The sequence below is a fragment of the Bradysia coprophila genome (assembly GCF_014529535.1).
Source record: "Bradysia coprophila strain Holo2 chromosome X unlocalized genomic scaffold, BU_Bcop_v1 contig_35, whole genome shotgun sequence".
Classification (NCBI taxonomy): Eukaryota; Metazoa; Arthropoda; class Insecta; order Diptera; family Sciaridae; genus Bradysia; species Bradysia coprophila.
In genome coordinates, this window is record NW_023503325.1 from 1,866,319 (window position 1) to 2,010,497 (window position 144,179).

Sequence of the window (144,179 nt, forward strand, 5' to 3'; positions counted from 1 at the left end):
TTTGAAAGTCGGAGGGAGAGGAATTCGGTTCTTGCAATCTGCACCCCTGAATTTTTCGTCTCAGGTATGCAGAAAGGACTTTCAAGTAAACGGACCAAAATAGTGGGGAAAAGCAAGGTGGGAAATGAAAAATCGATGTGGAAAAATCTTACATTTCCACACTCAAGTGAGTTACAAAATGTGTCGTTTTGTGACACTTGGTTGCAGAAAATATTTTTTGGGTAACGTTTTTTTAGGTAAAATGTATGTTCATACCTAGGACCCGGTCTAATATGAAAAATGATATTCGTACCGCGGACTAAAAGTCTTTTTTAGCGTATTCGATTCCAGACCTCGCCTTCGACTCTGTCTGGAAACTTCTCACACGCTAAAAAAAGACTTTTAGTCCTAGGTACGAAACGTACTATTTTGACGCGTGAACAATGTTCACTGAACATGTTTCTAAATCGTATGGGATTTTATGGACTAAATTTAAGTGCGGTATATCCGTGGGGATTACATTTGGTTTAATAAGATTTGGTGCAAGAAGAGCGAAACCATTCTTAATATCCAACAAATTCTATATTGACTGAGACTATTTATCTTCACTGACTATTACAATCGCGAATTTACTTACGAACGATTGTACGTTCCGTACTAGTTGGACCAATGCAACATAGCGTAACAGGTGTACAAATATTCGCACGGAGCTGACATCTCAGAGTCTGGCACACGTTCTAAACCGATTTTTTTAAAATTTATTTATTTCTTTTTTGCTGTTGATAAAGAATACTTGTTTCAATACTCTGTGTGTCAACATAATGTGTATCCAGACTTCCGGTAATATTATAACAGAACATTTACGTTTCCATTTCAGCATTACGATGGAAATATGTGGAAAAGCTGAGAAACTAAAGGAAAACTTTTTTCTGACATCCTAAATAAGTTCCATTTTATATTATGTACGTACGTACGTACGTACGTACTGCATAAGGCAAAAAAAAATAAAGCGAACTTTTACAACATAGATTGATACAGAAACTATGGCATTTTGGGATTATCTTGTTTGTATCAAGAGACTTAGATGTACAAGAACATTTTTGCTTGTTGTTACTGTTTTATCATCTTATAAGAAATTTTATGTGTAACAATAGAAAATTCCAACAGAAAACTTGCTTTTTTTTGCTTTCACGGTTCTCGTTTCGCCTTTTTCCTTTTTTCCCTTCTTATGTAGGAACAATGTGTGTTATAAAGTTGTTCTGTTGCTGGAACATTGGAGAGACACAATGTGTTGTACTGCAATTTTGATGACAGAACTTTCTTGAAAAGCTTTATGGAATGTTTGAAGCAATTGAATTTTCTCGTTCGTTTAATGTTGCGTGAATTCGACTTGATATTGACATTAATTTGCGAAAAGATTTTATTGAAGCTAATCTCATCGACCACACTGTCTGGTCTACTATAATGTGGAGTTATAATGTAGGGTACCTTGCGTTAAAAAATGATTAATTACCACATTCACTGTTATTGCTTGCGGGGAGGGCTCACTTTTGAGCAAAGATAATAAAAACTACCAACCACAGCAATCAAGAAACTCGGGATAAAAACCAAGTATTAACCTCGGCTTCGCCTCGGATCAACACATTCACACGTAAACTCGACTTTTCAACTTTAAATCCCTAGTTATGTAAATAACCAATTTAACACTAGATGTTTAATTTTGACCACTGACATTGTGTGCCCACTTTTCTCGCCTCAGTGACATTATCGAGAGAAACGTTGTATGCAACTCGGTCTGCGGCTTCGAGTGACAGTCAGTCTACACAGAAAAAAAATTGCCTAAAAAAGCATTTATGTGGCATAAATAACTATTATTAAAAGTTTTTCTCAACTAGGCCTTTTTGGGGTGTTAGGGAATCTCGCGCCGCGGCATTCACAATAACTCACAAAGTGACATCTTCCTTATACAAAATGTGTCAAAATGTGAATTATTGTGAATAACGCGGCGTGAGATTCCTTGCAACCCCTTTTGGACCTTTTGGGTGGGTCAGGTTACTTGACTGACCGATTTTCTCTATCAATTTTGTGGTTGTTACAAAAATATCCATACTCCAAATATTCGTAACTTGACAGTTCCGTGCATAAAATCCCAAGAACTGTCAAATTACGAATTTTTAAAATTGCGAAAATACAAGAATCTGCACCCTTCTCATTAATTCGTAACTTTAAAAATTTGTACGTTGACAGTTTTGCCTGTATAAAATCCAACAAGAACTGTCAAGTTACGAATTCTTAAAATTACGAACGTATGGGAATCGAGGCCGTCACTTGATTTCTTATAAAAAGCGCATTCCTTTTATTTTATTCCAAACAAAATTTCAGAAAAAACAAAACGAACTATGTCTTACATTTCAAACGATCGATTGGAGTTGAAAAGACTTCGTGTTTATCTATTTAACTTAAATGAAACTCGTGTGGATTACGGCCCTCGCATCGCTCTGGCCGCAAAGTTCACATTCGCTCATTTTTTTTTTATATAAACAGCGACCACGAAATCACTCAAAAAATTCTTTTTGGATTCCGGAGCCCATCTTCGAACCTAGCCTAAGGAATTTCATTCCTCGTCGAATAAAAAAAGTTTTTGGAAATTTGTTTAGAATTATACTCAAATTATCGTCTCATCAAGCACCGAGGCAAAAATTATTTTGGAAATATCTTTTAGATCACCGGTCCGTTATAGCCTATCTCGGTCCGTTATTGCCCATCTTCGTACTTAATTTCATTCTTCGTCGAATAAAAAAAGTTTGTGGAGGATTACTCAAATTATCATGTTATCAAGGAATGAACATTGTGTCACAGTCAAGGGAATAAAGCTAGCGCAAGTTTTACTTTTCGTTACTGAGTTAAGAAAGAATAATTAATACGAAATGTGGCACATATTTCCATACAATCTAATGTCGATATGGAGTATTTTGTATTGATGAAAGTTGTCTGATAAAAGTACTTATAGTAATTACCCGACAAACAAAGTTTTTTTTTTAATCCCGACTCTAAAAGTCTTTGAAAGTGACCAAGTCAACAACGTCATTAATATAAAATGTACCGTAAGTTTTCGGGTTCAAAATCAATTTCCCATGAGTTGCTTCAAAAGTAGTTGAGAGTTTTTCCATGACCCCGTACGTAGACAAACTTATCATCATTATGAAGCCCCAACGTCACTTCGGAAAATTTTGCACTCAAGTAATTAAATTGAAAAACTAATTACTTCTGAAGAGAGAGCTAATTCTCGGGAAAACTCTTTCGGTAGAAAAACACGAGAGATCAGTCTTTTGTGCTGTATAATAGCATGTATAATGTATACGAGAATCGAAAAGTGCTGAGCTACGGTTGTTAATTATGTTTTGCGAAGCACACATTGTAGTGAGAATATGACGCACGTCCTTTCAATAGCGGATGTGATGAAATTAGAGACCAGTTAAGGTAATAATATATTGATTTCAATTCGTCTATTGTTATAAATAACATCTTGGACGTACGTACGTGCTAAATTTATCCTGGCTGTAATCTAAAATGAAAACAAATAGAATTATCAGCAACTTGTCAACTTATGAGGTATTCATTCGATATCGAAATAACATCCAGAGAGGAATTACGGCTGTACGGCTGAATAACGGAATTCTATCGTAGTTAACCGTTTAAATGTCAAACATTTTTATGTCTTTGGTAGAGAAAACCATTTGAATGTCCCACATTTTAATGGTTTTCTCTACCAAATGTATTAACATGTTTGACATTTGAATGGTTAACAACGATAGTGAAAAAGAGACCAGATAGAGAATGATGGCCGTAATTGTTCTCCAGAGCTCGTTCTAAGAAACTCTCACACGGTAAAAAAAAGACTTTAGGTCCTAGGCACAGAACCTACCGGAAAGCCATTAACCGTCAAATTAGTAGCGTTAAAACTTGTTTCCGGATGTCTTCACGAGTAAAATATCAATTTCCACAGTCAGCTTATGCGCAATGGACATGGACCCTTTGCAAATTTGAAGCCTACATTTAGGCGGAAAAATATTCGTTTTTTGGTGATTTCTCTTTGCCAAATTCTTCTTTTTTTTTGAAAAAGTAAAATAACTTTAGCACGCGAAAGTGTGTTACTTTTAAAGGAAAACTTAACCGACTTGGAGAAACCTGTGCAGATTACATAAATTCACACAACCTGCAAAGGTTTTTCCAATAGGTATAAGTTATCACCCACCAACCAATTTTACCTTTAAAAGTAACACAATTTTTCGTGCTTTAATGGTTTTACTTTTACAAAAGAAGGTTTTGATTAAGAGAAATCATCAAAAAATTAATATTTTTCATTGTTCTTATGTGCAAAATACCAAGGTTATGAAAGAACAGGTTAAGACACTTTCGAGTTGATCACGAAGGCGGTGTGATCAAAATTTTCCTGTAGCGCCAACTAGGTTAGGAAAATTTTATGTGACTATTTCAACTTTAAAAAAAAATTGTTTTCAAGTTGATTTTTCAAACAATATACATGTCTGAATTGTCAATATTTGTGTTTCATCCGCCTTCGTAAGTGTCTTAACCTGTTCTTTCAGAACCTTGCAAAATACACAGTAATTTACGGTTGTCTTCCTTGTTGTTTTATGCTTTCTGTACACTGATAAAATTATTCTTTGAACGTGTGACAGGGTATTTCGATTGTCTGGATCCCGGGTTATATTAATGCCTTATTTGTGATTTTAAGACGAATCGACACAACGCTAAATGGTAGCCTAAAGTGCGAAAAAATTTTATATTTTAGATGATAACTCCGTATCAGCGTCCTTTCTGGGAAAAGTGGGGCCATCGTTTTGTGTCAAGAAGTGTTGGCTTTCAGTAACAATGATAAATGTTTGTGGTATGAGAAAGCTTACCAATGTGTCAATTTCAGGGAACTTATGCGTTTTCTCGTAGTAGGTTCCGCCGCCAAAAAAAAAAATCCTTCTTCTAGCCAGAGATTGCAAATTGAACTTCTCACATCGCTCATCGTCCGTCGTTGGCACATCACAAAGTTCAAAACTGACTTGGATTTGTTGCTCACATTCGTAGTGGGAATGGAAGCTCATTTTTGTGTCCATCAGAACGCCAAAGTCGAGAGTGGTGTTTAGCCGTTCGATTGTTTCACAGTCCAAAGGTTTGGTTAACTGTTTGACTTTCAATGTTAGCGTGACGAGCTTCGATTTGGTTCGATTCATTTCGAAGCTGTGGTCACAGCACCATTCCGCCGACGTTTTGATGATGGATGCAATTTTCTTGTCATATCGGCAAAATTGAGGCATATTAACACAAATGGATGATATTAATGTCACATGGGTATAACGTCACCTGAATGATATTACCGGCACATGGATGATATTAACGCAGTGGGGATCATATGAATCATACCTTGGTGATAGTATTGTGGGTAGATTAAACACCTGGAATATTTAATTGAGCCACAAAATGAGTTTGCATAATACGGAACGGAGAATTTAAGTATATTTTGGATAATATGTTATACATGTTGTACGTAAGTGTTCCTGTTTATTTTACATTACACTATAAGCTTAAATATTGTATGAAATATAAATAAATAATCCGATTAAATGGTGATTTAGTTTCAATTACAACCCATCAATATAATTAAGTCGGATTTACATTTGAAAAACACTCGACTGTATTATACAATAATCTGCACAACACAGTTCTATAGTTTGCACAATTTTAATGGAAATAGCTTAAAATAACTCTGTTAAATATCATAACACCACCATAATATCAGAGACGCATGTTGAGCTTTTTCAACTTTTTTATGATTGATTATGCAGTTTATTTTGGCACTTTTCGTGTTTACCATGAAATCCCAATTAATTAGCGGAAATCGGGATATGGATGCTGGACGAAATGGAATTAATTATTTAATTATGTTTTGTTACCGTTTCTGTGTGACACATTTCCATATAAATAGCTGGTTTGATTAGTAGATTATGCATTTATCAATGACAATACCACGACGGCGACGATCTACACTGAGTGTAATATCTGCATATATATCAAAAGTAGAAGCATCATATCACTTCCCACGCATGTCTGGTATGTACGAATGGAAAGTTGAGTCAGTTCCTTTATTATTTAGCTGCCTTTGTGGAGGCTGAAAATCTGTCGCCATCATTCTGGATAGAAATTGCCACTTACATTATGTATAATACATAGTGTAGGTCGATATGCGATTTATGCTATTAACCTGTTGCAGACGGCTGTCATCTGTTATTCACAACGAGAAAAAAAACGAAAGCTCTGATCAATACGGTGCAAAATGCAAAAGCATGTTCAAAACAAATGAAGTAAAAGATTTCTGAAATCAATCTCTAAAAACCTTCGATCAAACGAAGTAATAGTTTGAATAATAAAACTTTTAATATGCTTGCCGTCTGTGACAGATTAAGAAATTTTCTTGGTTTCATCTTGTTTGCCATAAAAAGTTGTGGAACTTTTTTTTTCTGTTCTGGTAAGTATGGCTCATTACCGATATTTCATGGAAGAACTTTTTTTGTAGGAGTCGGAATGGCGTCGGTATTAGGGTTATCCCAAAACGTTTTCCGGAAAATTCTTCAACATTGAGGCCATTTTCGCTGGCCATTTCCAATTTATTTTTCATAAAAGTGATGTCATTCGAAAGCTACATTCAAATTCTTCTGATGTTCAGGAGCCTGAGATTAGGCATGAAAAAGTCATGCATGTCCTTTTAAGGATTTTATATGTTATTTCTAGATCAAAAATTTGGGATACTAATTCAAGTGTTTCTTGCACATACATTTCGCCATCACTCTACTTGATTTCGGTTCAAGGATTATGGAAAGTTCTATATTTAGGATGTTATTGACGAATTCTGTCTGAATTCTCTAGATGGTTAAGGTAATATGGAAAAACCAGGAGGGAACCAGAAAAATCCCTGCAGTTCCCTAGTTCTAGGATTGGGAAGACAGTGGACCATGAAGACATAACTTATTTTTAGGAACTGACCTCTGGTGACTTCAAACTTGTAAAAAGTCCAAGTGTTAGCCGAAAAAATGGCCAAAAACATAAGATATGTCTAGTGTCTAGAACAAGGAAGGAGAATGTCGGGAATCGACATTATTTTGGATGGGTTACCCCATAAACAGACAAAAAAACAATTTCATCCTGGAACGGGACCAATAAAATAGTTATGCCACATGAAATGTTTGAAGTTTAGTTGAAAGTAGATTCGAATACGTTTCTAATGACCACCGTCATGTCAGCCACAGGAAAGTCACTCAAAACTGCTTAAAATACATATGCGTGTGCATGCTTCATAACATCGATATCGCATATGGAAGAAGTTGGATTGTGGATATCGCATGTGGAACAAGTTGGATTATAGCAGCTCTTTTGAATTGTTTAATGCAAACTAGAGTTACGCAGGTCATGTCAAACAGAACTTTTTTTTAAAGATGAAATAAATGAAATAAATTGAAATAAACTTTGACTTCTGATTTATCTTCGACTGTACAATATACCGGTATAATTACTGAAATCGGTCTAAAAAGTGTTTGGCCCGTAGCATTGTGATGTCGTACTATATTACGTCCTTGCTTGTAAGTTTGTTGGACTTTGAGTAATCAGAATAATCTAGGAATCGGTGCATTCGTTTTAGTATGCCGAGACGAAATGTATTTAGTTAGTCTTTTGATATCGTTGACACAAACAGACGCTTACAATAAAGTTTCTTAGATTTTGTATGTGGTTGGTCTATTTGTCGTTCCTGATACCGTGGAAAACCAAGAAGTGTGAACTTGGCGGCGGAACAAGCCGAAGTCGAGTGGAGTAATTACACAAGCCAAAACTATAACTTACAAGAAATTATGTAAGATATTTGCACTTTACCACATGCTAGCATGTAATACTACATTACGTCAGAGGTTCCAAATTTTTATTTTGACGAGTGGGGACGTTATGGCCCGACCCGAAGGGGATGTAAATGCATATTTCATATGTGCGAAGCCTCGTTTACATTGCCGTAACACGTAAAAACTTATAATTTCAATCTTCAATTTGCAACTCTTTTTGGAAAATCGATTTGCTAAATTTGGCAAATTCGTAAGGAAAATTCCCTAGCACCTAAGTCTCTAAGCCTGTTGTACGTCGTACATACATACATATCGAAGTGAGTAATTTGAATGCATTACGACAAAAAAAAAAGAAATTGAACAAAAATTCGTTTAAAAAGGAAGAAATTTACCTACCGAAAAGGCGGCATACTTTATTCTCTCAAACTATGTAAAACCCAACATTACTGTACATTTTGAAATACTCATAACGAAGGAACATTATTTTGTACAAAGGCATTTCAGAAATAGCTTAAAAGTTCATGTATAAAACATTTAACAAAACAAAGCATAACAGATTTTAAAATCTTAAACATTTAATGAGTTCTCCCACTCCCCTTCCCCCCAAATTTCTTTTCATAAGAGCTTCCCAACTGTTTGGTATACATACAAAATTTATTCGTACAATAGTGAATCGTCTATAGTTACATCTTATTTGCTAATGAGAGTCAACACAAAAGTCCATTTCATAAAATCCCTTTCATATTTAACGGGACACAAAATGCGAATGTGTAATTGAGACAGAGCTATCTCGAGCAGGATGAAAAAAAAATAGTTACAAAACTTTTAGAATCCTTCAAAGAGCAATAATAATAAGTATGCAACGTTGTTTGAGAGAAAACTTCCCTTTTTTACCATAAAGACCACTTTTTGTTTCAAACAGACTATTTAAACAATGCAACGAAATGCTAATTATCTACAGTACAACTTCTGAGATTTTCCGTTGGGTGGCATTTGCAGAATAAATTCTTACCCATCCATTGGCATATCTTTGGAAGCTAAATTTTAAATATTGAGGTAAAATATTAAGAACCATAATACATAACAATATCCCGTAGCCTTTATATACAGGCGATTAGTCTGTGTCTGTTCGGGGAAATAAAATAGCCCATAAGCTATTTCAATTTCTGGAGAGGATGCTGTGTCTGTTTAGGTCATCTAGTTACGTAGATGTAAAGGGTAAAGGAAACACTAGGGAAAAGTCTTTTTCCTCACTAGGGAAATGTCTTTTTCCTCACTAGGGAAACGTCTTTCACTTGCTCGTAAAGTAAAATGCCGTACAACACACACGAAATAAATTGATATCTCGTATCACGATGACTAAAAGAACCTCGAGCTAAAGCGATTCGATTCTTTTACTCATCTGGATACGAGATATCAAATTCCTTCACTGGTATAGTAATGTACTATTAAAAAAATGTGACAATTATCTTTATTTTAGCTGACCGGTTTCGCGAACAAAGTTCGCATTATCAAACAGCAAAAAGTTGTTTCGTCGCTTGATGATTTTAAGCTTCCTTCGGAATCATTTTTTGTGTATAAAATTGTTGTGCTAGCACAAATTATTTGTGTTAAGTTTTCTCGTTCTCACACAAGAACCTGTGAGACGAAATAACACACAATTTTGGTTCGGTGTTAGCAAATTTATTTTGTCGATACGTTTCGTAAAATCATGAATTTCATGTTGATGAATTCGTAAAAGGATCGAATATCGAAAAAGCGATCTGCTAGTACAAGCATTTACTAAAACGTAGTGAAATAGAAGTTTGTGTCAGCACAAATATTTGTGTTGCAACAACAAAACTGAACGAACTTCAAGAATTATTGTGCTAGCACGAAAATTGTCAGTATCACCGTTTATTAGACAGGCATAAGCTTTGTAGCGAATGATTGTAGATCGACTACACTCATTCGCAGAGCATATTTATTAAATGAGTAAGGAAAATTGTAAAGAAGGCGAACTATACTTGTTATACTCTCTCAGAAAGAAAATGTGGAGGAAAATAAGAATTCTTTGCCTATTCAACAACCAAATTCGTCAACGCGGTGCACTTGTCAACAATCTGAACTCAAAAGAAGAAAGTATAAGGAATTTTAATACCTACATAAAGAACGAGACTTTTCACATTTGCAAAATAATTCGAGATTAAGGGAAAAATGTCCAGACTTCTTGAAAGGTATTAAAATGTTGATTTTAAAATGGTTTCCTTTCATTGCATAGTGTTGCAGCCTTTTTGCATTTCCTTTTGTTTAATTTTTTTTTTCTCATATTCAAGAAATGGTCCATTCAGAAATGTGTTCGAAACAAGCGAGTGGAAACGAATGTACAAGCTGAGTATAATACTTAGTGTAGGAGGCACTTGTTAGGTCATGGTTTTTCACTTCAGTGAAGTTTTTTGAACTTTTATTTTATGTACAATGAAAATTTTAATCTGCGAGGTGAAGGGGTTGGTCGACGTTAAAATACATACCTCGTTGAAAAGCCAAAGTAAAGCACAATCAAGATTAAAATTGGTATGCGATTTTTGTCTGTAGAAAATTAAACTCGCGAGGAAACTGTACCATTCCCAATACACTGAAAAAAAAACAACAATCCCGACATAACTTGCATGCCGATTTGCTGATGCAGATGTCATTGCTATTGTGTCATTGCTATTCTATGTGTGATTTGTGTTCATCTTAAGTCAAGTACACAATCAGTCGGTGAAATGAAATTCTCATACATTCTTCCACTCGAGCTGAAAATTTTGACAGTTACATTTTGTTTCAAAATTTCATTTCACCGGCTGGTTGTATACTTGGCTTTAGTGGCGATATTTTTTCTTTGTAGGAAATCGCCAATTTCAAGGTATAAGAGGAGGTTAGGCCGATCAATGGGGTCTTGTTATTACAAAAACTCCGCTGAACCGTGCTGTAATTTTTCTACAAAATCTTGCAAATTGAGAAGATATGTTGAGAGGGAGTCTCCAGTCAGAGGCACTGAAATTTCAGCATAATGGCTTCAGCTGCCTTTCAGCTGATCCACAGATACAATCAAAACTGTTTATACTTGTTTATACGGTTGAAGCTGCTTGCCTAGTCGCACGCGTGTGGTAGTGGTAAAACCGTATAAAGACGTATAAACAGTTTTGATTGTTTGTGTGCATCAACTGAAATACAGCTGACGCAAATTCATGCTGAAATTTCACTGCCTCTAACAGTAGGCGTTGATTCATCACACACAATTCTCTTCATAGTTTTAACACAAAGATTGTTATTGAAATATCACATTCGATAAATGACGATTGCACTTCGTTGCTGAATCATCGATGCATGAAATTTAAAATTTGATTTATTGCCACGTTTTGAAAATAATAACAAAAATTTATTTTTTACCCATTTTTATTAACTTATCTTCGCTCTGTTGTGTTTTATTGCCTCTCATCGCTCTGTAGCACAGGCTCGTATAATATTGCATTATGCTGTACGACTCTGTGTATATATATATGCACCAAGACGCTCAGTGCAATCCATTAGATTATCTATTGACTTCAAAACACAATTTAAAATGCATTCGACATTTTCTGCATGTGCATAAAACTGTTATCTTGCTCTTACTATTGAATATATCTACCAACTTCAGTATGTCGGATTGCATCACAGGTAAAACAAAATTAAAGCTTCGATTATTGAGTTGTATACATTATGTGTCGCGAATCAGCTGCAAACCTTTGTTATATTTGAACACTAGCAGGTTATACTAAAATCATTACTACAGCTCGTTGGGGTGATTGTAACAATAACTATAGTAGGAGTCCTACTGTAGGACTCATGTAATAGCTATTTTGCTAACATGTGTCTTAATGGAAATTTTGAGCAATGGATGTGACAATTGTCATCCGAGGGGAAGCCGAGGTTGATAACACATCGTATGCGCAAAATTCCAGCCTAGGCGAAGTTGGCAACAAGATTTTTCGTACTGTGGCAATTTGAGACTTTCATTGAATGAATATTTACGCACACAAAATGAATACATGCGCACTACAGTACATAAACTCCTTATTCTCACTACTGTAATATACCGTTAACGATATCGACGAAAAAAGAGAACCAGAAGAGTACGGATAAACCAAAAAGAAGTTTTTCTATCTATTGAAAAACCAGTCAATAGGTTATGGGCTTTCTAGGAGCGAAAACCTTCCGATTATATTGAAGCGATAGTATGAACCACTAATACATGCCACGGCATACGAAAATTTAGATGTTGACATTTTGTCCCTAGATCATAGGATTGCATTGGATAAAAATCAATTTGTTAACCAATTTTGCAAACGCATTTTATTGTATTGAATGACTTACAATAAGTCATAGTAAATACTGTGGAATTCCATTAAAACAAGGCATCAGAACAGTCGGAGCGTTTGCTGCAACTTAGCCCCGTACGACCCGTAATCCTATTTCGTCCGTAACCATAATACGTCCGTAGCCGTAATACGCCCGGAACCCTAATACGTCTACAACCCTCTAATGCGTCTGTTACCAAAATGCAAGTCAAGTTGGGCATGATCAAATTTACTGAAAGTGTTCATTTTTAAAATTGCGCATAGCGGAATTACGAAAGCCCGTACGAAGTACCTCTCAAATAAAACCAACAATTTACGACATTATTTTAGAAACCCAAAATTTTTTGCCAACTTTCCATTGGGTATTCAATTACCTCTCAAATAAATCAAAAATTAGCAAAATCGGATGATATTTACTCGATTTATGTGCAAAAAACACTTAGGGCCGAGTAGCGGCCTTAGTCCAAGGGCCCAAATTTAAAACTTTTTTTGCCACCATTCTATTCGGCATTCAATTATCTCTCAAATGAAACAAAAACTAGCAAAATCGGATGAGATTTACTCGATTTATGTGCAAAAAACACCAAGGGCCCTAATTTGAAACTTTTTTCGACACGTTCTTTTCGGTATTCAATTACCTTCCATAAAAAACTAAATCTAGCAAAATCGGATGAGATTTACTCGATTTATGTGCAAAAAACACTTAGGGCCGAGTAACGACCTTTGAGCCCTTCCAACAAGCCCACGTTGCATCTTACCCAAAAACAATGTTCAGCAACTTTGTTCTACTCGTCAATACCTTTCATTTGATATATCACAGGAGGCAGCTATTGCGTGCGTATTTCGGTAGATATCGTCGAAAGACTGAAAAACACCTATAGGGCCCTAGCTCTGGAGGGGCCCTACCATGCCCATTTTCGAACTTGACCTTACTTTTGTCGATACCAATCGGGGAAAAAAAGAATTTTGAAAAAAGGTTGTGATTTACTCAAGCACGGACGGACGGACGGACGGACATTTTTTTTTATTGCGGATTCGTCATCTATGAACATAACCAAATGCTTTGCCCTTACTGTCTGCTTCCAATTCGACGTGTTACAAACGGCATATTAATCTTATAAGCCCCCAGTACTTCGTACGGGGCTAAAAATGTCCGTCCGTCCGTCCGTCCGTATATCAATATATCAAATGAAAGGTATTGACGAGTAGAACAAAGTTGCTGAACATTGTTTTTGGGTAAGATGCAACGTGGGCTTGTTGGGAGGGCTCAAAGGTCGTTACTCGGCCCTAAGTGCACATAAATCGAGTAAATCTCATCCGATTTTGCTAGTTTTAGTTTTTTATGGAAGGTAATGCCGAATAGAATGATGACAAAAAAAGTTTCAAATTAGGGCCCTTGGACTAAGGCCGCTACTCGGCCCTAAGTGTTTTTTGCACATAAATCGAGTAAATCTCATCCGATTTTGCTAGTTTTTGTTTCATTTGAGAGGTAATTGAATACCCAATGGAAAGTTGGCAAAAAATTTTGGGTTTCTAAAATAATGTCGTAAAATGTTGGTTTTATTTGAGAGGTACTTCGTACGGGCTTTCGTAATTGCGCTATGCGCAATTTTAAAAATGAACAGTTTCAGTAAATTTGACAATGCCCAACTTGACTTGCATTTTGGTAACAGACGCATTAGAGGGTTGTAGACGTATTAGGGTTCCGGACTTATTAGGGCTACGGACGTATTATGGTTGCGGACGAAATAGGATTACGGGTTGTACGGGGCTAAGTCGCAGCAAACGCTCCGACTGTTCTGATGCCTTGTTTTTATTGCGGATTCGTTATCTATGAACATAGACAAATGCTTTGCCCTTACCGTCTGCTTCCAATTCAACATGTTACAAACGGCATATTAATCTTATAAGCCTCCAGTACTTCGTACGGGGCTAAAAAATAACAAAGATCGACCATAACTCTGTTATAGTCCGGGTGTTTATCTCATCTCCACGGATTCAATGATTTTAATTTATATTTCCTCCACCTCCTGTATGTGATAGAGTATCAAAAAGAATGAAATTTTCTCCTGGCTCCGGTAAACCTGTAGTTCCGGTAATTTTAGTATTTTTCTATAAAACTGAGGGACAAATGAATTTCAAAAAGATAATCCTCCGAGGATTTTCCTATCGTTTTCCAAAGATTTTTTACTGACTCTGGAGGACGCGCAAAGGATTTTTTTTTTCAATTTAAAAGGATTTTCTTCTTATGATTTGATTTTCTTGAGGATTTTAAAAGATTTTCTATGATTTAGCGTCTTTTCTTGAGGATTTTTTTTTATGTATTTCCTATGAATTTGATGATTTTCTTCAATAAAACTTGGAAGGAATTTCTAAGAATTTTCAGCGAGGTCAGTGACGTTCCCTTGCTTCTTCGAGTCATTTGTCTTAAATGAATAAATGTACGGATCTTTTAGATTTAACCTGTCACATTATTAACATATAAACGGTACACCAAGCATATTAACAGTTTTACTACGTGATCTATTACTTCGTTTGATCAAAGATTTTCATAGATTAATTTCTGAAATCTTTTACTTCATTTGTTTTGAACATGCTTTTTGCTATATAAGACCTAATTAATCGGAGCTTGTCGCTTATTATTGCTGTAGTTGTCGCTAACAGATGACAGCCGTCTGTAACAGGTTAATAAAGAATTTCATGGTCGTATTCTTTATTAAATCTAAAAGTTCGAATGAATCAACTTAGCCTTAAAACTACCTGCGGCAAGGGCTCTCAATACAACGAACTGACAAATTAAAATGAAAAATAATATATTTAAATGTGTGTGTGTGTGACAGTACTGACAGTAAAAAGGGACTCTTAATGTCAAAAGTAAAGGGACTCATTACGTCAAAAGAAGCAAAGTTGACCGTGTTAGTGGTGTGTGTGATATAACTCTTCTTCTTCTCTATAATTCTCCTCTAGGTAGTCTACCTCTACGCCCGGCGCCTGGCGATCTGAAATCTACACAACTGGATTAACCTAAAATTATCGTTTTATGCGAATAGATCACTTAATTTACTCACGTTGGATTGGGTTTGTCGGTCAGCTATTGGCGAGAATGCAAGCAAAATGACGTGTTTTATATATGACAAAATATTTTTAAGAAAATCTAGGTTGTACTTACAACAGTAGCTATTGGTAAAAAATAAAAAAAAACTGCATATTTTCCTGCTTTTACTGTTTTCCCGCATCTCCCACTGGGAACTAATTAAATCGACATCAGCTATGCGCCGAGGGCAGTAGTCTGAATGATTCTTTACGCACGCACATTTGAACACTGCAAACTCTACTATCTTTACATTTTCTTTATTTTCTTTTGGACTTTCATTTTTTTTAAATGATTTTTTCACGAGGAGAAGGCGTTCTTGTCACGCACTAAAACTCCTCCAATATATTATAAACATTCACTTATAGCCATTTATAGTATAAGATACTTGCTAAAAGACTGCTGTTGGAGTGCCTAATTTTGCCTAATTTACGACCGTGTCAGTATCTAGATTAGAATTAATTCTTAGTGACCGAAGGGGAGAAAAAGAATGAAGAATCTTGGAATGCATCGACTGTCACATTTTAAATTGTAGGCATTGAGTGTGCCTTTCCAACAAAACAAAAAAAGTTTAAAACGGTAAAATTACCGGGACTACCCGTTTATCGGAAAAAATTCGATTCCATACTTTTTCATTCTCTAGCACACAGAACTAATATTTGTTGAAGTAAATTTTTAGTCCACGTTTTGTGACATAAGCACCTGGACTAATTAATTTAATAATTACTTAAATCTTCTCTTTAACTTTAATTGAATTTTTTTATTATAGACAGGATAATTCATATATCAATCAAGTACAGCAGTCAATCGGAGTCGATTTATTATTAGAGATGACATCAATTTTTTTTTTTTTTCTTCAGATCTGCTTCTTCTCTTCAATTTCTTGACAATGTAAATGAATTTATGTGATATGTTGTATGGTTTAGTGACTGCTAGACTATCAGTCAATACGTTATAATAAGAAATCGGCTAAGATTGAATTATTTAACAAGCTAAGAAGCCGCCCGCCCCAATACACAATGCACCATATACATATAAAATGTGAATCATGTGAAGATTAATGCTGGACGATGAACAGATTGATTGGACATGTAATATGCTAATTGAAATACATTTTAAGAAATGTAACATGACAGCAGAAGTTATGTATTTGTTGGTAGATACAGTAATATTCCGAACAACAAAAGGTTTGCCGCCGATTTTCTGAACAAAGAATTTCTGTTTCGATTTTTCGACTTCAACTTATCGTTTAAAAGTAGAAGATCCGCTTTCGGTCTAAGTTTTGCGGAACCAATATTTTTTTTGTGGATCTGTAAACGATACGCATGTGCAGGGACGCCGACTTGTGTTTGGGAGTAGTGGTGCTCATACAACAAGCGAATCTGGGAGTAGTGGTACTCTTTCAAGTAAAACTGGAAAGATGTAGTGGTGCTCATCATTCGAGTAGTGGTGCCTGAGCCTCGCTTGTCCTTAGAAGTCGGCGCCCCTGCGCATGTGGAACTTGCTGCTTATGTAAAACTGAGTAACTTCCAATCATTCCTACGCGGTATACCACATTTCTAGCGAGTACCGAATTCGAATTGGTCGGTAATCTACATTCGTTTAAAATGACCGTACACTGAATCCTCCAAAAAACGCTGAAGGGTGAAAGTTCGACGCAAGTCCTTGTTTCTACTTACAAAATAACTGATATCGCTGAGGGTGACTTTCTGCGCTTCAACGCAAAGGTTTTATCAACAAAAAATTGACCCAGCGTCACAAGGGGCAGATGATTCAGGACATATTTTTCTCTATTTTAACTATTTTCCTAACAGTAGTTTTCTCAACATCTGTCACTTGTGACGCAATTTTTTTCTAAAATTTTCTTTCTTACATTTTTTGGAGCCTCAATCGGGAATATCACTCTTTAACTTCTATGTTCTCGACTCATTTTTCTTCTCTCTGAGTTTTCCATAGAAAACTCGATTTCATTTAAATTTAGTGGCAAACTTGGATTCGCGTTCTAACACGATGTTTCGTGGTGACATTTAGCAGAAAGGTTTTGATCTAGAAAGGTCACCTATAGATTAAGGATTTGTTTATGTACCGTCCGTTGACAAGTGGATCGCCACCGGTTTCCGGCAAAGTATATAAACACTGAAGGTAATGCAGACCCTCAGCGGATCCGAGAAATTACGGATCCAAACTTTCAGGTGAATTCATTTTCGTATGTTGTCGAACTTAGACTTGTGCAACATGACGGCCCTAAATCCTTCCAATTCTCTGGTTTCTGGTGGGTTTTGATTTTTGTTTTTTGTACGTTACCACCACATTATTAACAATTTCAAGATATTTCAATTGGGAGAGTAGAAACATGTAGCCTTTTTCGATATATTGCACTCATAACATTGCATCAATGTAACAGAGAAAGGCAATCGTCATTTCAGACTAAAATTTTAGCCTGAAATCAGATAATGTTTACTCGGAGGTTACGCTGATCGCTTGGTGAAAAAGACTTCGCCTAGCACAAATTTAAGACCTTAATCATATGTTTGACATTGTAATGTGGGCAACAGAGAGAAACTAAATTTAAAAACCCAACGAAACCCCGTGCTACCATCTACATTAAACACATGCCTCCGTTAACAGTTGTCTTTTCAAACAATTTATGCTATATTGTATGAAATGCCAACTGTCATAGAACAATGTAAACAAAGACAAAACGGAATGAAAACGGATGACAGTGAATTCAGACCTAATCTATTCTGTTGCGTTGTTCTCATTTTCTTTATATTGTAGTTGATAAGGACCAATTTTAACAGAACGTTTACAACCATAAAACCGTTTGACTACCTCCCTAAAGTTTACCTTTTCATCCTGTTTTTAGTTCCAGACTTTAAAAAAAAGTCTAGAGAATGATTTTAGGATGGTTTCACTGTAATATTCTAGGGAGGGAGCCAAACAACTTTGTGGCTGTAAACATTCTCACAAAAATGGTCCTTATCAACTGCACTATTGGCAAAGTTAACTGCATACACCAAATACTTAGGAGATTGAAATATCTCGAAATTGTGGTCATTTTTGTCATTTTTGTCATTTTTGTCATTTTTGTCATTTTCTGTCATGATCCTAATTCCATATTGCGAACGGTTCATTGGGTCCATCAAACCCAGATTCCCCACATACTTCGGGTATATCGTACGGAACGACATAATCATTGAACGTCGGTCAATATTGTCTTGATCAATTTTTCAAAACTCAATTGACAAAAAAAAAACCACGAAGGAAAGAGACAAGGAAAAAAGGGAAAATTTTCGAAATTAATTCATATTCATTAGGTAGTCTGTTTGTATTATAATTTGAAACGTCTGTGTAGATACGAATACAGTATATAACAATACAACCAGGGCCTTTATAATTGCATTAATAGTCTTTAATTGGAACACACCACAAAGGCGAATTTACATATACAAGTTGGCAGTCGTATACCAAATTCAAGCAACACAACTCCATCTCACCATACATACAATTAAAAGACATTTCCTTTAATTTGATTTTGCATTATCGCTCTTAGCTGAATTTGTACATTTCATGACAATTTAATTATACTGTTTCTTGGGGCGGACACATGTACTTTAGACATTATAATATACTATGCCATAAGATGTGTGTGGATACATAGACGGCGTATAACTATAGATACCTATATAGGATGTATTAAATGAATTTGCGTTTCCTCTCTGTCCGTTCCTTATATAGACTTTTTTTTAGCGCATAACATGTATCATGTCTGAATTCTTTAAACGAAAAATATCAAAGGAACTCCCACGATGGCACAATGAGATCTTCATTCAAGTAATCATAATAAAACTAATTTATTTTCGGTCGTTAATCTAATGTAAGTGCTTAATGCGTGCTGTTCGAATCTGGAACATTTGACTACGAACAAAAAAAAAAGTTTTATTTTTTTGAATAAATTATGATTATGACGAAACCGGCAAATGGTCGAGACTTTTCTCGAAACGAGGTAATTATGTCATTGCTGGATGTTTTACAAATTGTTTTTTTTTTTCCTTTTTTTTCTTATTCGTTCTTCATTTGTTTTGTGTGTGCACCTTTGTTCAGGTATAATGTGCAGTGCGCAATGCGTTTCATCAAATGGGAATCAAATCAAAAAGCAACCGCTTTTATTTTATAATAAATTTTTTTAAATTTATTTTTTACTTTCAATTTATAAAAAACGATTCGAAATGTAAAGCGAAGCAAGACTCATTTCACTATATAAATGAGAGAATAGAGTGGAAGGATTGGAGTATCATTTAATAGATCCTTTGTTGTTAACAGAAATAATTTGTGAAGTGCACTGGTGCTGAGTTGATAAATTTTATTTTTCTCTTTACATTTTTATTTATATTGAAAATGCGTATTCTTGTTAAAGGTAATATGCAGATCGGTATAAAAATCGGCTTTTGTTTAGTTCATTTATTATAAATAATTAGAATAATACCCAGGACTTATTATTATGTATGATGTATATCGAGGATTTTTTTTTACTCGTTTACCTCATGTATGCTGTGGAGATTGTTTTAATTGAGCGAAATATATCAAAAGATTATGCCGACATTTGATATTAATATAAAATTATTTCGTTTAGGGTTCATTAGCTCGATACGACCGGCAACCTGTAAAATTAGCTTGATAATGTGATATCGAAACTAATAAAAAAATAATCAGAGATACAGCGGGAGATCAATAAATAAATTTGAATTCTATTTTAAAAGATAGAAATTGAACTTATTTTGATTTGTCGTAGAACATACAGAGCACCGATGGATATGCTGGCATCAACATAATCCGAAATTAGGACTTTTTGATTTTCTGTTGTATTTGTGACAACGGTTGAGTTTTTTCAAATTTTTTCCTAGAACGGGGGGTGTTCGATTTCTCAGCACGCAGGAGACCATTAGACTGAAGTAGTTCCAGACCATAGTCTAAAAAGTGGTTTTTCGATGTCTATCGACCCCTAGATTTTTTTGTGTGCTCCGCAGAATCGATCACTGCCACTGAGTACTCTTCCTCACTGCAGCCCCTATAACTCGAGAATCCCAATAAATTCAGTGAAGATCTTCTTGAAATCCACGTCTTTAGACACCTATGGCCTTTACATTTTGAATTTGTGAAGATCGGGTCAGTGCCTGAGTTGCAATCCCATTTCCATTAAGCTACGTTTCGAAAGAAATCAGACTTTCTTTCAAAATATCAATATCAATACCAGAGCACTGCCTCTAGCAAGAACATAGAAAACGTTCGGAGGCTGAGTTGGTGAGTCACTGTACTTCTTTTGTAAGATAGATGAATTATTACATTACAATCAATCCTAAGAGGTAGCTCTTATAACTAAAGCCTCCAAATTTGACACTTGTCAGTTCAGTGTTCATGATAGAAGTAGTGCTGTGACTGAACCGATCTTCATGAAATTGGTGTCTTTCGACAGCTCAACAAAATATCGATGCATTCACTTTCATGTGTTTATATCAGTCTAAAACCTTTTTTTTTGTTCAGTTAACTTTTTTACTCCAACAAAATATTGTCAAAAATGAGCTCCTCCGAGCATTTTCAAAGTAAAACCAAAAAACTTTTTCTCGCCCCACTCGCTCCAATGGGAAACTATGATGTCGTCACGTGAGCCATTTTTCACATTCCACATTGTTAAGTTCTTTTAATTTATGTTAAAACTAAGATGTCTTCACGTGACATAAATAACATAAATTAAAAGAACTTAACAATGTGGAATGTGAAAAATGGATTCCGATAGGTCATGACGTCACGTGACGACGTCATAGTTTTAACATAAATTAAATGAACTTAACAATTTTAAATATGAAAAATGGCTCCCAAGAGGTCATGACGTCACGTGACGACATCATAGTTTTAACATAAATTAAAAGAACTTAACAGTCATGTCCGCACGTTAGTAAGCGGGTGTGACGCAAGTCCACTACCAAAAATGTTTTAACAATTTTTTTTTGAGGACGGCGGAGCATATTTACAGCATCTTTTTGACTTCTCTATCTTAACTCCAACTCCCTGAAACTATGATATGTGAAATCTAGGAATCCATACGAGTTCAACGAGTTATCATACGTTACTGCAACTTCAAAATTGGCCCAGATATTGAACTTCGAAATATTGATGTTTGTATGAAAATAAGCAAAATGTCGTTTTTTTAGATAACTGAAATCGCCTACGTTAGTCAGTTAGTTAGTTAGTTAGCTAGTCTTATGGGAAAGTGGATCCAGCAACTCCTAAACGTTTCTATTGATTTTCCTGAAATTTTGGTTATAGGCTAATAATGGCCCAAAAATAAGAATTTTCAAAAGTTGGAGAAAACCCAAGGGTGACGAAGGGCGTCGTACGCAAAAGTTTTATCAACAAAAAATTGGCTTAAAAAATTTGTGAAAGAAAATTTTACAACAAGAAATTTGCGTCACAAGTGGCAGATGTTGAGAAACGTATTGTTAGGGAAATGGTTGAAAAATGTACTGAAAGAATTTAAACGAAAGAAAACCGAATCATCTGCCACTTGTGACGCAAACTTGTTGTAAAATTTTCTTTCACATTTTTTCTGAGTCAATTTTTTGTTGCTAAAACTTTTGCGTACGACGCACAATGCGTCACCCTCAGCGATATCAGCTATTTTGTAAGTAAGATAAAGGACTTGCGTCACAATATACCCTTTAAGGGTTTTTTGACTGATTATATTCACCCGAAAGTAGGGATCCGCGTGTCTTTGCGGATCTGCGGTACCTTCAGTGTTTACATACTTTGGTGTTTCCATCTACATAGAAAACATATACCGAACAAGCCAAACAATGAGTAATCGATGCTCGTACAAATAGAAGAGAAACATTCACTCAATACTAACTGTGATAGTACATTCGTTACTACTTACAGTGTCGTTGTACTACATCCACAATATAACTACAACAATACAAATATCCAAAATAACTTACCAACTGCGATACGTGAGGCTATATTTTGTATTGTACCGTAATTGTAATAATTCTCTCGGTGTACACTTTGTGACTCTAAATAATTTGATGAGTACACCATCCTCCCTCCGGAAACAAAAGCTTGTACAAAATATAACAAACGGAAGCTGAACAAAACAGAAGAATGCAAAAAATAATTTGAATATAACGTTTATTTTGGTCAACGAGTTTTTTTTTTCGTCGTGCTTTTCACCGTATACACTCGGTTGAGGTAAATACAAAATAACACACAAACGTGGTTTTGTACCCATTTTTTTAGCCGTCTTTATTCATTCAGCTTACACAATGATAACAACAATGAGATTTGAAATTTTATGTAACATTTTTTATTAAACGAAATACGAAAAACGGATAAGCCACAAAATGTAGTAGTCTAGTAGTTTTTGTGTCGAGGTAAAAAACGAGGGTTCTTTTTTGAACATATTCTGTTTTTTTACAGAGGTAGAAATTTGTGGCCAGAGTCGAAATCAATGTCAAATATTTCAGGGTATTGAGTGCAAAATGATCTGTAGATTCCACCAAAACCGAACTCAAATGGGTTTTTTCGCACCGTGGAGAAAATGTTTGTTTTTTCGACTCCCACATCATGTTGAGTAGCCAGCACCTTTGCAAACCAAAAATTATGGCAAATATTGTAGCTGTGTTTTACAGAATAATTATTCCAGTGTATGTACGAATGCACATTTAATGCTGCAAGGAACCTAATTTAGTAGGTAAAATTCAGATTATGTTTTATTAGATTACCGATAGAGTGACTAAATTAGGTTTGTATGACTGTAGAATAGATTTGAGTTGGTCAATCGTTGCAACAAAGGTACAGATAAGCCTGTTGTGCATCCGCACGAAATAAGATCAAGCATACTTTTGATTTGAATTGAGGATATTAACTTCCATCCATAGAACATAGATGGAACTGCTAGTCATGATTGTACCGTAATGGTATGTGAATGTGTAGTCGCAGAGCCTGTAATGGTAAAAACGTTTCCACGAATCTTCATGAATGTACTCAAATTTTCACGATTTTCGAAAACATTTTCACGATTACAGGCTCTGGGTTGTCGATATGGCTTATTAAAACTAACTGATAGCAGCGGACTTCGACCTTATTATAATAATATGTCAACTGTTAAATGTCTAAGGGTGAAAGCTCAATCACTTAGTAGATCAAGCCCTGAACCTTTGACTTCTAATGCTTAGTTTCCTCTTACCAAAAAAAGTACTCCGTGTGAGAGACAAAATTGAATTTTTTCAATTTTTCTTTGTTAATTTGACAGCTGGCTCTCTCACGGCGCTCTAACGGCTCTCTCACGGAGTACTTTTTTTAAGTGGAATGGGCACTTAAGTCCAACGCTCTACCGATTGAAGCATATGTACTCTTCAACTGACCTGTATGACTTTAGGTGCCTACATTTAGGCGAGATATCAATTGAGTACCTGGCTTTCAATATTGGCACCACTTTTGACCTGAACCTGAAATGATCTATTTGACCTGGCCCGAATTCACTTAAAGCCTGCGAAAATTTCACATTAACTGAAACCTGATCTGAGTCTGATAGGTTTGAATTATAAGAGATTCACATTAGGTCAGGTTCTTCTGGCGGTTAAACTACTCGGAGCTTATGTATTTATACTGTGTTGCATCACTTTTTTTAATTAACAGTCAAGAAACCTGTCCCATTCATTGGATGCAATATGTGTTACATTTAGAAGAAAAAAATCCACAAAAACACTCATTACAACATTGCACCTTTTGTATTGTTTGTATCATTAGTGCTGTTTTGGGTCATTTGTACATTATATGAAAAAAAAAAACAAAATTAAAAGAAAAAGAATTAGAGCTTGGGTAGAACATCTGGTTCTGACACAATACTCTTATGTTGTGCTTCATTTTAATCTCATTTTTATGTACGAAAATAAGGAGAATTTCAACTACAGTAATTTACGACAGAAAAATAGAATACAGTGCAGTTGCACAGCAGATCTGTTTAATGTTCAAGGTGTAATTAATGGTTCAAAGTTCAAACTCAGGTCATGCAAAATGAACTTATTTACCGTGCAAAGAAGTCAACAGTAGTCAGAGGGTCTGGCCGAGCTATTCTGGTAGTTGTACTTGTTTCATCAGGCGAAAGTCATAGTTGTACGTTGTTCTTTATTTCATGAATCAACAGTTTTGTTTGTTCCATACTCGTACTACTTTCAAGTTTCAATGCTTTCAAAATAGATAAGTTACAAATACGTTTTTGATGAATTATTTTGTTTGGAAAAGGTGTGTATGTACGCGCTTATTTAATAAGATGGCGAACCGCCTGACCTTTGTAAATTTACAACAAGATAGCGCAAGTTAATAGCAAAATTTAGAAGATGTGCAATACTTTACTTTGGGACAAACATTACAAATTTTGATGCAAAAGTCCAAATAACCTTTTATGAATCGCCCGTATCATGGGCCTACGTTAGTGAAGGGCCGTGACGCAGGTCCTTACACACTAAAAAATTTGATTTTTTTTTCTCTGTAGGACTGACGATCATGGCCCTACGTTAGTGAGGAGCAGTGACGCAAGTCCGTGCTCACTAAAAAATCTGAAAACCTACTAAACCCAAAGTATTTTATTCGTAATCCATACGAGTTCAACGAGCTATCACACGTTAAAATTGGTTTATTGGTTGAGATATTAAGCTTTGTTACGATGAAACTTTTGAATTACTCGGTGAATTTGGCTAATTTTCAAAAAAAAAAATGAAAATTCGGAGACATGATCGTTTTAAACTATTGAGATATGTGACCTACAACTCGGAAGTCATGGACGATAGAAAGTTCGATTAAAAGACAAAGTTATAAAGTTTTACATTCTGGTCAACAAATGTTTTAGGACTTCCCAAAAGTCGTTCATTTAGGAGCTGTGAGCGTTTTAATTGTGATGACGTCACAAATGGCAATAATTCGGATTTTCGATTTTATATACAGTCACTTCCTCGACAACTGCCAGTTGTGATGCACCTTCCTTACAATGAAATAGTAACTTATTTGTAATTTACAATTTTTGAATCAGTTGTTCACACTATCCTAATAATCAATCTTCCATTTGTGAAGCATTTTTTTTGCGTGTCGAAGCTGTAAACGTCACTCCCACCGATATCACTTCTTTTCTAAAAGAATAAATGGACTTGCGTCACACTTCCACTGAAAGTGGTTCTTGGGCGATTTACAGTACGACCTTTTCGAGCCTGATTTATTTGAAGAAGCGGGGAATTTTAAATTGGCATGATTTGAACGTCTCGACCTACACATATATACTCTCTGAGGAAATATGCACACAAATTCGTACAGTCAGAGGCAGTTGAATTTCAACATGAATTTGCTTCAGCTGTTTTTCAGTTGATCCACACAAACAATCAAAACTATTTGTTTATGTCTTTATACGGTTTTACCACTATACAACGTGCATGCGTGTGGCAGCTTCAACCGTATAGACAAGTATAAACATTTTTGGATTGTATGTGTGGATCAGCTGAAAAACAGCTGAAGCAAATTTATGCTGAAATCTCACTGCCTCTGACTGTAGATGAAGTCGTACGAGTCTCTCAGCCATCGTTGCAGCCTCCAAACACACTGTCACTATCCAAATTAAGTAAATTGCAGAACGTTACCAATGCTGGAGAAGTACATATGAACTTGTCTGACACACGGGAATTGAACTGGGACCGTTTTAGTGTAGGTAAGTTTAGTTTTTAAGTTTAAGAAATATGTGTAATTTTACTTGCAAATTCAGAGCAAATTAATTCTTTGCTATCTATTTTTGGGTAAAATAACTTCACGCTGGTAACGATATCCATGAAATGCCATAGTAGTGAAGTTGGTCTACAAAAAATGAGCGCTGCTGACATTAGTAATGCTATGACGAAGCGTACTATAGAAATGTCATAGCATTATGGGAAAATCTACATTTACATTTGAACTTTAGTTTCCAAGCATTTCCCTATATTGTGCTGCAACGTCAATTTTTTAAATCTAGTACTACTTATAAAGTTTATTCCAATACACACATACAGAGTGTGTGCAATAAACTCTCTTAATTGCTGTCAGACCTAAAACCAATCGAAACTTTATAATTTAACACGATACATCGTTAAGTGCCCATTCCACTTAAAAAAAGTACGCCGTGAGAGAGCCGTTAGAGCGCCGTGAGAGAGCAAACTGTCAAATAAACAAAGAAAAATTGAAAAAATTCAATTTTGTCTCTCACACGGAGTACTTTTTTTGGTAAGAGGAAACTAAGCATTAGATATCAATATACCACTTATATCCTATAAACAAAATCAACAAAATATTTGTCTAAAAAACACATTTAATTGTTGGACCACCCAATGAGCTACTGTACGAAATTCGAAACAACTTATTTATCACTAAGCTGATCGATATTCGGTGGAATATACATTGTGTGACCATTTACAGAGTAAGAACGGAAAAAAAAGTTTCAAATAATTAAGTACTTCACATCCACATAAATTTCCATAATTTTACATTTGTATTGACCCTCGTTTAGTTTTAATCAGTCAGCAAACGATGGAGTGGTCAGTTGATTTAAAATGCAAAAGAACAGATTTTTAAAGAATTTCTTCGTGTTAATTACAATGAACAAAAATGATCAACGAATGTTACCATCAACACAGTAGGCGAATGGATGTGGCAGAATTAAAATGCGCGTTCGTATACGTTATACAATAAAATAAAATAAAATAAAATAAAAAGTTAACAACAGAAAATATAAATAACATTAAAAACGAACACATCGTTTGATCGTTTCAATAAAGTCTGGTTAAAATATATTCTTAATTAATGTAAATTTGTTTAATTACAAACAACAAAAAAAGAAGAGAAATGAAATAAAATTTAAATAGAATTAATCGGGCGACGACGTTGGTGGCATATTGATTTTTCTGTGAAATCGTGGCTGCATTGCATGTTGAAACGAAATAGATTTCGTTTATTAGAAAACTTTAATCACCCACTTCTGATGCCGTTAGGGTTTCAATTTTTGAATTTCGAAATAGAGGCAGGAACAGAGGACATGAGAGTATTAAAAAACGTGGATGAAAAGTTGCTTTACAAAACGGAATTACATCAGAGAAATGGTAACAGAGGGCGTTGCTGCCGTCTCACCGGATTCTGAGGTATTTGTGAGCCACCAGTGTCCACATGGTCCACATAAACGAAAAGTGAATATGACATTTCACCCGTTGTTCGAAAAGTTCCGTCATACGCCTTCTATCCGGCGCAGCGCCATCTGTTATCATTTCTTTGAATTATACAAATTTTTGTGCCGCCTTTACCAGAGGGTATTGCAACTAGCAACCTAACTACATTTATGAATGTGGTAAAAATGAAACGTAGCCTTTGAAATTTACATGTAAAATTAGAAATTAGTCAACAATGTATGATTCTACAATCGCAGGAATAGGGTGGTATTTTGACAGCGTCAAAACGAAATTTGTTTGTTATAGAGGATATTGTCTATGTAATCAACTTTAACTAGTGACGCCTTCGGCTCGGTAAATAACTTCCAAATAGTCAAAATAAACATTTTAGACAGAGATGCATAATCTACTATTACTGGAACCCCAACCCTAGCCCTAATCTGAATTCTTTATTGTCATTTTACATATGACGAAATTACAAATTGTTCGTCAAAATGGTTGTCCGTTGGGAGGGTTCCAAGGATGCTGGCAAACTTCACCTGTTGTATGGCACGGATATCTTCCAATCTTCTTCTCCGATTAATGTTTTAGTCTCGATACACCCAGCTCGAAAGTTTCAACTGCAAAGCCAACGAAGTTGTTGTGCTCCTCTCTACAGGCGCGTTCACTGCTGATCCTGCCTTTTTGTTCGTATAGCATTCAAATACGACACCAATAAAGAGTCCACACAAGTTACGTCCCAGACCAAACGTTTTCCCTGTGCCCAAGGTGTATGATTGTCACCGTCAGGTCGTTTCCTATTATCACGTAAAAGATCGATCGAATAGAAGTGATCTACCTAGAACGATAATTTCCCATCTAAAGCATTTTCGTTTATCTCGGTATATCTGTTCTTTGTAGACAAAAAACTATATGCAACTCTTGCCAAAATTGTTATCGAGACGTGTGGGCATTGCGGGTCAAGCCGAAGGCGAGTCAAGAGGTGTATAATTCACTTGACTGTAAGTCAGGGTCTTATGCCGGAAAATACTCTATAATATTTGTCCCAAAGGTTGTATGAAATGTTATGAAAAATGGAATTGTTTGTCCCAATATTTTGCTTGTAAACACGATAACTTGAGTAATTATCAACCAATTACTAAGTTTATTTTTTTAATCGCCGCAGAATTGAATTCCTGAGGTTAAGTTCGAAGATCGGCTATGTGGGATTAAGGATTTGGAAGTTATTCCAGAAAAACAGTATTTTCCACTGTTGGAAATTCAATCAATCGAAAAAGATTACTTTGATGAAATTTGATTTTGTCGGTTAGTTATATCCAGCTATCACGCATGATAGTCAATCACGGTGATAGTTGGCTATAGTCAGATGACAGGCAGCTATCACGGTGATAGTTGGCTATAGTCAGGGATAGTCAGGTGAAAGTCAGGTATCACGCATGATAGTTTTCTATAACGGTGATAGTCAGCTATCACGGGCCAAAGTAGCAGATTTCACGTTATGCCATAAAATATTTATAAAATTTTATGAAAAACCATTTTCTGAATCGTTATTCAAATGTATGGAATGACACTTAAAAACAATCAAACAGAAAACTTTAAAACTCCATCGAGTGTGAAGTTTGCCGCCAGAGCGAAGCGAGGGCCGCAATTCGCACGAGTCGTGCTATTTTATTCATGATTAAAGGTTATGTGAATATAGTAAGTACCGGGGGGCTTCCTTTTTGTACATAAAAGTAAGGGAAGAACGTCTACAGTACTATTTTATATTGCACCAACCTGAAAGAGTCCTCTAATCGTTCCACATTCGCATCTTTTACTTCTAATTAGCGTTAACAATACAAAAAGTTTACAGGGAAATAGAGAACAGAAAAAGTACTTTTCCAAAGAATTTGTACTCAAGCGAAGGTTTTTATATCAGTTATTTGTGATGATTCGGAAGTTTAACGGAAAAAAAATTAAATTGATTAACCGAACGAATACTCAGAATTTTTAGAACAAAAGGAGAATAATTGAATTCTTGGGAAAAAATGTATTTCTTGGAATTTTGAATGTTCGTATCGATTGGGTATCTTATCTTATCTAGTCTTATATTTCACACATAAATTTAGGGATTATATTGCACAATCGAAGGCAAATTACATATAAAAATCAAACTTTAGGACACCAAAAAGTACCCACGCGGAACTATTTTCTGGTCAAACTTGTTTTACATTTACTCACCTGAACTGTCAGTTCTCAGCGCAGAGTGGAGAAAATAAGGTTATTCATGCCGCATGGATGAAAAATCCATTGAAGAAGTGAACCGAAAACAACTTTTCAAAAAATAATCTGGGGACAGCACTAAATCATATTAGAACAAAAAATGACCTGATGACCCCGGACAAATTTTGCAGACTGGGTCGAGACATTTCTAGCAATAAACCTAAATCCTAAGTCAGTTTACAGCGGATTGCGAAGTTTACATGCCACCGCGCTGTAAAGTGCACTTTACATCACTGTAAAATATAAAATGTGCCTACGGAACAATTTGCTAACTCACTCTGGGGATTATATACAAACTCTGGATACAAACTTCCAACTCGTGAATAAGCAAATTTGACCGCAAATGCATAACGTACTAAACTTGAAAGTAGCAAACCTCTAAATGTTTTTTGGAACATTCAACGATCCATGCAATGTTTTGATATGCAAAAAAATCTATGCAGCTATCCAATACATCCGTAAACACACTTTTTCAACTGAACATCCAAACATTTTCCTTTCAAGTGTAGTACAAATAAATAGTACACTTAATTGCACATGAACAATAGATTAAATTTAAACATATTTAAAGCATTGACTCGTACGGATATTCTGAAAGTAGAAAAGTTCAATGCATTTAGTTGCTAACAACAATCAATATCAATATCTAAAAAGTTTCAACCAAAAAATTACTTATCCCTTTCCGTACGAATAGTTCACTGCATCGATGAAAGCTTTAAAGCTTTGGGGATTAAAGTTTTCCATTTAACATTCAATAAACTTTGTGTACAGTGCTGACTGAGGTTGAATATTATCTCTGCGGGTTTCCATATTGTAGCATGACATGAAATATTAAGGTCAAGTGACGATAACATTTTCAATGGTTTCCTAAAGTACTTACAATGATAGACTTGGGTGTATATTGAAAACCTACAACTTCAACGTCTTCCTTCTTTTGCTATTGCTGCTATTGTGGATGAAATGTGCTTGGTGATAGACAGAGATAGCATAATATTATGGTGCTGCGAAGTTTTAAAGTTTAGTTTGGCGATTATTAGTTTCGTTTAGAAATGCTACGAAATATTGATATGAATTGGAATGCATTGTGCAACAAAGATTAACAGAGAATACTGTAAGTTTGAGGATATTTTGAGGTATTAGAGGTTGTTAAGTAGCGATAGCGTTTATATGAGAAGAGCCGACTATATTTTACTATATTCTGCCATAAATATGTATTGGCATTTCTTATACATAACGTTTTTACAATAAATGAGCATAAGAGACCCGTACAAATAGTTTGTCTTCCATTTATATTGTACGGAAGTCATATCAATAGGTAAATGCAAACACAGACATTTAAATGTCACATTGGCTTGATTTCTACTTACTAAAAAAGTACTCAGTGTGAGAGACAAAATTGAATTTTTTCATTTTTTTTTTCGTTTCCTTGACAGCTTGCTCTGTCACGGCTCTCATACGGAGTACTTCTTGTTGAGTGCAAACCATGCTTTAAGCAACTTACTTTGTAAACTATTATTTTGACCAATGCTAAAAACTTTGGGGAGGTCACGCAGGTCGCCATTTTATTAGATAAGCGGAAACACACCAATTCCCCAAAGTTTACAGCCTTGATTTTGACAAGTGCAGATTTTGCATACCCGACCTCAACAACCTTCCTTTATGACAACAAAACTGTCCGGATGAGAAAGCGAATAAATGCTATTCCCCCAGGTTTCGAGTAAAACAAGAAAGTTTTTTAAAATCTGATTTCAATTTCATTTTACTCGATTATTCATCTCGTCTCTTTTCGGATCAACAAATTTAACACTTGAAGCTTGACTTCCAATTTCCATCTTTTATCCCACATAGATACGTAATAGAACATAGAACTCATATGTACAGCATATCCCTTGACTACGATCACAAAACTGGCTCTCAAATTGCTTTTACACACTGACATGCTTTGACTATATTTTCGTTGAATAGAAGTAATATAACGTTAAGTTGAATTCTTTAACCTCAACACAGCGTTGAATTGATATCTGACTTGCCACATAGTGTCTCAAACAAAATGTCCCGGAAAAACCGCAAACACAGTTCTAAACCCTTAATTTAACATGTTTTACAACCTCATTTTGATGTAAAACGGAAACTTTAACATTTCATTGGTGAAATGGGAAATTTAATTAAGATTGTAGATACACAAAAACCAGCACACAATTACTGTCCGATTAATGGATAGTTTTAAATAAATAGTAGGTTTGTAATAGCCACCGTCCAAGTATTTAGTACGTAGTTTAGAAAGACAGAAGTTTGTAGAACCAGATTTCGTTGCTTGTTGCTTTAAAAAAATTGTGATTAGGCTTCTCCATTCATAAAGTACATCTGGCTAAGGGGCCCGGATGTTGTTCGGCCTTGGTAACCTCCAATATGCTTTTAGAAAATCTCACACATTTTTGTGTCAGTAAGGGGAGATCGCTAATCTGGTGAAATTTTGAATTTACGACTTTCGCAAGTTCGTCTCCGCGGGCATTCATTTAACATTGTGTTGTAGTTAATATAAAAAGTTACACGGATGGAAGGCCATGATTTGCCACATATCACAAAAAAAATTTTTGGAACGATCTTCTGAGGTTCAGGGACATGACTAAAAACACAATCTAACAGTGCAGTATCGCATGCGTCATGCGTTCAGCGCATACAAGAGGTCATTAATATTTCGTCAACGCACTACAAGCATGAGTGGTACTCTAAATTGTTGAAGAATCAAATTTGCACGATCAATTGAATAACAACTTAGTTGTACATTCAGTGGAACATTCAGAAAATGCTAAATTTACATTCAATAATAAACGGTCCTTTCTCAACTCAACATCAAATTAGTTTCCAACCTCTAACATAAATAGGGTACTGAAACTGGACAGTGTATCGAAGAATTTTGGCACTGTAGAAAAATTCGAGCAATTTTTTCATACAAATTAGTACTCTATTTGACAGCTGTCATTAATAGCACTTTTGCTTGAAGTGCGCTGATTTCGTGGTTACTGTTACTTCGAACAATTACATGGGGGCTCATGTTTAATGCACATCATGAAACCATTTCAATTTGAATAAAAAAAAAATTGATTGTATTTTGTGTGGACACGGAAAACGGTGGCTTTTCTATAATGTAAAGCATGAAATGTCAAATGTTTTTTTTATTTTAGTGTGAACGACACAATTGAGTTCTGAATTTGGTGAAAAATATTCACAGAACTTTATATCGAAAGCCTCGTCGAAAGCCTTTGGTTGAAGAACCATTCACAAATGACCGAGAGGTGTAAAATGAAATGAGGTGCGATATACATCAGAAATTTTCATTTTTCATTAGATCGGTAATAATATAAGGCAGTGGAGCTGAATATTTTTGGATCAAGGGGGAATACGCACAGTTAATCAGTGATTAACCATGATTAACCACCATATTTCACGATTTATTGTAGTTTTGAGACGATTCCCCCGGTTAAATGCTGGTTAATCACTGATTCGTCATCATGTTAATCACTGGTCAATCACGTCAATAAAAAAGAGTGTTTTCCTCCTCATTTTGGATAGAGTGAATTGAGTTATTATGGATGTATGTGGAATGCATGGAATGACTTGTGTAGGACAAATTCCAATTGGAAACAGATTAAGACTTGGAATAGCGAGCAGAAGAAAATATTGACGACATGAATAAAAAGGGACAAAGATTGGACATAAGTTATTAACGACCTCGTCAACGTTTAATGTACGAAAGAACAGAAAAGGAAAGAAGAGAAAGTAAAATAGAAAAAAGAAAAGAAGAGGAAAAGGAGAATAAATAGAGAAGAAAAGCAGAAGTAAAGGAGAAGAAACGGATAAGAAAAGGAGAAGGAAATAAGAAGAGAAGAATAAATATACATCGAGTTCATGCAACACAATTTGAGCTGAAGGAAAAGAAAATGATGACGAGCAAAAAGAGGAAGAAGGAGGTAGGCAAAGAAAGATTCGATGGCGGCAGATTATGATTCTCAGAAAAAGAAATTGATAAATTCTTGAAATAAAGTTTGATCGATTTTTTGTCACTATTCAGAAGAAGGACGATTTCTTTTAATTGGTAGAATTTATGAGAATAAATTCAACAATTATAAACGACCTTGTAAAGGACAAAACTAAAGGTTGACGACCTTGAAAATGCACATGGACAAACGTACTTTGCCTACCGATTAGCGAATTGTATTCGAAGAATCACTGTTCAAATGATTAGCGCATACTTTCGCTGGATTCATGAACTCTCCCTAGAACTTTAGAAAGTTACATGACTTAACTTGCTATGGAGGTGAGATTTATAACTTATAAACTATCCCACGCGTCAGCGATACAATTTATTTTTGTGTTTTATATTTACAACTGGTTATTTGTTGCTGGAGTATCGAATACAACAACTACTGACCTCTTACTTTCGATTACACGAATGAATCAACTGAATATTAACATAACTTACACTCCATTTACATAATACCCGTAAAGAGGTAAACAAAAACAACGCAAATAAAAAAGGCTCTTTCTGCCAAACACATTAGGTCAAGCACATACATAAATAACTGAATGGACGTCTTTATTAAAAATTCACAACAGCAAAAAGCAAACAAGAGACACCAGAAGAAGAAGAAAAAAAGACGGCAACTAAAAGAAGGGAATATAAAAATGAACAGCTTATAGAAGAGCTCAGTAAATCACTAACGAAACAATTTTTCAATTGGGGTCATTTACACGACAGAATCACTGCAGGGAGTTTATTTTTGAATAATTTTTTAGCGCTTTGAAGTTGATTCAACGAATTATATGGGGTCGTGTCATGGGTGCGATTAATTGCGAATGGTGAACGCATAAGATAAACAATAAAAAAAATTCAATAATTAAGAAACTCAGTGTTTCAACGAGACGAAAAGAACGAGAAAAAAAAATGAAACCAAAACAATAATCGAGTGAATTCAATGAAAACCTATGAAACTATTTGCTTTAACAGCAGAAATTAATTAGTTCTTCGAAAGCATAATTCTCGAAACATATCGTCTTGACAGGCGAACAAACATTTCATACGTATATAGGTCCGTAATGGCGATGTATAGAAAAATTATTTTGAAAATGATTTATGAAAGATTGTTTAAACTGTCATCGAACTCTAACTTAAATGATTTCTTGATTTATTGAATTTTAAATGTTAACAAACAGTTTGTTATAAATTTTAATGATAGATATTCAGCTAAATATAATTTATGTTTTCTTTAAATAAATTTATTAATAAAAAAAAACTTGAAATTATTTCTTAATTGTTCAATTTGGTTGGAGATTTTCATTGATTACAATGGATCTGGTGAACCAACAAACGGTATACAGTTGTATGTAAATGGTTCTAATAATTCTGATAATTATAGCTTTAGATTAAAAATGACAGAAACGAAATCAGAACTCTGTGTATTATTATAACTATTAGGTTTTTGCGGATACGGCCTAGGTTGTGTTTGGCTTACTGTGGATTTACATAGCAACGTAAAAGTGACAGATGCAAAAATTTTCTCATACGGCAACTCGAAATTTCATTCATAATTTTAATTTTATGAATGAAATTTCGGGTTGCAGTATTTAAAAAACATTGCATCTGTCACTTTTACGTTGCTATGTAAATCCACGGTTAGTCGAACTACCCCTTGGTTGACATTTTTCAATTCGCTTATGCAGCTCAGTGACACAGATAAATATGGGATTACAATTTTGTAGGTCCAAAGGAAATTACTTTCAAAAAGTAATTCTTTCGGGATTACATTTTTAATCTTCGCTAAAAATTAAAAAATTGTAATTTTTTCAGGCATTAAAAATAGGACGAAACAACAACATTGGGGATTGAAACTGCGATACTGTTGCTAAGAATTTTCCGTTAATAAATTGATTGTCTTGAAATCACACGTTTTTGTTAATTAATTTCGAACATGATTCACGAACAATTGTTTGAGAAAAATTAATTGAAACATTAATTTGATATTAAAATGTTTCAATGGAACGATGCTTTATTCTGACTTGCGATACAGGCTTAGCATACAAATTTTAAGTCGGTTTGTAGGGATACTACCAGTTTCAAGAAATTATTAAGTCAATGTAAGCATCACATAGATAGTATAGATATAGAGAAGTAGTTTCTCAGAAACTCAAGATTGAAATTGGAAAGAAAACCAATTTTAGCGGTGAGATAATTCACATTACTACGGGAAAATAGACATTACTGAATTTAAATTGTTAAATACTTTATAAAAGAAATGGCAACAAAACTGCAGAAGAAAATAAAAATTGAGTTAACAACAAATTGTAGCAGTGGTAAGATCGTCGACTGAGTGCATGAGGTCCCGGGTTCAAATTTCGTCAGATAAATACTGTTCTCGTTACTAGTGATGTGTCTGATGGATTCAGACCGAAATGACCGATTGTGGATTTGAGCACTATTTCACAGGACTCTCAATGATTGACGCTGTCGGCAAGTCGGTCACTTCTGTCACTTCACCAAAATATATTTACATGGACGATCGAAAATTCAATTTCCTAACAGTTGAGTTTGATTTTTAAATTTCGTATCTCAAAAGACCGACTCGAAGGCAGTGCCATTGCTGATTTTTGCGGTAATTACGATAACAATTTCCACAAACTATTCTCAACATAAGGATGCTAGTCTTAGCTTAATGCACGTGTATGTTAAGCGAATCATGAGAAAAATGTATTACTTTTTTACATAAAAATGTTTCATCGAAAATACATTTTTTCGCAAACGCTTAACATACATAGACCTACGACAACTTATATTGAGAATGATTTTGCCACTACTTGTTGATATGTGGCATTTGGTAGCCTTTTTTTTGGGCGTTAACATATTTACATGGTACTCTCAAGTTTGCAACAGTGGTCAAACAGTCGGTTAGTATAATGTACGTTTCCGTCATAGAATTGCGTAAAACATTGTATGCAACATGAATCTCATGTTGGTATATTATCGCACTAGATGTCGAAGACCTTTATACGATTCTTGTTGCTTGATTTAATTGTTGTTTTTGGGGATTACTGAGGTTATTAATTTAGTGGAATTTTTCACAGTCCTTGAAAATTAGCTGATAGTGTGGTGGATATAAAAGCTATTTTGTACTGGTACTGGTCAAAGCTTGCACAATATTTTATTGTCTATCGCATGCGGAAGTTGACGATTACAAAACAGTTGGCCTATTGCGAAATTGATACATTATTCCCACTTCGAAAAAAAATCGTAATTCGAACTAGAGCGAATTGCAGCCCTCTACTGTCACTAGTGCAATGCAAGACAATGCAAATAATGACGTTAGGGATGCTTGAGAGCTCGAACTGGCTTTCTTTTCTTATACATCAAGTTCGTTATACGGTACTCAACGTAACCACACTTATGTTTTCGTTAAGTTGTCATTAATCTCAATCGATTGACATTAACTGCGTGAAAATCGCTTGTTCAATTCATTCGACATGTCTGACAGCTGGGATAGTGTCTGATGTTTACAACGTCGTGAACATGATGTATAGACATGGAATTCAAGGGGGCCATCGAACCTGCCATATTTTTTCATATGGTCTGTCCGGCCCTGCATTCAGTTACTCCTAAGATGAGGAATAACATTTCGTAACACCTTTGCTGTTCAGTATTAGTTTGAAACAAAAAAAAAATCGATTTATTCTTGCTATACAGTCATTCTGATGGGTAAGAGGAAAGAATGAATGTCGAAAATAAATGAAATTCTACAAACGCAGAATGTTTAAATGCGTCGAAAATTACTCAAGGAACATTTCGCTTTGCCAGTTGATGGATCATTATGTTATCCATCAGAGTATTATTGGAGATCCCCTATAATAACATCATCGTTCATTAAACTGGGTGGTCAGACCATTTATAAGCCTCGCAATCGTGATGAGTTTAAATAACCGATCAACTTTACAAATAACCCACGAAATAACTTTTATATATGCGTACAATTGCATCAAAATTACCTTTAATTTCAATGAAATTTTTCGGCTGTTTGTTGTTTTGTGTGCTAAATCTGATATATTATGTTTTTGGTGGCTGTGGCACGCATCGTTCTTACTTGATTCCTTTGGTATATATTTGGTATATAATATCACTAAAGTTAATAACACAAAACGATCTTACTTGCTTCATCCATATAAACATTTCGACAACGAAATAATTACCCTCTTTACGTATTCAATGGCCTGTAGTTGTACCTTGTGTACTGGTGTACATGCTTGATTTAAATTTCGTTGGTCTTTTGTGAAATTAAATTAATTGCAATCGACCCATCCAAATGAGATGGAAAACATCGGCCAGGGATTGTAATTTTTATTTTATTCTTTTTTTTTCTGTTGTTGCTGCTTACAAATACCTCCCAAGTCGCAAAAATTACCATTTTTGATTTCTTTGTTAATTTATTTACTCTGACATGTGTTGTTGCACCGTTGATTGTTTTAAGTTGAAAAATTATTTTTCTTTCAAAAATTACAATGAAAAATGTAAAGAAAACAAAATGTGAGTAACATATTACGTTCAACGTAATGTAAGAAGACGATTTGCGATGCCTCAAGCTAATGTTAATACGTTTTTTTTCTTAAATTTTTTTTAAAGAAAAATTCTTCTAAGTTCAGTCGGAATAATACGGTTTATTAGCTGAAGGTGTTTTTATTATTGAAAAAAAAAATTATTTAATGAAAACTACTTAATTCTTCATTTTCAATTAGATACGAGTTTATTTACTCTTTTAAATATTTTTCGAACGGTTACCAATAATTCTTGGTTTGGTTTGTTTAACTCGTTCGGCAATATTTTCACCGAATAGGCACATACCAATCTGGGCCTATTTTTGGTAGATTTATTTGAAAACAAAATGCCAAATTTTACCAACAATAAATTTGGTAAATTTTGGCCAATTACCGAAATTTTCTGTACAGTGACCGACTTTCAATTTTGTGCACTATTTTTATTTAGCCATTTTTATCTACTCGATCTACTCCTAATTTTAAAATTTACTGACCTTGTCGGGCCACTGAATAGACTTTTGTAAATTTTCGGTACTCGGCAATTTCATGAAAGTAACGGTCGAGTGGTGTGAAATATTTGAAACTGTTGCTTTTCGTTGTAATATGATTGATCAATTAAAACAAAACACAATATCAATCGAGTAAAATTCCCATAATTCAAGAGGGGGAGAAGAATGAAAGAAACGAAAGATGCGAAAAATGAAAGACGCGAAAAATGAAAGACGCGAAAAGAAGATGATACTAACGACGTATCTGTTGTGGAGGTATATTTTAGGCAATTTCTTGAGTTGTAGCGCGGACGAAGTGAGAATGACAAGCGAAAGTGCCTTAAAAAAACCGTCCACCACAGACTCGTATACAACTTTTCATTTGAGAAACCTGAGAACCTGAGAAAATTTCTGCAAAACCCCCGTTTTCGGCCCCGCCACATGAAAAGTAGTTATGATGAAAAAACCTTGTCGACAAGAATATAAGAGGACGAAGGGAAGCCTTGAAGGAAGGTGCTTCCAGCTACAGTCCAAATTACCGACGGAAATTATTTAGGAACCGAAAATTTCACAAGCTTGTAACAAGATAAAAATTAATTAATGAACGCGATCAAAACGAAAATGGAATAGATTAGACGGAAGTAGTGAGCAATGTGCATTTTTTTGAATCGGACACACCATTTTTGTTTCCGGACGTTTATGGTGCTATCGGTAGGGAATTTCAAAGTGATCATTTCGTAGAAGAAGTTTTTTTTTTAAACGACCTCTCCGACTCGGGGCGACTCTAAGAAAATTTGAAAATTTCAAAATCACGACTTTTTCAGAAAGTTTTACCCCGGAATGAAACGACCCGGTCGGTTTTGATCTAATGGTAGTTTGTAGAGAATTGACAGACGATTCTAATAAAAGCATCGTCGGGTCGAAAGGTTGTAGCTGTGAGTCAGGGTGAGGCATCAAAGTCCAATTTTATGGTTTTGTCAATGAGCACCCCAACCGATTTTTCATTTTATTGGCTTAAAATGAAGGCTAGCACATTCCATTAACATATCAAAAAATTGGGAGGGGGTTTTTCAATTTTTTCAAAAAGTCTTAAAAAACTTTCTTATGTGCCCACACTCCTGAGATTTTTTAATGGAAATGTATGGAAAGTTCGGATAAAAATGAAATTAATTGCATCATCAGTAGCTTAAAAAAATCAGAGTAACATAAGGAAAAGGAGGAAACAATTTCAGTGTTGAACAAAAGGTTCAGGTGACAGCATACCCAAGCAAAGTGTTTTCAATTGTAGTGAGGAGATTTTCATAAATTTTGTTTTTCCAGATTGGCCACCACCAACAAAATTTCATTTTTTGTGTGTTTGAAAGCTGTCAAAGCACCTAATAGAGTATGTAGTCTTTTGATACCAATAATACCATTAGCAGCCTTAACGGTAATTTTGCAATGTCATTAAGAAAAAAAGCTAGGTGCTCGGTGCTAGGTGCTTTGAAGCTGTAGAATTCGTGCTTCGGTAGATGTATACGACTATTTTCAGAAAAGAAATCCCAGCACAACAATTCAGCAGCTCGTACTTTTTCACATGCCATGATATATAATTTCGCATTCATCGAGCATCTCTTCATGATTATTTCCTTTTCCTCGGCATATCATATCCGCTCCACTATTTCGTCGTTGTTTTTTTTTTTCATTTGTTACAGATTAATACAGAGATTTTAAGTTCATTTTTTTAGATCATAGCCTCACAAAACACACAATTTACTAAAGTGTCAAAGTGACGGTATTTTCATTTAAAACGAGGAAAAATGAAATATAGGGGGAAAAAGAAGAGAAACTTTTAAACGGTTGAAAAACTTCCTTTTTGTTTGTTTTATTCTCCACAAATAAAACTGACAGAAACACTAATGCCCCCAAGGATTATTATTGCCGGTAGAGACTTTTGATTCAATAACTTTTGTATGAGGCATTAAACTTGTCAACTTCTTTATCTAAATCTATACGTATTTATCTTTGTATTTGTATGTAGTGGGATAAATAACTTCGGTAACTTTTGATAAATTGAAGGTATGTGCATGCAGTGCAGGATTTGTTTTTGTGTATTCATGCTCTGTGAAATTTGATTTATATTGTAATTGCTGAAGTCATATCGAAATGTGATATTCAATTGGCAAATTTTAGAAACGACGCGTGAATATGGCAACAATCCAAAATTCGGTATTTCTTTTTGAAAAGTTTAATTTCTTCAATATTTTCTCGTGCAGACCTGCATTTTGTGGAATTTTATTTTATAACTGGAAACCACTTCACTTTAATCGTAGCCAAAATTATATTTCTCTGAATAAGCACACCGTGTGCAGGCCACCACTTTTGAATGAGGTTTTTTAAAGAAAGTTCATATTATAATGGAAATTTCTCTGAACAAGGTACTTCGCTTTAGGCATAAAATCTACGATATTTTAATTAGATTGAGATTGAGTTCCTATAGCCAAAGTTATTGTATTTTTCGCAGCAATGTGAAAATGTACATCAACTCAATAGGGTAGCGAATTGCATCGATTGTTAGATCGTTATTATTATACCTGTGAAAATGAGTTTGTGTTTTGACTTTCCTCGAGATACGGATATTTATGTGTCGACATCTAGGAGTTAAATGACTGACTCTTACTATTGTGTGAGAGTGCAAATATTGATTACTCTACAAACTTGTGAGATCTTTTGGGCTGAATGTACAATATTAACTGGTCGGACAATCCTTTTGAACCAGTCGAACCTGGTGTCTTTGGGTGCGCTTCAGTCTTTCCATCCAGAGTGCTAGGCTTCCTGGATCTACTTTTAAAATATCTATCGCTAAGGGTGACACATTCTGCGACTGAAATCCCAAAATCCGGGATCCACTATGGAAAAGACATCATCTCGATTCCAAAATCGATGAATCATTCCGAGAAACTCCCGAGCGACAGCATTCGAATATGCTCTTAACACTGACTTTTTCAAAATTTTATTTTGATGTAAAGTTTGATCTAATAACCTAAATTACAAGAAAATCAAAGAAAACGTTAAGAGGGTAGACTAGATGTGAAGTAGGCTATATATTGAAAAATTGGTTTTAAAATTAATGTAGACCATTTAATGAAAATCTGTTCCAGCAATTAGATGAGCAATATGTTTATCTATCTCTAAAAAATGAAAAACGATTTACAATAAGCATCAGTTGGAAGAAAACCGATTTCCAAAATATGAACGTCGCTTAAAGTTAGGCTATGCAATATTTTTTTGGAAATCGGTTTTCTTCCAACTGATGCTTATTGTAAATCGTTTTTCATTTTTTAAAGATAGATAAACATATTGCTCATCTAATTGCTGGAACAGATTTTCATTAAATGGTCTACATTAATTTTAAAACCAATTTTTCAATATATAGCCTACTTCACACCTAGTCTGCCCTCTTAAGGAGTAAAATATAGGTTCAGTGCTATGGTTCGACGTTGCAATAGGAACTAATTGTTTCGCTATACGTTAAAACGAGTGGTACTATAAATATGGTACTGAGACTGGAGAGTGTGTCGAACAAATTTCGGGACTGTAAAAAAATCTGGAAAATTGTTTCATACAAATTAGTACTATTATCTCAAAATGAACTATTTTCCACACAAATTAAAATATTTAGAAAGTGAGTGGCACATTATTCCAACGCTTTATAATACTCTAGCCATTACCTTCCTTACGCAATTTGTATCAGTATGTCAAGCACCTTCCCCACACCATTTGTATAACGATGAGTTCAGGAGGATCGAATCAAATTTTTTGCCTTACACCAAGCAAGGACGACTTCAGTAGAATCAAGTCGAACAATGTGCGAATATCGACGAAGAGACTATTCGCATACTAAGTTACAGCAATGCTATGTTCCAAATCACAATTTTCAATATTTACAAAGTGGTGAGCAAATGCATTGATTGCAAAGCCAACCAGTAAATTACAACTAGATTTTTTGAATTTCAGTGATCTAATACATACACATTCATAATGTATTGGCTCTCTGTCTGTGTAGAAAATTCCGTTTTTGCTCGAACAATCTAACGTCCCCTAATGCCCTAATATCTCGGCTGAATCTTAACCGATTTCAAGATTGAAAATTCGTTGAACTACGGTGGGAAAGGTACTTATCACCGCCTTGAGAAAGTTCAAATGCTTTTATTCACGATGGGAGCAAAATCGAATCGACACACTCTCTTGGTACATTTCTTTGACAATATTCCCATTTCCCGCAACTCCCCGAGGTGTAAATTTTTAATTGGAAAAAAACGATTGGGCATTTTTTGCACGACTAAACCGTTAACGCTGTCAAATGGGAATGGGAATTGGGGAATACACCACATGAATATGAAGTGTTCGTTACAATATAGCTCTTGGGTGTTTTCTTCTTTTTTTCTCTCTCTCTTTGAGGTTATTTGTGGTAAGTTTTCGAGGTGGTTATAAATTCCTTTTTTTCTGAATTAAAGACAAAAGAAAATACTTTTGCAAGTGGTCTATTAGCATTTTAACTTGTGTCTGACTGCAAATAAATTTCTAAATAGAAGTTCGTTTGATGTGGCTTGTATAATACTTCAAGTTTTTCTCGTGATGAAAGTTAAAGCGACCAACAATTAGTTATGTTTTTGTGTAAGGTTCATTCACTTTTGGGATAAAGGTTTAGCGCTGAACGAAAAAGGTAAAATAAGGTAAAATAACTGTCTGTACGTTATATTGGACGGTTTAAGTTTTTAAACTAAACAAATAGCAGAGGTTTGAAATTGCGATGAGTATGTACCACAGCCACAGATGTTTTCAAACCGCTTGCTCAAACGCTTTGTTCTACTATCTGTTTTGCTGGATGTATGTTCATCCGATTTATATTTACTATGTAGTAGACGAATTAATATAAACGTTGAAATAAAAAATCTAAAAAGGCAGATAAAAATAGACGGTGTGACTCTAAAACCGTGGAGTCACGGAAACCGATTTTTTTTGGGATGTAACTATTAGAGACACACTAGCTCCATCTTGGCGAATCCGAACCCCGGTTTGGCACTTGATTTAGAAAGAGTTTCTCATCATTGAAACCCAGAAAAACTTGACAAATCCTTCAAATTACTCAAATTCTCGAACTGATAGCATGGTATACCATGTAAAATGGTGGAATTTTAGGAACTAACATAAAATAACCTCAACAATCCTAAAAGTCCAGAAGGAAACCCAATAAAACCTCAGAAATCCTTTATGATACTTACGTTCTAGAGCTGGTAACATATTGTGCATGTGCAGTGACAAAATTTTAAGAACTGCACTACCACCTCAACAGTTCAATAAATCCTGAAGAGAATCCAAAAAAAACTCAGAGATCCTTCAAAATCCTTAAATTCTAGAACAGGGAGCATGTTTCCGTGTAAATATGAAACTCTGTTACGCCTTGAGTTACTAAAATTAACAGAAAATACAACTTTAAGTCGATTGTCATGGAAATACGTGTAATTATTTATTCTAAACAACGAGCTAAACAAACAATAACTTCGATGTATTTTTACATGAAGAACATGTGGTGACTTCACTGTTACGGACATATCTCCGGAAAGAGCTGCTCAATTTCAATAAATAAACATAGCTAACGCCGACCCGTACGAAACACCTATTCGTATCAAAAGCCTTTAATGTGAAACTCTTCATTTCTCTTACTTCATTTTCTTCTCTGCTGAAAAACTATTCTCCCTTTAAAATCACTTACATTATCCACTCTTTGCCTTGTTATCATATACAACTAAATTGCCGGAGGCAATATAGACAGCCCCGTACGAAGACAAATTTCATAAATTCCTATTTAAACAGCTATATACCGTTATATTTAACTATATTTCACTATAAATAAACATTTCACAGATAAATATATGCTATTATATAGCTCTATATGCCTGTATATAGCTCAATATAGCTGAAACCCCACACACAACAAATTATTTCCATGTTAACAGAAACTCTCTAAGTATCATTTTTCCCAAGATATTTCTATTTTACTAAAATCCAATATGGCCGCCGGCAGCCATTTTGTTAGGAGACCGGAAATAGTACCAACGCTTTACATTCGTTAATACCTTTCAAAAAAAAAAAAATTCATGAAATTCGGTCAAAATTTACTCGAGATATTGTCAAAATACACCACGTTCACTGTACTTCCGAGTAGAGGTGTGCACCGCCGACTTTACGCCGGCGCGCCGCCGATTTTTTGCTAAATTTTCGGTGCGCCGCCGCTGAAAAATAATAGCTCACGCCGCCGCCGCCGCCGATTGTATTTTCGTCGCGCCGAAATTTTATATGTTTAGTGCTTTCAGCCATTTTAATGGGCGGCAATGTAAACTTAAATTGAAAAATCTATACAAAAGTGTATGCCTGAGTACAAGGTTTTAGCAAATGTTTATCTCTCTTAATCAGGTTTCTTTATGCTGCTATGTTTCTATATGCGTAGAAAGGAGTTTTTTGTTAAAAATTTTTTGTTGGAACTTTGGGTTTTTCTTCTTACTTGCACTGTACGACGGTGATTTTGTTTCTGCTGCTACGATAGGGTTATCTTCGAAGTATAGCTTTCTATAACGTATCCTATTTCCATCAGTCGGTGCAAGTGTTTTAGGCAAATTTTTGAATACTCGTCCAAAGAAAAAGTTTGCTGTCCTGGGAAGGGTATCGATGGATACAATCGAGGATGGTCAGATCACGCTGGCCTGGGACCGCCATCGATACCCGAGGTCGAAACAGCATTTGTCTTTTCTGTATCCTCACTTAACGTGAACCCTTGGGTACGTTACTCTATTTTCTGTGCAATGGAATGGAGCGCGGCAGATGGCAGACGATGTTTCTCTTATTGTCTGTTGATGCAGATAAGAGGAAGAAGAAAGAAAACAAAATTCAGTGAATCAGTCAAAACTGGGTGAATACTACTGTAATTGTAAAGTGGCAAACTTAAGACCTTATGTGGAATTTGGGTGGAAAATGGTGTATATCACATGTTTCAGAAATTTATAAAGTGGAAAATCTTTCCTGTTTCAAGTTTTTTAGTCAAAAGACGAGACACGGGTATCTTTATTTTCAATTTCTAGCTGCTTTATGTAAAAAATTTGGAAAAAAAATCATTTTGGCGTAGTCTATACACTTATTACTTATAAATTTAAGTTTATTTAAATCTCTTATTTGCGAAAACCTTCTACTACGATCTCACTCCTACATCGAAGATGGACTAAAGGCAACAGGAACGGTTATTGCATAAATCGAAAGATAATAGTAGTCAGTTTGCGTAAATGACATAAATTATAAGTTGGAAATAAGAAACCTGCAAAACATCTAGTATGAAGATGTGACTTAAAATTTTCAACTTATAAGTTGACTTATAGCTTATAAGTCATTTAAGCAAACTCACTAATCATTCTTGGATTCATTAAGTTAGATGTTTTTAAAATAATAGGTCAGTGATTGTACATTCAAAATATAAAATTCCCCTTGTATAAGTGGTTGATACTTCAGATCGCAAGATAGTAAGAATTCAGTGCTCGGAAAAAGGATTTTTGCATTATTTTCGAAAGTTTAGATTTTTTGTAAATTTATCGGCGCGCCGATCGGCGCACCGCCGCCGACTATAAATTTCTCCCGGCGCGCCGCCGCCGATCCCTTACCAGTCGGCGCACCGCCGCCGACTATTTTAAGATCGACGCACACCTCTACTTCCGAGTAGCCAGATAAGAGCTCACTCCAAGAGACCTAGCTCACGCTCCGGAGAACATAATTTCATAAACTTTTTTTCCCTGATTGGTACGGTCAATACCTATCTAATAAAGCTAAAACGAACGAAATATGTTCAAATGTGGCCGACCTACAAGCAAAAACTGCTTGCCGCCCTGTGCCTGTTCCACAACAAGGGGTCTAACTCACGAGTCGGTCATCCGATTGCCATAAACTTTTTATTTGTCGATCGGTATTGTAAATACCTTTTATTTGACGTATCACTTTCAAGTTCAACGTTTAAATGTCCGGAGATATCTTCGAAAAACCGTAAAGCACTTATTGGGCCACAGCTCGGGAGGGGTCGATCCAAAATCACTCATCTTCGAGCTAAGCCTGTCTTTTGACATTACCAAACGGGAAAAAAAAAGAATTTTCAAAATCGGATGCGTTTTACTCAAGTTATCGTGCAGACAGACAGACGGACAGGCGGACATTTTTTTTTCGCGGATTTGGCATCTCTAGACAACCACAATAGGTTTCCCCTTACTCAGGGAGTCCAATTCGACGTGTTACAAACGTATGCGTAAACGTATAAGACCCCAGTACTTCGTACGGGTCTAAAAAGCGAAAACGTAGCTCTTTAAATTATCCATAAACCGTACGAAGAAATTTTTGGCGAATTTACAGTCTTTCTATCGGTTCCAGAGATTTTCCTTTGAGAAAAAAATATTTTGCGACTTTAACCAATTTTTTCCGCCATTTTGGATTCAAATGTCAAAAAATAAATTCCACCAAAAAAAATTAGACTTTTCTCTTAAAGATAAGATAAGTTATATCCTTTGGAAGTGGATTGATATCTCTTCCCGTTTACGAATGAAAAATCATAGAAAAAAAGTGACATAACGGCCGCTCACCAGAAAACCATTGAGCTGCCGTCTTGGCCCCACATCAATTTAGAATCAGGAATCGATACGGAACAACCTACAATCATCGTTATAACGATTTTGTAAGATGCACGATTTTTTGCCTAAGCAGGTCCACTAGCAAGGCAAGTAAAAAACGATCTTTTCAAAAACAAATATTCACAATAAATAAAAATCATCAACTCTATTACGTGCCAAAGTCCTCAAAATACAACTAGCGTTTCTCCGTTGAATTGCAATAGAAACCTTTTGTAATAGATAATCCATGGAGGGTGGTTCGCCAGAAGCTTTTCGCATTAATGAACGCATTAATGTTTCTCAATAAATGTACTTGTTTCGGGACCCATGCAACCTAGTGATTCAAAAGCAATGGGTGTAAATAAATAATTTTCTTTTAAACGTATGTTATGCTTGAATCTTTCAGCACTATCTGTAATTGATCCAGATTTTTTGGATGATTGATTCATATAAGATTGAGCTCCTCTTGGCAGAAGTATTATGAAGTCACTATTCGCACATTGTGCATCAGAAACGGCATTTAAAAAGGCAGAATAGGTGGTTGAGTTAAAAAATACAAAATGGCAGATAATAAATTCAAAGGGCAGGTAGCAATTTTACAAAAAGGAAGTTAAAAAAACTAAAAAGGCAGAAGAGGTAGTTGAGTCAAAAAAAAATCGAAATGTCAGACATTAAATTCAAAAAGGCAGATAGCACTTTTCAAAGAGGAAGTCGAAAATAAATAAAAAGGCAGAATAGGTGGCTTAGCTACAAAAACCGACATCGTAGATAAAAAATTCAAAAAGGCAGATAGCAACTCCACGAATGCATTTTATAACTGCCTTTTTGAATTTTTTTAGCTCCAAAATTACTTGTTTTCATTTCTATTTTTTTAACTGACATATGTATTGTAACCTGGATATCGTACGTGGAATAATAGCTGTTGATTTTTCGGGTGGAAAACCCGAAAACTAAAATTCTTCGACTATAATAACAAGAAGCAAACACAAAGAAATTATTCGAACAGATGTTTATTCATTTACATATATCTATTCACTCAATATATGCCATCTATTAAAGTTTTTTTACTGCCATAAACCAGGACTTATGCAATTTACCAATTCGATCCGACATTTTCTTGCCGTTGAAGTAAGCATCTTCATATGAATTTTCATCGATAAAGTCGAATCCTAATTTTCGTCCAATGGCACTCGAGTAATTTGAGGCAAACATTGCAACTACACAAGTTGGACGATATTTTCTCAAATTTTCTGGTAATTTATCCAAACCAATTCCATATTTAAGTGCGTCAGCAATTTTCACGGTATATAAACACAAACTCGAGGCTATTGACTTTTGTCGGTATTGGGGAAGCGTTGATAAGAACATCAGCTCAACATAACAGTCTGTTTTGTACGTTGTAAACACGTCATATTTGTTAGCAGCATCTATGATAGATTGCACATAAAGTTGACTCTTCTCATTTTTGCAATATTTTTCTTTGAAAATTTCTGAAAATGTTTTCTCATCTGGACTGTTAGGCTTCACCTGGATTAACACCAAAACAAAGTCAATATTTACACAACCTAGACACGATAAATTTACCTGTATCTTGTTCGTCACGGAACCAACAATTGTATCCGTTGCTATTTCTCTCGCCAACAAAGAAATTCCATCTTCCGCAGAGTCGATAGAGTAACGAATTAAAGCTTCACGGGCATCTTCATTACCAGGCAGATCTAGTTCCAATCCAATGGCAACATTTTCAGTGTCGTAATACTTTTGCAGCACCTTTAAGAACAATTGAATTAACATACTGGCGAAGGGTCAGAAGTTGGTGGATATTTTAGTTGGATCATCCCCCGTGATTGAGGTCCCTAACAAGAGCAAAAAAGGTGTATATTATCTCAGCCGTAAATCCGAATTTGTTTGGCAAAAGGAAGGTATAGATAGGTTTCAAATCGGATATATCACTGAAAAACGTTATTGTGTGATCGTTATGGTTTTAAATGGCAATTTCTGATGTTTATTCCGGATTCATGTAAACTAAACTCAAACAAACTGTGGTTCTTAATTCGTCTAAGATGTGGTTAACGTTTCACAGTCTTATTCTACATCGTTCCACATGTTGTCAACAAAAGAAACGTTAAGAGAGAATGGAAGAAAAGTGAATAGAGCGCTACTCTCATGTGATAAAATACATGTGGAACGAATGAAACGAACCAAATCCACAAAAAGTAAAATGCAATGATGAGAAATTTATAGAGAACCAAATTAGGAACTCACTCAGAGCCCTAACCTTTTATCAATGGTTTTCTTGAAAAATTGTATTTTCCGGTATAAACATTAGAATTAAATTGAAAGATGGAAAATGGTATCACAGAAAAATATTACTTACAACGTTCAGCTGCTCCTTGTATCGCTCATTGTAAGGAATTATTTCAAATTCATCTAAAATATTTCGAAGATTTGTTAGAAAAATCACTCATAATATTTTGACACAAAAATTATCCCACGCACCGTTGTGAAAACGTCCATATATACTTGAAGAAAACATGTTAATTTCCAGAGACGGTTATTTACACTGATGTTCCATTCAAAACTTACTCTAGAATATATATACAAAATTCGTATCCGGCTACGGAAAAACTCAGCATTTATTTGTCTTATCTATCAAATTATTTAAATTGGATTTGATGGGTTTATTTCGATCAATTAAAATATCTGATCATTCGGTGATGTAATCGAAGATTGTCCAACATTTGTTTGTACTTCGATCCGGATCTAGTACAAAGTTTGTAGGTCACATCTAAGACTAACTATATATAGACTATATATTCGTACAAAATTACGTAAAAACTGTGTCCTCAACATGAAATACGTAATGTTTGATAGTGTGTGTTTTCCCTTATAAATTAAGAGGGCAAATGTTAACACTGAAAATTTTAATTAAACTACTTTGTTCGTGTTAATTTAACACGCCGTTTTATAATGTCGCCACCAATAACTCTGTTATTGTATTGGTGAAAGTTATACGTAATTTAATACGAAATTGTATCTTATGCACAGCAGATGACGAGAACACTTTTCGTATGACGTAAAACCAGTCTAGGTATAATTAGTCTTAGAGTTAGATTATCTGAGAATAAAAGAAATTTCTTTATTTATGAGCTTTCCGTATTGAAAATCTCATCATTTGCTGCAATTCAAAAATGTCTAAGAACTTTATCTAGAAGCCGATTTAGAGAACCTAATGAACATTCGTTCGGGTATCTGCCATGAAGGTGGTTAATATTAATGGTTTTATTGAATCGAAATTGTAAGATAACAATTTGAAGAGTCATAGCTATGACGGATTTGAGTTTATTTGGTTTTGGCAAATGTTATCTGCGTTGTAGAGTGTTTTTGTGATAACAAACGTTTTTGGTATAGATACGATTTCGTAATAGAAACGCAATAACTGACGATGTAAGAAAAGCCTTTATTCTCATGCATATTGTATACTTAAGATGGCATACTACTTATTGAGAGCCATCTGTTGAAAAGCTTCACGTAAACGGCGTCTTTTGTATAAAATAAACCTCAATTTGTGTAATCAGCTAAACAGCAACTTTTTGCTTCTTGGCTCCAACACCCGTGAAAGTATGTTAATCGTAATCTGGGCGTCCATACGAGTTCAACGAGCTATCGCACATATGGTTAAAATTTGGCCGAGATACTGCCTTTCCAAATCTAGATTTTTGTATGGGAATGGTCAGATTTGACCCATTCTGAAATGATGAATTTTACTAAACAGCGTCTATACAAACCAACACATCTCTCCTCGGTGGCCGAGTCGTTTGTCGGTGCGACTTATTGTGACAAAATGGTTCAGAAGAAGAAGAAGAAAAAAGAAGAAGAAGAAGAAAATTAGACGAAATAAAATGATTTGATGTGTATAGTGTGATGATTTTTCGTGTTTGATATGTTAAAACCAATTTTAAAGCAAAATGAAATGATCGAGTATCTGTTTTGACAATTAAAATTCACTTGTCAAAAGCCAGACTCGATCATTTTATTTTGCTTTTACTTTTGCAAATTCAAAACTTTCACGCGACAAAATCCAAAAATCTTGTCGCTGAATCAATTTGTCGGATTTTGAGCGTCGCAAAAAACCGACTCAGCCACTGTTACCCGAGGAGAGAGGTGTTTGTTTCTATAGAGGCTGTTTAAATTTTACCTTTGCTTTGCTTTCTTGTGGAAAATATCTATCTCGAGAACGGCTCATACGGTTTTGCTGAAATTTTGGGAGTAGTTTTTGGGCAGAAAGCAGTTTAGTTTGATCCAACTGATTTCACCCTTCTACAAATTATAAACGAATCTGGTTTGATCCAACTAATCTCATCCTTCTACAAACTCGATAGCATAGTCAGGTTTCATGTGGGTTGAAGAAAATTAAAAAAAAGAAAAAGGAGTTTCCAAGCTGTTTTCGTCTGGTGTAGAGATGAAGCGACTAGAAACAAGATAATTTGACTTTTATTTGGCCAGAGTGGAGAGAACAAACAAGTTTTATTTTCAACGAATACAATCCAATCGATGTTCTTAAATCTACATGCGATATATACGATATAACACATAACACGTAAAAGTCGTAACATTGGTAATGCGTGAGGATTGAATAGGATTGAATAGGGAAAAATGGATAGTAACTGCAACGTCTTATTTTTTCTCACATGTCTCGCAAATTTCCATTACCTTTCGAGCAACAATTGTTGAGGTAGAATTGCACTCTCACATTCTCTGAGTAATGTGAAATATTAACTTTATATTCTCAAAAATGTGCATCAAATAAACTTACTGATGAACAAGTACGGTGGTGTCCATGTCTGTACTATACCGAAAATAAACTCCTAGATTTTTGTTCAGAAGTACCTAGGTATACGTAACCCAGCTTGCATCATAGTTTTCCAAATATTTACAGAAGATTGCAGATATATTTCACAAAACTAAAAGTAGAATTGCAAAAAATTTAAATGAATCCCATCAAAATGCTATCCATTGTCAACTCAACGTCCTCGTTTCAAGTTTCAGACAAGTGAGTTCAAACAAACAGAAATATTTTATTTATTTTAATCTGAAATTTTTGAGTAACTTGCTAAATCTTTATGTATTTTTTTCTATATCATAAACAGAAACATTTCCCTCAAGACAAAATTCATGATATATATTGTTGCATAGTTATGGTGGGTATACACATCCACATGCACAAAATATTTGTTTGGATCAGTTACCCAAAAAAAGCACTGAATCATTCATTTTTTAACAAACATCTAGCAGAATTTCCACAGAGAAAATAAAAAGAAATAAAAGAAACGACAAAAAAACGAACTAAGGAAACTTCAGCTTTTCCATCCCTTTTAATAGTCATATTCACATGCGGCAACCGGAGCATTTTTGTGAATAACTAAACCATGCAGATTTGCACCTCAAAGAATTTTTTTTCGGTTATGAATAAAATAACATGAAAAATGGGAAGAGATTTTCGTTGTGTATTATGTGAATGTGGAGGATGTCTGGAATTCTATGTGGAATATGGAGTGGTACGTTGTACCTACTACATATTTAGCGGTATACATCAAGGCGAACATGCATCCATACGTACATACGTACATGCACACACACACAGTTATTTCGAAAGGAATATCGGGGAATATGACTGGAAGATGGGATGGTGTTATATTCATATAAATGTGCCGTTATTATTATGTGCATTTTTACTTTTATTCAGGTAAATCCAACAGATTTGGTGCGGAAAGGTTCAACAAATTTGTTGAATATAATATAAAGGATGCAGTGGTGGAGATGGAGACGGAGTCGGAAAGATCAGAAGACGGTTGAATGATTGGGTGATTTATTATCCGAATTTGCTGAACTTAAATTTGATTTCAAGTTCCTGTTGTTGCTAGAAAGTTTACACAGTGAAGGTTGTGTTGAATTTTTTTATAACTAACAACCAGCAAACGTATCACGGTGTATACATTGCATAATCTGTTAATAGTATCGATGCTTTGCGGAAAAGCATACATTTGGGCGATTTTTAATTACTGGATTTTAGTTTGACTTTCGATGATATCTTTCCGCCAGAATCCTTTTTCAAAAGCATAGGACCGCAATAACGACCACGAATGTTTTAGCTTTAAACAAAAAATAGATTTAGCTGTAGCAGTTTGAATAGCTCTGAGGAAACATAGCAGTTTATGAAAATTTCGGTGAACGACTCACTATTCTCAGTTCTCAGAGCTGGTCAAACGCTGTACTAATGCTAATACTAATGCTGTACAGAAGAACCTCCAGTGACCAGAAAGTCCCATTGTATCACGACCTACTAGTGAACGTTTCATCGAGACTGCCGTCAAGAAAGCCAAAGGTTCGAGAAAGAAAATATTTATTTTCGTACCTGTTAAACGAAGAGGGTAGAAAACACACATTTTCTATATCGAACTGTCAAGTGTCAAGTTTGCTTAGGCGGCGATTTATGTTTTTTTTAAGGTAAAACGTTGAAAAGTAATGCAAATTTCGTAGTAACAGTGACAATGTTGTAGTAGAAACGTGTTAAATCTGCCTGCGCACATCATCATTATGTTACAATCATTTCCTAACGTATCCTAACAGGCCAGAGCTCGTAACCTCTAATTCGCTAAAAAAAAGCCCTTTAGCATAAGTTAGGAACAACCTTAGAGTAATATACCTAGAGAGGAAATTTGTACGACGAAATGTGGTCCCAATATCAGTTTGAATAAGATACACATTTCGTATAATTTTACACCAATACAAGTATGCGTTGACGCTTTTTCGCTTTTGATGGTTCAATTTGCCCTTTTAATTAAGAGGGCAAACACATATACTAATAAACATTTCGTATTTCATGTTGGGACCACATATTTTACGTAATTTTGTTCGAAATTTTCTCTCTAGGTATAATTACTCTTAGGGAACAACGCTTTTCCTAAACAACATTGGAAATAAGCGACGAATTGTCGATATTTCATCACTATTTATAAAAATTGTATTTTCATCGTAGGACAATCCTGAAAACCGAGAAACGACTCAAAACAACAATAGTACATTGAATGACAAGGGGCGAAAGTAAAAAAATTCAACCGTGTGCGAGAGTTGGAGCCCGCGCCGAAGGCAAGGGCTCTAATCGCACAGGTTGAATTTTTTTACTTTTGCCCCGAGTCGTTCATACTATTTTTTTTGATACCAACATTGAAAATTGATACGTATCGCAAACATCGCAACAAAATGTTGAAATAAAAAGGCATTTAGCCAGAAAATGCGGGGGTCCAGGGGCGGCAGCCCCTGGTATATGAAAAATTTAATAATTTAGCCATCACAACAATAACACACACAAAAATTAAGATATAACTAACAAATCATTCAGTAACAAAAAGTATCAACTTTGTATGCTAATTTCAATAAGAACACTGGCGCACAGTGTTTTACAATTTTGATCAAAGTATTCTGCATAATATGAGCGGATTTTGTTGACAACTCGACTCATTTCTCTCATTTTCTGTGACGTCAGTCACTTTCGCTGTTCGTTCAGTTGCGTTCGCTCTTCGTTAAGTACTTTCTCCCCGTGGGATGCATTTTTTTACTTTCGCCCCTCATATGCGGGGCGAAAGTATCATTTTTCAATGTTGGTATCAAAAAAACAGTTTTTTTTGTCATATGACATATCAACGATATCTGTGATATCAGCTGTGGAAATTTTCCCGTTCAACAAAATTTGCACTGATAATTGACGACAACCGCTGCGGTTCACCATACTCGTGATAAAAATGTACACTAATAGCAACGCACTGCTCCTAGCATGAACATAAGAAATATTTGGAGGCTGATGAAGTCACAGTAGGCACAGCCTTTCTTTCGTAAAGATAGATGACTTGTTTTCGTTGTATGAGTTAAAACACACAATACAATCAATCTTAAGCGGTAGCTCTCATCACAAAAGCCTCCAAATTGGACATTTGTCAAAGGAGTGTTCATGCTAGGAGCAGTGCGTTGCTAATAGTCATCGCTTGGTTTGCCATACTGTTACTAAGTAGTCTCCCGACAGTATGAACACCAACAACAACAGCATTACCATACCATACGAAAGGATATAGAATAGAATCAGCGAAATGTCAACAAAACATTATTTTGTCATTACATTTTTAATGGGTGGACCGCACCTTTGACAAATCTTGTCCTTCATCATCCATCATGTAAGAGAGAACTGGCACTAAAATTAATAAGTTGGTTCACCTCACTTTTCTAACTCATTTTGTCAATTTTTTCGGTTTCACTGATCAAAATTGTAATTAATAGCGAGCATTAATAGTTATTTTCATGCTTCATGCGTCGTGAACCGGTTTTGTTCTAAGCACTACTTTCGACCCTCAGCATGTAATATATATTACACACTTGTCACGAAGAATTCGAGGCTTGCCGAGACTGATAGTGACAAGTGTGTACTCTATTTTATCACATAAGCGAAAACGAGACAACAACATAGACGTGAAGTGTAATTTTTGAATTATTCTTCTAGTTAAGTAATTTTGACATCCGAACATCGCGCGTATGTGTTAATATAGTCGAATAAGAAGTCGAGACTTGCCGAGTAATTTTGACATCCGAACACCGCGCGTATGTAATAAAATCCATTACATAACTCGTGATAAAAATGAAAAGTCTCATTTTTGAGTGTTTATTGACGTGTACCACTCGGTACGTTGAATTTACATGAAGTGTTTACGTATGTCAATCATCAATGACAGATTTCATTTTAGATGGAACTTATTCGAAAATTAGATCGTTTTCACACATTGAATTACGGTGATCGACCCGTCGAATAAATTTTTTTTTTGCTCGCTTGATGTGTCCCAGGCTTTTATAACGAAACAATAGCAATAGTACCTTTCCGGCGACCTGATTTTATATAAGACTTTGATCCATGATCCAATCATGTCGATTACGAAAGAAAAACGAGCGACCAGAAAAGTGTAGGACAAATTGTATTTTCGCGAGCATCGATGCTGTTCAGTAAAAGTTGACGTCATAGTCGACTTTATTAACATCAAGAAATGTATGTAAAGGAACAACGATTGTAGTACGAGGATAATTCTATGCGAGCCAGAATTTAAAGTCACGATTCACTGCCATACATATTGCTGATATGAGGATACCAATAACCCATTTTAAGATTTAATGTGCATTGGTTTAATCGAGCCTACAATCAAAAGGAATTAGCAATTCGATTACAAAATAGTTATTGTTCTATGCACAGATGGCCCTTCTTTAATAAGTGAATACAATAATATAGAACTAGGCAAACCAAAAAAAGAAAAGAAATCGAACCGTCGTTCATATCCATTTAAAGCTCGATCAACAATACAAATTGTGTATCTGAGACAATACGATGACTACTCTTTGGTGCAACAATTGTGTATATTTTACATATATATATATATAAAACGGTTGCCCTACAATATTATCACAGTCTCATAATCGATAAATATTTTACAATATAATTTCTCTTCGTAAAATGCAATAATCTAAATAGCCATAAAATTGTACTTTACATTCATCTAAAGTCGTGAATATGCAATCTTGCTGGATTTTAATTTATAATTATTGCACGAATCCGCTGAAGAATTAAAAACTGTGATAAGAACGAAGTACGAAAAGAGGGTTTCTACAAATTCGTAATTTATAAATAAATTTCAAACACTGACCATTAAACATTGTAAGTATTTATTATAAATATAATTCCTCTCATTGGCAGAGGTGTTTTCGAACTGTCTGGTATGATCGTTTCAGAATAAAAGTTTCTTTTTTTTTTAAATGAAACAAAATCGAAAAATATAATAAAATAAATAGACGCTCGCTGAATCCGTACACACACCAAACAGTCGCTCTTTACTTTGTCTTCGGATAAGTATAAAACACTTTAAGAACGAAACGGTGTGTATTATTATATGGTTTCTCAAGCAATATGTGATTTCAATAGCAGATATATAAATTCACCATTTTATGATTTTAATGGTGGAATTGAAACAGTTACGTTGCTCTAATGTTTTTTCCTATTACTTCTGTTTCTACTGATGTGTGAAGTTCAAACCTGTTGACCTGTAAAATTACATTTTCTTTTATTTATATTCATATTATAAATGTTATGTCTTCTCATTTTAGTTAATTTTTTGTTTTTAACGTTTTCATACATATAACCGTCGTCACTTATTGAAGATGTTCACAAATTACGTCATTCGCTGTGCAAATTCATCGTGACAATATAATTATTGTTCTGAAAGAATAATATGGTTGATTACGATTCTGGGACATTCCAGCTAAATCGTAATATTTCGAGATATTTTCTTTTGTTTCTCCTTGAATGATGCACCAAAATGGAACAGAGGCTAAATGGTTCAGGTGATACAAAGACACACTTTTTTCAACGGGCCTTTAACCTCACTGACTGAATGACCGACGAACAATTACGAAGAGACGTTATCGGTAACATAATAATCGATTCAATCATCGAATCAATCGAATTATTTGTGTTGCTGACCAAAACACGTTTTCAATGCCTCGTTTGTTTGAGCATTTGAGTTTCGAACCCACAACTGGCAATTCAATAATTCAATGTGGAATCTCGTCTCTATTGAGTTGTTTATATGACATGCTTTGATTTTAAGAGGTATACCTTTCATTTCGTGTGTCATTTATTGGTAAACAACTGCTCGTAAAACTGACGCCCGAAACAAAGACCAATGACGAATTTTCGAGCCCCACTCCCCCTCGCTCTCGCACAAAAGCATGTATAGAAACAAACCACAATCACAATAGTTATTAAAATTGATTTTTTTTGAGTAACGTCAACCGGTTTTATCGGTATAAAAAACCGGTTTAGTGTAGTTTTGCAGTTTTTGATCGATGATAGAAACAGGAAGTCGTAGCTGCATTTTCTGTAAATGTTAATGGAATTTGTGTAGATCCGTATGGAATGAAATTATGGTAAATAAAAACAATCGGAAAGTATGCCACGGACTGAAAACGGATTACTGTTTGGAATGTGAAGCAAAAAAAAAGGAAGAATGTTGTCGGTAGGAGTGAAAAACGGATCAAATATTGGATTGTGATTACAGTACAAGGAATGATTGAAGGAGAAACAGGCAAATGTTATTTACGGCAACGACCTCGGCAAAGAAAAGAACAGAAAAGTAAAGAGAACATAAAGGAGAAAAGAAAATAAAAGAATAAAAGTGTATGAGACAAAGATGACGATAAGCATGATAAGGCTCAGCAAAAGGAAGAAGTAGAGTTAAGAAGATGAAGACGAAGAATATAGAAGAATACTTTTAACAGAGTTCGATCGATTTTTTGTCATTACTCAGAGGGAGGACGCTTTGCTTTATTTGGTGGAATTCATGAGAATAAGAGAAACTGTTAAATGGATCATCGTAGCAATTCTCATCAATTCCATACAATAAAGTAGGATCTGGTGAAAAACTAATTTCTCTGTTCATTCCATTCGTTTAAAGTCAGTCATTGAGTAAAGAACCAATTTCGTAATAGATTCCCTAGATAGATTGGAACTTTAAATAATTTCTTGGGGAAAATGTTCTGTTCAATGTATTTTATTAGTGTTCTTTTAGATTTTTCTTACTTAGAGAAGGTGTTAGTGCAAATATAAGTTCTTCTAACTAAAGTATATAACTTTCTTGAATAGGAAGGGTTCAACCTCACTCGAAATAGTTCAAATCTTAGAACTCGCTGATTCAAACCGATTTTTAATTATTTTTTTCCATTATTCCTCCTACTCCACCTCAACCTCATCATTTCCATCAAGATTTTGATTATTTATTGAATTTATTGCACACGCTCCTCATTTAACATTATTCCAAAGTACTTCAACTCTCTCCTAATCTTAGAACTCATGGATTCTAAGTACTTCCACGTAGTTTCTTCCTGTTGTATTTGTATCATTTTCAAGATCATTCGGTGTCAGTTCCTCAAATTTTATCATTGGCGAGTACTCTTCCTTACTCCTAAACCGCTCTATGAGATGTCAATAACTTCCATCGATGGATATTTCGATTATTTACTGAATTTTTTGTTGTTACTAGGGGTAACTATATGGAATTTACTTCTAGTGTCGTCTGAACCCAGCATCACTACAGGTCTTAATTTTCACAAAAGGATTAATTTCATCCGACCATATAAATTCGTCTCCTAATTTTGATCATTCCCATCCGACACGTCTAAAGTTACAACAAATCGGAGTTTACTGCAGAAAGTTTCTCACTTCTTCGTGTGTTTTCAGCACTCTTTCTGTCCAAATATGAATAGATATTTGTATGTAGATTATGAACTGAACAGGTATCCGGTTATATTGTTTCTTCAAGATGAGAATCGTGACTTTAACGTAGTTTTGTACGTTTTCATATCCATCTCGAAACAAATGACCTTGTCCACCACTCGTGAAATACCAACTTACTTATCAGACTGTGTATATACACGTACATACGGATATATAAGTAATTTTAAATCGTAATAAATTGTAATAATAATAAATAGACAACCATTAACGAACCGCCAAGTAACACCACATAAAATATAAAGTAAATAATCAGATATGTACAATTTAGCACATCGCAATTTCCAATGCATATAATGCAAAATTAACGGCAAATAAAAATGCAAAAATAAAATTGTATACACTTGTTTTGCACGATTCATTTAAATAACAAATGATTTTAATTACAGATTACACCTATTTTATGACCCAATGCACTTATTTTAACACTCTCGCTTTAAACTCTGTGTTAAAGGTTCGTTATTATATATATAAAAGAACGTGAACTGATCAATCTTTTCGCATATTCGAAATAAAATTGATACAAAAATGTAAACGTGCGACATGGTTCAGTTTCGCTGGCGTGGATAATCCAGTGATTTTCTTGTCATATTTCTTTTTAAGAAAATAAATTTCACATCTAAAAACATTTACATTTAATTCAAAAAGGATTGAGAGAGACATAGAGAGAGAGAGGGACAGTTATACCTCAATGTTAATTTCCAAATAATTTCTTTACTAAACATTATTCAGAAAATCTACACTATTTTCCCCCTAAGAGAATCGAATTGTGTCAACGCAATGTATCGCTAGGGAGATAATTTGGACCATGGCAGCGTACCACGGTTTTTTTTGCCTCGCACTACTCTCTCTCTCTATGTGTGCTATATTTCTTAAATTTCGTTCTTCGTGTCTCATTATCTACAGTATATTATATCGATGGAAAATCAAGGCAACGGCCGTTGCAGACACTGTGACGAGTTTGAAACATTTGGCAAATCCTTAACAAATATCCGCGCGGTGAGCTTTTACGTAACAATCGCCACCATAGTATCAGGCTCTTTTTAGCAATGAAACTGAGGGTGAGAGGCTGTATTATTTTGGAAGAAGTTGCATGTATGGACATTATTATTCCATTTATTTCAAGAAAAAATAGAGGTTACAGTTTCCTACTTCTAATTACATTACAGCACGATAAAAAAATCAATGGCGTCAGCAGACGAGTTGATATTTTCGCATACAATCCAATCTCGAATATAGGTTTCATCATCGACCCGACAATTAGAATGGAATCAGACATCGACCAATCCAACTCCGTCGATCTCGAAAAGAATGAAATTTACGAAACGTGCTTTTCGCATTTCAGGTCAAAATATAACTTCGCCAATATTGAAGTGATTGGGCTATGCATCGGTGCCAGTGGCAACATTGTCGAAGTGTTTTGTGCATTTTTTTAAGGGCTTTAAGATCCAGTTGTCAGTGATAGAGACAGTAGTACCAGTCGTTCTGAAGATCGGAAGTCTGATTTGTAATCAACATTTGTACTCTTAAACGTTTCTCCTGAAATGTCCACAGATCCGAATCCATGTATCATGAAGAATTTGTCTAGAATACAGAGTCATTAGGCTTCTTTGTGTAAAAGCAGTGTCATCAAAGTCTTTATTGCATTGGCGTGAATATATCAACATTAAATGCTGTTTTTCGATGTATTATACCCAACATTATTCCTAGTTGTTAAGCACCTAGGTTAATAGTTTTATTATGACCTCTAGGGTAATATTGAAAATCATCGAATTTTCAAATATAAAAACTCAACCTGACACACACGAGATTTGAACTGAGGAATTCTTGTGTACATTCAAACTATTTTCAATTTCAATTTCGTTTATTCACCGCCGAAATATATCAGCTGTATACCAATTTTACAGGTTTTACAAACATCAAATTACAAGTCAAAACTTTGAAAAATTAAAAGACCCACCCGGGAATTCAGTCCTCACAGTCAAAGTAAACACATAAACATCAATTAAATCAACTTTAAAGTTCGTCATCTATAACCTCGTCATATTTCTTCAGTTTCTCTTTAACTTTCGCTTTAAACCCATCGCGACTTATCACCATAATGCTTAGTTTCCTTTTACGAAAAAAGTACTCCGTGTGAGAGACAAAACTAAATTTTTTCAATTTTTCCTTTGTTTATTTGACAGCTCGCTCTCTCACGGAGTATTTTTTGTTGAGTGGAATGGACCAGTCTGATCATTTTTGCCATCGGTTGATTATACCCATAATTCGTTTTGTAGACAACTTCAGCCAATGGTCTCTCATTCCTCTGAACGCTCGATGCTGCTGTCTTATGATGAATCTCGAATCAATATTCACATCATTGATTCTTTTGTTATACCAGTCGTAAGCCATTAGAGCATGTGTGATCTTTCTGCGTGTAGATAATTTTTCCAGTCCAATTTTCTTACATCGCTCTTCGTATGGTTCCAATCTGTACGGCGGAATGCGGTTTGTGTCTCCCAAAGCATGCATAACTATCTGTTTTTGGACTGATTCGATGTTATCGCTACGATCGCTACTAACTTCTCCATTCAGTTATAATGAACAAATGGGTTGCAAAGCATACCTTAAAAAAAGAGTCACTTATTATTAGAAATTATAGTAATCTTTACAAAATCTTCACAACAGTCACAAATTTGTTTCCATGCGAATGCTGAGTTCAATCAAAAAAATACCAACTAATGTCCTGTAACCTCCACAAACTCTTTGCGATGATTACGAAAAGGTTGCCTACCATACCATATGCTGAAGACATTCGCAAAACAAATATCTCCAAGCACATACCACGATTTCGATCCTGGAAGACATTGCAAATGCTAACGGAGTACAAAATTGTCAACATTCGCCAAGTCTCACTAGGCAGTGGTAAATGTGCATACGATCATATATGAATGAGAGATCACTCTTTCATATATGAGACAATTTTAAGCGGTATATACATTCAGGCCAACGGAAAGATTTAGAGAATTATTAAAAAGAATGAATATAAACGTTGAAATAGAAAATTTAAAAAGGCAGATAAAAAAGGAGATACAAAATTCAGGAAAGGCAGTTAAAAAGAATTATAAAGGCAGATACACAAAGGGGCAGTTTAAAATAAATAATTTTGGAGATAAAAAAAACAGTTGAAACTAAATAAAAAGGCAGAAGAGTTGGTTGAGTTAAAAAATCCAAAATGGCAGACAATAAATTCAAAACGGCAGATAATGTCCGGAGCGATAGCGGAGGACTTGACGCAGTCTAACTTCCAAAAAAATAACGAAGAAAATTTTTTGAGACGCGGCAACTATATATAGCCGAATATTTCAGTTTCTACCCTTTGGTTTAGATCACCACAAAACATATTCTCGCTTCAAATACGAGCATCACTCGACTATGTAGGTTTAAAATTGCCGGAGATACATCGTTTTGAAATTGGTCACTTTTCATACAAAATACACCAAATTGACTTTTCCCAAACAATCAAAATCTTTCAACTTACTCTGTATGTTTCTATCTATCGACGGTCGATCTCGGAAACTAGTCAGCCAATCTCCATGACATTTTGCAGGAGTCTCAGGCAGGGTGGACATAAAAATGAAAATGTGATACACCATTACCCCAGGAAAAACCAGAATTTTGTTTTATTGGCCTCGAAGTGGTTTCTGAGTGTGGTTTTCGAGGGTCGGGAACGCGTTTTCGGCTGTAGCTTAGCTGTATTGAAACCTACAGAGGCGTGCGACCCATCAAATGAAAGGTATTCGTAACAAAATTCGAACAAAATTCGAACGAATTAAAAAAATCGGGGCAGATTCGTTTGAGCTAGAGTGATTAGAGTGACCAAATTTTGAGCTGTGGCAGATAAATTTTCTTGCTGGTCTGTTCCTGAACATCTGCCACTTTACGACGCAGATTTTTTTGGTAAAATTTTGGTTGTCTCCGGTCAATTTTTTTTTGGTAAAAATTATTTGGCAGATGATGAGAAAAACTAAGCCAGCTTGTTTGAACTAAAATTGGGTGTAAAATTAAATTTTTGCGTAACGAAGCTGAAAGCGTCAACTCTAGCGATATCATTCATTTTAGAAATTGTACTTCAAAGACTTTTCTAAAAAGACATTTAAAAATAAATAAAAAGGCAGAGAGAAAGTTGAGGTAAAAAATGGCAGACAATAAATTAAAAAAGACAGATGAGTGTGATTTGGAACCTGAAATCAATTTTGTGGTGCCTTACAAGAGAAGTCACTTTCGGTTTTTTTTAACAAATGAGTTCAGATCTCAGATCTTCTGAGTAGAGCTTTCTTATACTCATTGTTCAGTCAAGTACCTACCGAATTCACACTTACGAATTGTATGAGAAAGGTGTCTGTTTATCAACTGAATTCATCCTTTAACAAATTGAATGATAAAGGTGTGAATAGTCACTTTGTAATACTTTCGCTATTCGCACAATGTGCAGCAAGTCCTGTGTTATCACTTACAAAAAGAGTGCCACAATTTGCTTATTGACTCCATCATTCAATTTATCAAAAAATATTCTTCTTATATCAACATTTTTTCACTAAAACTATAAATTTTCATTTAAAAAAAATTGCATCACAGATGGCATGTCATATAGAAGAGGAAAATTTCGCTCAAAAAATTGCATCAGAAACCACATTTAAAAGGGCAGAAGACGCAGTTGAGTTAAAAAAAAACTCGAAATGACAGTCAATAAATTCTAAACGGTAGATAGCACTCTTCAGAAAGGCAGTTAAATAGCTATCGAAATTTTCAGTTAATAAACGTACGTTCTGTGAATGACTTGTTTAAATCTAGCCCATTTTGATTCTAAAAGTGACACTCAAATTGTGAATATTATGACATTACAGGAGATAAAATAAATAAAAAGTCAGAAGACATGGTTGAGTTGAAAAATACGAAATGGCAAACAAAAAATTCAAAAGGGCAGGGCAGATAACACTTTTCCAAAAAGGCAGTTAAAAATAAATAAAAAGGTGAGAGGCAGTCGAGTTTTAAAAACCAAAATCGCAGATAAAATATTAAAAAAGGCAGATAGCAACTCCACTAACTGCCTTTTTGAATTTTTTGGCACCAAATTTTCTTGTTTTCATTTACTTTTTTAATTTTTTAACTGCCTTTGTGATTTTAATATCTCCCGTTTATTACGAACCTTATTAAAAAATATGTTGTCACACATTAAATTGTAACATAATACAAAAAATGAACCAAGTAACATTCCAACATTAGTATCATAAGTTTCACAAAATCCTGGGATCTCGAATAGACTTTAACTTAATAAAGTCTTTCAAATTAAGGTCCATACAAAGGAACACATTGGCGTATGAGATATATAGTGAAATGCGCGCATATGTTATTGCAGCACAAAAAAAACACCCAAAAACGAAAAATTGCTACACACAAATTCACGAATCATCTTTATTTATGTTAGCAGCATAAATATGTACATGTAACAACAAAAGCAAACATGGTATGCAAATGAGGCGAAATAATCAAAATGATCAAGAGGCAATATGCATGGTAATGCACATTGAATTGATTATTTTAATGATTATCTTAACATGAAAGCTAAAGTATTTTTTTCGTATTTTTATTGCATAGGAACGTTTTTGTTTTGTTTGTTTGTTTGTTTGTTTTTTTTTTTTTTGATCTGAAAACCAAAACAAATTACACAAATCCAGACCATTTGCACTGCATTTTTTGTTGTATTTAAATATTCTACTTATAAAGCCAAACAGCAGGGATCCACACAAATATTTGATTTGTAAAATAAAAATAATTTCGTACGGTGCAATAAGACACTGTTTGGTATATTTATTTTCTCCCCGAAAGATTAACATAAAGCTTTATGCATAGCGGATATCTGAAGCGTTCTTATTAAACATATTTTTTTCCATAAATTTCGCACCCGAAAGGAACATTGTACGAATCCTCGTTGTGTTACTTATTTATTGTAATTAATCAATTGTGGTGAATCTTGCTGTGTTTTTTTTCTTCTTCTCCTTCTTCTGATTAATTGGGTGTTCGATTTGTGAAGCTATGCCGACTGTTCTTTTTTTGTAATCCTAATTACAATTATGTGGCAATGGTTATTTGGATCACAAGGGACGAAAGTAAAAAAATTCAACCGTGTGCGAAGTTTGCAGCCCGTGGCCGAAGGCCAGGGCGGCAATCGCACAGGTTGAATTTTTTTACGTCGTGCCATGTGATCCATACAACTTTTCATTACAATAACTACGAAAATTGTAATTTGAGCTTCCAAAACACGTTCCAACTGATGAAATTTACCGAAATATGCTGAAATATGCGGGGGTCCAGGGGGCGGCAGCCCCCTGGTATAAGAAAAAATATTAAATTATTGACAACGTTCTTTTCTATCACAACAATCACAGCGATCACAACGACACCAGACTGAACACATGTTGTTGCTGTCATTTACTTTCGCATCTTCGTTTGAGAGCCGAAAGTACTTTCGCTCCTCTGTTGTTGCTGTCATTTACTTTTGCATCCTCGTTTGGGGGGCGAAAGTACTTTCGCACCTCTTGTGATGTCGTGGCTTACTGAGAGTTGAATTTTTAAACTTTCGCATCTCATTCGGGAAGCGAAAATTACAATTTTCGTAGTTAGTGTAATGAAAATAAATTTTGAAAGACTGTGCGGAGAAGTCATATAAATGCGAAAACACATTTCGAAATACGTTCGTTGGTGGATCATTGACATCCCAATATTTCTTCAATCGTGATGGTTTCGAAAATTTGCGGTACCCACGCAAAAATATTTGATTCTGATTTGTGAAAGAAAATTTCAAGTAAATATATTTGGGACATACATAAAAGCAGAGATATGAAACGTTGGCGACTGGGACGTCGCTTCGACAGATAGAGGTAACATGTGGGCCATTTCTATAGAACGAATGAAATGTCAGAAATGACCGACAATTTCCAAAAATTGGTTTATTGTTTAAAAAAAAATTAATTTTTGACTGTAATGATTCGAGCTAAAAATTATGGAAATAGTTTTCCCACATAGTCAAAACTAACGTACAGCAATTCATTGTTGAGCTACTTTCATATTATCGGAGATATACGTGTTCGAAAACTGGTCTCCAAAAGGGCACTTTTGAAAGGAAGAATCTGTATCTGATTCTTACAAAAATTATTTTACGTTAGCACTTTATTTCGTTGAAATTGGCTGTGTTGAAAATAATTTAAAATGTGTGGTTATGACGGTTTCTATTGGTATCATCGGATTCAATATTTTTACAAATGGCCCCAGATGCTACCTCTATCTGTCGAAGCGACGTCCCAGCCGCGAACCTTTCATCTCTCTGCATAAAAGACGTCCGCCATTCAGTGTTGCCAGACATAGCTGCAACTCAAAAAATACACGCACACTTTCGGAAGTTAAATTATGCCCTCCAGTCGGTCACACTTTAGAAATGCATATGACGCTATGAACGATTTGAAACCGGTTTGACAACACTGAATCGCGGAATTACATCCTCTCCAAGCTGTAGCGAATAGGGCCGCTAGTCAATTCGCCTAGTTTCTATCAGTATCCAAGTGGAATTCAAAAAATCAAGATTTTCATTTATCGATTTGATTTAACTTTATATTCATAGATGTGGTGAACTTACACTTCTTGAGCTTATCTCGAAAACCGACAACAATATCGGCAGTTTTTTGGCTTTAACTCTATCGGAGAAATTTTACTTTAACTAGTTGACTCTGATAAGATTCATATGGGACATCCTGAAACTTTAAGCGGATTAAGCTTCTTCAGATAGAGCAGCTTTCATTTATTTACTATTATTTTTGGAAACGGTGAGTAAACAGAGCGAAGCGTGAAGTGCGGAATAAGCTTTAAGCACGAAACGCACCACAATCCGTTGAAAACTGATATATCTTCGTTACGTGTAAAGTGACAGACGACAGACTTGCCAACAGGAGTCAATCATCGACAGTCCTTTGAAGTGGTGCTCAAATCTACAATCTATTGTAATATCACGGCAGAATAAAGTAAACCAGGCAGGAGCACTTGATTTGACTTGTATCTTGGAGTATCTTGGTAGCTCTATTTTTTGGGAATTAAATTATTCAATTTATGTCAGTGTTCATTTGAGTTCATTTTCGTAGAGTGTATAAGGTCACTTATTTGACGTTTCATAAATGAACCGCTACTGCCTGGTTCTTAAATGACAATCTACAAGCTTTGGCAAAAAAAAAGTAAAGCTCAAAACACACATGGCATCGAAAACGTGTGTCGACCAAAATTTTCTTTGTTCTTTGATGCCTAACGAAACTATAACAAAGATTCAAATTCATACCGAAACACGTTTTTGATGCCTCGTGCGTTTTGAGCTTAAAACCGAAAACAAACGAAAGCATCCACAGAGCAGTACCCTCTACGCTTTTATGAACATTTCGCTACAGTAAATTTTTGGTTATGGTTATGGTAGTACCATAATATGGTACGTATGTTTTCCCACGGGTACTCTGTATACTTCACAATCGACAGATTCACGCCATTTACAAATTTAATATCTCGCAATGTTTCAAAAAAAAGAATGAGAAAAATATTCAAATTATAATTCAAACCAACAAACAAATTTCGCAGACACCGTTCAAAACAGTGCAGTAATAGGAGTGGTTATCATCTATCGTAAAGAAAATGCAAATTCTATGTACAAATCTCCAGAATACTCCATTTTAAAAATAAAAATGCATTTCGCTAATTGTTTATGGGGACGGGTTATTGTGATGCATTCATTTCTTGCACCCCTCTGTAAAGTGACAGTTATTGTTTTAGAACCAAATCGGCCATTTTATTTTCTTTATTTTCACAATAATATGCAATATGCATATATGTGCAACGTGCATCCAATGTTGTGTTGCAGCGAATCCTTATTGTTGATTTTAACCCTATTCGGATGCAAGTACCTTTCCCCCTCTTTCTCTCTTTCCGTCTTTTTTAAAGTGATTGTGTTTGCTGTGCCACAACAACAAAATGTGAAATTACTAATTAGCTCTCGAGCCACATACCACGTTCAATGCTCTTATGAAGAAACCATGTTTTCCAACGTTCTTATTCTATCTTCTAATGACTTTCAGCAGTTGTTATATGCATAATACTTCCACATTGGAGATAAATGGCTTTCCGTCTTCTATCTTTTTCATTCACATAATTATTATATAGAACCGCAATGATTCGGTTGTACCTGCTTTTTAATCTCCCCTTAAATGCTAAGCATTACACCGAATTCAAACATCATCTCTCTATAGTTCTAGTCGAATGAATTTCTTTATTTATACAAATTGTGATATTTTTCATGGGTTTTATTCTGATTACTGTAACACGACTGTGCACATAGACTTTTCTCTTTAAATTACAAAAATAATAAAAAGAAAAAAGAAAGAGAAATATCGAAAATCGGAATAAATCATAATCTTAGAACTCAACTTTTTTCTTGTCGATGATAAATTGACGTTATACTTGTCGGTTACTCGCTGTGTGTGTGCAAGATGGAAAATTAGCATATCATATTTTAACGTTAATTTTCTCTAGACGATACCCTGCAGCGTTCCAAAATTCATCCTCTTGATCATATAACAGAAAAAAAAAACTCTTTTAGATTATATGTACGCATCCGTCTAAATATACACACACTTAAAAACGAATAATGGAATATAGCACACAGAATCGTGTGTCAGACTATACGCTGAGATAAGATTTATAATCCCGAAAACAAAAAAATCGATCTTCTCCATTTCATTGTTTGTTTTATTTCTGACGTGGAATTGTTTCTTATTTTGTGAAAAAGGTTTGAAAAAAAAACCTTTCGTTGTTTCAACTAAATAATGACTGATTTAATTGAAAACATTGTTATTTATATGCTCTTCATCTCGGCCAAAAGTTAACGTACATTTGTCCATTAAAATAGAAAAATATTTAAATTTTATTTATTTACCTTAATGATCCTCACTCTTGGGGCTCTCTTCTCTCTACTTGTGATCCTATAAGTTCTTGATTGAGTAAATAATTAAAGTTGGTTGTTGTTGTTCCATTTATTTATTTATGATATTTCTTTAATTTAGTGCGGTGATGACTGGGGACCCCATGGACTAGACAAATTTTTATATCAAATTTATCTTTAATGAAGCACTGCGTTTTTTTTTTAAATTAATTTTATTTGTTTTAATAGTTAAGCACGGTCGATACGTCAGAGAATATCTTTAGTTTATAAACTATGAAACATATAGTTTAATAGTGATTTACATAGACTTATCAGCAGAGTTTTTGTGTGAATTTTGTTGATCTGAGTAGAAGCCGAGAAACACATGAAAACATGCAACTTTCCCTCGCTCGTAAAGTAAAACGCCATACTTTACACGTGAAATAATTTGATATCTCGTATCACGATGAATACGAGATATCAAATTACTTCACTGGTATAGTAATGTACTATTACTTTACTAGGGAGGTAATAGGGTCATTCCCTTCTTCTACGGTTTCGATATCACTTTGAGAATTGGCGTTTCAATAGAAAATGTGAATTGTCTGAGTGGACTGGTTCGTACATTAAATAACGCAAAGAACAAGTGGATGTGTGATAATTCAATAATTACTTAAGTAAACATCAAAATCGATTGATCACTGCGTTTATTGAATTTTACTTGAATCGAATTTATTTCAATTTAAAAGAGGCCACACTAAAGTATTCAGCCAATTCGTTTTGAAAACTACCTAGAATGTACGTGGAATGTGATTAATTTGAAAATCTCGTCAACGGTTTTTCTGGTTCTTAGATGTTAAAGACTATAGTGCACACGGGAAATAATTTGATATTTCGTATCACGATGAGTAAAAGTATCCGGCTGCTAGGAATTTAGCGCCGAGTCATTCACAATAATTGACAAAATGACACATTTTGTATAAGGAAAATGTCACTTTGTGGGTTATTGTGAATGACACGGCGCGAAATTCCTCAACACCAAGTATCCCCAGGCTGAAGTCCACGGATGCTTTTACTCATCTGGATACGAGATATCAAATTACTTCCTGGTACAGTAATCTACTATTACATGTTTTTGAACCAATTTTATTGTTTTCCCTAGGTGTGTAGTAAGCCACTTTCGACCCCAGGCTAAAAACATAAGCATGTAAAGTAAAAGCAATTTTCGAATCTAAAATGGATCGAGAATACGAAATGTGCTAGCGCCGCGTGTTCTCAATCCATCTTGCCTTGATTAGACTGTTCGCAGGTGCCAGCAAATAGTCAAAATATTATAGAGACACTACGTAGATTGTAACAATGTCAATCTATTTTTTACGTAAAATGTAAAAGTTATTTTGACGAAAGCCATAAAACATAATCAAAGTCAAAGCAGATAACTCCAGCTACACAGAAAGCTACCTAATTCAAAATTTTCATTTGTTGAACTGAGTTTACCACAGCAGTTGTGATCATTGTTGTGGAAAGCTGAGATCATTTAGTTAAGGGGTAACATGGGTTATTCAACTCAATTGGTTAACTCATTTGCTTTCTACTACACGATTGAGTTGCCAGTGCGACGATTCAAAACTCAACCGCCGGTACTAATTTCGAAACGATTTGGTATGAAAACATCTCGAAAAAATTAGCGAAATTTGTAAAAAAAATCGATCTAACTATACCCCCTTGTGAAGAAGGATCTGTTTAGAACACTTTGTAAATAATGGAAAATGGCCATATTCTATTGAAAATATTGCTTGCCCTGAAGACATTTCCAATAATAAATCACATGAAGAGAAGAAGAAGATGCATTAAGAAGAAGAAGATGCATGAGTAGTGGCACTATGACGAGGGGGAAACAGCAATGGAAAATCTTGTCCCATATAGTTCGTCCATTCGCCCATTATTCGTCTATTGTTTTCTCGTTACACTTATCCGAACATTATTTACCTTTATTCGCCCGAACCATGTCCCACCATTCCCTCGTGTTGTTCACTGACAAAAAAGAGTTGAAGAGCCCCTCGCACTTTGAGCCCGCTTTTCTATAGTAAGTTTATCATACTGTACATCTACTCCAAAAATTCTGCCAACAGTGCCTGTATTAGCGACATTTTTTTCAATAGAATCGTGAAAATTCGTGAAAATCCCGAAATCATTTTCACGAATATAGGCTCTGGATACTCTGTTGTTTATTATATTCCAACCGAACCATCTTAGAACCACCTGCGACAATCAACCGACCGTAGAGTGTGTTTCGTTCGTATCGAGACTACACTATTTACCTAGGAACACATGTACCAATAAAAAGTTGCCAAACACGACTGTTTGCAAGTTGTAGGACAAAATTCAAAGCGTTCTTGTGCTGAAAGTTTCGGTCAAATGAAACTTAAATTTGGTTTCTCTGGACCTATATGTGTACACCTCCCAACTATATAAAGTTGAAACATCTGTTCTATGTACAAAATGTAATTTTCATTCAACAACTGGTTCGTTTATGTTATTTTCCTTGTTAAGTTCAAAACCGTTCAAATATATGTATAATATAATGCAAAGTCCATATGAAACCGTCTGTGCTCAATGTTCCTACTTTGGAAGATTTTGTTTGAATTTGTTTATTTGTTAATATTAATGCAAAACTAATTAAATTTGTAATTCTCACATCCATTTCGTATACCATTAACCATTGTTAGACTTTCAAAATTAGAATTTCGAATTCAAATTTTAATCTTTCCACCCAACTATAAACACGAAATTATATGATGGTACAAACGAGCATAGAGAGTTTAGAGTTAGAGAATTACTCGGAATTGTTTGTCAGATAAAGTGGGTTTGTTTGTAAACTATTTTTGATTTGCGCTGTACGGAAGAATATCCAGTTAATTTAAGCCACGTAACATTATATGGAATGTATAGTCAATTTTGAAATGAACTTCACATTATTTGGGTGGACAAAAATAATTTATTTAAATGCAATAAACAGTGCACTTCCATTTCGTTCGTACACCTTTTCACTAATTTCCATAAAATTATAACTGAAAATTATTCTGCAATAGGAAACCAGCGATTTTTTTATGAATGAATCTAAGGTAATTGACCGTGATTTGCGAACACGAAAGGCTGATCGTAACTTGATTATGTAAATTTACATGAAAAAAGCAAGCTCACAACAGCAAGCATACCTTTGTTTTGTTGACTCGCATGGAATCGCTAATTTGGAAATTTGCATCAAAATGTCTATCAAAGTCTATGAACCATCATGCGATCTACTTTGAAGTGTCATACACAACCGACATCAAAAAGAATTGAGAATAAAATGGTTGCGAAAGTAAACCTCGAGTAGAATCAGTGCGAGGATTTACTTCGATTATTTCTAAGATATCCTTTTGCGAGGAGAAAAGGTGGAAAACCTGGTGGCGGTCGAATTTTTTGGAATAATTTCATTAATGAGTATGAAACGGGACACGACAGGCAGGAGCGCTGATTTGACTAGGTACACCTGAATAATGTAGTAGCCCTATATTTTTTGCGAATAAAATTTTTCAATTTATGTCAGTGTTCATTTGAGTACATTTTCATCCAGTGTATTAGGTCCCTTATTTGACGTTTCGAAAATGAACCACTCATGCCTGGTTTATTTTACTCTGCCGTGAACGGGATCGAAGACAAGTTAGGTTTTCTATAATTTACACTTTAGATTGAGTTGAGTTTGCGGCCATTTCCAATTTTTAGTTTTTCGGAAAACATTCTAGGTCGAACTCACAATAGAAAAATGTATGGGCTCGGAATTTCTACTGAGAAATTTTTCTTTTGTCAAAACGGATCTCATCACGGAAATTTTGGGTTTTTTTAGCTTTCAACGGAATGACTTGGAGTTGACGTACTGTGCTACTGAGTAAGGGGAAACATTTTATGATTTCTCAGAGATGCCAAATTCGAACCAATTTTTAAAAATCTTTTTTTCCCCTTTTTGGTAACATGTCAAAAGAAAGGCTCAGTTCGAAATGTACGTTAAATGAAAGGTTTTTACAATTTACAATTTTAGTAAACCATGTACCGCCAAATGCTTGTTTCCAAATAGATCGAGCAAATTTGAACGAATTTCGATTTTACCAATCTGGGAATCGGTTTACCGGATCATGGGCTAGGTGCCTTCAAAGTGAAGGCAATGTTTTCTGTCTTTCTTAAGTGAAATCACACCAATTTCCCATTTTTTTTATTGACGGATTTAACAAAATGGCCGTCATACGTCATCTTGGATTTTAGTAAGAATGACACTTACAAAGTTGCCGTAAGAGGAAGTGTGTGAGAGTGAGGGAGTTGAATGTGTCTGAGCCTCAGACTCTGAGCTATATATTTTGGCATTTTTAGCTGTAACTTGTCCATTCATAGTTGTATACAGCTAAATATAGCAGTTGTGTATGTTGTCATTTATTTAACTTGACTTCGTTCGGTTGCTGTCAATATTTCTGTAAGCAATTTTAATAGTATAGAGAGAGAGAGATAGAGAGCGATAGTATAAGTTAATTTGAAGAGATTTAAAGTATTTATGACTTTTATGGGCCCTACTTGAGTTTGTTCCTCTTTATTTTCTGTTTTTCTGTATTCATCATTCCAAATAATTGTACGAAACGATATTTGAACTTTGTGGCGAATTGTCAAAAGAAAATAAAACTCGTCACACAACGAGTCAAGTTTCTCACAATGACCCTCATCTTTGAACCAAAACACAACCAATTTAATTGAGACGAGAGGACTGTCTACATTTCAAATTTTCAACGCTATCATCAAGAAGGACTTAAGACTATACTGTTGGTGAATTGAGCACAATGACAAAATTTCAGGTTTCGCAAAGCGTGGAAAGATACAAATAGAGATGATAGATCCATTTCGTCAAAATATTTGATGAGTAGATTTCATTTCAAAACAATTGTACCGGACGGGATGGCTCAGTGGTGAGCATCATCTCCTTGTGCAACATTTTGTAAAAGAGAGCATTAGCTACATGTGTCACATTTTGTAGAAGGGAGCTTTAACTACTTGTGTAACATTTTGTAGAAGGAAGCATCAGGTCCTTGTGCAACATTCTGTAAAAGGGAGCATTAGCTCCATGTGTCAAATTTTGTTAAAGGAAGCATTACCTCCTTGCAACACATTTGGTCGAAGAAAGCATTAACTACTTCTGCAACATTTTGTAAAAAGGAGCATCAGCTTCTTGTGTGACATTTTGTAAAAGGGAGCATTAGCTCTTTGTGTGACGTTTTGTAAAAGGCAGTATTTGCTCTTGGTCACATTTTATGAAAAGGAAATATGCCTTTTCTATTGCCCTTTGTAAAATATTTGACTTTCATAGCTAGCATCTAGAAGTCCATTTATTGTTTTTAGTATGAACGCAATGTTTTAAAACCAATTTACATTAATTTTCTTTATCCGCATACACTGTCCAGTTTCAGTACCCTGTTAAAGGGTACCACTCAAGTGAAATGATATGCAACGCGCTCTTTTAGAAATTAGTATTTTTGGTGTGAATGTTTTGGGGCCGTCAATCATTCGTCCGTCGGTCAATCATTCGTCCATCGGTCCATCATTAACTAAAGCAATTTCAGGATAATTATTGATGTCTATAGTCTCAATAAACGTATTTTTGCTCAAATCTCTGCAAATTACCAATGGTTCAATGGCATATTGTTCGCTCCACGAACGAATGCAAAAAATCCTCTCAAAAGCCAATATCGGAAAAAATGTATGTGAATGTGCACTCACTGCAAAAAGGAAAATATCTTTAAGACCTCGTATCACATTCTCTTTGGTATGCAATAGCCGCATATACATTTATAGCAGCACACTCATACTTGGATTAAAACAATTTTTACCGTAGAGTTATAGTTTTCTCTCCCATCGCCAGCAGAAACCTCTCTCTGCAGAAGATTGTCATTGTTTTACTATAAATGCATCATCATAATACATATCCACCATAATAATACAGAAAAAAAAATTTATTATGATATACGTCAGCCAACGAACGGTTGGAATGAAATCAAAACGGTTCTGCGGCTGTTTTTTAAATGATTTTGTTTTTTGCCTTCTATACTGCAAAATATATATCGCGTTTCATTTTATCTACAGCCGTTCATCGTAAAAAACAGTCAGTCAAAATCAGACGGTTGCACCATTCAGTCGTTTACGTTAAAAACTAAAGAAACAAATTGGTTTTTTTTTCTTTTAAAGTTTTATTATAAAAATAGTCACGTGATTTTCTGCGTGTTTTCTTTTTCTTCGAGTTTTAATTCATATCCTAAACTTCATCGGTTTGTTTTTTTAGAAGTGGGAGCATGAACTATGCGAGTATAAATGTACTCATACCTTGCAATTGCTACGTGTGTGATGTGAGGTTATCGTATCGATGCTTTTTTGTGATAAAGCTCTCGTTATGAACATGAAAGTTTTATCAACAGGTGGTTTACTATGGGTGAAAGGTTGCGTATAGTGCCAAGATTTTGTTCTTGCTGTACATGCAGTACTACCGACCGTGTTGACAAGCATTGTTTAGCATTATAAAGTGCGAATTTATTGTATATTCATTTTCGTATCTTATATATGTAAAAAAAAACGTGTTTTGCGGCATGACGATCAATGATTGATCACGCATTATTGTCTTCCTCCAAGTTTAAGCCAAAGATTTGATTTTGGGTAAATGATTGCCCGTATTATTATTGTGTTGACTGTGTAAAAAAGCTCTGCAGGGCATTCATGATAATTTCTGGCTTCAATACAGACGTTACAACGGTTTTTCGGTAGTGAATTTAAAATGATTTTATCCGGATTACTGTGCAGTATTTTGCTAGTGCTTTTATTTGGAATTACCACATTGGCGGAAAACGGATTACATCAACATGAATTGCTAACACAGCTGAAAGTTCCCCAGTGTAGGGAAATGTGTATAGAGCAAGTAAGTTTTGTTATTATGTTTTCCATTGTTAAATATGTTGTTGTAGATTCCATTAAATTGATAAACAAAAAAAAACTATTGCAATTGTCTTCAACTTGGTGTTAGGATGGTACTTCTGTGCGGTGCGCGTGGAAATTATTGCAAGTTTCTCTGATAAAACTTTGAATGTATATTAGGAGAAAATTTCGTTTGTTCGAAAGAGTGCTGTAGCCAAAAAAAAATGGTTTTTACCACAAGACTTGATCTATGGCACAAGGGCACAATTTTGAGTTGTTGACGTGGAAAACTGTGCTGCGTTTTCCATTGTAATTTTGTCTGTTATATACAGCAAACAATGGAAAACGCATCGTAATTGCAGATCTCAGCAAATCAAAGTCGATCGTTCTGCCTTAGATGTGACAATATGTCATCAGCATCTTGAGAGTATAATTGGGTCTAAAAAATAAAAGTGTTGCATAGTCTACCCTTACGGGACTTCCTATAATGTTTGACATCACCCTCCCAACCGGTTCGGTTGTTTCCAGTTTTGGAGAACGATCACGAACGGGATTTATTTTTATGCCTTAGAAAATCAATCACGCAAAAAAAAAGTCGTACGGATAAAACGTACATTTCGACGATGAGACCAATGGTTGAGTTATCGGTACAATGTACAAATAAAACGTATATTGGAAATTTTGCTTATTTTTTTCTTTATTATTCTAGAAATAATATTATTGTATTTCGTCCTTTACCCACTTTACAGATGTGAGATTGATTACAAATTACAATTACAATTTGATACAAAACAAAGTGCTGAGTGTGTCAAACGTGAATGAAAAAAAAAAACATTGTCACAGGCATGAATTGAACTTGGGACCTCTCGATCTTGAGTCCATGATTTTCGCACTGAGCTAACATGATCTTGCACGGTGAGCTTAAAAAAAGTCTAAATAAAAAAGTCGTTGCATACGAAAAAATTTTGTGGATAGTTATTTAGGACCATGCGACGAATTTATATCAATAATTAACAAAAAAAAGTTAACGGTACTTTTTTGAGAAAAGTCAATTTGAAAATATTGTCAACCGTACTGCAAGTTTTTGACTTGTGAAAGTCAATATATTTTGATGCTACATTCACCACTTGATAGCCTTTACAACGACACCTCATTTGCTATTATCCGAACTGCATAGACCATGCTGTTAGAGCTGAGCCAGCAATAATTGGTCCTACTAAAAATGTTATTAAATTGATCAAGAAAGTAACTTTTTTTACTCTATTTTCTTCGGATTTGCGTTTATTTTTGTACAATACGTTAAATATGTTTGATTATATCCATTACTATTGCTTGCCAGTTTACGATTGAGCAAATTCTCCGTGGAAATTCTCAAATGACTACTGTTTGTTCAAAAATGAAATGCACAGTTTTTAGTATTTCGAGACATTTCAAAATTGCAATCTGTCAGATAGTAAAGGATGCGTTTAATTACCCGGCGCATTAAAAGATTTGAAATTTGAATGATTTTTTCCACAGTTACATATTTTTGCATCCAATATCATCATTTCAAGTGTTGATATAATTTCTTGTAAAAAATTTGCTAAATGGATGAAGCAGACGGTCTTTCTACAGATTTGAGTATTACAGTTGCTAATTCTTAAAATCCAGCCACTATTGAGAATTTTAAATAAAAAAAAAATACTTCAAGTATAGGAAAAGGTTGTTTTGAAACTAATACTAAAATGTAATAAATTTTTCTTTTAAACTATTACATTTTAGTACGTTTTGTCATGTGTCACTGATTCTATTTTTTCGTGAACAAACTTCACTGCTGTGACATTTCATGGGAATGAACCTATGTGAAGTTGTTACACAAGAAAATAGTACAGTGAGAATGAAGTACTATAAAAAAAATGTGGCTCTTCTACAGTCCAACCGACTGTAGACAAGCGAGTAGATCAATTTTTGCATTTATCAATTAGTTTCAGTGATCATTCTAGTAATTATTACGCACTACATGGGAATAGAGTTGAATTAAATTCTACTTTACACACATTTAATAGTTGCTTTTGTTATTCAATGCACAAAACTTATTCTACAAAACCAGTTTATTCGGCCAACATATGTACATTTCTATTGAAATGGCAATTGTCAAAATGACATCGAAGCCATTGATTTATGATGCCGAGAAGGAACATTCATCTCGCAGAAATTTTACTTTTTCATTACTTTTTATGTTTTTCTATTTACTTTGAGTTATCATGAATAATGAAAAGGATTTCGTAAAAACACAAAAAAATAAACAAAACAATAAAAGAAATGAAAAAGTAAAATTTCTGAGAGATGAATGTACCTTCTCGTCATCATAAATCAATGGCTTCGATATTATTTTGACAATTGAAATTTCAATAGAACATGTATGTTGGCTCAGTGGACTGGTTTTGTAGAATAGGTTTTGTGCATTGAATATTTAACAAAAACAACTATTAAATGTGTGTTAAGAAAAGGTTAATTCAACTCTATGATTTACGTGCGTAATAATTACTAGAAAGATCACCAAAACTAGTTGATCAATGCAAAAATTGAACTTGACTTGAAGCAAATTTATTCGGTATTTGAAAAAGAGTCGCTAATATATGCAGCTATAGTATTTTTGACAACTGTTAAAAGTTATGGAATGTATTGTGGATTGGATTGTTTGGATTTATTGGAAATTCTCAATAGTGGCTGGGTTTTAACAGTTAGCCGCTGTACAACACCATCGATTTCTTTGAATAAAGACACGATCTAAGAGAAATTATAGATGTAGAACAATACTCAGACTAAAAATAAATTTACATTTTTCCGTTCGCAAATTCTTCTGACGAAATCTAAATTTCCTACTATTAAAATGCTATTTGCAAAAAATGTAAGAAACTTAACATGCAAAAATCTGTAGCTGTGGAAAAAACCATTCAAATTTCAAATCTTTTAATGCGCCGGTTAATTAAACGCATCCTTTACTATCTGACAGATTGAAATTTTCAACTGTCTCGAAATACTAAAAACTGTGCATTTCATTTTTGAACAAACAGTAAAACATTTTGTCAAATACTGTGACGCCAATGTGTTTTTAAACCGTTATTATATGCATTTTGCATGTAGCCTTTACAATCACAATAGCGCGGAAAAAATAGTGTTTAGAACGAGCGTGGTAAATTTCTGCCATGGATAGAAGGCCAACTAATACTTCCACCTTTCCACCTATCATAGTGTTTGTAAAATTGGGCTTTCTAGTCCGGCCTTTTTTTTAAACAAAATAAACACATTTTTTCACGATTCTCATCGTGGGAATCAATTTTCCTCAGTAAACTTCTATCCATGGCAGAAATTTACCACGCTCGTTCTAATTGTATGCAACGACTTTTTTATTTAGACGTTTTTCAAGCTCACCGTGCTTGAGTTACGAACAGTTTACTTTGAAGAGTTCTTTTGATTGTCATTTCCTTTTAAATTTAGTAGAAAAAGGATGTACGGTTTAGACGTAGTAGTAAAATTGAGGCAAATATTTTCTAATGATTAAACATCGAATTTCAGGCTCCCAAAAGAAGTCGAGTTTTTAAACGTTAAAAAATAATTTTTGATACCTATGACCAAAGAAGTGCGACTTCGTTGCATTTTTTCTCGATCGGATATGAAAAGTATCATTCGTACCACGGACTAAAAGTCTTTTTTAGCGTATTCGATTCCAGAACTCGCCTTCGGCTCTTTCTGGAAACCTCTCACACGCTAAAAATGCCTGTTCGTACAAGGTACGAAATGTACTATTATTATTGATAATTTATGAAATTTCTGCTACATGTTCCTTTAAAAATATAACGTACACATTCTTCTTAGAACACATGATTATACGATTCTCGTTATATTTGGATATTTTATTATGTAATTGTAGCTATTGAGCTAGAAAATCTGAGTTTTTTTTAAAGCAATAATGACTGGTGAGACTGAATCCAAATTTGTATTCTTCTTCTGAAATTTTCGAGTATGTTAGAGTCGTTAAGGTCAGATGTTGCTGCAGTACTTATATTTTTTAGGCTCCAGGAGATTGAAGGTTTTAATCAAAAATAGATCCGATTTTTTAACCGCAACGCAACCATTTGTCGAGTCGGAATTCGATCATCCCTTTTTCTGATGTCAGATTCGGGCTTGTTGGTTGGCAATGGCAGCTCCGATTCGATCAGAAACTTGTGAAAGTTTAATGGTCTCATCAAAGGCCAGAGCTCAAAATTAAATACGTGTGATAAATTTAAATAACAAAATTCCTTTTCCTACGCGTTATACGAACCTCTTTTTCTTAGATGACGTGTCAATAACCACGGATTAATTCGATCGAACTCTAATGGTTCTATTGGATTGAAGTTGATTTTCCGCGGTAATATTAAAATAAACGTTAAAATCGTAACGTTTACGTCTAATTTTTTTTAAACATTTGTCGTGTAAAAGCAATACAACAGCTTAGTAATTCAAAATTACCAAACGAGCAATACAACAATTACAAATTAATTGAAATGAATATTTAAATCAAATTGTTTTTTAAATAATTTGTAAAACAATTCAGAAATAACTTTTGACATCAACACCAAACAAAATATTATTGTACGTCTTACATGTACACCATCATACGTCTTAAACGTAAATCATGCTACGGCTTAAACGTACATTTCGACGATGAGACCAATGGTTGAGTTATCCGTACATTTAACGTCTTATCTGTACATTTCTCTTCGTAGACGTACATAATTACGTCTAGTACGTAGAAAGTACGTCTAAAATGTAGATTTTGCACGGCTAGATTTTGCATCTGAAATTTCATTTTTTGCGTGAATATTGACACTTACCGGTGGTGACTTCTTGGTATTTTGTCGTTAATCAATCAATAGTGCACTGATTCTTGAGAACTCCTTGTAAGAGAATTGTAGATCATGTTACCTTATATATCAGGGTGTAGTGGTTTTATAAAAGGTTTTTTTTTTCAACTGATCCGGAAATCCACTCAGATCATTTTGTGGAAGAAATTTAATTTAAGACTATCAATTAGTGCTGCCGACAGATCGATTTTTGAAAGTTTCATCGTTTGTGATCTTGGTCACATATATCGAAATGTTGCGATTTTCAGCAGAACCCAGTAATAATTGGGGGATCAATAATTCCCGGTGGTTAGCGAAGCCTCAAAAAATCCTGATAGTTATTAACCTGTTACCGACGGCTGTCATATGACTAATAAGGTCTTTTATAGCCAAACAAATGTTCCAAATAAATGAAATAAAAAGATTTCTGAAATCAATCTCTGAAAATCTTCGATCAAATGAAGTAAAAGTTTGAATAGTAAAACTGTTCATATGCTTGACGTCAGCTTGACAATCTAAAGGCTTGGTACAAAAACAATTCGCATTGCGAAATTCTCCTATCATTGTAAACTTATGGCTGGAGTCTCTTCGATTCAGGAGACGTAAAGCGTGTGCACTATATGCCTTCCTGATCACAAGACGTATTGATTCATCAGAACTGTCTTTGATCAATCAACGAACATAGACGAAACTTGCGAGGTCACAAGGATTTTTCGACTTGTCATAATTCGTGTTTTTTACTCAGTTCGGCGGAATAGGCAGTCGTTCGCTTTGCTTGTGTTCAGCTCTGCGTTTTGGCCTGGTCGAGAATCCAGCGTGTCCGGTCGTTTGCTGCACTTTGCCAACTTTTTTATCCCAGCGTCCGAGGATCTGATTCAGCGTATCTTAGGGCATTTCATGACGTTACTATTGTTCAAATGACTTTTAATAATAATCGCCTTTTCCAACTAGTTCTGGTTATCGGCTGATCATTATTTTACTAATTTCGCATGACTTAAAAGGTCCTTTTTAGGCGAAATTAGTAGGCGTACTATACCGGTTTCTCCCAACAATGTCTTTACCGGTAGGACGTGTGATACTCGACTACCGCAGACACGAACCAATTTAATCGGTATTCAACTCTATTGTCGTTTCGGTACAAAATTATCCTTTTGTGATATTCGCAAAAATGTCAAACACAACAACCGCACTTAGTCATCTCTCGTCAAATGTATTGAAAATAGGTGCAGTGATTATTCAGTGCGGTGCTGTAAATTTTATGCGTAGGTGCATTTGGCCAAGGCCGCTCTACACCAGGCCTGTCAAAAACGGTCCCTAACAGCCGCCGTTTGTTTACATTTTGCATTGAGAATTTGGAAAACGGCGGATGTTAGGAACCGTTTTTGACGGATAAAAAATGTTGACCTTCTGCCTGGTAATAGAACCTTTGATTTGACGCAAGAACCGCAATACTCTTGTAAAGAAGCATTCACCAACGATTGATGCCCGATACCATCTTTGTCGGATTTTAGTCTTTAAGACTGAAACAAAACTCCAACTGAGAAAATGGAATTTAAAACGGATATCGATTCATCGTCGGTTCGAGTTATTTAACAGAAGATTTTAATTAAATGACTTGATAATAAAGTCTCACTCAGTTCCGCACCATTCTATAATTTTAATCTACCGAAGCTTAAGTTCATCTCTTTTTACTGCTTTACACGAATAAACATTAACTAGCTAATGTTGGAGACGTGGTTCGGTGGAAAAACTGCCTACCGACATATATAACATGTGTACTCACAAAAGGCTTCTGTCATAATCTTAAGCCTCGTAGAACTTTTACTTAGCGTTTTACGAGCCAACATCAAAAATTCTAATCTTACCAACATGACGTAATAAAAACTTGTCTAAATTGCTTTTATATATTAAAAGCTTTTGCCTGCTTTTATCTCATATAAAATACATATTGTATGGTGGCATGGGTTGTGCGCCTGGTGTAGTATGTACATATATAATGTGTGCTGCATTACATCAGCTATAGGGATACATAGATTTCGTATGCCCAGCTTTGTTCATAGAATATAGAATCGACATCACTCCCACACCACCGTTATGCGTGTACTGGATCCGGCCACACAAAATGTTATATCTTGTAAACTGAACCCAAATGGACACGACATCTAACATAATGTCATTTTGTGGTGCGTGATTAATTCGTTGGTCGTCCACAAGCACGTACAAAACTAACAGCCTCGCACTAAACATTATGGAAATAATGTCAAATCAACCAAATGGACTTTAACATTCTCTGCCTCCTTTTGTGTACGGAGGCGTCAATATGGAGAGGCTATACAACGAAATATATTGGTACACGAACCGCACAACCAAATCAGAGAAAAAAAAGCGGCTCTCATCTGATTCGCTATTTTTATTCGGTTCACTTTTCAGTCGAATTTTTCCTCGTGTAGTATTATTAAAACCAATATTTTCCATTGTTTCTGGAAAATAATTGCAAAATTGAATGTCTAACGCTCAAAGAGTTGTACATTTATTTTCTTGTTTCAATGCTTAGATTTAAGGTTTTTAAATATAGTTTCAAAACGAAACTTTGTACACATATCTGAACGAAATACACGATAGTTAGCAAGGGGGTTTTGTGTTTTCGCCAGTTCTATAAAATGAATGCTATTGTCTCAAATCCACGGTTTATCGAGTTTCCTCAGCTCTTTTATTTATTTGTTCATTGTTTGGTCGGTTTTTTTTTCTTCTGCTTCGTCTTTCTTCTCTATATTGTGCGTTTGTCGGTTGTATTCATAATTCAAAATGTGCAAGTATATATGCTCTCGGTCTGTGACTATACTTGCTTTCGAAGATCGAGTGTTATGTTTTGTAACTGGCTAATATTTTATAATACATTTAAATGCATATTATGTGTATTACATTAAACGGCGATATTCACAGAACCCTACCCATACCAATCGGTGTGTGTGATTCAGCCGTTCACTGTGTAACGAAACCGTCTCATTCAACGTCACTTTGATTATACTTAGGGCGTGAAATAGTAATTGAACTCTATGTTTTGCATTGCGTTGCATTTAGGACGTCTGTTTAACATTTTATAAAAAGTCGACTCTATGCAGATTTGGGACTGAATATGTATACAATAAAGTGAAACGAAAATCCCTCGATTATAATTTTTACATTACAGTGAACGACATCTCAAATGTCTCACTGTCAAATTTTTCTGCGAATTTTATTGTGTCATTGCAAATTCACAATAACATTCTCTGAAAAAAATGACAGTGAGACATTTGAGATGTCGTTCACTGTAAGATTAGTGCACACACAGTTCGTGAAAATTTTTTGAAAAATAGACCCATATGCAAATTGATTGACATAGGTTGACATAAAAAGTATGAGCCATCTGTCAAATATTGTTCACCAATAAGTGGGAACAATAGCCAATGCCAGCCAATCAACTTTAACTAATAATAGAATTTTTAAGGTTATCAATAGTGGTGACTTTATCACTATTTTTTTTACCGGAAACGTGCAAACATTCTGTAATGTATCCGGTTACAGACGGGAATAATAAGACGTGTGATTGGTAAGAGCACTCGTTTAATACTGATGTGAAATAATGCATTGAACAGAGTTGTTAGATATCCTACAATACTCCCTCCTTAACAAAAAAAATTAATCCAAAAGAAAACTTTCCAAACTAAAAAAAACTCAAAAAAATTGTAGCAAAAATCAAAAGGAAAATTTTGAAGTTAATTATTGGATTGCAAAAACTTTAATTAATTTAATCCGACTGATCTTCAGTGCCCTTCGTATTGATTGACTCCTTCTTGATCGCTGTCTCAACACATGCTTCGAATGTAGCTGTCGGATCCATTTCGAAAACTTTGCTGCGTACTGGGCCTTCCAGTAGACCAACCACGAATTTGTCGCGAAGCACCATCTTGTAACAACCTTCGAATTTACAGTACCGGATACTCTGCTTCAACCTTGTGGCGAATTCTATGACTGTCTCGTCTTGCTTCTGCTTTACATCAAAAAATGTCCGCCGATCATGAAAAATGGATCTGGTCGGTGTAAAACGATTTTTCATAATGCCACAAATTTCCTTGTATGTTTTCGCCTGCGGCTTGTCCGGAAAACACAAATCTGTTAATGTGTCAAATACATCCAATGACAACGTCGATAACAACATTGCTCGCTTCCGGTTATCATCCGTGACTTCGTATGCCAAAAAATATTGATCCAACTGTGCTGCATACGTTTCCCAATTCTTGTCTGAATCGAACTTTTGCGGTAATGGGGTGAATGTTCCATTGTTCGGCATGTTGAATGCTTACGCTCGCAAACGAATGACCTTGTCGTGTCTTCCAAGTGTCCTTCGATTCCAATAATTTTTCTTTTCTCAAACTTATTTCGACCAAATGCTTGTACTCCGTGTACAACGAATGGTGATGTGTACACCTTGTACGTCGATTTACTGACAACGGCTGCAAAAAAAAATTCGTCCGCCGTGGATCTGGAAATGTCTTCCTTTCTTTCAGCCGCCAGTTATCGATGAAAAAAATCGAACGCCGTGTTCGACAACTGATGACACGATGCTTCTTTGTTATGTTATCGTTGTTCTGTTTCATACAACACAACCAAACAATAACTCAATGGATGTTCGCTCACTTCCACGAATTCTACACCGTATTGTCTTTGCTTTTTTTTTAGACAGAAAAAAAAATCGAAAAAAAAACTTTGTACGCCGTGTACCACTGTTTGACCGATTACTTATAGCCGAATTTCACCTTAACGTTCGCCGTGAACTGTTTTTAATAAAATTCGCTATGTCGGTTCGTTATAATAACCAACTGCGCCACTGTAATGTATCCGGTTACAGACGGGAATAATAAGACGTGTGATTGGTAAGAGCACTCGTTTAATACTGATGTGAAATAATGCATTGAACAGAGTTGTTAGATATCCTACACATTCAAATAAAAGCATTTCCGCCAAAAAAAACGTTTTTTCAATTAACTGCCAAAATAATTTCAGATTTGATGTGTCACGACTATCTTCACAACATACACGCCAAGAATTTTTGTTGACCTGAATGACAACATCTTTTTTTACGTTTTCTTCACGTTTTACCGACTGAATGAGCACGAAACATGTTGCAGGGATTTCTAAGCACATAAATTCATGAAATTGAGCACTAAATTGTACAATCGAAGCTTATAACAATCAACAGTCGTAATTTTCGTTTAGGACACTAGAAAGCGCAGACGCAGAGCTATTTTCTGGCCGAAACTAAAAGTGAATCATTTCGATTTACGCGAAATACTTCAAATATTCGACATAAGAGCTTGTTTAAGATTAAAATAGTTATTTACGTATCGATTGAGGAGGCCGAAAGAGTTACGTATTAAGACGAATCTACACTAGGCTAAATTGTAGCCTACATTTCGGGGCAAAATTGCAAAATTATTATTATTTTGATGATAATTGTGGTCTCACATCGTTTTTCGAAAAAGTACGACCATCGTTTGGTGTTAAAATGTGTTAGTTTTCAGCAAAAGTTTAAATGTTTGTGGTGATGTGACCTAAATCCGAGAAAACTCAATTTTCTGGAAATATTCAGTTTTCTCGGACTGAGGTAACATCACCACAATCATTTAAATTTTTACTGAAAGCTAACACATTTTAACACCTAACGATGGTCGTACTTTTTCGGAAAAGGATGTGAGACCACAATTATCATCATAATAATAATAATTTTGCCCCGAAATGTAGGCTACAATTTAGCCATGTGGACGAAAGTTGAAAAATGTAAGCTCAAGGGCCGAACGTGACAGAAAAATGTAAGCCAAAGCGGTCAAAGCGACGCTTTCGCCACATAGACTTACATGTATACATATCTGTCACTTTCGGCCCGTGGATTTACATTTTTTTCTTTCGTCCTGCAGTAGGAAGCATAAAAACTATGGCGATTTGACATACATCAAAAAAAAATTCATTGAATCATGAAGACTGGGTGAACTGCGCGAACAGATATGTGGAATTTGGGTGGAAAATGGTGCAAATCACAATTTTCACGAATAAAGTTCACTTTTTCAAAAAATCTTTCCGGTTTCAAGTTTTTTCGTCAAAAGACGAGGTTTGCACCACCCTCGAAATGCAATTTCCAACTTTTCTTCCCTCGTTGAACAAATAACTATTTTCTCAAAAAGCAAAAAATTATTATTTCACTTAGTGAGTTTTCTTGTTTTTCAATTTATTTATGATGGCAAAACAGTTGCCCGCCGAAAAGAGGTGCAAAAGATGCCCTAGGGCAAGGCAAATAGTTTAGTTTGAAGAGACCCTATCAGACGATACAACGACCATTCGGATATTATCGAACATCGATCAATGTTGGCATAATTTCCGTAATAGAATTAATATCCTCCGCCAAATTGAAACACATTTATTTTGACTGCAAAATGTATAATAAAGGATGGCAAATTATAAACAATTATTGAACTTGAATATTATCTGATGGTTCTCCTTCTGTTTTCTGTATGCGCAACGTGCAATAGTCATTACTCAAAATTAATGTTCTCAAATTGAAGTAACCGCTCATTAGGTACATTTTGGAATTATTTGTTGTTGTTGCTGGTATAAGACCATTTACTTAACATGCGATTCAAAATAAAAAGAAAAAAAAGTAAAAGAAAAGAAAACTAAGTACCTCTAATTACCCACATGCCTGAAAACCAGTTACGATTTCTTCTAAAAGATATTGATAAACACATGTTGTTATGCATATAATTTACCAATCTTTTGAATCTCGTGTTGCATCGCAAAAGTTCTTCAGTTTTTCTTTTCTTTCAAATGAAAACGGTAACAGTATAAGATAATATGTTCGTCGCAATCTTATACATTTCTTCGTCGTCTTCTGTACAGATAGATAAAAAGGTTTTTTTCTTCTTCTACTTCTGAAAACTAAATAGTTGCAATCACAAAACCCGTATCTTTTATCTTTATTGAAAACATTGTTATACAATTCGATTTATTTACCTCTGCCTACCTACTATCTTAGCGACAACGGGCTAAGTATAATTTCTTAATGTACTTGCAACTTTAAGCAATATTTATAAATCTTGCTCAAAAAAGCAATGGATCTTCGTTTTCATTCTTTCTTGCGTCGCTTTGATAAGTTTTTAGTTCTTGTATAAAGCCTTAGATTACTTCGAAACAAGTTGATATAGAACACAGTTTCCTTTATGCTTATTATATAGTCGAACAAAGTATGTGCTGTCAGTTAAAATAATTTATATCTCTTAATTTTCAGTTAATTGGACTGATTTATGTGCGAAGAATTTGTACTCTGAAAATCAAAAATTATTTTAATATTCGAAATAATTCGGATATTTAATACGACTACAAAATATGTTATCCTCTCGTATCAAAACGACCATTAGAAATTTATAACAAATTGTATCGCCCAAAACCACTTACAGTGGAAGTGTGACGCAAGTTCTTTTATCCACTTACAAAAGAATTGATGTCGGTGGGAGTTGTAAGTGGATTTTGGGCGATATCAATTCTTTTCTAATTTTTTTTTTTTTGAGAATTTGGTATAAGGCAAAAAGAACAGCGACTTTTTTTTGAAAAACCCTGAAGCACGTGTCGACTAAAATCCAAAACTCTAGAACTTTCCCTTGGAACCAAACATTATGCCTTCCAAATTTGTCAAGATATTGATCACATGGCTTACGGTTAAAATGCTCTTAGCTCCCAAATGGGCGATTTTTGAGGAAAACCATGAAACATTTGTTGCCTAGAATGTGAAACTCTATAGGTCCTATAGCTCAATAGCTTAACACGCTCACAGCTCCAAAATTATAAGCTTTAATGAAAATTCCTTCAAATTAGTTTCCTAGAATTACGTCCTTGACAAATGAAAATGTCTGCCAAATCCATTGAGTAATTCAAAAGTTTCGTTGTAACAGAGTGACATAGTAACAAAGGCTGATACAATTCATCAATTTCAAAACGTATGAAAATCCGGTTCTTCGTACAAATTTACAAATTTTGAAATTTAATATCTCGGTTAAATCTTAAACTCATGTGGCGTGTGATAGCTCGTTGAACTCGTATGGACGCCCAGATTACGAATAAAATACTTTGTGGTAGTAGTAACAAAGTGGGCCAAAGTGGGAAAAGTCATAAAGTTCATGGATTTTTTTTCAATTTTTAGGTGTGAACGGACTTGCATCACTGCCCCTCACTAACGTATAGCCACGATTTTGAGACATTTACGGTGGTCACAACTTACATTCCAGAAACTCAATAGCTACGCCCTATCTTTTCGGTGGGTCAGCCTTCTAGTTCTCGACTACCTGAATTTCTCAATATATTTTACAAGCTACATGCGTCAAAAACCGCACTTTTCATATTCCTAGCACTTCTTTCGAAGCCCTCAGCTTGTAAAATCCATGACATTACTCATCGGGATGAAAATGAGGAGTCTCGTTATAGTGTGTTAATTCACACACAAAATTCACACGAAGACTCTACTTTCCATCGTTTTATCCCTATAATTTTGTAAAATACTATTACATGATTTTGTTTTCGCTAGCGTCGAAAGTGGCTTATTGCACACCAAGCGAAAACAAAAAAATTGATTTAGATTTTAGAAGCATGTAAAATCCCACAAAGCTCGGGATAAAAGTTGAAAAGTCTCGTTTTCCCTTGGTCATTGACCTCGGCTTTGCCTTGGATCAATTCCAGCTGGTGTCAAATTTCCGTACGATTCGCATGATTTCTACGTTTCATTTAAAAGGTAAGTAAGATATATACTCTCTTTTCAGCGCCTTTTAGCAGACAAATAGAACTTCAGCTCATTTATTCTGAAACTTTGCGTCGAATTAAATAAAAGGAATGATCAACGTATGATTAAGTAGCATTTTGTTATGATATTTCTGTAAAAAGTGCAATTGTCTTTCGAGAAAATCAGTCAGTCAAGGAACCTGATCCACCCAAAAGGTGGGATCTATTTTCAACGAAGTTTTATTACCAATTTTAAATGAAGGCAAGTTAAATTAAAATGATCGATTATGAGGGTTTTTAGCGTATCGTCATTTGAAAACAAGTATAACGAGCTTTCAAACAATTTGTAACACATTCACAATGTTTATTCCTAAGAGTAATTATACCTAGAGAGGAAATTTCGAACAAAATTACGTAAAATATGTGGTCCCAACATGAAATACGAAATGTTTATTGTGCTGTCGAAAGCGTCAACGTATATGTGCATTGGTGTAAAATTATACGAAATGTGTATCTTATACAAACTAATGTTGGGACCACATTTTGTCGTACAAATTTCATCTCTATAACAACCCCTACAATAAACCTTATAAATGTAATAAAAACAGTTGAAAGGGGTGGTGTATGTAAGAATATACTGGTTTTCACATCATGATACACTCAGAATCGATCATTTTAATTTGAATTTACTTAAAGCTTTAACAAATCTGAGGGAAAATCTTAAATAAATTGTTTTGAGTAACCCGAGAAAAGGAGCTTTTATGAGCAACAGAAGACATACACATCCACACGTCTGAAACTTTTCGCCACACTTTTGCTTCGTAAATACGAAATGCTCATTTTCGTACGAAATACAACACTGTGGCGTAAAGAAGTAAGTAATTGTTTGATGATTGCTCCCATCACTAGTTGGATTATATTCCTTACCTATGGTGCGGAATACAACTTCCCGCTAGTTGAAATTTCCCTTTTCGTATTTTATAAATGGAGCAACTTTTTCGGAGAAGTAAACGTATGCCCTATTTATAGCTGTGTAAGCTCAATCCAATTAGCTGATTGCATTGTTTACATTCCCTTGCTTTTCTGTATCGTAAATTTGAAGCTTTACCCCATTCAATTTATGCCATAACTGAACACTAAAAATGTTCGAAACCATGTGCATGTGTGCGTTTGTTTAACCATAGTGAAAGGAATTCTCTATTTACAGGGAAAAAAACACCGAAATAAAATCTAACCTAACCCCCCCGTATACACATATCAATATTTACTTTCACCCTCATTAGCGTTTGTGGTGAAGACGAAAACCAAATAGACAACTTCAAGTTTGATCTCCCTTAACGCCACAAATACAATTTACAACAACTTTTTGGGTCTCATATTGAATCATATATGGGAGCATTGTGTGATAAAAAGAAATTTACCATGTTAATTCTATATCTAAATCCAACTTTATACACTTCCACTCTATAACAAATATAATAAAAAACTTCCAGCCACATTTTCCTCTAGCATTCTTTTCATTTTCCTTTTATTTCATGCTACAACTTTCTATTGATGTTTGTTCTCACGTGTATGTTTGCAGATCGTTCAAATTTGATATTCTGACAACGAAAACGGTTTTCCATCTTGAATTCGAAATAAGGCTCTTATTATTATTGGTCGTATTTATATATGTGTGTAAAGAAAAAGTAGTACTGTTGATGCCGTCCAACAACAAGGAGTACATTTTATGAAATTTGTCCTGCCCATTACGTGTTTCCATTTATTAATGTTATAGCAACTTCAATACAATCTTAGCATATCCACATAAAGTCTTGTTCTATGAACTCAACTTTCTCTGATTTCATCTCAGGTGGAGGACTAGCGTTTGTGTTGCGATACAGAAAGAACTTTACAATTTTGTTTGTTTTCAAGTGAGTCTACCCCGAGGAAGGAACCCAGCTAAACGAAAAAAAGTAAGTGTTGCGAAAGGGTGTTGCAAATGAGTGGCAAACGGGAAACAAAGATTTGTAAATGAGTAGCACACAACCCAACTGGCCATACTGGGCTACCGGACAGAAAAAAATGTTGCACACAGAAAAAATGAATTGCATACGAGAAAAGAGTTGCAAATGAGTATCAGATCCGGACGGTATATATGAGTGCGAAAACGCAGTTGATCTCCACAGGAAAATACTGTTTGGAAACTGAAGCACAAATGGAATAGTTATTTATCATACAAAGTACTTTATTATGTTCTAGATGTGCAATTATGACACGAGGCTGCAGGCGTTGATAAAGCACAAAACTGACATGCGTTTTCGCCGTTTTCAAATAAAAATAAATATTGAAAGCTTCTCAGTTTTTTCATTGTTGCAGCGTAAATAGTTATGCTTGATTTCCTCTTACGCTCCGTTTGCACTCCGTTTACTCTTTAAAGAATACAAAAGAGGCGTGGTTTACCTAAACGGCGTGCGAGGAAATCAAGCATTAGTACACGGAATGAAGTACTTATTAAGCTTTAAACATGAGTCGCACGAACTCCGTTTTTATTGCATTTTGCCTCCGTTTACCGTCACAAATTGAACTCGATTCAATTTTGTCACCGTTTTTTACAGAGTTTTCTCTCAACGAATGAAGATTCCTAAGGTTCTCCTTTTTCATTCCGATTTCATTCAGCGAACTGTCAACGAAACGGTGGCAAAATGGAACCGTGTTGTTTTGACAGCTTTTAGGCAAGCGAAGTGAAAACAGCATAAAACGAAGTGCTATTTTGCATAAATTGTTCTAAAGCATTGATGGCACCAAGGCTGTATACTTTGGGGAGGTCACGCAGATCGCCATTTTATTAGATACGCGTAGAGGTGTGCACCGCCGATTTTACGCCGGCGCGCCGCCGATTTTTTGCTAAATTTTCAGCGCGCCGCCGCCGAAAAATAATAGCTCACGCCGCCGCCGCCGCCGATTGTATTTTCGTCGCGCCGAAATTTTATACGTTTAGTGCTTTCAGCCATTTTAATGGGCGGCAATATAAACTTAAATTGCAAAATCTATACAAAAGTGTGCGCCTGAGTACAAGGTTTTAGCAAATGTTTATCTTTCTTAATTTATAAGTCAGGTTTCTATATGTTGCTATGTTTCTATATGCGTAGAAAGGAGTTTTTTGTTTAAAACAATTTGTTGGAACTCTGGGTTTTTCTCATCTTACTTGCATTGTACGACGGTGATTTTGTTTCTGATGCTACAATAGAGTTATCTTCGAAATAGCTTTCTATAACGTATGCTATTTCCATCAGTAGATAGCAAGTGTTTTATGCAAATTTTTAAATACTAGTCCAAAGAAAAAGTTTGCTGCTGTCTTGGGAAGGGTATCGATGGATACAACTGAGGATGGTCAGATCACGCTGGCCTGGGACCGCCATCGATACCCGAGGTCGAAACAGGATTTGTCTTTTCTGTATCCTCACTTAACGTGAACCCTTGGGTACGTTACTCTATTTCCTGTGCAATGGAATGGAGCGCAGCAGACGGCAGACGACGTTTCTCTTATTGCCTGTTGATGCAGATAAGAGGAAGAAGAAAGAGAACAAAATTCAGTGAATCAGTCAAAAATGGGTGAATACTACTGTAATTGTAAAGTAGCAAACTCAAGACCTTATGTGGAATTTCGGTGGAAAATGGCGCAAATCACATGCTTCAGGAATTTATAAAGTGGAAAATCTTTCCGGTTTCAAGATTCGCAAGATAGTAAGAATTCAGTGTTCGGAAAAAAAATTGCGCACGCTTTTTCAAATGTTTTTGCATTATTTTCGAAAGTTTAGATTTTTTTGTAAATTTATCGGCGCGCCGATCGGCGCACCGCCGCCGACTATAAATTTCTCCCGGCGCGCCGCCGCCGATCCCTTACCAGTTGGCGCACCGCCGCCGACTATTTTAAGATCGGCGCACACCTCTAGATACGCGGGAACACACCTTTACCATGCAAACAAATTCACCTAAATTGAATTTTTATGGCGTGGTGAATTTTTTGTATGAAACGTGGTGTGTAACCAGCGTATCTGCATCTGAGTGACATCCCCCAAAGTGACCTCCCCAACCTTGGATGGCACTACACTCCGTTTAGGAATCGCTTCATCCGTTGACATGCCAATTAAACAAAAGCCAGTGAATCAAAATGCATTTTTGAGAGAAAACTGTGTACTAACGGTGGCAAAATTAAGCCGCGGTAATGCTTAGTTTCCTCTTACCAAAGAAGTACTCCGTGTGAGAGACAAAATTGAATTTTTTTCAATTTTTTCTTTGTTTATTTGACAGTTTGCTCTCTATCTGCTCTATCACGGAGTACTACTCGTTGAGTGGAACGGACACTTAAGTCTTACTATGAAAATTTTAACATGATTCAATTTTGTCACCGTTTAGTACACAGTTTTCTCTCCAAAATTCATTTTATTTAATCGTCTTGTAAACGGATGAACCGATTTCTAAACGGAGTGAGGAGCGATCTGTAATTAAGACCAAATTTGTCAACAACTGAGAGAAAAGAATGTGTTCTTCCCTCATATTCTCTCCAGGAGAGACACAGTCGGGGTTTTTCAAGTTTCAATAATTTCGGGGTTTCCGGTTTTAAAAATAATTTGACTTTTGGTCGGGTTTCAAAAATCCTCAACCCGTTTGTTGGTAATCTTTAAGTAAATCAATTCAGGAAGCAAAATAATTTTAAATCTGTTAACTCACAATTTCTCATAATTCGTGCTGATTCAAGTCCTTCTCCAGAGAAGACACCACGAATGCGAATATTAACTATATCTTGCTGTTTAAATCAACGAACATATTTAATGGCTCCTATAATATTATTGTATAATATAAATGCGAATATCACTGTAACCAATCATTTATAATCGACTTCAATATTAAATTCACTACGGTTCACCTACCTCGTAAACTGCTGCACCGAATGCAATTATTGCACAACCCGGTGTACATCTACACATTTATAATAAAAAATATTCAATGAAATCTTTTCCGTTTGCGAAAATTTATTGTATTTGTTGCTCGTTGAGTTAATTTTGTAATAAAAACTTAGGCTATAATGAGCAGTCATATTAAAAGGCTCAACCATATCTTAGGAATTTTCAATTGTCATAAATCACAAAATTTACATAACGTCTCTATCCCCAATGACATGTACGACATTATACACAATACAAAACTGTACGTATTTAATGCGCTTATTTATAACATAATAATATGTGAATGGCTATGCATTTAATTTTTGTATCGGGTATGGACATTTATTATGAGAGGTTTTATTATGTTTTAAAACCATTCAATGCATTTATGGACTGTGGTAACAACGACGAAAAATTATAAATAAATTCGCCTGAAAGGTTCATAAATCACATTTTCACCTGTCCAGCTAACTACTGTTTAAAAACTTGCTAAATGCCATTTAGTATAAAATGCAAAATATTTTGTACATTTTGCTGATAAAATGCATAAAGATATGTGCGAGCACAACCACAGTCCAGGAGAAGTATAAATGAAAATATTTTTTTTTTCAACTGTTTGGTGAAGGAGTTACGTAATGGCACACCGTTTTGTTGCAAGTGCATTTTATTTTCATTATTAAATGCTTGCATAACCTCAATTCGCTTTTAATTTATGTCTGTTCGGATAAATTATCTTTTGAGTGAGATTTGATAATCGTTTTGCAATATTTTTTTTTTGTTTCTGTCATGTATTTATACGAACGCGTGAATATATGGCAAAAAAGAACCTCGAGGTAAGAGACATGCAAGTGAACCGATAAATTTTTGTTTTTGTTTGCACCGCTGCGCTAGTTAGGCTGGATTTTGAAAATAGTTTTACTTTTTGAACCAGTTTTAAAATGTTTTATTTAAAGTGGAACGAGTTGAACCATAAACATGCGACGGATTGTCGATTTCTCATCTAACCGCACTTAATATCTTAAAAAAATTTCAAAATCCGGTCAGATTTTACAGTCTCCTCATTCAAAATCCTTCAGAATTAGTTGGTATCGTCTCAACTTGTCGTATCAGCTTCGTATCGCTTGTACTTCTCTTCTTTTCCATCTTCGTACAAAATTGTGTATTATAACATACTCTTACTTTTCCGGCCACTTGTGGGACTTGGCCTGTTCGATAATCCGGTTCCAGCATGTCCGGTCGTTTGCTGCACTCTGTCAACCTCTTATTCCCAGCGCCCGAAGATCTTATTCGACGCCATCTATGTATTAAGTAATACTTGGACCAAAAAGGTGTGTATCGAACCCAGATCCTCACCGCTACATCCTCGGACGTATGATAAAAACTATAAAGTTTTTTTTGTCGGAGTAACAAATCCTATTTACTTTTGGATCACATTCCATACAAAAGTTGACACATTTGGGGCGAAAAAATGAGAAAATTGTTGATATCTGGTGAGAGAATGTGACGTTTTGGGTCCGCCTGAATAAAGCACAATTTATGTCCAACGGTACGATCAAAGTAGTATACATAAATGGATTGCTCAGATGGTTGTAAAAATGAGGATGTCCCTCCTGTACGTGAGGAACAAGATCTAACTTAAATTAATAAAATTAATTCGGATTATTTCTGAGCGTCGAATAACGATTCATTTGAGTCGTAGCCAGGACCCAAAATTTGTAATTTTTTTTTGTTGAATTGTCAATTTTTGTGAAACTTTGACAATTTGTGAAACGTTTGACAAATATTAGGCCCTGTTGTAACTCTTTCGAATGTAATTGGGCATTTCGTATTTGCGTAATTTCGTGACACCCGAGTTAGACAGTAAAAATCGATAAAAATGAAACTTACTGAATATATCCATAGCCATATCCGAAAGTACTGTCCAACACATGTATCACGAATTTACGTAAATATGAAATGCCTATGTACGTACGTAATTCACTGTACGTCCTCGGCTTGAGTTCCGACCACTTTTCGAAATTTTAACGAATTTACTCTTAACTGACGCGACGATTGCGCATTTTTCGACGCTCACTTGGGATCAACATTACAGTAGTCCGAACTGGCGTGTTACGAAATACATTAACCAAGTAAATAGTTCGATAATAACGTACAGCATATTTATAATCTATTCCGCAAAATACGTCAATAATGTAAGGTTATACCGGTACCGTAACAATTTACACATAAATTCCAATAACTGTCCGAGTTTATTATATGCATATTGTATGTCAACAACCAAACAATTAAAATTTATTGTCAAAAAGGCTCTTCGGAAACCGAACTAAATAATACTACACAGCAACCAAATTGCATTGCATATTATATGCAACCGTGTACGGTATAAAGAGATGGTATAAATTCAGAACATGCTATATGTGTATCACCTCTCCATATCCAAGGTAAATATATTGAGGAGGTAATGCCATTCAGACGCGCGGCCTAGCATACGTTCTTAGTGTCTCCGGTGTCGATCCATAGTTGTACCTCTTATCTTCGTATTCAACATCTGCCTGAGCAAGAAGTAGGCGAATGGGCTGCGAGTACTGTAAAAGCGATTTTTTTTCTGTTGAACATCCAAAATTATTGGCAGAGATTTCGCAACTTACGCCTCGAATGTTCCAGTAGCCGTGTATCATGTTGTTGGTTGAATGGCTCTAGGACTTATTAACCCCGGACAAAATAACTCCGGACAAAATAACCCGGACAAAATAACCCCGGTCAAAATAACCCCGATCAGGTCAGGACAAAATAACCCCTGGACTAAATGATGACGACATTGAAGGGGGGATACTCCCCCCTTCACCCCCCTCTGCGGGGGCTGCCGCCCCTCGACCCCGCTTTTTTATTTTTTTTTTATTTTCCACGGCCTGCGGCGCAGCATATAATCTATTAAATTATATCAATTATATACTTGAGTATATTCGAACATATCGACTATATACTCAAGTACATTCTAATATATCGACTATTAATTTGAATATATTGACTCTATACTCGAATATGTCTACTATCATCGAATATATGGACTACAACTATGTACTCGACTATATTCGAATATGTTGACTATATACTAGACTATCGTCGAATATGTCGACTAAGAACTAGACTATACTCGAATATATCGACTACATACTAGACTATCATCGAACATATCGACTATATACTCGATTTCATTCGAATATACCGACTATATTCGCATATATCAAATATAAACGACTATATTCGAATATATCAACTAAGTACTCCACTCCACTATATTCAAATATATCGACTAAGAACTAGACTATATTCGAATATATCGACTACATACTAGACTATCATCGAACATATCGACTATATACCCGATTACATTCGAATATACCGACTATATTCGCATATATCAAATATAAACGACTATGTTCGAATATATCAACTAAGTACTCCACTCCACTATATTCAAATATATCGACTAAGAACTAGACTATATTCGAATATATCGACTACGTACTAGACTATCATCGAACATATCGACTATATACCCGATTACATTCGAATATACCGACTATATTCGCATATATCAAATATAAACGACTATATTCGAATATGTCAACTAAGTACTCCACTCCACTATATTCGAATATATCGACTAAGAACTAGACTATATTCGAATATATCGACTACATACTAGTATGTATGTATCGCCTATATTCGCATATAGCAAACATGATCGATTATATTCGAATATATCGACTATATTCGCATATATCAAATATATTCGACAAGATACTCGAATATATTCGAATACATCCACTATGTACTCGACTATATTCGAACATATCGACCATGTACTCATGAATATTCGAATATATTGAGTGTATTGAAAATATTCGAGTAACTATATCGTTTTTTTTATTTGGGAGTTATTCTGTCCGGAGTTATTTTGTCCGGGTTATTTTGTCCGGGGTTATTTTGTCCAGGGGACATTATGTCCGGATTTATTTCGTCCGGGGTTATTTTGTCCGAACGCCGGTTGAATAGATACTGATAAGTTTCGCTTGGTTTGGTCGGCTATTTATGTTGAATGTCTAAGCACAAATTCAGAAGTGCAAAAAAAAGGCAAACTAAAAAAACGCAGAGACCAACAACAAAATAGACCGGTTGAATACGTTGAATACGGTAAGTGGTAACACGAAACAGTGGAATGAATATTCCCAAGTGTAGAATGAACATTCCCAAGTGTAGAAAAAAAACTCCGAAAATTCGAACAGTAAACGTAAGGCCGCTAGCGCAGTTAAACGGAGAGCTCTCCGTTTAGAAAACGGTTCATCCGTTTACTTGACATTTTGAATGTTTGAGTGTTTTTCAATCAAATTTTATTTTCACTTAAAATGTTCTACAAAAATATGATTTGACACTGAAAAAGTATTTATTATCTTTAATTGATATTTTAATTGATTGAAACTATTATCACCATTTATTTAACACATTTGAACGAAATAATTGATAAACAAAAAAACAGACATTTCACTATGAACATGTTGTTGCAAGTTTTGGTAGTTTTGGCAAGTTTTTTCTAAACGAAGGCGAAACGGAGTGAAAACGGACGTAAAACGGAACACTTTTATGTGCGCTCGCACCTTAAACGTAGTTAGATTTTTTTGTTTCAACAATCAGCTCTTATACGTTACGTTCTACCGAAAAATGACGTCCATTAAAGATTTAGCGAAAAAATTGTGTCATCTTTTTTTAAATGGTTGACTTCGGTTTACTTGTATTTCACAAAAATATTTTCGCTACCTCACAACAGATGGCCCGACTTTCTATTCGATTTTTTGCTTTCAACGAAGGGATGAGATGTCGTTTGTATCGAACTTTCGTGCCACCGCACATCTGATTCGGTTATATATGGCATTACCTGTATGGTTATATATGGCATTACCTCCTCACTATATTTACCTTGTCCATATCCTCAGTAAAATGTTTTCGTGTTTTTTTTAAAGTATTTATTTCACATATAATATATTATCGTCGGTCAATGAAGCCGAGGATATGCAATGTGTATAACAATTCACAAAAGTGGAAGACAAAAACAACATTAGTTTACTTTAGGTGACATCTTTTTTTGCATAATTATGAAAGCTGAGCCAAAATATGCTGGAAGATAGAGAAAATGCTCAGGTCAACAGCAGAACGAAAAGAAGAAAACAAACAAAATAAGAAACGGCAAGCGCTAACCTTCTTAAAAAAGGACAATTTAAATACTGAATGCATAAATATCGTTTTTACAATGGACAAATAAATAAACGCGACAGTTGAATATTTTTTAACTGTGACAGACGCGTGAATTGTGTTTGGTTTAGTTTCGATAATTTTTTTTTTGCTAAAAAATTTTCTCGACTTTTTTTTATTAAGTTCGGAAAAAAATAATTTATTGACTTGGCGAACTGAAAAAGAAGAAATCGAGGGGGAATTGACCCGGGAAAGTCGTGCGACCTGGATTTACCCGACAATTTGCACTAATATTTTTTTGCTGTATTTACTCGCACTTGGCATTTGCAAGGGGGACATCCATATATCACCTAAGCATTAGGGGTCTGTACACAAATTACGTACAAAATATGAAATTCTCTCACCAATTCGCCTCTATAAGGTTTTTATGCGTTGTACGGTTGAAAAGAACCGTACGACTTAATTGCTGTCTTCTACATTTTTCTCCATTTGGCCAAAAATATGCCATCACGGTCTCACAGTTAAAAATCGATTTTAGGAATGTGTAGGCCGAAAATTGACATTTAAGTGCTAAGGTTCTTTGTATATAAAAATCGCACGACAGAAGTTGTGAGTCTAAAGTCACCAAAGAACGTAATTTCTTGAACTAATTCATATGGGATTAAATGGATTAAATTGAAGTTGCCAAGTAAAGGGGATGCCCAGTCCCATAAAGTCAACTTTAAGAAGTAAAGCACACTGGCGAATTGTTCATGCTAGCGATGCGAAAATCTTTATTTTGTCCACTATGAAGCGTTGTGAAAATGGCGTTTTGTTGTCATTCTGACAGAAAATAATCATTTTCTCCTCTAAAATGTCGGTTTCAGCCATATTGGATGAGAAAATGATAATTTTCTCACCTGTCATGGGTGAATACCACAACACACTATTGATTTTATTTTCTTCAAAGTGGACGAAAATGTGGATTTTCACAAGCGCAAACATGAAAAACGTTGTCTTCACCTTGGGGCGGAAGAAAATGGGAAATTCCACCTTGAGCGAATTACTGTATCGCTCTTGGTGAAGTTTCCTATTTTCTACACTGGTTAACAAATAATTATTTTTATGAGGAAGAAAATTGCTGACGCGACTTTATGAACGTTGCCTTGAGTTTGAAGTTTTTTCGAAACCCAAAAGGCTGTGAATGAAAATGAAACGAAAAGTAACGTCAAAATATTTTTAAAATTGTCAGCCGATATAGAGTGTTTAAGTGAGAGAGATGGCGAAACGACAACCTATTTTGTTCCATCTCAGGGTCTGCTTTTGTATTATCGATGACAACAGACCCCGAGTTGATTTTCCATCTCGCTCTACTTAAACACCGTATAGGTTAACCAGTCGACCGAATTCTTGCGATAGAACGACCAATTTAAAAATTGGAAGAGTCTGGTTAACTGGATCCTTCTAGAGATGAGCCTCGTTTGCGCACTCTTCGGGGTTTTATTGCTACATGACCGGCATAGACAAATTGGGGCTTGCCCGGAAAATGGGCATCTCGATTATCTCTAATATTTACTTTAAAGTCTGTGACAACATTTACCCAAGTCGTGTTTCTCCCTTACCTCGAAAGCCACTCAACAAAAACAGAAATTGATGACGAAAGAACGTTTTTGTGTACACACACGACTCCATGTTAGGTACCTAAGCGTGTAAGATTTACAAAATAAATAAATAAATAAAAAACAGTCCAAACCTTCTGAAATTATAATGAAAATGCCAAGAAATTAAGTTATACTGCGTGATTTTCGCTTCGCCACTTTAGGTATTTCCCTTCGTTTTACTTTTTTTTTCTTCTGCATATTACTCTCTCTTTGGATATAAAATGCTTCATGTTTTATAAGAAGGCATTAAAAGCAAACTGCGCAAAGATAACATGCTTTATTATGCATTCAACTTATTCAAATTACCATTATGGATCGATACTATTTGTCACGCAATGCAAAGTTTGTGTTTAGTCGCTTCCAGTTTTGTATAAAGAATATTGTCAACAGCTGCAATTACACATGTGAATCATTGTTAAAACCAGCAAAGTACATAAATCAGTGTCGATTGTTTGCATCGAATTTATTTCTTTATTTTTTATTTTTCATTTCGAAAATCATAGTCCCATTAGGTCTGTTTGAAGAGAATGTAATGTCTGGTCTGTACATCCTCCGTTGCATGTTGCATGTTTGTCATAAAAATATTCACGCCTCCACCAAAACTATCCGACGAACAGTGATAAAAGTCTGTTGGAATGTAGTTGCTGAGGTCGTTTCTCTATTAAATTTAAAATTCCATTTGTTACGAGTCTAACCTTTTATTGAGCGCCGGATAGCAACACTGCTGCTCGGCAGGCGTTCAAATAGCTTGCGAATTCAAACTTCTCACAATCCTTTTGGACGACGGGATGGACGAAGGGATGATGTGGGATTGTGATTGAAGACGGATTTACTTGGCGGAATGTGTCCTTTGTCCAAGGTCTCGGTAACATCTTTCTCGCAGCCATAGAGTTAGACATATATGATATTGCTTCGTGTGTCGAATCGTTACCTGCGTTAGCTATATGGCCACTAACGCTACTTTCCAACGGTCTAATTATTTCCGTTTTTGACAGGGCATTAATGTAGGTTTTATCGTTAACGGGTGCTTTATCGTTCGAAATTAAGTTCAGCAGCATGATAGAGAACCTTAGAATTTGCAACGATAACTTATCGTCAACGTTAATTGAGGGTTAAACCTACCGATTAGTTTTTTACGTGACAAGTGATAAAAGGTCTAGTTTTATTGTGATGCTTGTTGAACCGAGGCGAAGCCGACAAGTAGACAAAAGCACGTAAAATACCATTTCAAAATTAACCTAATAACCTAATATAGTAGAATCAATGTTTAAAACTAATTTATTCGTTTTTATTTTGCAGTTCAATATTGACGATCTTCAATGCTTGGAGCGAACTCAATGCTTAGAGGTAAGTAGTCATCACAATCAATACCAACTCGGTCAATTGTAGAGGTGCAAAGTTTTTTTAATTATTTCAATTGCGATCTACCTAAACCGTCCGAAAGCTGGATCTGGTAAACTGTGGGATCAGATGAAGCTTCACATAATCTTTAGTGTTTATGTACTTCGATTTCGACGCTATAATGTGGAGTCTTTGGAAAAATTGATTCTCTCCATTTTTCTCGCTTCGCATTAAGAGGGTACAAGGGTTTAGCTGTGGACATAAACCAAATACTATGGCGCCACCTCTTTTAATTCAAGTGAAATGCTCATTGTGTCTTCAATAACAAAAGAATCTGGAACATCGAAGACGGCCACCATAGAAATAGTGTGAAAGCAAGATGGCCGCCGTGGTAGAAAATTTTTTGATTTTTATTAATTTAATCAAAACAAAAAGGAATTTTAGAAAAAGGAAAACACATTTTCGTGGTCAGCGACATAAGGAACGGTTTTGATATAGCAACTTATGTGTTTATTCTCGATGTACTGCCGAAAAAATGTACCTAAAGTGGAAAAAACGTGTTTTAGCAGACGTGTTTTAATTGTGAAAAATAATTGTGAAAATCAAGTAATTTTATAAATGCGAAAACAAATTTCTGTTAAGTAAGGCTCAAATTAATCGTTAATTCCCTTTTTGCTGTATTCCATCTCTTGAGTCCTGAGAATTATGTTCCTAAATATGCCCTATTTTTCGCGCAATTTTGGTTCTTGTCCGAAGCTAAACCCTTGTACCCTCTTAAAATTAACAATTTAACAACTCAATAGCGCAGTGTGTAAGTCGAGATTTCACTATGAATTAGTGAATTGTCTTTTGTGGGTTCGAAACTCAACAGCAACACAAATAATTCGCTTCATCAGGTTGTTGTCCACAATAAAGACATCTGATTGAATTGGTTATTATTAGGTTGCGTCTTGTATTTAGTAACGATAACGTCTCTTTGTGTTACATGTAATTGTTCGTTTGTAATGTCATACAGTCAGTCAAGCGAAAAGCCCGTTTACTTCAAACTTAAACTAAAAGTATGTCAGGACACTGCCTGTAAATTCCGACTCAAATTTTAGTATTTGACTGATTTTAGGCGATACAACCCCTGAACGCAAACATTTCACAAAATTTCGTAGTATGATCAGGTCAAAGCAGGTCAAAGTGCATTCAGAAAAAAATCCCAACTGTATTTCCAGTGAGCTGTGATTTCAGAACTGAGACGTTAAAACTGAGCCTCAGGTTAGTGACGTCAGAGCTGGGACTTCAGAGACTCCGCATGAAAAGTTGCATACGTAGCAGTTTGGGTCGGTTGATTTGTGGTAACTTCGGTTGTTGCAACCCGAGCGCAGCGAGATAAACGAAACAAGTAAAACAGATGTACGTAAACAACTATGCTGTCGTAAGACCCTGACCTGTAGTGACTACAAATATATGACTACAAATACGTACCGGGTACCGGCCATTACACTCACAAGACTCTTTTGATGAAATTCAATTTAAATGTCGTATTTTGTGGCTCAGACCAATTTAAATGATTCACTATTTCGCTAGAGAATTCTGTTCAAAAAAGAAAATGAAATCGCTGTCGCGGAAAATTACATTAACTTATAACACACTCTTCCATCATATCCTATATACACGTTCATTCATCACACATGCATTTTAACATGAATTTATCATAATTTTCGAAGCAAGTACATCTTGGGGAGAATATGTATAACGTTATGAATACATCCGTTGAGACTTTTCGTAGAGAAATGAAAAGAAAGGCAAAAGTTTTTTTTTTTTTGCTTAATATATTTCATGTCTGCTTCATATAGAGGTTGTGTGTTAAATGAAATATGAAAAATACGAGCTTTGCGAGTAATATGTCGAAAAGCTTTTCCGTATAACCATTTAAATAACATATAATGCATACGAACATGCGGATGCGTGCTGAATATACTATATATAAATATATAGTGGAATAGGTTTGATGTGCATAATATTCATTTGGCCCAGCCTCCCCCATACGGTCCAGCACACATACCCATTCGGAATCATATATAGATATATTCTAGGGCCATTCATTTTCAGGTCAAAATTTAAAGCCATCGCAATAAATCTTGCACACATCAGAAACTGCTGCACGAATGAACAATAAATTTAAATATCTCTCTTTCCGATGCATAACAATATTATATACAATATCTCTATTATACATATATATATATGTTCTATACGGTTTGTTGTATACTCTCATGTCAGGAGCATAACCTACTCTTTCCATTTTATAGAACTATGTGGCTGTAAAGCGTAATTTTAAATAATATTCGGTTACGGTTTATGGTGCAAATTCTACAAATTCCGATTCAAATTCGGAGTCCTTTCGATGGTTGTATAGACATTTTCCCATTGAACGATCAATGAAGCAACAATGAACAGTGTTGAAAATCAAAATTCGTTTTTCCGCTTGATGCATATCTTCAATTTCTAATAATGCCGGAAAAATAGTTGATGAAAATGAATTTAAAATTGTGTTTTTTGGGGAAAAAAATTAAAATTTTATCCAACTTTTAGGTTAAATTAAGAGCCAATTCGCCAAAACGAACAGCTTATATGGAATCGGGATTCAAACCGACGGCAATCCGATCGAGGTATGGCTCAAATGAATCGTCGTTCAATTCTAAGAATATCGTGGAATAACTTTTTCTCGAAAAAAAAATTGTTGGGCTGACACGGCCCTTAGAAAAATTTTCCCCGAAGTGGTCGTGAAAATCGTTTTTTATCGATAGCTACATCATGCATCATTCACTTGTTGTGGCGTCTGGGTGGTCATCGAAGTTTGTTGGTCAACAATATTCCCCTCATCGACCTTCACAACGTACACAATTTGACTTTATTCACATCTCGCATGTTGTAGCTATTGATAAAAAATGATGTTCGCGACAGCACCGGAGAAAATGTTTCTAAGGGCCATGTCAGCGGTCAGCCCAACCAAATTTTTTTGAGAAAAAAGTTGTTTCACAAAAGTTTCAGAATGGAACGACGATTCGTTTGAGCCGTAGCTCGTTGGGATGGCCGTCGGCTTGAATCCCGACTATTCCAAGCTTTTACGAATTGACTCTTAAATTTTATAGAAATTTCTATTAATTTTCGAAGCCCACTTGCGATTTTCGTCCAATATACTTTTGATTTATTCGCCATAGCAACGCACTTCAAGCATGAGTGCTACTCTAAATAGAGTACTGAAATTTGACAGTGTGTCACACAAATGTAAAACAGTGTAAAAAGCCATTTCATACATTCTAACATTTTGTGACAATGCAACGACATTTGCAAGTTTATTGAAAAATAGTTACTGTAATCTACTAGGAGATCGATAGCCGTAGCCACATTTGATTAGAATATGTGAGCAAAGACACATGCAAGCCTCAGATTGTCCTGTTATGCATCTTCACGAAATGAGATCATCATTTTTGACTTGCAATATAGTGACTTTAGGTTAGCAAAGCCTTTAGGACTTTTCGTCTGGCGCTGATTATATCTGCGCCTGAAGTTAGACTTCAGATATTTGTACACAGAATTCATTATGAATGGGTTACGTCATTCATGTCATTCTTCTATGTACGTTTCATTGAGGGCACCAAACACCTCAACAACCCAATGAAGCTTGGGTACGCATAGGAACGTTACTTTCATGCTACACAATGAAGAAATATCCTATACAGAATTTGCGCTAACCGGGATGTTGAACCCGATTTTCTTGGTGGAAGGCCATTACGTTAAAACTGAGCCAACCCGTTCCTTCATGATTGTGACGTAATACTAATGTTTCGTCGATATTTTTCAAAATAGAACATGCAACGGTCGATCTTGTGCAGCGTTAAATCCGAATTCTGAGGGGCACTTATGGCTTGAATTTTAATTTCATTGACTTAATTCGTCTATGGCAATACTGTTTTGACACGCTGTCTTACTAGTCTTAGTCACGTTTAACCTGCTCAATATGTTAACACATAGCCTAACTTTAAGTTAGGCAGTTTTCTGATTAAATATCCCCACTACTGCGTCAATCAGTTACATAGATTGTACACTCGATCAACAAATTCCACTAAGCCGATATATTAATGATTTTTCTGTTTATCAACTTTCAGTGTTGGAACAGCTGTGCCGCAACATCCGAACAATCTACATTACATGCGTACAATCAAAACACAAATCAATTAGACGCCATTAAAGTGCACATTCATTCAATGATTCGCGACGGATCGTTAACATCGGCTGACATAACATGGACATCGGTCAATGAGCCCAGTCAATGTTTGGTCACATGGGAAGTGTCCGGTGGAGGTCTCATGGGAAATCTACTGACCGATACTCCGGATGCACAATTGTCTCTTTGGCCAGATACGAAGTACCGGATGCAGGTTACCTGTAAAAATAAGGTAAGATTGAAATCGAAAGTCCCCACAATGCCTATACTATTTCTGGCGATGTCTGTAACCACGCGAACAACCTTATTTAGGGCTCAGAAACATATAAATACGGTGTTCTGTTCTCAGAACAATTACTCTCTAATCCGTGAAATTCCAACAGGTTATGGGCCCAGAAACATTGTTAGAATTTCCAATTTTTTCGACTTTGTAAACAAATAGCCATTCTCTCCCTAAGGTAACAATGTTCGTCTTTACAACCCTTTAGGTGAAATATTTTTCTTTTCATTTAATGTTACTTGACTGTTAAGTGTCTTTCGACAAATTACGTTCAAATCGATTGAAAATCGTAGTTTTGATATGTATCAAATGTTGAATGAATCGAATTTAGAGATAGTTTTGATAAGGATACCAACGGACGTGCACTTGGAAATCGGAGAATGACAAAAAAAAATTAATTGAAAATTGACACACACAAAAATGGAAAGTCTGCAGATTCACACAAAATATTACCTGATGTCGAATTCATCAATATATTCAACCGTAAACACTGCAATCACAATTTATGTATTCACATATGTGTATAATACGTAATACTCGGATCCCATACCCAGCAAAATGTACATTTTATTACATGTTATTCACTAATACTACAACCAAGACTTGATTGCGCTTTGCGTGCTACAAAATTGCACTCTTGAACCCAATGTGATTATTAAAGTTAAATTGAGTTATTAAATGCAATTATGTTTTCGAAAATGATTTCGTTTGACCGCACATCATATATGGAAAATAAGGTTAACGTAAGGGGAGTTCATACACACAAAAAAACCTCGTATCCAATGTATAAAAGTATCGTTCATCATTTCATTATGCATCCTTTAAGTAGCAGTTCGGTCAGAGTTCTAAATGCTCGAAAATTGCTAAATTTCCACTTTGAATCTGCTTGTCGTAATTGCAACTTTGAAATTTAAATTCATTACCGCAGATGCCAGTGAATCAGAGAGAAACAAGAAGGTAAAACGGTTCTGGGTGGAAAAATGTAATCTGATAGTATACTTTAACTGTAACAGCACACCCAGCCATACGTTATGAAGATTTTAATTAGTGCTATCGCTCGACTTAAAAACAAACAACGATAACCATCACTCAAGTGATCGGACTAGCTATTTTTAAGAAATGATCGCTCTTCGAATTACATGCAAAAGTCTACTTGTTCTGGTTCTGGAGCAATAACATTGCCATCCGGCAATTATTTTTTTTAGAAGACAACTTTCCTTTCATTCTAGGACGTTTTTATGGGCCTTGATCTTCACAGGTACTGCATCCTTTTGAAATTTTCTTTCTATGGCAACATCGTTGATGAATCAATTCAATTTAGGTTGAATGCGCGTCCCACCAGAGAGACTTACATGATTATCATAAAGCATTCCATGATTCTATGAGATTGACATACGATTTGTATGTGTCATAAAAGTTAAAAGACTTGTCCTAGCTGTGTTACGAATTTGCAGGCAACGTTATACTTTCTTAGATATTGCAAAGTTTTCCTACTGCCGTAAAATACCTCACCTTGTAGTAGTTTACACTCGATGTTAACTTATACTCGCGCAAGCTCTCGTAATACGTACAGTCTCGCATAAATTACGGAGCATCCGAAATGACAAACTGGGCCCACTACTAAGACCGACTTATTATGCGTATCTAGAAAATTTTAACACACTGCAGATAATTGCGGCTCGCTGAATTTCGGCTCCCACATTGCTGTTAAGGAGTCAGGACATACCTAAAAAAAAATTCTAAAAATCTAGAATTTTATCTTCTATTTTTCTAAATTTTTTTTGAGGTGTTCCCTTACTCCTTAATAAAAATCCATGGAGCCGAAATCTGACTAGCCGCAATTGTCGGCACTGTACCAAAAAAGAGTTCGTGAAAGTGATCATCCAAAACGATTTTTCTTAAGAATTTGCGAGTTTATCGATTTAGGCGTCCTCCTGATTTTGGAATTGATTTTACCGAATTGTCATCAATATGGTCCTATTAGAATATTTAGAATTCGCACTAATAACTTGATGAGTCAGAATAGGTGATTGCTGCATTTAAGCAAAATTAAGAAACTGCAATATCTGATTAATGTCTAACTGTAGCTACACATAGCGACACGAAAGAGACCTAATTCAAATTATTCTTTTGTTATAATGTCACATGTCACACTTGACAGAAGAACAAAAGGAAAATTTAAAATAGGTCCCTTTCGTGTCACTTGAGCTTGAGTAAGTATATCATTAAAACTCCAATTTCGCGCAATTTCAGCTTCATACTGAAAAATTTTCGTGGTGCCGAATATTGATTAGCGTTGTTCTACTCGGTGCAAATTCACATCGCATGTTCTTAATTTTAGTCCCTGCCCTGTACGTTTCCAATTTTGTATCCATTAAAACCGGGTTTCTTTCATTGATTGGATGGAATGGATAAATCATACAGATGACAATAAATCTAAATGTCAGTCAGTAATGTATCATTTCCAAAAGGCGGGAGATTTTTACACGGTCAATATCGTCAGGAACGATAATATCGTCCAAAAAACGAAACTAATATTCATCCAGGACGATAATATCGACTAAAATGAAAAATTTCAAAATATTGTCTGGACAATAGATCATTGTCAATGTCGTTTGAGATGTCAAATGAGCTGTCATTTTCACAAAGCTAACCAAAATGTTACAAAAATTTATATGGAGCTGTCATTGTTTGAGGTTAGCTTTGTGAAATTGACAACTCATTTGACACTGTTTTGAGAGAAGAACAGTTATTTGACACTGATCTATATTATCGTTTTCTTGACGATATTATAGTTCTAAAAAATTTCATGGATATTTTCGTTTTCTGTTTCTGTTTTCTGTTTTTGTCCTCAACGATAACATCGTCATGGGCGATATTATCGTCCGAGTTATTTTCCTTTTAAGAATTCTTTGAAAAACTGAACTTTTTATCCAAATCAAAGTAATTTCCCTTTTGAGCATTGTTTGGAAATTTAAACTTTTCATTCGAATCTGTACTAGACCGCCTATATTCGCGAATATATTTTCTCGAATTTTCATGAAAATTTTAGAAAATCGTGAAAATTTATGAAAATTCAAGATAATACTTTCTCGAATATATGCACTGCCCAGAACAATATTGTCATCCAAATCGATACTATCGTTCCAAAAATTATCGTCCATAGAAACGATAAAATCGTACAGAAAATAATAATAACGATAGACGATATTATCGCTGATATCGATGATCAAGGACGATATTATCGGCCAAAAACGATATCATCGTTTTTTTAACGATATTTTAGGACGATAATATCGTTTTTAGGACGATAACACCGTTCTTAGGACGATATTATCGTTATTGACTATATTGACAGTGTATAAATGTCGCCTTTCCATCATGTCCATTTGTGGACTATTGGACTTGAATTCATTTCAGTAATTGAAAAAATTCTATCAATATTCAATATATACAGGGACAACCGACATCGCGGCAAATTTAATTACATGTACTTATGCACTGCCATATATAAAGAACTCAGTTCTAGTTATCAATAAACTAGACAATATGATTCTAATTATGTCCGGCGCTGTATCTATCTATCTACACACACACACACAACCCCATAAATCAAATGCTTTCAATGTTTAATTGCGCGGTAATTGTTTCGACATTTAAATTTGGTTTTGTATAGATTGACATGCCGTAGCATTGTGTCCTGTGGTTTTAGTAGCGTTCAGTGGTATCAATTAATATCAAATAATTGAAAAGCTACATTAATAAATCACTCGAGAAGGATACATTATGCCCTTGAGATGCATTGCCCCCGGTTTAAGATAAACGCCATCGCCATATATACAATAGCCATTACGCAATGCAAAAGGGAATTCAATATTGCATTTGATGTTCAACTGTTTCTCTTTCAAGGTCACTGGCACCATGTCCAAATCGATGCCGATTATCATTGACACCAGTGATGCCACCAAACTAATGCAAACATCCACATCGACCGATGTGTCGACGGTCATCAATCATTCGTTGTCGGGAATTAGTCAATCGTCAGTATCGCCGATTCATCAATCATTGTCTCCGGTTGCGAATCCAGACAACAATGGTCCAACCGAAACGCCAATGGCCACAACAACAGTAGCAACATTTATAAATCCAAAAAATATCAAAGTGATTACTCCAAGGTATCAAAATGCGGCTTCAACCAAAAACTCGAAATCACATGCGAACATATCACCCACCGGGCTAGCCGCTATCGTGTGCGTGTTACTGATGCTGTTTCTAGTCATGAGTTCCGTGTGCTTGGTTAAACAGCGACGAAAAACAATGGAATGTGATAAGAAAATGTTGATCGGTACCAACGACTTAGTGCATAGTCAGGGTAGTGAATGTGAGTTGAACATTACAAAGAGGAACATTTATCTAGTTTAGTGTAGACATAATTTTTAGATTGTTAGTCAAACAGGAATGTTACGCAAATGCATTACAGCCCAAAGGACGTCTTATCTTTAAGTTGAAAATATAAGTCGTATCTCCGTACATATGTGTTGTGTGGGTGGAGAGATGACTTATAATTTTCAACATAAAATGTCAGCTGATAAAGCTTTGGTGCATTTACGCAACACACCTACACCTAGCTGAAAATTGATGACCAATGACTGATCTGCGTCGTTCGCAGTGATTTGAGGCAGTTGATCTTTTCTGTGGCAGTTTTTTTTTTTGCTTTTCATGGTTTCATAGATGCGGTTCCGAGTTGAAAGTGTTTTAAAAGTTGATTTCGTATATTTTCGTCTTGACCTGAACATCAATAATCTAAGGGGACATTCATAAATAACGCAAAAGTGTCCTTTTCGAAACCTTCCCTCTCCCTGTCACGCAAAATGTATGAAACTTTCAACAACAAAAAAATTATGGCTCATCGATGAGTCGTCGTCGAAGTTACACATAGCGACGGCGACGTGAAGGAACCTAATTCATTTTTTTTGTTAATCTGTCAAACTTGACAGAAGAACAAAAGAAAATTTTGAATTAGGGGTCTGTCGCGGCGCAATGTATTAAGTATGTTGCAGTGTACATTCGATATATTTTACATTCATGGGGAAGTACCTATTTTGCGCACACTATTGGCACTTTAGCGTTAAGCTGGCAACACTATTAGCAACGATCCGTGAAAAACTAATATTAACAAATAAAATAGAGAAATGAGATGACAGCTCGTGATCTTTGCTTTTTCATATAAATGTGACGCCCTTCCTTGCGCCCTCTACAGTGTAGGTCAAGTGCCAATTCGTACGGGTCTCATGTTTATTATTTCGAGTGGAGAGTGGGCAGTCACTGATGGTGACAATAAAAATTTGCAAGCTCGGGTAGGAACGAAAATATTCCCCGACACAATAGTCGCACATCGTAGATAATCTAAATTGGGCCATTCACTGAACGGCCTTCACTCATTTCTCACAAGTTATACTCTCTGGTGTTCTCGCAATAGGTTTGTTCCATCGTACGGTAAAAACGATTTTTGACAAGCCGAAAACGAACGAAATCCACAGGAGAGAAATTACGGCTGTCATTATCTAACGGGTCTCTAAGAAAGTTCTGTTGGCCTGTGGAGGTTGTACCACAATATATTGTAGAAACTGTTATAGTTACTACCGCAAAAATCAGTAATGGCACTACCTTCGAGTCTGTCTTTTGAGATACGAAATTTAAAAATCAAAATCATTTGTTAGGAAATTAAATTTTCGATCACATTGTCCATAAAAATATTGTTCGATGAAGTGACATAAGTGACCGGCTTGCCGACGACAGCGTCAATCATTGAGAGTACTGTGAAATAGTGCTCAAATCCACAATCTATTTTTTTCAGTACTTCATTGTTTGCGCTATGCTTTCAGGCGACAGAACTTCTTTGGTAAATATCTATGAAATGTCATAGCCGTGAAGTTGTTTCATTAACAATAGATTGCTGACCTTGACGAAATGTATTAAAAATGTACGAAAATCTATTACATTTGAGCTTTAGTTTGCAAACATCATTTCCCTCTTTTTCAATTCTATCATAGTTTGAACGGTTAAATTAATGTCAAACATTTTAATGTCTTTTTGGTAGAGAAAACTATTAAAATGTTGTACATTGAAATGGTTTTCTCTACTGAAGACACTAAGATGTATAACATTTTAACAGTTAAGTAGAATTGAAAAAGAAACCCGATAGAGAATGACAGCCGTATTTCCTCTCCAGAGCCATAACCTCAACGCTTTTGCGAACCATAATTTTTTGGTTATGGCTCTATGGATGACGCTTTGACAGCTCATATAACCTTGGAACAGACCTATTATACATAGACAATGTTAACAGTCTTTTGAATTTTCAATTGTCACCGAGGTACTAGTGCGTTATTGCTAATTGTCTCATGGGATCTCATCCAATTGAATTCATTTTAGTGTATATTATGTTCTGATGGATGCATTGCGCCAAGTGTAACTTAACTACAATAATTTATTGTTTCAAGAAAATGGCATGGCTTACTTAACAATTTAGCAAAATGTTAATTTAATATTATTGAATTAAATTAATTAATTATAATTAAGTGTGGAACTAAATTATTTTTTTATTTAAAATTTGTTGAACTTTTTTTTCCCTTTTTTGTGCCAAAACTAAGTTTTAACAAAAGAAAATTATTTTTTTTTTTTTTTTAATTTTTGCATTTTACATCATTCCGCATTGATGTAGATAATTCAATTAACATTTAGTTTTCAGTTTTATGAAGACAATCCATTGAATTTAAAAATAAACAAAAGAAAACGTATTGTAATATTATGTATTTACGTATTATGTGTTTTATACAAATCTAGAAATTCAATAAAAACTAACGTAACAATCAGTCAATCAAGTTTTTTTCTAACTTTTTCAAACCGTTCTATCTGCACCGAATCTCATTTCCTTGTTGGCGTTTCCTATGACAGTCCAGTAAAATGTTGGATGGACTGGATTTTCGCTTGTAATGTGGGAAAATCTGGTGAAGGTTGTGGCTTCATTGGTCCAAATTTTTCATTTCAATTACATGTCCACAAGAACACCACAAACCATTTACGCTCGCTCATTTGTGCTCTATTGATTGGGGCACGAGTTGATAGGAAACAATGGTGGGCTTTTTCACACATCTACTCGAGCGTGGAATGATGGGGTTGAGGTGAGTTCTTTCACTTATGGCAGGTAACATTTTGAAAGAAATTGTCTTGAAAATGGACCTACTGAAACAGGATCAATCAAAAACGTGCAATTTCCTTATATAGGTAGAGGTAGAGTATATCTAGATTCACGAAAGGTCCATGCTCTTGTGAGGAGTCATTGCAAAGGTAAGGTAATTCAGATCCACTGTCATTGGTGATGTTTTGTGCTGAAGAAGTCATGGTTTTGTGAAAAATGTCAAGAAATTAGCCGAAATTCAGAATAAGATGGATTCCAAAAATCAATAAGATTTGAAGTAAGCTGCGTACGCATCTTGTTCGTAGAAGATTGTAAACTTCGACACGTTTTAGTTTAAGAGAATACACAACTTAAAATCAGAGTCTACAAGTTTCTTTTACTCCCACGGTCCAAATTCACGGCTCTCTACAAACTACGAATACAATAACGTAATTTGGTCGGAGTTCTTTCGAGTTATCTGGGACTAGTGACATTTTACCCCGTAACTTAAAATTTTCGTTTCAATTTGATTTCTTCATTTATCTCAAATTCCGTTTTATTTACGCTGAAGGTCAAGGCTTTCTCCAAGGTTGGATATAATGAGGTTATGCCGATCGCAAAAATACCAACGGCTATCGGTCTTTTTAACTACATTTCACTACAAAATTTCAACTGAACTGAAATTTCGATACATTTTTGCATCATGGCCCTACGTTAGTGAAATGCTGTGACGCAGGTCCGTTCACACTGAAAAATGTGACAAAAAAATGTCCGTAGGACTGAGGAACAGAATACACAACTTTTTTTACTTTTCCTCCTCCGGAACTATCCCAAAGTATTTTATTCGTAATCTGGGTGTCTATACGAGTTCAACGAGCTATCACACGCCACATAAGGTTAAGATTTGTCTGAGATATTAAATTTCAAAACTTGGAAATTTGAATGAAGAAATGGATTTTCATACGTTTTGAAATTGATGAATTTTACCAATCTTTGTTATTTTGTCCTTCTGTTACAACGAAACTTTTAAATTTACCGGTGGATTTGGCTGAAATTTTCATAGTATGTCGAGGACGTAATTCTAAGAAACTTGTTTGAAGGAATTTTCATAAAAGCTTATAATTTCGTAGCTATGAGCGTGTTAAGCTATTGAGCTATGGGACCTGTAACTCAGAAAATGTGGCAGATAGAAAGTTCGTTTAAAAGACCATTTTATAGAGTTTCACATTTTCGTCGACCCGTCTTTCATGATTTTCCTAGAAAGTCGTCTACTTGCGTTTTAAATGCAAGCTTTGTCAGTCATAACTAGGAAAAAATTAAAGATAGAAAGTTCGTTTGTAGAATTTCGTTGTATTTTCGATTTTCGTCAAATTTTCGATTTGCCACTTTTTGACGCAAATTTTTTTTGTTACAATTCTCTTCCTAACATGTTTCGGGTAAAATTTTTGTTGATAAAACGTTCGCGTACTTTCCTCATCAGATGTTATTTGTGACGTATATCTTTTTGCGTGTCGAATCTGTAAGTGTCACCTACTCCGATATTTGTTCTTTTGTAAGTGGATAACAGGACTTGCGTCACTCTTCCACTGTAAGTGGTTTTGAACGATGAAAATTACAGGAAAGTGCAGCGTCATATCAAACCTTCTACGTCATTTTCATTCATTTGATCTACTTTACCGAAAATTTCGTCTATTATACCGATGATGTGACCTAATCCAATGTACAATTTGTTATCAACTCTACGTTATTTCACCTATTCGATCAAATTAATTCCTCTACTTACCTTCGAGTCGATCACATGGAAATAGATTCTGTCCCACATTTTTCTGCAGTTCTTCATACATTCTGTTTTCGTAACGAATTCGGGAAAGAATAATAAGCAATGGAAATGGCATTCAGCCTAAGTAATTACTTTGTATAAAACGGATTAACAATCCGAATTGCGAACATTTATTTTCTTAAAAGCTCCATAAGTTCGCATTCGGTAAAACACTCTGCACTATGAGTTTGCCAAACTATCATGAATATAAAAATTCCTTTTAGTCATCTACAAAATAGAGAGCGATATATATATGCAGTACACACCGAGCATTACAAGGAAAATGCCACGGAAAATACTTAAAGAAAATGTTGTACCATTTTGAAGCTTTTACACTTCTATTCACAACCAGAATGTGCAATATTTTATGCTAAATAATTCGCATTCATGTGTGAAATATTCATTTCATTTGGAAAGTAAAATTGGCATACAGCAAAAAAAAGAGAAGATTATAAGTAAACCGAAAATAAATTTACCTCCACTACCCGTACACACTACATGAAAATGTTACAAAACACGCAGCATACAATGAAATTCATTTTTTTTTTAAACATACCAGCGTATGATGGAGGTTTTTGGAGCAGAACTTTTAAAAGCGTTGACAATATAAAATATGTCGACAAGAAAATTGCATTTATCCGCTATTTCCATTGCAAATTTCCCATTCTTATAAGAAAAAGTTACAACCATTTTCACGATTTTCATAGCAAATATATAAAACGTATGGGCGAGATGAGTGTTGTGACTGGAATAAAAAAAAAATGGTTTCGTGGTTGAGGGTGATATGTGGTTAAAACAAATGTCACTCGTCTTGTGTACCGAAATTTTATGACAATTATTCTGCACAGTGAGTGCTTTTGTAGTATTTGCATGAAGTCAAAATGCTGTGTCATAATTTCATCACATTTGTTGGGCGCCTCATTTACCTACAAATACAATTTCATTTCTTCACGAACTTTTAGGATGAGATGTAAAGAAAATTTATTTACATGTTTTTGTTTTCCCTAGGGTCGAAAGTGGCTTATTACACACCTACGGAAAACAAAAAAATTGGTTTAGGTTTCAAAAGCATGTAAAATCCATTTATCACATACACTCGGTGTTCAGATGTCAAAATTACTTAACTAGAAGAATAATTCAAAAATTACACTTCAGGTCTATGTTGTTGTCTCGTTTTCGCTTATGTGATAAAATAGAGTACACACTTGTCACTATCAGTCTCGGCAAGCCTCGACTTCTTCGTGACAAGTGTGTAATAGTATGTTGTGTTACAAGTATTGTAATGTTGATTTTTTCAGCACTAGACCCAAGTTTTCCTTACGAGCGGAGCGAGTAAGGAAAATCGGGTCGTGTGCTGAATAAATCTCATTACAATACGTGTAACACATCATGCTTTGTGCCAACCGAGAATTGAAATAGACAAATGCACAAAAATTCAGAATTTTCATTGTAAACAATCACTCTTCGAATTTGATCGATCACGTTGCTTTGCATTTTTTTAAAACGAATGCTGTAATAACTCATACGAATTTCATTTCAACACTGGTTTGAGTGTTGTAATAAGCCATGAAAACGGGTGTTGTAATTTTGGACATTTCAATCTAGTTATCGATATTGAAATCCGTCGTATTTCAATTCTCGGTGGCACAATACATATTACATGCTTCCTACTGCGGGACAAAAGAAAAAAATATAAACCCACGGGCCGAAAGTGACAGAAAAATGTAAGCTAAAGGGACGAAAGCGAAGACTACCCAGTAGGCAGCATATAAAACTTAATACGTAACTCTTTCAACCTCCTCTCCTCAATCAATATATAAATAACTATACATAACTTGAGATAAAAGTTGAAAAGTCTCGTTTTCGTGTGTTTATTGACTTCGGCTTCGTTTCGGATCAACAAAATTCATACGAAATTTGACAGAAGTTTGGCATGGAATTGGAGAAGTTTCGCTTGACTTGAACCGATTCAATCAGTTTTGTTTTGTTTTCGAATCTGCCAATCATTTTGAATCTGTCAACAACTTTCAACACTATACGTAGTACCAATACACCCTCTAGCAAACAAACTCTCAGCTTTCTGTGTCAAATTCACACCCTATTTTTTGTATTGTACAAACACTATTCTACATTTTGACTGACTACGCTGTAATTTACATGTAAATTCCGAAAGCTAATTGACACTTTTACGTTGCTTTGCATTTTTTTAAAACGAATGCTGTAATAACTCATACGAATTTCATTTCAACACTGGTTTGAGTGTTGTAATAAGCCATGAAAACGGGTGTTGTAATTTTGGACATTTCAATCTAGTTATCGATATTGAAATCCGTCGTATTTCAATTCTCGGTGGCACAATACATATTACATGCTTCCTACTGCGGGACAAAAGAAAAAAATATAAACCCACGGGCCGAAAGTGACAGAAAAATGTAAGCTAAAGGGACGAAAGCGAAGACTACCCAGTAGGCAGCATATAAAACTTAATACGTAACTCTTTCAACCTCCTCTCCTCAATCAATATATAAATAACTATACATAACTTGAGATAAAAGTTGAAAAGTCTCGTTTTCGTGTGTTTATTGACCTCGGCTTCGTCTCGGATCAACAAAATTCATACGAAATTTGACAGAAGTTTGGCATGGAATTGGAGAAGTTTCGCTTGACTTGAACCGATTCAATCAGTTTTGTTTTGTTTTCGAATCTGCCAATCATTTTGAATCTGTCAACAACTTTCAACACTATACGTAGTACCAATACACCCTCTAGCAAACAAACTCTCAGCTTTCTGTGTCAAATTCACACCCTATTTTTTGTATTGTACAAACACTATTCTACATTTTGACTGACTACGCTGTAATTTACATGTAAATTCCGAAAGCTAATTGACACTTTTACCACATTAATAAAAATAGTTTGCTAGATAGAGTGTTGGTAGTACGTACTACGCTATTGAATTGGTACTGAGAAATCGTGGTTTGAAAGTAGGTTTCGGGATTTTGTAATGTATACTGATAAATGTAGAGAATTTGAAACATTTTGCATTTCCATAACGTACTTTTTCGTGTTCCTTGCCAGCGCAGGATAAAAACGTCCTTTAGCGAACAAATTCCATTCCGCTAAGTGCTCCGATACAACAGTGTGACATTCCGTCCGATTCCTTTGTAAAATGGAGTTGAAAGAATTTAAAATTCTTTTTTTTTACTAAAAAAAAGGATTTGGCGTATTATTCGCTTAACGGTTATACCAATTCCTTATTTCCTTTTTCTTCGTAATTTTTCATTACAAAAATATTTAAGACAATTAAAAGGATTAAATGGAAATATTCGAGCAGAAAAAATTTCTCTGCTATTCTTATAAGTTTTATGATAATGTCAGACTTCGCTTTTGGTGGTTTCAGGCGATACGAGATTAAAAAAATAATTTGGTGGAAAAAGGGGGATTAATTTGAACTTATATTTAGGTTTTGCTGTGGTATTTTCATTGTTGGAATTCATTTAAATTCGGTTGAATCGCCATGAATGATAATTATTATTGAATTGAATAAAAGTTGTACATTTTTCCGCTTTTAATACGCCAGTCCTTTTTGCTATCGTAAAGACTGCGAATTTCACATTCTCACAAACCATAAGAAATAAATCAAGATGTATTCGCGCATACCGTGAAACTTTAGCGTACAACGTTAAAAATGGCAAACGCAGACATTATTCGTTTCTGAGGATGTAAAATGTTCGAAAGTTTCTTTCCAAGTTTTGATATGTGTTTTAAAGATGCAAATTTACGAATGTACATTACAGCTAACCAAGGCTGCTACAATAAACTTAACGATTGAATTGGCAAAGATTTTATTCGACTACCAACCACCGCCACATACAGATGGTGGACGTTAATAAGTAGTGAGAGAGGGAGCTCTTAAGTTATTAGAAACAAAGAAATTGGAACCATACTACAGTTTAGCGCAGATGTGGGCAAAATTCCTTACCACATTGCTCGCTGAGTATATTGAAGTCAGATGTGGGTATAATATAGTGAAAAATGAATCCGTCTGAATCTGAAGAGTCTACACACAATTTTCATTGTCCCACCAAAAAATTTAAAGAAAAAAGACTTCACAGATGTCATTAGAGAACGTTAGCTAAACGGCCGCTAACGCTAATTTCCAACGCTAAATCCCCCGCTAACGCTAAAATCAACGGTAATGCCCTGTCAATAAATGGCACCATTGTGACTGCATACACATGGACGACGAAATTTTCGATTTATTTTTCATTTATTATTTTAAAAGGTCATCCGGATCAATATTTTATTACTGCAATCCGTAGATCTAATTTGCAGGAAGGCAGCGACACTGTGCTGGAAAAAATCTATAAACTTTACAATGTGCTGTTCGACGACAAACATCCTCAACTACACAACAAACACGTGGTTAACCTGCAATTGAAACACCTGAAAATAATTTTGTGATTATTACTCCCACAATGTGATCGGATTAACATTTTATCAATGGAATTAGTAGATCTGAATTGTAGGAAGCCAGCGGTATTAAGCTGGAAACGTTTTTTATTCTCTTTTTAATGTTACAAATAGTATCCTCCACACGACGAACATGCAGTTGGAAAATGTCATTCGTAAAACGTTTTATTGCAATCAAAAGTGAATAAAACTTTTCCAGCTTAATACCGCTGGCTTCCTACAAGTCAGATCTACTAATTGCATTGATAAAATATTGATCCGATCACATTGTGGAAGTAATAATCACAAAATTAATTTCATGTGTTTCAATTGCAGGTTAACCATGTGTTTGTTGTGTAGTTGAGGATGTTTGTCGTCGAACAGCACATTGTAAAGTTTATAGATTTTTTCCAGCACAGTGTCGCTGCCTTCCTGCAAATTAGATCTACGGATTGCAGTAATAAAATATTGATCCGGATGACCTTTTAAAATAATAAATGAAAAATAAATCGAAAATTTCGTCGTCCATGTGTATGCAGTCACAATGGTGCCATTTATTGACAGGGCATTACCGTTGATTTTAGCGTTAGCGGGGGATTTAGCGTTGGAAATTAGCGTTAGCGGCCGTTTAGCTAACGTTCTCTATTCTCGTTGAGAAAACCGTGTTCGATCGATTTTCTTTTTTCGGACAATTCCGTTGCGTTGGTACTTCAAAGAATTTAATAAATGTCGTTTCAGTGCAGACTTTAGGAATTTTCGTTGTTGCATGAACAGTCACATTGGTTCGGATCACTTTTTTTTTGTGATACTGCAAGAAGTCTTGCAATACCTGACTGGTGATATTTTCCAGAAGTGCCATTTCATGCTACGTGAACATTTTTCACAGAAATGTTTTAGAAATGTCTTGCATGCGGTACATAAATAAATAATAGGTAAAATGCTATTTTCACACAACAATTGGATTTATTTGTTAGATTCGTTGCATAAGAAAATAGAGTAACGCGCATAAATAAAAAAGGATTTATTTTGCTAAAGTTATAAATCAAAATTTATGTGTGTGCAGAATGCATGTAATCCCTTTTACATAAGCATTTAAAATGAATAAATTGCTTATTCACATCGATGTGTACACACTGTACGGACTACATGACGAGAACACTGTGTTCGAAGATTCGGTAATACATGGGTGAGATGGGAGATGCTATTTTCGAAGGGAGTGGCATGTGGTGAAAAGACATATAGGGTAAACCGATTAGAAATGAGGTGCACGGTGCGGCTGAACAACTTTATTTTGAAAGGTTCTGGACCATCGATGCTTTTGCATAAAATCATTAGAGGGGATCTTCACAAGTAGTTTTGACATAAATCTAATAGTGGATTATGCACCTCTGTATACAATGTTTATTTTGACGATTTGGAAGTTATGTACCATCTCAGACAGAGGTGAATACGCTATTTTATACGCCAAGAACAGATTTATAGAGAAAAACCGATTTTCCCTTAGGATACCAACGACGTTATCGTTCTAGGCAGATAATTTTTTTTTAAATGTCACTGCAGTGGATTGTGGATTTAGAGCCCTAGGAGTAGATGTTTACTAGGCTCTTAAGTGTTTTTTTTTTGCTGTTGTATCGAGTAAATTTCAGACGATTTTGCTAGCTTTTGTATTATTAGAAAGGTAGGTAAGTGTTAACCGCATCAAATGTTGTTTCAAAAAATTAAATTGCGAACCTTGGAACAGCTGAAAAATAACTGGATCAAATTCCTGCTGAATGCCCAGATTCCTATCTAAATTTCACTGGAGTCCACTGTAATTAAAATCGAAAATAATGAAACTTACAAAACTATCAAGATCGTAGACAGGAGAGAAGCTGGGTAGTGAGCTGAAAATATCGAATTATCAATATGAACACAGTTCCCGATCATAGTTCTATAGCTTAGTAGTCAACGTTTGTAAAACATTCATCCTAAATTAAATTGTCCTGAATGTCTCCAAATGATTATAGACCTTTTCGGATCGTGGGAATCTAACAGTAAACAGATTGAATCGGAAAATCGTTCCAGGTCCTATGTAGCATATTGGCGAATTCATTTTGTTCTTAATTCTGATCGGACCGTTACGTTCAATCTTCTATTGTACACACATCTGAGGAACAGAATGTGTGAAGCGATTGTCAATAATTCTTTTTCTATGTTCAGTGTTCACACATCCCTACACGTATAGAGCAATATAAAAAAGCATCAAATCCAATTTAAATTCACTTTTTATATGCGTATGTACAACATGAAAATAACAAGCAGGGTTGTATTCGCTAACCACTATTCTTAGGTAGCGCTAACATTTAAAAATATTATTAGAAGCAACGCCGCAAATACAAACTAATGAAAAAATGAGAAATTTTGACAGAAAATGTATGGGCTATCTGTCAAAATTTTCAGCTCGTGTGGAAAAATTAATGAAAATTTTATTTCACTGACGTTAGCAAGAAGGGACAATTGTTATTTATCTATTTATTGTTGATCTTAGCCAATTTCACGACAAACCACAACCGTCCACAACAGATGTGTATCCAACTTTTCATGCCGAGGGCCTAAATTACAAGAAAAATTCTGAAATTTATGGCCAAGGCATGAAACGGTTGTTGATGGGTGTACGTAGAGGTTGAACGAAAAAGCAGCGGACGCTTAATGTTTAGCGTATGGCTAGTGCAACCCTGATAACGACAACACAAAGATTTTAGACAATGTGAATGCATATTGCACATTTTATATTGTACAGGCGAAGGCAAATAAAATGTCAATCTGTTGGAAAATAAATTTCATTTAGAGCACACTCTCGACTGTTTTGTAAGTGTTATCTTGTACGATAGCGAAATAACATCTTTTTATGTGTAATTTGGCTAGTTGAAGGTATTTGAAATGAATTTGTCAAATATTTTTTTTTTAAATTTAATTGATTTTTAGGTGTTTGCACTGCAAGTATTTCATATGAATAATAAGAAACTTGTTATATACTTGTTAATTAATTTAAGATTTAAGTGTGGATTTCACTCACAAAAAGTACTCTGTGAGAGAGTCGTGAGAGAGCGAGCTGTCAAGTAAACAAAGCGAAAATTGAAATAGCCGTAGACATGATTTCCACTTACAAAAAACAGTCCGGAGAGAAAACCGGAGTACTTTCTTCGTTAGTGGGAATCAAGACTTAGCGAAAAGATTGAAATCGTAGCTGATAAAAACGAATTCCTTATTTTTCTAACGTCAAAAACATCCAAATTTCCAAACATGTAAGCGTGTACGATGCATGGGTTGTGAGTTTTTATTGACACCAAGAAATCTAGACTCCTGTCTTTACGAAAGGCCTATTTTGATTTCATAAGATTCCGAATATCTTTTATGGTGGGAACACTCTGTATAAGTGGGCTTTCTTAAGTTTACTAAACGTCGTTGACTGTCATTTCTAAGAACTACTCCTATCCAATACAACGTCATTAATTTGTTGGAATCAGTGCCGAATTGTAAGATTAAAGTTTCGGAATTTTCCGGGTAACTTTTTGTGAAAAGACTGACATCGACGCTACTTTGCTCCATTAAAAAGAAAGTTTTTCCATGAAATGTTGAAATCGATAATGTATAACACATGAGACATGGAAAACACGTTTTCACAATAGTCTTCATTGACAGTTGCAGAAATCGTGATTTAGAATTATAAGGATAGAAAAGTTCCTACCTTCATTTGACCGTTACGACAGTTTCGTCATAAAAACTAGGACCAAACATGTTTTTTTTTTCAATGTGGCATGTGTGTGTTATGTGTTAAGCATAAGGTCGATATTCCAACCGTTTCATGATTACATTTTGTCAATAACCGAACCGTTATTATTATACGAAAGAAGTTATCAATCAATTTGATAAACGTTGATAAACGGTAAACGTAAAAGAATACAAAAAAATGTTTAAATTTATTAAACATTTATGCGGTGTAAACACTTCTTTGCTTTCTTTCTTGATCGTCAACCGGCAACCGACCGAAGAATTGAACAACTGAGAAAACAAACAGCAAGAGCAAAATAATAAATAAATTAAAAAAATAAGTCAATTCCAGATAAACTTTAAATGGCAAATACCACTTAAAATGCTGTGATAAGAGTAATTAACACAATCGAAAATTTTATGGCCAGGTAGTTTTCATATGGTAATCTATATTTGCGTTGGAAGTCTCAATTAAGCGATTATTCCAGTTTTGTTGTCTTTTTTCTCTCGCTTTAAAAGAATACAACTTCATTTATCATAAGTGAATTTTAAGACGCGATCGTTGCATACATTTTAAATGTTTAAATGCAGTGAATGTGAGAGAGAGAAAAAAAGAAGTGAATCGATGATGAGGTTGATTTATTGTGTCTGCTATGGTTTATAATTGCGCTTCTGGAATAAAATCAAAATTAAAATTGAATTTTAATGAGGCAAGGTTTTGGTGAAAACGAACGATAGCGTTTTATTGGACGTCTTAATCCACACATTCCTTTACCACTTTTAGTCTTTTGTTATCATCTTCATTTCGTTTTTTTTCCCCTTTTCTTTAATTATAAAATGTCACCGGTAAGTTTACCACACCGACGTCAGAGCAGACGTGAACGGTGGACTTTTAGTTTGACCGTATGGGAAAACGTTTTCAGGGATGGCATTGAAAAACAGACAACATTAAGCCCACGGAGTGTGGGCTCACCGAAATAGAGGTATATGAAAGAGACAACAGTGGTCCCAGAGTAAGACAATGGCGAAAACCAGTTAAATTAAACTGTTCTGTGGACCAGCTGGCTTAAATTGATGAAATAGAAATAGAAAGCATTGCGAGTAAATCGCAGGCCAACGCGGCTAAAATGGCTCGACCTTACAGTTCAGGTCAAGTCAGGTAAATTTTCAAAGACAAACTTTACCTGACCGACCTAATATTAATAGTAATCAAGACCTAAAAATCCTTGATGGCTGTATCGCCTCAAAATTTATAGATCAATGGCCTCAATGTGCTTGGACATTGGAGCTAAATTTCTCGATTGTTCGGTAGTGTAATTTAAATAGATTAGGTGTTGTCGGATAGACCATCAAAAGTACTACAGTTAAAAACGACTATACCACAGCACTGCTCCAGACATGAACACTGAATTGGCATGTGTCACATTTGAAGACCTTAGTGATACAATTAAACACTTTTTTTCGTCTTCGTTTCTCTAACGACGGTCTTTTTCAATGTAATTTGGGCCTTGGGCATAAACTTCGGAATTTTTCTCGTATAACTTCAGACCTTCAGCATAAAAAGTTGTATATGCATCCCTTGTGGACGATTTATTTTAGGCACTTTCGCTTCGTTCGGCCTACAACTTCTTTCGGGGCGAAATTGCCTAAAATGTACTGTCCACAACCGATACGCAAATAACTGTTTCAGCACATGACCCAAATTTTCCATACGAGCGGTGGTAAACAAATCCACATAACACTTGAAACACAACAAACTATTTTATTTGTGCAAAACAGTAATGGTTACTTCACCCCTGTCACAAAATAATATTTCCTCCAAGTTGACGTCGGTCAAACCGGTACCCAATTCCCATGGACATGGACCGTTTTTCGCCAGTGACGTTTTGCGTCAGCTTGGTGAGTTTCGCACCATTTTCGCCGAGTGGCTTATATTAGGTTACTATGCTAGATGTTGTGGATAGATCTGTGAGCCATACCAACAAATATGTGTGTGATACAGTGGCCATAAATGTTTAACTTGTTACAGACGGCAAGCGTATGACCAGGTTATTATCGGTTGATTTCAAATCTTGTACTTCAATTTTTTTAACATCCATTTTACGATAAAATGGCCCTATTACGCAGAGCTTGTCATTATTTTATTGTCGTTCTTGATAACAGATGAGTTGTCGTATGTGACAGGTTCAATATTATGTATGGTCTCTTGTCGGAGGATCGTGCGGGGCCAATCGCAGCAATTTGTTACGATTCTGATTCTGACTGGTTCACATTGTAATACTCGTGACCAATTATGAAGATCCGCACCGAAATGAAGCAAAAATGCACAAAATATGTAAAAGTATAGCTAAAGATTTTTCTGATTCACGTTCTCTGAGTGTATTACATCTGTCTGTGCATCTATATAGTATTCGGCGCTGTATTTGTACTGTAAAAAGTAATAAAATGCAGATAGAAATTAAAGAGAAAAGAAGAATATTTGTTAACTTTTATGTTCATTTCTTTTTTCGGAAAACTTTTCTTTGAAAGAAAAGTTTTCTTTGTTATTCAGAGCTGAATTTTCTTATCAAGCACGTGCAGAACAGATGCTTTATGAGAGTATGTTACAATGAATTCGTGTCTATGCAAGATGGAATGATTTTTGATTTATCATTACAATTTATTCTCGTTCGTTCGTTACTCACAGCGTATTGTACCCGAAAAAATATAATGTTCTTCAATGGAACTAGATATAATATACCTTTATGGAATGCATGGAAATCGTTTTCATTTGGATATAATTGGAAAAATACCTGAAATTTGATATCAGCGAAAATAATAAAAAAAAAATTATTCATATATTCGTTCACAGAAAGTTGTAAAATTTCAAATGGAACAATGCAGTCATTTTCAATTTATGGATTGACATAAATTTATTCGATAGTAATTTCCGGATTCGATTATTTAGTTGAATGAATCAGAATTGAGAATTCGGAACCATACAGGTGCATCGAAATGATTGTGAAAAAGTTGGTAATTTGTGAATTGAGAATTACACATGTGGGGGAGCAAATTATACGGGAGGCAGACATAACCCAGGGATTAATATTGAGAAATCTTTTTTGAAAAAGCAGGAATGGTAAAAGATAGCACACTGTTTTGACTCATATTGACCTGGGTACCAGGCCATTCCGGAGTACTGGGTAACGAGAAAGCTGACGAACTAGCGAGAGACGGTAGCAGTATTATAGATTTCATCGGACCAGAACCTGCCGTGAGTAGGTACGCAGGTCTGATCAAATCTTTGGCAAGGGACCGGGCCAAACGATGTAATCAAGACAGATGGGATTCGCTTGCGACCTGTAGACAGCCAAAAGAATTTTTGGCGGGATGCAACGCAAAGAACACCAAATTTATGTTGAGTCTCGGTAGCGAAAAGTTGCGAGGGCTGGTTGGAATCTAACAGGACACAACAGCTTGGGTTATCACCTCAATAAGATGGGTATCGTAAATGATCTAACTTGCAGAGGATGTGAGCTAGAACCAGAAAAAGCAAGACATTTCATATGCACATGCCAGGCTCTAAAGAGTTTAAGGACTAAGCATCTAGGAGCCTAGGGCTACTCGCACCCGAAAGGGGATTCTGTCAACAAACATTATACAATTTTTCTTACTTTACTAGCGAGGTAATGTGGCCTTTCCCTCATTGGGGAATAGTAGATTATTCACCTCTGTCCACATGTTTATTTAGACGCTTAGGGAGTTATTGCACGAGCCGAAGGCGAATGTTATAACCCCAAGTGTCTTAATGAACATTTAGACAGAGGTGAATACGCTATTTTATCTACCGAAGGCGAAATAATAGCACTTTTTCACTACTATTATTTCACGTAGGTAGATAATAGTACATTACTATACCAGTGAAGTAATTTGATATCTCGTATCCAGATGAGTAAAAGTATCCGAGGGCTTCAGCCCGAGGTACTTTTACTCATCGTGATACGAGATATCAAATTATTTCACGTGTAAAGTATGGCGTTTTACTTTACGAGCGAGAGAAAGGGTCTTCACTAGTGAGGGAAAGGCTAAATTACCTCACTAGTAAAGTAAAATTCTTTACCTCGCTCGTAAAATAAAATAGCATGCTGCACACGGGAAATAATTTGATATTTCGTAACACTCTGATCCATTTACTCATCTGGATTTTTCACTGGTACGGTAATCTCCTATTACATGCAACATGCTTCTGAACCGAAAAGCGTTCATCAATGAAGCAATGGAGCATTTTTCCCTGTACATGGGAAATATACTCGGACGAAAAATGAAGAGTCACGCTTTCAAGTGATTTTTGACCTCGGCTTCGCCTCGAATCAACAAACTTCACGCAAAAACTCGACTTTCAACTTTTCCGTCCTTGTGACGTAAATATTCAATGCATTTTACGTCAGCTTGTGTATACTGATATTTAGAAGAGAAACATCGCTGTAGGTCTTGCTGCTTAAAAATGGTCATTCAATTTTCCCATTGTTCACTTGGAGTTTGTGTTATTATGTAAAAGTTAGTCATCGAATAAAGACGTTTGTATCATGCCGTTCACTTATATCGGAAAATCAGAAAACTAACAGGTTATGGGCCCAGATGTGGAAGATAGTGAATAATACTGTTAACAGTACAAGATATGGCTGGTTAAGTAGTGCAAAAGCGAGAAGAAATGCGAGGCGAAAATACGGAATTGGACTACTGAATTCAATTGCCGAATCAAAATATGAAATTGGTTGCTTCGGAATCGAGTACTACGAAATTGTAACTACGAAAATGAATGCGGAATTGCATTACGGAATTAGAATACAGAATTGGAATTCGGAATCGGAATACGGAATGGGAATACGGAATTGGAACTGAATTTCCATCAAAGAATCAGATAGTATGAAGAGCAATACGGCAGCTCTGAGACGACAAGAGATACAAGGGACATTTTCATACATTTTTTCACATGAGATGAAAATTTTGACAGATAGCCCATACATTTTCTGTCAAAATTTCATTTCTCCGGCTGGTTGTATACTTGACTTTAAGCAAAAAATGCACTTCAATCCGTTTACTGACCGTTTACGCTACAACGCTACAACTATGAAAAAAGCGATCTTGGTTTAATAAATTAATAAATGGAATGAAGTGCAGATTAAGCTTTAATGAAATAACATTTGTCAGAAATACAATTTTCTCAGAGCATGTTTCGTCAAATACATTACAAAATTTGTGGTCGCAAAAAAACACCAGATAACTGTTATCCACACGACGCCCTCGCATAAAAATTTCGAATTCCACGATCATTTGTAAGTTAGTTGTACGTTTTAACAACTCTCTGTCACAATGACAAATTATGGCTCAATACACAAATAGTTTATTATTATTTTTTGTTTTCGTTTCTCATCACTTGTTGCGCGATCTTAGCGCACCCAAAAAGTGATATACGATTGTTATCTCCTTGATAGGAAATTAATTTCATTTCATGCTTTACAACATTCATACCACTGTTCTGTGAACAAAAAATAGAAACGAAAAACGTCTGACTATAGATGTTCAATTAAATTGGATATTTTTTATGAGAATTTTGTTCAGATGATACACATTTTTTGTCACGATAAGCATAAGTACCTGTGTAGGTACTGGTACGTGCAGATGTTTAAAACATTGTTAATATCGATCCTACAGGAATTGTAAAAAAAAAAATTGTACGTAGACTGTTACATTTTCTGTCATTGTTGCTTGAGACTAACACACAGTTCGTGAGACCGTGCAAAAAATGCCAAAACCTGAGAAATGGTTAAGAGAGCTGCGGGAACGAACACGAAAACCACTTTTCAAACCATTATTTCAGTATTTTCGTATTTTTTTATAATTTCTTCAATTTGAAGCTGACTGGAGAATCTCCAGTGGACCAGAACGTGAAAGGTTATTTTTGTATGTAGTGCTCCTCTTCCATCAAAAATAATGTGTGGTATTCAAAGACTATTCTTATACCGGAGAGATATCTGAATGTCGTATGTAGACTTTCACTGACTTAATTAAAATAAGCTAAGCACACCACTGCTAAATATTTTTGTTGGGCTTCCCTTACGCGGGAACTTTGTAAAATAATACAATTTTCGATTTAGCTTCAAGCTTTTTCCATTTCTACATTCCCTGACTAGGTCTCTCTTTCTTTTTGCAAATATTTTTCTTGACTTATTTCAAGTTTCTACTATTGAACTTGTCGAGACCTTTCCAAAGAACCCCCATTTTTGAATTTGAACTATTTTTAGTTTCATCTAAAAATTTTCGTTCAAATTTATCATATTTTGTAGCGATTTATGCAGCGCCGCAGCGTAGATAAAATTGTCAAATTTAGTGATGGGAGACGTTCAAAGTTATCGATAATATCAATCGAAAGAAATTATCGATAATCGATTAATCATATCGTTATCGATAATTTAATAATTATCGATAATAGACCGTGTGAAGTATAAATAATTTATTTTTAATTCATGTAGATTATTATTCTGTAGAACAAAAGTGCGTACAGAATATCTTAAAAATGTCTGCTTGATTTTATATCTCACTTTGAAAGCTGTAATTTGAATGAGACTAAAAGGATTTCCGAACCATTCTAATTCGTTCTAATTGGATTCTTACTAAGATTCTAATAATGGCAAGAATATTTTTCAATAATTTCTAATAAAAAAATTAAATATTTTTTTCAATGATTTTCATGGTAAATCTTCTTTTTATTGAAATATGAAACTTTTTTCTAAAAATCGCACACGGTCTATTATCAAAATATCGGAATTCGATAATTATCAATATATCGATATCTTGATATTTTTCTGAAAATTCATGATAATATACCGATATATCGGAATATATCGATAAATATCGGATTTTCGGATCGAAATATCGATATATCGAATTATCGATATCTTGATAATTATCAAAATATCAATAATTATCGATTATCGATATTTTTTTGATAATTTTCGATAAAAAAGTCGATAATTATCGATAATCATTATCATTATCGCCCATGCCTAGTAGGGATGGGAGACGTTCAAAATTATCGATAATATCAATCGAAAGAAATTATAGATAATCGTTTAATCATATCGTTATCGATAATTTGATAATTATCGATAATTATCAAAATATCGAAATTCGATAATTATCGGATATTTATCGGAAAATTCATGATAATATACCGGTATATCGGAATATATCGATAAATATCGGATTTTCGGACCGATATATCGAATTATCGATATCTTGATAATTATCAAAATATCATTAATTATCGATTATCGATATTTTTTTGATAATTTTCGATAAAAAAAGTCGATAATTATCGATAATCATTATCATTATCGCCCATGCCTAGTAGGGATGGGAGACGTTCAAAATTATCGATAATATCAATCGAAAGAAATTATCGATAATCGGTTAATCATATCGTTATCGATAATTTGATAATTATCAAAATATCGAAATTCGATAATTATCAAAATATCGAAATTCGATAATTATCAAAATATCGAAATTCGATAATTATCAAAACATCGATATTTTGATATTTATCGGAAAATTCATGATCATGTACCGATATATCGTAATATATCGATAAATATCGGAATTTCGGACCGATTATCGATATTTTATTGATTTTTTTTTAAATGCGTTTATTTACAATTATAGATTCTTACAATCGGGGTGATCATGAGAAGTTTATCACTTAGCCGTTTAAATAAAAAATTTCATTGATTTTTGAATTTTGAGGAATCGTTCCTGTAATTGCTGCGACGTTTCCGCGTTGAATTGCCAGACTTATCTTTTGAATAAAAAAAGTTTATTTTTTTGATAATTTTCGATAAAAAAAAGTCGATAATTATTGATTATCAATAATCGATAATTATGAATAATCATTATCATTATCGTCCATGCCTATGAAATAGTTATTTACGCAGATTTGTTTGTAAATGTTACGTTCTAGGAATATGGGTTCTCAACTGGTTCATACTCCGTTCCTGTTTGTATACTGTAATTAAATGTCAAATTTTGTCGGCTACGATGATACGTGATCTACGGCACATTGTTTTAACAAATATGAATCTGGTTCCATTCAAACATAATTATTTTTTGACAATATTTTGAAGTTGATCGAAATAGACATTCGTTCTACATATATGATGTGTGCCTATCGTTCATTATGTCAATTATTTTCATAATTAATGTTTGTTTTATACTCCCATTAATTTGGCGGAAAGAAGCAACAACCGTCAACTGTTTTGTATAATTTTCAATTTTATTAAATTTCAAATTAAATTGTTCCACATTCGAAAATTCTAATATTAAATTGTCACAAAACATTAGGCTTAATTACATCCGTTTCTCCCATCCATAATATAGACATTATACAGCCGAAACTCTTTCGTTTATTTTTTTTTCTGGTATTCAATTGTTTGATATTTCTGTTTTGGAACATTAAACGAGTTAAATAATTTTAATAAAAATATTGTATAATCGTTTGATTTGATTTATTCGTTTTCTTTGATGAATGAAAACTGAACTTTTTTTTCTTCTCTGAAAGCAAAATTATTTCTAAAAAAATATTTTTTTGTGCCTAAACTGCCATTGTAATAACGCTTAGCTGACAAGCAAGTTACATACAAATAAATAAATAAATACCGCTGGGGAGAAGATAATGCAAGTCACATTGATCCACACACGAGGTGAGGTGCAGATGTTAATTTTTGAATCGAAAAACGTTTCGGTTTCATAATTAATTTGACACGTTGCCTAATTTGACGTGTGTGTGTATGTTGTATAATGTTATATTATATGGTGAATCTGCGGTGGAATATGGTATATTCGTTTTTGTTATCTTTCTAATTTATCTTAATTAGCTCAATTTGATGGATTTGTTATTTCGTTTACATTTTTCATTTACCATCACAACCATTTCAGAGTAGACAATGCAAAAGCTTGTGTGACTTAAACACAACATGACTGGTGCATGCGCAACATTTTCTTTAAAGACAAAATATAGTTTTTTCGTATGGTTTCGTTCCATCGTACGGTAAAAACGATTTTTGACAGGCCGAAAACGAACGCACAGAGCCATAACTAGGGCTTTTGCAAACAATTTGTCAACAGTCAACCATAATTTTTGGAGTATGGCTCTTTAAATAACGCTTTGACAGCTCAAATAACCTTGGAATAGACCTATAGGTAAATGATGTTTGGAAACTAAAGCTCAAACTATATTTCCGCAAAATTATATTACATTTCATCATAAAATCACTGATGTCAGAGATCCATTTTTTTGTGAACTAACTTCACTGCAATGATGTTTCATGAAAATTTACCAGAGTGAAGTTATTTCCTATAGGTAAAGTCGGTTGGACTGTAGAGGGGCCACAATTTTTTTTTTAGTACTTCATTCTATTCACGCTCTATTCACGCCGTAAGTGTGCCTAAAATTTGAATTTCAAGTGAACGATTCAATGAAAAAGTGAACCGAAAAATAACTTTTAACGCTTCCTTATATGAAAATGACGCTGCGTTAGAACGTATTACGCACTTTCCATTTTGAATTTCGACCGCGTCAATTTTCACGTGAAATAACTTCACTCTGGTAAATATCCAAGAAATGTCATACAGTTTTTAACATTCAAAAGTATCGACATATTATACATTTCTTATTTCTCCAACTTCTCTCATTTCTCCATAACGAGTATATGGAGAAAGGAGAGAACTAAGCAAAATAAGAAATGTATAATATGTCGATACTTTTGAACGTTAAAAACTGTAGCAGTGAAAATCTATTACTTTTGAGCTTTAGTTTCCAAACATCATTTCCCTATCGGCGATTTGCAACAAATGGTGCGACGCGTAGCGGGAATAAATCGAACATACTTATGTACGATATTCAAACTTTTCCAACTTAGAAAGTAGTGTCATCTGTTGAACGTGAGAAACGAGGAGTTGGCAAAATGGTAAGAGATTTGATTTGATTTTATTTTCACGTCATCTGCCACAAAATGCATTATGCGTTAATTGTTAAGGACCTCACTTAAAGAAAAACATTCGCTATAGGCCTCGATATTTTGTTCTAATGAAAGGAACTCTTTGATTATTTAATTACACTTTGACACTTTGAGCCTTTTGAAGTAGTTGCTAAGGAAGTTGCAAGAACCAACCATTTTCCTTTTACAAATTTCGCAACAACTTTTGCAGCTACTTCAGGCGTAGTAGTTGAAGTAGTTGCAAAAGTTGTTGCTGAAAACATTTTCCCTTTACGAATTTTGCAACTCATTTTGCAACTACTTCAGGAGGGTGACACTTTGATCTAAAAACTCTCTTGGTAGGTAAGGCAGGTATGACCCTGACATTTACCTAAAGTAAAATTTAATTGTAAATTAAATCTACTTTTCCTCTTTTTATTCAGACGAATGCAGCAAGTGATAGTACATTACGTCAGCTGTAATCCCACTCGTCAAAATAAAAATTTTGAACCTCGTACGTACAGTGCTTTACGTGAATTGTAAATGCATGTTTCATATAAGTGAAGCGCCATGCTATTTACATTGTCGTGTCACGAAATAGTAACATTATACTGTCTCGATCGGACTCTTATGTCGTGAATTGATTTGTTTATCAACTGATTAGCCCGAAATTTAAATACTGAAGCGATCTTCTGCGTGTCGAATTCACAGAATAGAACGCTGTAAAGTCCCCGATTCACCACCAATAGCCGACTTTCATGTATGAGATTATAGAAACATTTCTCTTTATTTTCCCCTTTGTCACTCAATCATTCATCAAGTCATTCAATCATTCGTTATTCGATTTCAAATATCATTTACGGCGTGAATTCCTACATTTCCATCTAACGTATCAATAAATACAAATAATTGTTTGAGTTACTAAATAAGTGCAATTGATACAGCTTATGCACACACTATTTAATCCGTTCGATTTAAAACTTAAACGTTTCGCTGCAATGATATTTCTCATTTCAATAAAATCAAATTACGCCAGGCATAATAATAAATATTTAACAATAATGAAACCAATTTTATGATATAAATAAATGAATACCTGTAAGACATATAGACGCTATAACACTCTCCGGGTACAGTTTTTTTTCTGTTTTGGTAACATACCCGAGCACAAACATTTATTCAATGCCTGGTGAACATTCATTGCCAGTATGAAGGTAGCAAACGGAACGTATCTAAATTAGGATCGTTAAACGATGCTACAATGTTTGCTTGGGATTTTGATATTACAAAATATTTTATTATATTTTATATAGCAGGCCGTCCAATTCAGGCATGTATTTGCCTTTATATCCAGAAAATATATTTAATTAGTGTTTTTTTTTTCGCTCACAAATTTTTTAGAAATCGTAAAAATGTCAAAATGCAGAGCCGTATTCTGCTTGAATTAATTTTTATTGTCGATCAATGTTAGCTTTGCATTCTGGTATTTATTTTAGAGATTTGCGGGCTGACGTTTTTTTTTTTTTTTTGAAAACCTGGCTAAAAGCCTGTCTAAAAATGACTTTTTTCAAACTCGACCCGACCTAAGCTTGGAACCCCGAGCCCGGCTCAACTCGGATGAATTTTCAAAAATCCTAGTATAACCCGACCCGGTCCTATTTCTTTGTAAAAATTAAAAATTCCTGAAAAATATCAAATTTCGGTGGAAGAGTGATTGACGACTTGCAATTGTTAGGTTTTCTAGGAGACGACATCTACTCAATGGTTTTAACAATAAATTGATGACAATTCTTATAAATGTTAGTCCGAGCCCTTGTGTCAGAAAAAATAGGTCCGTTCGCCAAAAAAGTACTGAAAAAGTTGATTTTCAAAAAAGAAAATTGGTTCCATTACTTTTTACTGACAATCATGCATGATGACAGAAAAGCTCGAAGAACACAAGGGACTCAATTATGTGGACAGTGAAACTCAATGAACAACAGTTTTATTTGAACTGTTCGGGTTGGTCCTTAATGCTTAACACACACGAGACATTGAAAAAATACGGTTTCGTCCTACTTTCAATGACGAAAATGTCAGAACTGTCAAATGAAGTTACACTCACGGTATTTTGAAAACCGACACATTTTCTGTTTTGCATTTTACTAGTGTTTTTGTGAGTTTTGCATTTATTTATTTATTCATTTTTGTGTGGATAAATCAAAAACTTAACTTAAATTCAAACTTTTCAAAATTCCTTGCGTGTAACTTCATTTGACAGTTGTGACATTTTCATCATGAAAACGGATCAAAACGGGTTTTCCAAGTCTCGTGTGTTAAGCATAAACCGTATGTGCTGTTTCAAAAACCCAAGCAAAAGAAAACCCTAAGTAACTTGAACACCCGAAACTCATCCCGATCGGGCCGAGTTAGGTCAGCTCACACACCTCTAATTTTACTTTGAGAAATGAGCGAAATAAATGCTAAATCTTTTTTTAATGTTGACTGAAGGAATATACGAACATAAATTCCATGGCATTGAGTTGCTTATATCCAATTGGTGGTTCGAAATTAATTAATTACCTGAATAATAATTAATTATGGTCGATTTATGTTTGTGTAGTTCGTTCGTTTACGACTGTACTCGAGGAAATAAAAGTGCACATTTAAACAGAACAAAATGTGAAATTATATCTACCTCTCTCATCGCGAATTAAAGAATTCTAAATCGTTAAATATGACCTCTACAAAATGAATTTAATTTAATTTCTGATCGAGGCACTTTTGGAATTCATTGACATCTTTCAAACAAACATAACGATGTATACTTTCAAAATCAAAGACAAACATGGGGAGGGTGATTATTCTCTATTGTTCAAAGAAAAGAGAGAGCACAGTAAAATTAAAAATTCGTTTTACAACCGTTAGCCCTCCAGATTTATATTCTTCACTTGACTTCGGTACGCTGCTTCCAAAAATAAGGTCGTGGTCTATGCACTATTCTAAAAAAAAAAAAAGTACAATTTTGCTAAACGATTTTAGATTAGTCTGGGCAAGCTACAAATAGATCATTTTCATTATACGGTACTTGTCGACGTAACCCCACTGAATTTTTCGTCAAGTAGTCCTTAACCTCAATCAATTGACGTTAACTGCGTTCAATTTACTGATTTTTATATGAAAATCGTTCGTTCAATTCATTCGATATTTTTCGACATGTCTGACAGTTGGTTTCGTGTCTGACGCTTACAAGGTTATGAAAATGATCTATGGTGTTCGGTGTGGATTTTCTAGGAATCGTCAGATGTTTGAGACATCTGTGTACCTTTTTAGTGTTGCTATATGCCTATGAGTTCCTGTTTATTGAGATATTATTCTTAGATTGCTTGCAACCTGTTTGGATCAATCAGTATATATTTGATACAATAACCCTAAAGAAACATCTGTAGATCGTTCCTCCCGGCTTTTCTCAATACAAAATACCTTGGTGCCAAAACAGGAAGTTAATTTCTTGAGCTGTTGTCAAAGTTCGGGCTTACAGTTAATAGGGCTTGGATTTCCTTCACAAAAAGTTATACTAGAGGGCGACGTTTACGTACATTCATTTCAGTATAAACGGCAACTTTTGTTCGAAGAAATTGTATTTTTTGCGAATTACACACACGATACAATAAAAATCAGGAAGTCATTAGGAAGCAATAGTTGGAAAGGTTGTGGCAGAATGATGTGCCACACTAGATCGGTTTAAAATTAGTTCGACATGTTTTGATAGGATTAGTTAAAAGGGAAAGGTTAAGACACGGGTTTTATAGTACATTTTCTACCTTGGTGAATATTTCGAGAATAACTTCGTATGTACAATTGTATATAACGAGCGCCAGCGAGTGTATATACAATTGTACATAAGAAGTGATTCGAGAAATATACACCAAGGTAGAACAATGTTTTATCTCCTGCAAGCTGATATTTCATACATTAGCGAAATAACCACAAAAATTTGGATTTAAAATTAGTTAATTAAGCATGTTGTTTTAAAACGCATTCACAACAAAAAAAAAACATCATACAGAGAATCCTTTATTTACTTACTCACACACATATACTATCCACCTCAACATTTCGTTCAAATCACATCATTCCGACTACTCTGATTATTTGATCGATGTAGAAGTGACTAACGAACCACTACCGACACCAATTGCATCTCGTTATGTGATTTGTTGGCGTGGTGGTCAGCATGTTTGGTTGATATGCTGCTGGTCCCGTGTTCGCTTCCGCTGTTCGGCGTTTTTTTTTTTCAAATATGTAGATGGAAAGTAAATTTACCCTAGGTGGGTTATGTGTGAATTATCCAATCGTATAGGCTGTGGTTATGTATGTGTTTGTGTTTATATGCAGAAACGCGTAATGTATGAAATATCAGCTTGCAGGAGATAAAGACATATTAAGATGAAAAGACTAAAAAAGAAAACCGGGACTCGAACCGATCAAATACTAATTTCGGGTGATGTCCAAACGTTTCTTATCAGAACGGACTTGACCAGATTTTTTCAAACAGATCTTAGGCCGAAAACACATGAGCAATTTTGCGTGGACGGGATCGATAATTATGTTGCGGTTTTGAATTGTTTAGCCTGTGGAGAACATCTGATTACAAGCTGTATAATTGTCGATCCCATCAACGCAAAATTGCTCGTGGGTTTTAGGCCTTTGAAAACTTTGTTATTTTTTTCAAATCATTTTCTTGTAGACATTAGTTGCACTAACCAACCACAATCCATAACGATGTGCTAACAGAAGTTGTTAAAATTGAGTGCAAAGTCATGTTTAACGAAAACCAATGAAATATTCGGACCGATTATTTTTCGCGTTTTGCTTTATCGTTAAACTATCCAAAGTCACATATCGTTATTGGAAATTGGCGGCTTATTATTTTTTGTGGATTTTTTGTTTTTAATTCAAAACAAAGGAATCCGGAATTTCTGTTTGTTCAGGATCAATGTCAGTAATTTGCAACCAAACGTGTACACATTAATATTTTTTAATTCTCCCCGCACAGTAATAAACGGTTTTAAACAAACATTAAGACGGCAAAAAATTCGCAAAAACATATTTAGCAAATAAATCGAGAAATAAATGTTGCACATACACTCGTATATATGAGGTTTGATTTAAAAGCAATTTTGTATAATTTATGGTACATGAATAGTACATTATAAAATGGAATTTATTTTAAAATTGTATTTAAAAACATTGTTTGAGTTTAGGTTTCTCTCTTCACCCCGCTAAAATGTGTGTATAAATTTTAAAACACTGTAAATGTTTAGCTACAATAATAGTTATTTATCTACCAAGACAGGTATTTTATAGCACTAGCTGTCAATTGTCGACTCGAGACGAAGCCGAGGTCGACAAGAAGTCGTGTACGATAAAATACTAGTGTAAGTCAAAAAATTTGTCATTTTCATAGTACATGGATCCTCAAAATTGACAACTTCATGGTACTTGAATTATTTTTTATGTGTTCCCGTCTATCTAATAAAATGGAGGTCTGCCTGACCTCCTCAAGAGTCCATAACATTGGGTAAAAACGTTCTTCGCAATTTCAGGACCTTTTCACTGCAAAACATAACCTAATTTCGTGCTACAAATTCATATGTGAAGAGTCATTCATTTGAACGGTCAAGAAGGCTGCATTATAGATCAAGTCCAAGGTTATTTGAAATGTCAAAAAACCCTAACCTGAATGTGTAGTGACAATGAGCAGGCACTTTGTTCAAGTTTGAAAATAGAAATAAATGTTTGAATGGTTTACATTGTTTTCTTGTAAAACAAAGAGGTGAAACACCTTCACCATACAAGCATGCATTGGAAATCTATTAATTTTAATGTTTTTGTTGATCCGGACAAAACACAAAATTAAACGGCAGCTCAAAAATTACATTTTTTTTTTTAAAAGAGTTGAGGTGAGGGTTATCTATGGATGACGGTGTAGCTTCAGTGTTCGGGTTTAGAGTTACCCGAACTTGATCTATACACATTGCAATCTACGCTTCAACAATACGTTCGAATTGTGTCGGGGTCCCGAATGGATATTCTGACAGTAGTACAAAAGAAGTGTCGGTATAGAAATTATTTTGCGTAACTTAGTGTCATTGTAGCCATCGTTATAATAAGTACAGAATAAGGCTTGTGGTTTATAGATGAATGCTCTTTGGAAACTAAAGCTCAAATGTAATAGAATTTCGTGTAGTTCTATTATATTTCTAATACTTTTTTGTCGTAAAATTACTAATGTCAGCAATCTATTGTTTTGTGAGCCCAGTTCACATCCATGACATTTCATGGATATTTTACCAGAGTGAAGCTATCTCACCTGAAAATAGAGCGCACTGAATGAAATACTGAAAAAACATTGTGGCGCCCTCTACAGGTTAACCGAGGTTTTCCATGCAAGATTTTTATTTATAAAAATTTAGTCTTCGTTGAAGGTAATAGGTTCCATAGCGCTCGAAAAAAAAAAATTACTGCGTTCGTAAGTTCGTTTTTTTGTGCGTCCAGGAATATACAGTGAAATAAAAAATCCTCAAAACGACATTAAATGGATGCACGGGAAAGGCGATGATTATGGCCCGGATTTGCGAAAAATATTTAATTTTGTTTTGGATTTTTTTCTCGTTCATTTCAAATTTTGTTTTAAATTTTTCACAATGTTTAACCGATTTTAGTATGCCATAACTGAACTATACAGTGAGAGAATGATCGTTTCGGCGCTGGATTTTATTGCCTTTTATAATTCGTTTATTTAATAAGTGCACAACAAAGCCATTAACAGTGTTTTGTTGCATTTTCACTCGAAACAATATGAACAAAAATAATGTTTTATTGCGTTTCAATTGGATGATAGATATTCCCATTCCCATATTTGAAGAACGAAATGAATGTTTTATTAAAGCGTTCATGTAAAAGCGAAGTATCTATTTGTGTGAAAGAGTCAAACCACTCACAGATGTCAGACGTTTCTTTTCTAGTCTCGAGTCTGTTATATCCTTGCATTCAAATATTTCCAACGACAGCAAAACTGATGTGACAATGGTCATACATTTGAACTTGAACTAAGGTCCATTTTCCGGGTTCAGATCCAGATCCTTCGGCCTATCGGCCTCGGCCCTTCGGATTACAAAAAAGGGATGGAGAAAGACTAGAGCACAACATGTCTCCAACTTATCAGATCGGTCTTTGTCGATGATTTCAACTGGAATCTGAACATTCTCAGGTAAATTGAAGTTCCAAAGTAACAGACCCGCACCCGATATGACCAGTATTTTGGTCATATGCTTAGCTGTGTCCTTGAACAATTGTAACGATTTTGCAACGAAACTCTAGTTTTCCTAATAAACATAAGACTGAAGGAGAATGCTAAATTGGTTTAAAACGGGTTATGGCTGGTGAGATGATCAAATGCACTCGTGATTCACCGCATTGCTACGTAATGACGTCGTGCAATCAATGGATCATAATATTGAATGCGTGCAACATGAGTGATGGCAACATTAAAACTTCGCATAGTGCTCAAGCAATAAATGAATACTGAATAAGTGCGATGAATAATTTTTTTTTCTAGCTCGCTTCGCTCGCGTATTCAATTGATTTAGTTTTCTTACAATAACTCAAACCAATAGCAGTAGGTATATCGCACAAATTCGATGTCATACCTTGTAGCCCGGAATGTGCTTACGGGAAAAATTGTTGCAAACACGGTCGTAATGAAAAAAACGACTCCCAGATTCAGTGACATATTTCAATTTACATTTGAAAATATGCATATCATGGGAAAAATGAACGAAAAAAAAATCTCGTTTGTAATATTTCTGTTGGATCCTATCCAATATATTATTCTTCAATATGTGCTCAACCGCAAAATAAACTTTGACATTGTTGAAAATTGCATAAATTTTTCGAGATTTTTTTTTTAGTTTTTCTTCTCGTATTTCATTTCATTCTCATTCATTTGCAATTTCTGTTTGCGGAGTAGTAGTATAATAAGAAAAATCTCTTATTTGTTTTAAATGACAAATTTATGGTTTATGACTCATTCAATAATGTCAACAGTTGGGATACAGAGAGCTTACAGCCAAGCCACTTAGCTAATAACGTAGTTAGCTGAAATTGGTAGCATGGTGAATGCCTTGCTAGTCTGGTAGTTCAACTTATTTTATAATGGTCGAATTTTGAAGTTTCAGTGGAGAAGGAGAGTTTCCCCTTCAGATTGTAAATAGACTTGACAAACTAGGCCCCATTTTTTGGGTGGATCGAATGCCATGACTGAGTGATTGTCGCTAGATTTTTGTAATTTTAACAAAAATATGATAAATGGTCTTGCTTTGTCATAAATTGTTCATTCAAAACAAATCAGAATAAACAAAGCGAACTATGTCTTACATTTTCACTGAAAAGAGGACGTATTTCCTCTCAAAAAAAAATTTAACTCCTGAATTATAGCAGCTTCACTCTGGCCGCAAAGTTCACACTTGTTGAAATTTTTTTTTTCTATGAAAGACACGAAGAAATTATTTTAGGAATATCTCTGTCCACCTGTCCATTATCTTCGAACTTAACCGCAGGAATTAAATTCACTGACGATTAAATTACTTAAGAATTACTTAAGTTATCAAGTAATGAACAAAGTGTAACAAACATTTTCATTCATTTAAGGTTTTTGGATCATGCATTCATGCATTTTCAATCA

At 34.9% G+C, this 144,179-nt stretch overlaps 2 protein-coding genes and 2 long non-coding RNA genes across 4 annotated transcripts; 1 reads left to right on the forward strand and 3 right to left on the reverse strand.

Moving 5' to 3' along the window:
* Nucleotides 1-48,614: 48,614 nt before the first annotated feature.
* LOC119069449 lies at nucleotides 48,615-49,355 on the reverse strand. Its single transcript, XM_037173504.1, has 2 exons — nucleotides 49,146-49,355; nucleotides 48,615-49,088 (listed from the first exon to the last, which is right to left on the reverse strand). Exons 1-2 carry the CDS (start codon nucleotides 49,353-49,355, stop codon nucleotides 48,615-48,617), a joined length of 684 nt encoding a protein of 227 aa, XP_037029399.1.
* A 5,721-nt stretch (nucleotides 49,356-55,076) lies between these two features.
* Nucleotides 55,077-79,624, reverse strand: LOC119069440. The gene is made up of 4 exons (XR_005086330.1): nucleotides 79,425-79,624; nucleotides 73,848-73,850; nucleotides 57,904-57,910; nucleotides 55,077-55,087 (listed from the first exon to the last, which is right to left on the reverse strand). It is a non-coding gene; the product is annotated as an uncharacterized LOC119069440 (long non-coding RNA).
* On the forward strand, nucleotides 76,101-113,710 carry LOC119069436. The gene is made up of 4 exons (XM_037173494.1): nucleotides 76,101-76,916; nucleotides 103,697-103,744; nucleotides 107,899-108,189; nucleotides 112,147-113,710. The coding sequence occupies exons 1-4, from the start codon at nucleotides 76,776-76,778 to the stop codon at nucleotides 112,657-112,659; spliced, it is 993 nt and encodes a 330-aa protein (XP_037029389.1). The 5' UTR covers nucleotides 76,101-76,775; the 3' UTR covers nucleotides 112,660-113,710.
* Nucleotides 98,041-98,201, reverse strand: LOC119069438. Its single transcript, XR_005086328.1, has 2 exons — nucleotides 98,156-98,201; nucleotides 98,041-98,092 (listed from the first exon to the last, which is right to left on the reverse strand). It is a non-coding gene; the product is annotated as an uncharacterized LOC119069438 (long non-coding RNA).
* Nucleotides 113,711-144,179: the final 30,469 nt, after the last annotated feature.

Coding starts and splice junctions, on each gene's coding strand:
- LOC119069436 (XM_037173494.1), top strand. CDS start 76,776: ATGATTTTATCCGGATTACTGTGCAGTATTTTGCTAGTGCTTTTATTT. Junction 103,745..107,898: donor AGCGAACTCAATGCTTAGAG/GTAAGTAGTCAT, acceptor ATCAACTTTCAG/TGTTGGAACAGCTGTGCCGC. Junction 108,190..112,146: donor AGGTTACCTGTAAAAATAAG/GTAAGATTGAAA, acceptor TTCTCTTTCAAG/GTCACTGGCACCATGTCCAA.
- LOC119069449 (XM_037173504.1), bottom strand. CDS start 49,355: ATGTTAATTCAATTGTTCTTAAAGGTGCTGCAAAAGTATTACGACACT. Junction 49,089..49,145: donor CCGTGACGAACAAGATACAG/GTAAATTTATCG, acceptor GTGTTAATCCAG/GTGAAGCCTAACAGTCCAGA.